Source organism: Gallinula chloropus, assembly GCF_964237585.1.
Source record: "Gallinula chloropus genome assembly, chromosome: 11".
In the NCBI taxonomy this organism is placed as follows: Eukaryota; Metazoa; Chordata; class Aves; order Gruiformes; family Rallidae; genus Gallinula; species Gallinula chloropus.
Window position 1 is genome coordinate 8,072,064 of NC_140096.1, and position 144,179 is coordinate 8,216,242.

Consider the following 144,179-nt stretch of genomic DNA (forward strand, 5'->3'; position numbering starts at 1 on the left):
CGCATGGACAGGCTGCCTTGGTGCTTACCTTTTCTTGCACTGACCAATCAACATAAATATTATGAGGCTAGTTGACAAACTCAGAATGACTGGGATGAGGATAAATAGCTGCTTGTCCTCTTTTCTGAGCACTGCAAAGATAAATGGCAGCAAATAAGAAAAGCTTTCAGAACAGGTCGTATTACCCCATACAAAGCTTGGGCTCAGATCCAAACTCAGCATGTCCAGGTTTGTTACCCTACGTTTATTTATTCATTACAAATATATGCTAAGTGTAGGTTACTGTATAGGGTAACATGCTCCTTCAGGGTGGCAGTATATCCTGCATTTCTATGTAGCAACCACTGTGTGCCTCTTCCCTGCCTTCTGCATCTTGCAGCAAAGCCCGTGTGCACTGCCTGCACAGGCTGCAGGGTGGGAAGGATCTGACCCGTGGTGGGTGCAGCCAAAAGGATGCCCTGCAGAGAGACCCCGAGTACCCTCTCTCCCAAAAGCAGCGGCTCCTCCATCACAGCCATTGCTGTGCAGCAGGGAGAGGTGTCTGTGCAGAAACACTCGTTTTGGGGCTTGTCTGCCAAGTGCATGGGCAATTCCAGGCTGTGGGAATGGCAGTGCTGGAGTATGTTGAGGGTGTAACTAAACCAGGATCCAACCTCCAGTGCTGGACACCAGCAGATGCCCATGACAACCACCACTGCTTGGTCCCAAACAGGCTTTATAAAGGATGCAAAAGAAACTCTGATTACTGAGGGTTCCATACCAGAGAAACACTCCTGTGTCCATTCACTCCAAAAGCCCTGGTCAGCACAGAAAATATTCGTCCTCCCCCTGACACGAACACATGAAACACGGCTTTGATTTGCCCTGGGTATTGTTAAAGCAGTCTCCATTTGGGTTGACACGGACTGAGAAACAAAACAGAGAGAGAGCAAATGTCAAGGAATTACATGCCACCACCTGTGGCCTGATGTATCTGAACATAGTCTCCAGGCTCTGCAAACCCTAAGGCTATGATTTTGGCAATTTTAAATCATTTCATAATAGTTTTGGACCAGCTAATGCCAATAAGATGATTGTGGAGATTAATCTACTGAAAATGCATACATTTTAGGGGGTCCTATCACATATGTTGCCATTTGTGCCTGTAAATTTATGCAATATCTCATTAAATTAGCTGAGTCATGCATAGACTATGACAATTAAAGAAAAAATGTCCCTTTTGATTAACTAATTCTTGGCATTTTTTTGCTATCAATCAAAACTGCACCTGGATAATGCACAAGGAAAAAGCACTGTGCATAAAGGGCGTGTAGTGTCCCGGGCTACTTTGGTGAGATTAGAGTTGTGCTTTCATTGGACCAAGTTCTGCCACTCTACTGAAGAAAACAAATCACAGCACCTTTTAAATTTCTGTGATGACATCTTTCTGCTATAACAGCAGGAGGCCTGAGGAAGGATCACTCAAGACACTCTTACTGGTAAAGGAAACGCTGTGCCTGGAGGTGAGGGTGTTCCATAGGAACATGTGCAATGGATCAGCTTTTTCCACCAGCTAACATCTCCGCACTGGCCACACACAGGGTCTGAACCCCAGTTTTCTGGCATGCCTCCCCTCTGCCAGCCATCATGCAGGGCTCCCCCTCCCCTTCCCCTCCCTGGGGAACAGTGTGTGCTGTCCCTACCGCCCAGGCAGCCTTGGCCTCCCCCTGATCTTCTGCCAGCTGGACCTCGTACTCCAGGCACTGGCGCGGTGTTTCGCCACCCGGTGGGCTCCACGCCACGTGAAGCTCCTCTGATGCAGACATGGAAACCACTAGCTGCTTCGGGGGTGAGGGCTTTGCTGGGGGGAGAACAAAGAGAGAGAAGATCAAGAGGTACAGTCAAACATCTCCCGGTGGGAAAGGCTTTGGTTAATCACTGACAACCTCCACCCCTTTTTCCTGTTGATGGGATTTCTGAGGACCCACAGCTATCAGCCTGCTGCAGGAGCAGAGATGGCACTGGAGGATGGTGGATTGGGTGGGTTTTTAACTTGATACATGGGCTGGGCTAGGTCCTTGTGGGGTTTATGAAATGCTGGGGTGTAAGCTCCCCTGACAGTGTGGCTGTTCAGCTCTCCCTGTGCTGTGAGGGCAGCCTCAGCCCCTGCAGCAGGACACTGCAGCAGTACTGGCCTGACACTGCACCCCAAGAGAGGCTTTGGTTTATGTCACACACCCAAAGCCACACATGAAGCAGATGGCAGCACTAACTGAATACAGAAATCCTGTTTATTAGTCCAGTGGCTTAACTGGCAGACTAGCTACTTATCCCCTGCGTTTACATGTGGGCAAATGCATCAGCATAAAGAGCGAGTACGTGCATCAGGTTGTACATTATGCTATGCTTTGCTTCCTTTTACTGTCTCTGATGGGTTTGAAATCCACCTTTGCTCTGGCAGACCCCACCACACCTTGCAGTCAGTTCTCTCCAGCCCCTAGCTTGGTTTGAACAGCAAAGCCCAAAGATCTGTCCTGTGCTTGCAGGAGCAGAGCAGCATTTTCAGTTCCAGCAAGAATAAACGAAGCCACCTCCGTGGCAGTGCTGCTAGAGCCAACAATCCCATAGCTGCTCTGCCATCTGCCCAGCAGACCATTTATGTCCCAAGCTGTCCAGCTGCCGAGCCCAGAACATGGAGGCAGCCACTGACCCTTCAGGATGGGTGCTGAGTGGTGCTGCTTGCCTGCAAACATAGCTGGAAACTGCCCTGTGTGGCACATGCCCATGTGGCACTTGCCTTCTCCAAGGGAAATCCAACCAGACACCCATCTATAAGTGTGCACATTGGTTTGAAGCCCCTCATGAAAGACATGTGCATTGGGTGCATGGTGGCCATTTGGATCCCCAGAGGCCTGTTGCTCTCCTGCCACTGTTACCTAGGTTGTGAAGGCGAAGGGTGACATACAACGGCCGTAGCAGAGTGGCAGCTGCCGAACCATTGACACAAATGCTCAGATCCTTATATTCTGCCTGGCTCAGGTTTTGCAACACGCAGCCGATGTTTATGCCGTGATCCTGAATGTAGTCATCACACTGCACGGCGTGGTCCAGCCCCTCGTACCTAAAGTGTAGTAGGAAAAGAGAAAGAGAAAAGATAACCAAACCCATGGCAGTTACTACTTGTGTAAGGACTTTTTTTTTCAGATTGGCCCTAAGCCTTGACTGTCACCTACAGCCCACCCACCCTTTGCCTTTGGTGAGTGTCCCAGAGTGCAGTGTTATGCGTTGGTCACCTGGACTCCTGCTATGGGAAAAGTGTGGGGAGGGTAAAAAAAACCAACGTGACATGCACAGATGGCTTCCCTGGTTGGTTTGTAGGTCGTGTCAGCCTCTCCCCAAGCCCACACAGGAGGACTCACAGCTGCCACTGCGTGAGTGAAGCCAGGGCAGGATCTGGCCTATTCACAGAGACACCCATCCTCCCATTGGGCACCACCAACCACCAATTCTGGAGTTGCACAGAGGTCTCCTCCCAAGCCAAATGCAGCAGTTTGTGGCAGGTGACTTGTGCCATGAATGTAATGAGTGTTAATGAGCTGCTATGGCTGATTGCAGGTATGTCCCGTGCATCTACATGGGCGTGCAATGGAAACCCAGGGGTGGGAGCAAGAAAGGGGTTTGCTGATTAGTGGCTTCTATGCAGCCACAACCCTGTCCTCTCAAACTGCCTTCTGGCTTCAGGGGCCATTCTCCAAAGTTTAGCTGCTGCCCCCATCCTGGAAATACCAAGCAGTGTTTCATATTACCTTTTAAAGCTCCTTCAGGGTTGATGAGGCAGGGCTCAGTGTGGCCTTTCTGCTCCACAACTAATGAAAGTCTCCCTGCACAGCACATTATGTCTGGGGGAAAAACTTCATGGGGAGTGCTATAAGCATTAAGTCACAAAGATCAAAGGGTGCTGTGGCTGTGTTCTTACTCACTCAATATACAATAGGACCCAGATCCAATGTTACAGGCAGTTAAATATGGGTGAGTTTGATGAGGTGTTTTGGAGGTTTTTTTTTTTTTAGGAACAAACAACAAATTTCTGTGGTTTCCTTCAAGCAGATCTTTATAGTTAGCAAAATGGCTTTAGATTGGTGTTTCTGCTTTGAGGACTATTTCCAAGAGCAACATGGAAACTATTTTTAAAAAGCAGCTATTGTTTTCTACATGTAGCCCAAAGGCATGAAACCAAATAATTTCCTAACTAGTCACCCTTACCATAGTATCATAGGAATTGGAGCACAAATGTGGTATTTAGTTCATCCAAAACCACCAAATGTAGCTTTTGTTTTCTTGCAGAACCAAAACATTAAGCAGCAATATACAGACAACTGAGAATCCTGCATTATTACTACTTTTGGCAGCATGTTTACCTGTATGAGATGTACTAAGGCTAAGAAAATATGTTTATAGAGTATAACTGTTAGTTGCCAAGAAGCCCTGCTCTCTGTATAGGGTTAACTGAGCTTGATAACCTCCTGCTGAACCTACACTGTAGAGATCTGTGCTCAAAGGAAATGTGCAGCCAGAATGGTTCAGGTACATTCTGGAAAGGGAAGACACAAAGCCTGGTGATGGACAACATGCAGAAAGCACTCCAGGGAGGTGAGGGATGAGTAAAAGGGAACAGAGGGGAGAATGCAGTCCCTGTAGAAGGTCAGCAAGAGCCTGATGTTAAGAAAGAAGCAGGGATTTGGTATTTCCTTGCCAGAAGGAACACGTTGCTTAGAGCATTATTTCTGGTCATTCTGGGTGGATCATGTAATAGCATTGCCAGCCTTAAAAGCATGTTTGCCATGGTATTTTAGTACTCTGAGAGGTTCACTTGACTGCTGACTGGATGTTTTTTCTATTTTGCTGCTACATACCAATAAAATAGTCCATAATGTACACTGTGTGGAGCAAGGAGACCTGGCTGCCAAGTGCACTTGAGGTATTCCCAGTCATGATAGATGCAGTGGAAGTTCTGAACCTCTGATTCCAGCTTTCCTGTCAAATGAGAAGGGAAATAACCACTACTTAACAATGTACCAGTCAGGCCCAGAGGAAATATCATTTTACACCTTTAAGCAATTGCATGCTGCAGCTGAAAGACAAAAGGAAAGGCAGCCAGTCACCATTATTAGGTAGTTTTGCTGCCAAGTGGTCTGGTTCCTATAAAAGCCAGTTCGCTGTACTTAAAGCAGAAAGATGCATTACTGACCTTTCCATTCAGCAGTGCAACTCGTGCAGGGAAAACCCAGCAGAGCTGGCATACAGGCAGAAGGAAACAAGACCCAAGTATCCAGTAACCACAACCGCAGCCAGTAGAAGCAGAGATGTTCTGGTGTTTTATACCTCAACGAGCCCTGCAATGGGCTCATCCATCCAGCAACCCTCAGGCCAGCAGTGCTTCATGCAACAGGCTCATGCAAAGTGCAAAATCACACCAGGTACCAAAGGCTGCTCCTAACCTTGCAATGGGACCTGAAAAGTAGCATAAATCCAGTCACTTTGCACCTCCATGTCATTGGTACAGCGTCCTTCGAGCAGTGTCTGTACCTTCACTTCAGCAGTCCTGCTGAGGTCAAATCCAACTCTGAATTTTAGCTTCCTAGTAAAAATAACCTGGTTGAAAGACAGACTTTATAAGCACCTCTTTTGTCACTAAGTGGGATGCAGAGTTAGCTACTACTGCTCCTGCTCCAGCTCAGAGTACATTCATTTATGTGCTTTAAAGTTTCTTTGCATTTCTGTCCTGCTTCTCCTGCCCAGTGCTTCTCCAGCACTCTGGTACTACTTGCTCTGCCGAGCTTCGCCGGCTCTGAGTCCCTCCACCCCACAGGACAACAGCCAGGAGCACTCAGGAGGGTCTGACAAGGCTACTGCCCTAAATCCAGATAAAAGGCACTTGCTAATGATGTAAACTAATCAGAAACGAAAGGAACAATGAGTCTTGTAACTGATGGATCTCATGGGAAGCACAACCACACCCTGTAGGGATGGAGCAGCAACCAGGCAGTGCAGCATGGGCTCACCACCACATGCCACTAGGCTTAGCTCTTCACACGACTTTTTAGGCATCCTCTCTGAAGGCTTGTCTTTCTTCTTTTTGGATTGTTTTTCTTTTTATTTTTCTTCTTTTTTTCTCAGACTTACTTCCCCTTACTTTGCACAAGGGAAAAATAAGTTGGCAAGAGTTACAAAAAACAATGAGAGAGATGGTGTCACATCTGTCTCATACATGGACAGAAGGAACATGCCATAAAATGCATACATATCCTGCAGCAAGAGCTGCTATGACACAGCCCACAGTCAGGCTTTCTGTCAGCAGCACCAGAGTGTAAGAGCCACGTTGAGCCATGTGTTTCTGACAGACATCAATGACTCTTGGTTCTGCTGATGACCCATGGATTTCTTTTTTTTGGACAGACTCTTTTTCATGACCTTATCTGGGGTCAAGGTTTTGGCAAGACACCAGGGATAACTTATTTCGACTTTTTAGATCTTCCTTGTACAAGGCACGATTATTACTTTTGATTTAGGGGCTTCTGACATGTTTTTTTAAACTTCTATTATATTTTTCCTTTGTGCTTTTTAAACAACACTTAATTCATCAAAAGAGAATCTGCACAGCTGCACACTGCTGCATGGCTGGGCGTGTGATGTGCATCGTGACCAGTGTCAGGTCAAAGACACCCTTTCTATACCCTTCCAACTGCAATCCAGAGCTGAGACAGGTGGGAGGCACTGTCCTCTTCCACCTCCGCAGGCATCCATGGGATGGCAGGGCCAAAGCCTGTTTTTGTGGTGGCTGAGCACAGCCTGGAAGCCTTGCCTCTGCTGCCTCAGGTGTCTGAAGCAGATGACCAGCTGATGCAGAACACGTGGGAACCATTCACAGCAAGAGGCTGGGGTCCACAGCACTGCTAACCTGATGCGAGTGCTCCCGTGCTCTCTATACCCTCTCTCCTGAGCTGGAAAGCTCTCTAGCACTCCCGCTTTAGGATTGTGCAAACAATCCCCCTTTATTTCAGGACACTGATCTGTATCATGGGTTGTTGGGGGATATCCCTGGCGTATTTTTCACGTGTCCCTCAGTGCCTTGTGCCAACCAAACAGCTGGGTTTCTCCTCTCCCCACTCCATTAACCTTCCTACACTGGAGCAGCATTCATCTCCTAAGTGCTCCCAAAATCATAGAATCACAGACTGGTCTGGGTTGGAAGGGACCCCAAGGATCACAGCGTTCCAACCCCACTGCCACAGGCAGGGCCACCAACCTCCACGCATGATCTAGACAAGGCTGCTCAATGTATTCCTACAACCCTTCTGCTGTGCCTGTCTGCTACTGCTCTGTTACATGTCGTGAGAAGACTGACGATCTTACCACAGAGCTGAGTTAGAGCCAGCCATGTCTAAAAGACAAAAGTACATGGTAATCAGGAACACCCTTTTGGATAAAAGCAACGTTGGAGCATATTTAATGAAATTTAATCTTTCGTTTATTCACCACTTCGTATCCCTAAGGATCTCTTGACACCGAGTTTCAGTTCAAGCCCTGTAAAGGCTTTCTATAAAGTGTAGCTCCTTTTACAATGGGGAATGCTACTAGATATTATTGGATCATTTTTGGCAGCAAGCACCACACCCTCGAACAGAAATAGCCCCGTCTCTGGCTGCTGCTGCATTTCAAAACACATTCCCATCTGGCAAAAGATTCAAACCACTGGAACGGTCAGGCTTTTTCATGGAAAGCTGGAACTGCTTTGGTACCACTCCTGCTTGAAATGCAAACATGAATATACACAGGAATCAAAGGCAAAACAATAGTCTGGACTTAAGAGGATTAAGCCATGCTTTGTCTTACCTTCCAGTCCCTGTCACCAGTGTTGCGGTATTCGAACTTGTATTTTACTGTGCATTCATTGAAGGTTTGTACATTGGGAGGAGGTTTCCATTCTATATCAAGGGAGCCTAAGAGTCCAGGATCAGTGATCTGAAGGGCTTGTGGGGGAGCAACTGCATTGAAAACAAAGAGGAGGGTAAAACAGGGTGTCAGTGTAAAGAAACCAAAAAAAAAAAAAAAAAGAAATTGTGAAATTTGATGAGATGACAAATGCAGCTGTGGGATGTGAAGGGAAGCGCTGATGGTACAGGCCAAAGCCCTGGCTATTTAATAGCGTGTTCTCCACAAACATGGAAAGGCTCTACTCCTGCCCAGCCCCCCAAAAAACCCACAGTTTTTGCATTTTCAAGGACCAGTGAAAAGGCACAAAGAACACCACATCTTTGACACTCTTTTTCAAGATGTTGTAAGAAAAGCTATTGTCCTAGGCTAACCTTTCAAGTCCTGCATTTGCTTACTTTTAACTCATGATATTTACCAACTGTCAGGACAAGTATCCTTGCAAACACTATGTTCAGCAGCTGCACCAATATATGATGACAGATCACAGCGTGCTGTCAGGGAAGTTTATATTCCTTAACCGTAACAGACACAAACCACCCATATTGCTTTAAATATTTCTTACAAGTATATTAAAAATTAATGAAAAACCAAGACAAAAAACCACCCCTACAGAGGCCAAAAAGCAGAGAGTTAAAATCATTCTTATTTTGGACACCTATCAGCTGTACAAAATGTGCTTTTACAGTCAATCTAGCTTTTATTCATCTATTGTAAAGTGGTGCTGTATGTCAATAAATCTACATATATTATGGATGGATTCCATACCAAGACATGCCTTCTAAAAGCCCAGCGCTGCATGGGGCTGTCATTCACATGATGAGAGCTGTGTGGCTCTTCAGCTTTATTAGTTCAAAGTAAATGTTTGTAACATCTAAGGTCATTTTTCTCCACTTCTCCGCAGAGAAGGTGAGGTTATCCAGTTGGGTTTCTACATATTCACTGCACAATACACTTTTACTACAGTGCTTTGGAGCCCATCTCCTAGTAGCTTCAGTCCAGCATTGCCACCACTTCTCTGAGTCCGGCCTCCAGGTCACTGCCTTCTTTGCCAGCTTGTTCATGCCTTTGTCAAGATTTACACCATTTTTTTTAATTTTAATTTTTTAATAAAGCTGTTGTGAAAGCAGACCTTGAAAACATCTTTCAGTGGAAGGCGGTCATATAAATCAAATTTTAATACGCTGCTTGGAAATTGTGCCTAGACCATAATTGGAGGATTTATTTCATCTAAGGAAACGCTCCCAAATGAAACACACTGCGGTCAGCAGTCCTAAGATGCCACTTTTCCCAGCACGTAAAGCTCTGTGGGAGATTTGTTGTTACTTTAGATAGCAAAGTAGAACATCATGGGAAAGTATTTAGGGAGGTGCCGGGGCAAGGAGCGATAGACTTTAATAATTTGGAGAAAAATTAGATCTTCCATCTTGTTCTGTTTCCCTCCCACCTGCTAGGAGTCCTGTGAATGCAGAGTGGGTTCAGAGGGTGGTGGTGGGCTTGCTGCACATCCAGGGGCAATGGAGCATGGCCCTGTGCATGCAGTATCTTGCATTCGGCAGTCCCATGTTTCCACTGGAGGTGAGAGTTTGATAGTCCTAAACCATGACAGGCATGGACAACGGAGTGGGGGAAAGAGGGCTGCAGGTTGCAGAATGGTCAGCCTGGGCTCTAGGTGAGCATCGGAGGCCGGAGCAGGGGCAAATTGAGGGCGTCTCACCCACCTCCTGGGCCTTTCAAACACGCAAGGGCTCCAGGAAAGCGTGAAGCAGCGCACGGGGAGTCTGCGGGAGTGCTGCAGCTGCTAGAAAATGACTGAGTGGCTCATCCTGAGCGGACATTTATAGCCACACTTCGGAGGGAGCAGGGAGGAGGCAAAGGGGTGTTCATCACACCACCCAGGCTGAGGGCACATGTGGGCCAGCAAAAGGCCAGGCGCCCACATCACAAGCACACCACATCCCAGGGTCAAACCCTGTTGTGGTGGCTGGCATACGTGATTGCCATAACAGGCTGACTGAGGAGATCTGCAGGCAGGGCTGGGAGCGGGACTTCCCTGCGCTCAGCAGGAGTATTTATCCACCCTGAGCAGATAAATGCTGAGCCTCATGCCAATGCAAACAAGGAAACAAAAACCATGCCTTTGTGAGGACCCCAGTGATAAGCTGTCAAGAGAGGATTAGATTGGTCAAAAATTGTGATTTCTGAATGGAAACAGCAATGCTCTGAAATTTGCTTTTCCCTGAGCTTGAGCAAAGCAGTAACAGCTTTGCAAAACAACTGCAACTGTAACCAGAATTTTTTTTTTAAATAAAGTTTGTCTGGATTTCAGAGGGAATGGGAAATCTTACTGATGGGACGTGACTTGAATTCTGGGCTTAGATTGTTGGTTTTTTTTTAATTTCAGCACTTTTTACAACATCGCCTGACAAACCAGTTCCGCTCATGGCCTTCGTACAGAACTCAGGGCTAGAAATACTCTAGTTTGTTATCTCCTCTTGAAAGAAAGCTGCTCCTCAGTGTTTCTTGACACAAAAAAAACCCAACCTCTCCACCTGATATGCGTGGCAGCGAGTCAGGCAGGGTGTGCTGGCTAGATGGCTGCAGCCTTCATGTCCACCCGCTCCTGCCTGCCGTGCACACTCAGGCCATCACTGCAGCATTGATGACAACCCACCTGCTCCTCCCCACCTGCCTCCCATGGCTTCACCCCACGCCACACTGTGCCTTGGGGGGTGCAAGCAGCATGAGGTTCTGCGATTTACTGCCTGTTTTGCCAGCGGAATAATAACAGCTGCCAGGTACACACACACACACTCCCTCCACCCCCCCCCCCCCCCCCCGCCCCCAATATCTTCTGTCTGCCCTTCTCCATGCCAGTCAGAAAGGTGCAGGTGACTTACAGGCATTGAGAAGCCCATTTGAAAGGTAATGCTGGTTTTCTTGTTGTGGCAGCAGCTTATTTGCTGGCAGCCTGCCGTGCTGGCTGGCTGGCAGGACAAGGAGCCGCTCAGTGCTCTCCTGGCTGAGTTCTCACCGCTCCACCACACACCAGCTGCGGCAGGCAGGGTCAGACCTGCTTTCTGTCTCACTGAAGAAGGAGAGATTGGGGTGCAAAGCTCCAGCTACTGGAGGCCAAGAAAGCTGAGGCTGGTGGGTGCCGTGAAGCAAAGACATTGAAGCAAAGGGGCTTGAATTGCTACTGCCAATGGATGGCAGCTTGCAGAGCAATATTATTTTTAAGAAAAAATAGTATTATTTTTCCAGTTATAATCAGCCTTGTGTCTCTTACACCCAGCAGAGTCTATATGGCTGGGGCCAGGTTCAGGTGCATGTCTGTGTCCAAGTGGAAGCTATATCTGACAGCTCTATATCAGTACATTCAGTGTGAGCCATAGGTGGTTTCCGCTCCCTTTGAAGTCAGGCAGAAAAATATGCACTAAGCACACAATACAGCACACAAGTGATTACAGGTTTATAGATCAGCACACCTGCAAGAAAAGGTTCAGTTGAAGGTCTACCTTCATAAAGGATCTGAGTTAACATGGAGCACGCGTCAGGCGGCAACACAAAGAGCACGCCGGGCTTTACCTGCAGTGTGGTAGGAGGAGGATGCCACACAGCCCCACACCAGCGCCAGGGAGAGAGCGTGAAGCCACAGGAGAGCCATTCAGAGGTAGGGCGTCGGGAGTTCCTGCTGGAAGGCGCACAGCGTCAGGAAAGCAGTCCTGTGTCACTCATGCAAGGAGGCTGGAGGAATAAAGTGGAGTGGAAAGGCTTCATTCAGCACATCGGTGGTGACATTTCCCTCTGCAGGGTGAGCACTGACAACAGGCGCCTTTTTACTTGTTTACCAAGTCTGATTAATCATTTCCCAGAGGACTTTTATTTGTAACTTTTGGGGATGGCAACACATGGATGACTTTGGCTTCATTTGAAATAGTTTTTGGCTAGCTAAGCACATTCTCCGAAAGCACGTCAGCCAGTACTTGAGTTACCAAGCTGTCTGCCACGCGTCTTCTGAGGAAAGAGTGATGCAGCCAAGCGACTGACCCGCCTGCCATAAAAATCGCCTCAGACCAATGACATTTTCATTAAAAAAGAGCCAAAACAGAATGTCTGAGCCTTGCCTTATCCAATAAACAGACAGGTCTTGTGCAACTGTCACTAGTGCTTTTGGCTTTCCTGCTTCAGGATTTGGTGACTAAAAAGAAAAAAAAACAAATGCAGAGAGAGAATTTCCTTTCTAATCCACCCTCCAACAACAACAAAAAAATAGCCCAGCTTGCAGGAGTTTGTGTGAGAAGTCTTTGTAGCTGTCCTGATAATTTTTGAAAGGCACAGATTTCACTCCCTGCACTGGAGGGAAGATGGGGAATGACAGGGAGGGATAGAAGAGTTCGGGGGCAGGGAGGGCTTCACCTTCCTTCAGACTTCATGCTAAAGGTGGGGAGGACACACCAGCCCAGCCAGCTACCCTATGATGGAAAGCAAGTGGATTACAGGTAAAAAGAATGTATGTTTATCTTTGTGTGCATAGAAATAATATAGCATAATGTATATAATGCAATATATGTATATTCTTTTTAAATATAGATACAGGTATAGGGATAGATCATATATATAGAAAAAGATATTATACAGATTAGATATAGACATAGGTATCAACCATGAGGATACTGCTTCACCTCTGATTGTGTAAGAATGTGGCGAAATCTACATGAACACACAACACATCACTGAGCCCTTTTCAGATAACAGACTTGCCTCACATTGTCCGTGCAGCCTTGGGCATAAAAGGTGGTCTCCCAGGTCATGCTTTGGTATGGCTGCTTACACCTCAGCACCTATGGCTGCGGTGTGACAATATCAAACTGGGGGTCTGCAGAATGGCAGAGCTTCAAGTCAGAGGAACCTTGGGGAATCTGAGAGCTGAGTGTGACCAAAAACCTCATCATTCAAAGATGCAGCTCAGGGGAGCTGGAGGAGACAGGTTGTGCTGGTGGGACGGGTGGGGGGCAAGCAGAAATTCTCACGGGTAACACATAGCAGCAATTAAAAAATACACAACAATTTTATCAGCTAATTCTCAATTTAAATTAACATCAAATATCCCCACAACTCCACCACGTAAGTATAAGCAATACCAGCAATTTTTCTGTTTCACTGTGAAATGAGAACATCTGGAAAAGCTACAGTCAGAAGAAATGACAGGAATTACTGCTCAACATATCGAATATGGCATAAAATGTGTGTCTGTACAAACCTGGCTGTATGCATCAGTCTCTGCCTCAGAGCGGTCTCGTAATTCAGCCCAAGGATGCAACGATAAGGAGAGCTGGCGTGCAGACCTGGAAAAAGCAGCGGCTATAACTCACAGCTGGTGAGTAACAGCATCCAAGGACTGTGTGCGAATGTTAGCAGAGGAAGCTTTTTGTTTCCCATTTCCAGTAGTTAATTTTAACATATTCACGTGGTTTCACAAAGGGAGTAAAGAAAAAAAAATAAACAAAGGCTTGCTCACATGGGAAAGCCCCCAAACCAGCAGAAAGTCCTCTTACCTGGGCCCCTAAACGCGTGGGAGCTCATCTGCCTCCAGAGCACTGAGCTCCTCAGCTCAAAACTTTGTGTTCTGGAGAAATTTGGAGGGTTTTTAAAGAGGCCTGTCAAGGACCAGATGCCACGCTGCGATGTTGCCACATGATCAGAGGTTTCACTAAGCTAGTACTGGGCAGGATTTATGAGGTGTTGGTGTTAATTGTTGCTATAACTGTCCTCGAGTAGGTCAAAGGCACGTTTGAAACGTATGAGCGATGCGCTCAAATGAAAACCAAATGGCACGATCAGTGCGGGCTGTCTGCCGGAGGCACCTGGGGGACGCGGCCCCCGCAGCACCATGGTTCACATGGCTCCACCCAGAGCCAGCCCCAGTTTGACCCACCACAGCATCTTCCCTTGAGCCTGCTGGCTCCAGAGCCAGTCCAGCTGCTCCTGCCTCTCAGGGCTCCACAGGAAAAATACTAAACCATCCACCCCCTCGCTCGTCTCCTGTGGGACAGGCAAATCGACACAGCTGGTCAACATGACCCTTGTACAGCGTTACCTGTCACCATTTGCTTCACCCCTCCTTCCCTGTCTCATCTTGTGAGCACCCCCTCATCCCTGTCCTGAAGAACCCTTTTTAAGGAGGGGGTGCTTCACCCACACCTGGTTTGCCCCAGGTGAGAGCTCTGGCTGCGAGTACACCTGGCTGAGAAAAAAACCTCTCACCATGCCTGTTGCTGTGCTAAAGGATCAGCCAGGGCCATGACCACTAATAAAGGGGTGGATCATTGCCATGTTAGCTGGCATGAGTCAGGGAAGGTTGGTTGCAGCAACTCCCCTCCAGGACAGACAATAAAGGATGTTTCAGAAAGTTTGCAGCTATAATGTGCGTGCCCAGACAAGCAATGGGTGGTGGTTGAGGGTGGATCTTCCCATGGCCAAATTTAGATATATTGAGAAACAATTCAAATATACTAAGAACATGAGAAATAGCATCAGGAACTGAACAAGTGTTTCTTGTTAGGAAGAAAACTGCCCCCCAAGCACATCTACAAGACTTATGGTATCGCTGTTTGATGCCTGAAGGAATACATTATTGCTTCCCAGTTGCAGACAAGAGGAATGTTTTGGAGCAGCAAAGGCAGAATCAGACCCCTTTCCACCTGCCCATTATCTTCTCCATTTCACTGTGCACACACAGGTAGACCACATACTCAAGCAGGACCACACCTACGTTGACTGTGCAGACCCAGGGCAGGCACAGTCACTTTTCGGGTGTGAAGCCATTGCTGTTATGTCATATTTGCTTCTGGCTCCAGGGAGCAAGGAAGAGCACTCAGTCCTGATGGGCACCAAGAGGAGCTCTGAAGAAGACCATGGCCCACCCCTGTCCTGGTAGCATTTGATTGGGAAATAGCCCCAGAAAGCCATGGGGTCTTTGCCCATGGTCAGGGAGCACTGAAGAAGTGAACAGCCCGTTGCTTTTCATGCTTCCAATGCAAAAAGCAGCAGAAATGGGTACTACAAACCCTGTCGCCTTGACCACCCTGTGAATTTTAGGGGTGAGGCAGTTATGAGGGAGTTTCCCTACACTGCAATTGCATGGTGTTGGCTGTTTCCTTCTTGCTTTCTGCAAAGGACTTGGGGGGGGGAAAAACCTCCCTTGCTGCTGGTAAATGTATGGCCTTGCTTTCAGAGTTATGCAAGATTAGGCTTTAGTATTCATGTATTTTCATTGTGTAAGCTACTTAAGCAGAAAAGGTCACACTGGACAGATCATTTGAAACAGATGAGAAACATTTGCCAGTAGGGTGAATGCCAGTTCCCAAGTGCTAGAACTGGGTCAGTTCCTGAGAAAATTAGGTTGGAAAAAAGCATAGTTGAGATTTGCAACAATAGGGATCCATAATGCTGGAGGAGCCGCTAGTGCTGCTCCATACTGAAACGTGCCTGCCCATCCAGCCTCCCCCACTGCCCTCCTGCCCAAACCATCTCCCTTTGCAAGCCACAGATGGTTTCCTTTTCCTCTCCTTGTGTCATTGTCCCTTGCTGTGCTTCTCCCCCGGCCAGTGTTAATGCAATCCCAACGCTGGTCCTGGAGGAGGAGACCAGTTTGGCGACAAGCTGTGAAGGATCCCTGCTCTGTTCCAAGGATGCTGAGCGGAGGCGCTGCCCAGGAGTGGGAGAGAGGGTGGTGGCTCAGATCACACTTCTGCCAAGGTCACATGCTCAGACCTTGGCTCGTCCTGACTTTACTGGCTGTAACTGTCCACAACGCCCTGGCAAGCTGTGGGAAACACCCGGCAAATCCCCGCACATGCCGGACCAGAGCCTCATGGCCTTGAGCTCGCGCCAGGGACAGGCAGGTGACTTGCTCTTACTAACTGTTCTGCAAGTGGGGGTAAGTTGCAAAAACACTCCCACTTAAGATGATGACAAGATGCACCCGCTCTGGCTCACCAGCAAGCCCCACACACAACTGGGAGGCTACCCCAGCAAACCCCCATGGCAAGCGGCCAGCCCCAAGCACTGCAGCCGGCACAGCTGCTGGCGGGGCTCAGCCACCCGCTGCTGTGCCCTCTGCCCACCTTGCCTCAGAGCCCCATGGTGCCAGCAGCCAGACATCCTTCTGCCCAGCAATGGGCAAAGCCATAGGGACTTCTTCCCGTCTGCATGGCTGCCTTCCCCATGACAGTGTCTCTGGAAGCACCACTGACTTGTCCAGTTTGCTCACAAAAAAGATTTTAGGGGATTTGTCAGCTGGGTGACTTACTCCATGCTCACAAACATCTTGCAGGAGCTTCCTCTTCCCCGAGCTTGGCCAGGTCCCAGAGCCTCACAGCTGCTCTGCTGGGACAAGGTTAATACAAGAGCCAAATCCCAGGGAAGGTGGACTTGGAAAAGTGCCTCCAGACTGGGTAGGAAATTTCAAAGTGCAGATAATCCCCTGGACTGGGTCCTTGGCCTCTGGGTAGGTACATGCAGAAATTAAAAATCACTTCTGTAAAAATCTGCTTTGGCTTGAGGAAATAAAGGAGGAGCAGCATTGCTACTGAAACATCTCATTGCAAATGACAGAGATCAGCAAAGACTGTTACTGGAACAAAGTGGAAACAATGGGCCAGATCTATTTTGGTTAAAATGTATTGACACCTTCATCCCAGCTGTGCTAAATTGGTTCTTTCAAGCAATCCTTTGCCTTCCTATATAACAAAATTGGGATCTGATAGTTCAGAATAAACCTTTCACCTTTGCCATTCAGCTTCATGTTTAGAAGTAGGTTCCTACTTGACAAAATAAAAACTAAAAGTCTCTCCAGCTACAAGCAGACCATTTGGTAGCAAACAGCATGTTTCGTTTGATCCAAAGGGATGATTTTGAAATTGCCAGTGGCGTAAAAAGAATCCATGATCTATAAAAGCCTCTTAACTGCCTCATGTTTCAGGCAAGCCAGTCTCTTTTATACAACTTGCATTAAACAGGCTCTTTCTGAGGTGCTGGAGTAAAAGACTCAGCAATTCCGTGTCTCCCAGCCCAGCATTCCGCATGGTGCTGAAAAGGGGATGTCACCAGGAGTAGATGTACTAGGAAGAGCAGCACAGGGCAGGGGTGATTGAGTGTTGCAAGAAAAATCCCTTCTTTGCATTAATAAATTAACTGCAGCTTCCGTGGGACGTCAAGAAATGATGGAAGGAATCCAGGCTCTCTAGCAATGCCCAGTGTCAATATTTGTTCTTTTGGTGAGGGGAGATTTCTTTGCTGATGGCTACTTTTGGGGGCTAATCCTGGCTTAGATGGCATCTCAAAGAAGGGACAGCAGCTGCTTGAATGTGCCTGTATCATTTAAGACAACAGGGCTGCTGCTGTGGAACTGGCACCACTGCAATCTTGCTTTTGTTCCCAGAAAGGTCCATCCAGCCAAAAGCCAAGCTTCATGCACTCCCTCTGCCTTTCAGCTTACTACAGGTTCCCCACTACGTAAGAGGCATCCTTACTCATCCCGGTCATCGTGGTTTCCTGTAATTGCAGTGTCTGTGCAGAGAATGTCTCCTGCCTTGGGAGCACATCCTGACAACACACCCATTGCCTGCTGGCTACAGTCCTCACACTGCACTGAGTCATCAGTGCTGCTGGAGCAGCTTCTTCCACAACCTGCACTTGCCCACACCCGGACTTGCTCTGACTCTCCCGTGCAGCTAGGCTGGGGCTTTAACGGAGCCTGTGGGAATAATTTTACTCTTACCGTGGCACAGTGGCAGCTGTTAATGATATGGTGACTGGGTCCTATCCCGGTGCTCCAATGGATGTAAATTTTGTGGAACAGACCCCAAGCAGGGCAAAGAATGGGGCAGCCTTGACCGATGCAGAGCTGTGCCTGGGAATGAGCCTGTGGCAAAGACGGGCTCCAGGGTCCTGGGGTGCACAGGGGCAGCTGTGGGAATGCTGAGGACCCACAAGATGGAAGGGGATTGGGATCACAGCCTGGCACACCCTGTGATCCTGCTGCTAGATGCACCAGAGGGAGGAAGTGGAATGGAGGCATAACGCTGGCAGAGCAGCACCTGATAACAAATGGGCCACAGATAAATCCAGACAGAAATGCCAGAGCAGCTATAAATTATCTCCGGAACAGGAAAGGGCAGGCACAGCTCCTGGCAGGAGTTGGGGGGGACACAAGGAGCCCTGCATATGTGTGCAGGCAGAGCTCTGCCCTTGAAGAGCTGGCTGCTCGCAGCGCTTGTGCAACTGGGTCCTGTGGCCACAGCAGCCTCTGCCAGGAGATGTGGGGTTTATAGGGAAACTCTGTTTCTCCAAGACTGTTTCTCCTGCAGACTTGGACCTGTGCTGCATGGAAGAGGTGGGAGCTGATGGGCCTAAACTGGGAAGCCTGGGGCTACTCCAGGACCACTTCCTGCCCCTCAGGCAATCACAGGCAAAAGTAACACCTCAGAGTCACCAGACTGATCCCTGAGCCTGTCTGGAGCAGAGAACCTGAAGACATCAGAAGACAAATTGCTCCCATCCACACTCTCCTCCCTGTCTGTCCCTCAGGCTGGGCCAGAGCTGCCCACAGCCTCCCTGGCACCAGACTGTGACCCGGTAGTTCACAGCAGAGTTATAAAAGAACCTCCATTTGCTTCCTCCCACCAAACCCATCAGCTCCCACATGGCGCCCAGCCAGTCCAGAGGCTGTCATAGGAGCAACCATAGGAGCTGGCAGCAGGAATGTGTTTACCTGGATTGGCAAAGGTCTTCAATCTTCGTGCAGTCCTGAACCCAGCTGGAGCTGCAGGTCCTGGGGGGAGCAGAGCAAGCTCCCAAGCTGGCTGCTGACGTGCCACTGAAAACCTGAGCACAGCACTGTGCTGGGAGCCCAGTTCGTTTCCATAAAAGCAGCTTTGTCACCAGTGTGATGTGATGGACAGTGGCCAGACTTTCAATAGCTACTTCAGTGCTGCTATGGGGGAAAAAATTCTCACCCTGACCTCCTGCTGGGATGGCTGAGCCCTGCCAGGGCCACTGCCAGCTCTTCTCCTGTGACAAGTGCCGAGGTCTCAGCCCAGCCTCCATCCAGCAGGATGCTACCAGCAGGCATTGCACCCACATCCTGCTCCCCACCAGTCTCCCGCCCTGCCTCGTGGCAATTTTTTCTCCCAGCAGCCTTTGGCCCCAAAAGTAGGTTCATGTTCCACCCCGGGGTTTTAATCTTCCTAATTTAACACATCAGTGTTTCGTGGGACAGTGGTAATTACTTCCAGTCTTGTTTTCAGGTTGCTCCAAAATTAAAGAGGTCTAGAGAGTTGCTGTGAAAGCAGAAACATTCTACATCAAGTGCTCTCCCAGTAACCGGGAGAAGACGACTGGCAGCAGTGCAGCACTCTGCAGATCGGCCCTGAGAGTGTGGCTGGGAAGGGGATGCGGGGGGCAAAACAGCATCCCCATGTGCAGAGACCAGCTGCCACTGCCAGCACCAGCACTGGCAGCTCAAGGAGCCAGTGCTCCATCTCAGCTTTCAGGTCACCTTAAAACAAGAATAACCTCATGGCTTCTGCCTCTCTGCATTGTTTTTTTTACAACTGAATTTTACTCTGCAAGCCTCCAAGCCCTTAGGACAAGCAAAACAGTTTTCCCTTTCCTTCTCCTTTAAACACCATCTAATGTCTCACACTATAGACTTTATGGAGATGGTGGCAGAGGTCCTTCTGGTGCGGCCTCTGTGCAGCAGCAGCAGCAAATGTAAAAGCCAGGTAGGAATTCTGTACAGCTGAATGCCCAAACAAGGGGTTCTGGCAATTCCCACTCACATTTTTGCCTCCTGCCTTTGTCTCCTGTGGGGCCGCAGACCTGCAGCGCTGCCACTGCTCCGTCACTGCCAGTCACCGCTGGGTCCCCAGCACATACTGGGCAGGTGCATCCCCTGCAGGGAGCTCGGGGCAGCCAAGCAGCCCCAGAAAGCTGCCAGGGAGAAGTGGTCCTTCCCCCATAACAACGTGCCTAATGAGTGCTGGAGGTGCTTTGAGGTCAATGCCTGATCCTTCTGCTACTGCCATGAGGACAGCACCAGTGCACGAGCAGGGCAGCTGGCAAACACAGGAGAAAGGACAAGGTCCAGATCATTATCACAGGCTGGTCCTTGCACCCTGAGTTGCAATCCTGAGAGATATAAAATAGCATTTACCCTGGGTCAGTGCTGGCCTGCCCTGTCCTTCTGGGACACAGATGGTGGCCAGGGATCACTGGTGGTGTAAAGAGCTGCCCAAGACTATGTCTCATGTAAACATCTTACTGGTGCTGAAGTGTTTTTCTTAAATGTCTAATTAAAGGCACAAAGTTTGGCCTAACAATGAACAAACAGAGATTTCTAGGCTTTTTTAAAAGGACACCCCAAAGATGCTGAATGAATTTGTCCTTTTCAAATGAAAATCATTTGACACCTCACCCAAGAGAGCAAGTTTAACCCAGACTAACTCTGGCGAGGAACAGACAGCCCCGCAGTGGTATCTGCTAGCCTTTCTTATCAGCCAGCCAATGCTGATTTAGGGCAAGCCTAAATGCTGTTAACTGTATTAAAAGCTATTTACACCTCAGCATGAAAGGAAAATTATGAGGACTTAAATTAGCAATGACCACAGGAATGATTTTGGAATAGCCAGAATGTGGCTTGCAAGGGATGGGAGAGACACACACACAAAGTATAAATATGCCTGTCCAACAATCTGCAATTATAGCATCACTTTGAACTCTAAGCAGATGCAACTGAAGTTATTTCAAGAACAAAAACATCAGTAGCACTAAAATAAAAATAAGCCCTGAACAACTCTTTAAAATTTATATAGAAATGCTGGTATGCATAAATCCACCTTCTGCATTACACCTGAACACCTATGTTGAGTTTCAAGAACACACACAAGGAAATAAAATCGTCATACAAAGCAGACCAATTCTCCCACCCCCATTCGGCTATATACAGCAGAGAGTGAGTTGCTGAGATTTAAATGCCGATCCCATAGTTACAGCTTACCATAACACGGCAGAGTTTTCCTTTGAGCCAGGTAATGTGCAGGATGAAAATATTTACCAGCTCTAAAAAAAGAAAACTGAAGCAGCAAAATGCAAGGAAGAGTCCCTCAGATGTTCCAGTTTCTAGAGAGCAAGTTTCAAGCAGCTGTATGTGAGCAGCCAGCCTGGAAGCGTTTTGTGTATAGGATGCACATGCAGAACTAGGGAAGTCTATTGCTCCTCACTGCCCACGGCAGGCGTCTGGTTCAACATCCCCTCCCAGACAGCAAAGTAAGCACATTACACACATGGGATGTAGTAAACAGTCCCACAATAGCAGTTGAGGGATTTTCCTGCCACAAGATGCAATTTGATCAGAACCCCCTGATTAATGTGAACTGAAGTGTTTTGTGGAAACACTCTGGTTCCAGCTAACTTCTGTCAGCCTGCTGCTTGGCTGCCGGCCAGCTCGCAGCTTCCAGCATGGGGTCAGAGCTGCAGGCACAGCCCCCACAGCCAGGCAGCAAGTGGGGTTTCGAAGATCTGGGTTATGGGCTGGAAGGTGAGCAGATGGGAAAACCTTGAATATCCCGCCTGGTCTCAGAGGTTAGAGGTTTCCCAGCTCCTGTCACCTGTGATGCGGTGAGTGCTGCAGCTGTGTGGATCCTCAGCGTATGCTCAGCATGACAGCTGGACCACTTCATTTGTGGGAAAAAGAGAAAAAAGAAAAGAAAGCAAGTGTATGAAAGTAAAACAGTTGGACTTTTTATCCAATGGGAAATTTTGATCTTTGTTTCCCCTGGGTCCTTTCAAGCTGCGTGAGGATCCTTCTCATCAAGGAATAGCCTCTCTCCATTATTATTTCCCACGAAATATGTTTGAGCAAGGTCCTAATCAGATGACTGCTGCTTTTGGGCAAGAACGTGGCAGATGGAAAAAACCAGCCCCAACACCCCCCACCCAGGCAGAAGTGACACTGGTGGGATGGAGGTGATTCTGTGAGAGATCAGCACTCACGTCCTGAGACAAGATGCTGGCAATTCAGCTACATGTTACAGTGCTGAAGGAGGAATTGCTGGCAGGACACTCCCTAGGGAGGTTGCACTTCCCCAGCACTGACTGGCATCTCTCACTTCTTAGCCAGTGAAACCAGGAAGAGGTTAGATTTCACCGGTGTAATTTGGCTTGTTGATGATTTTAACATAGGCTTGTTCCGCAACAGGAAATTTGGTTAGGGAAAAGGGTAGACCATCCTCTTTTGGCAATGTTGAAATCCCTGTACATGCCCAGGAGCATGTACACATTAGTTAATAGTGAAAAGAAAAACAGAGGAACAATAATCCAGGGGAGACTGATGAGCTGCCCTGCTGTCTGCAAAGCATTGCTGTGCACGAGGCCTTCCTAAAGCAGCTGCTGTGGGACCCTGGTCTGTAGAGGAAGGGGAGGACAGAATATTCAAACCCTCCTGACAGGGTGGTCTGGGTAATCCAGCTCCACTGCACTTGGAAAGGCAGAGCCCTGCTTTGAACTCTGCCTCCTGCCACCCTGGTAGTGGGAGAGACTGATTCTGGCCTGAGGTGTCCCTGGGATGTCAGGGACAGAAGCTTCGCAAGATAATTTATCAACTATTTATAACACTGGTGAAGAAGTGGGTCCACATGACCAGACCTGAAGACAACAATGCTCAAAGATCTACAAAAGCACAGCAGATTTCCAAAGCTGGAGCCCTGGGTGGGCCATGTCCAGGCAAGTCTCCTCATGATCCTTTTCAATAGGAGCCGTGTTGGGTTTGCCCTTCAGAGCAGCTCACAGAGCAGCAATTGCACCAACAGCCTTTTACCTTGGGGTTAAAAAAAAAAAACTATGGAAATAAAAATGGAAACACCTTTGACATAAATCAACATTTGATTCACCGTGGATAAAGGAGTGCTAAATTCTGATGTCATGGAGAATGTGCAGTTAGCAGTCCACTGGAAAGATTGAGGCACTACTGAAGCGCTACAAAGCAGTGATTTATTGGTTCAGTCTTTGCAGAGACACTATTGCAAAGCCCCATAAGCAAACAAATGCCTGGGTTCCCACCCAGCTCCTGCTGAGCATGCAGAGCTCATAACATCCCAACAAGCCACCTCTTCCAAGGACTTGCTCCTGCAACTGAAAGTCAAGCACGTCCTGATGCCCATGGTTTGCCTGGCTAAAGGTGCTCCCCCACATCATGGCTGGATGCACAACTGGGTTCTCCAGCACACAGTTGTCAGGCATCAGTGCCAGGACTCCCTGGTGTATAATTTCAGGTTACAGGGATGCTGCAAGCCAGGGCTTCAGAAAACACCACCCCACACCTCCAGGCCTCAGCAGGAGTCCAGAGCGTGGCACCTCGCCATCAGAAATTGTTCTCACCCTGCCAGGTTGTGCAACAACCTCAGTTTACCCTCCGCGAGGTGGATTATCACGTTGCTGTGATAAAGGTTATGCCCACATGCAAAGTGAGGAAAAACAGGAGATAATGTAGTTCCTAATCAAAACAGTAAATTCTTCTACCCCATTCCTCATGCTTGGGCACTGCTGGAGGCACTGCCAACTCCCAAAATAAACCCAAGCTGGGATAGCTTAATAGCAGTTCAGTTACTGGTAGGAAAGAACTAGTGTTTGCCCATTTCACCTTGCAGGCAGGGCTCAACCTGTTTAAAGAGTGTTGGGGCATGTTGCACACAAAAATACTGGTTAACACAACATCTTAAGTCTAATGCTTGAGAAATACAGAACTCCTAAGGGTACAGGAGCTTGTGGGTGTGTAGGATTAAGCCTAAAGGTCATCATGTTGTTTCCTGCGTGTTCCCTTTCTGACTTTCACTGGTGCTGTGCTCTGCAGTTGGGGCTCGCCCTACATTACTGAGAGCTGAGTTTGCACACCTGAGAAGTTCAACAGGGAACAAAAATCAACAAGCTGTAAGAAGTATAGGAATAAATCCTTCATGTTAATCAGTGGCCACTTTCAAGATGGGTTTCAGCTGATGGAGGAAGATTTCTCTTAACAGAGGAAAGGAAATGATTTCAGGAAAGGATCTCAATCATTTGCATGCTTTTCTAAGAGACATTCCTGAAACCTGTCAGAGCAACAATCTGCACTCTAAAAAATGGGTTGCACTCTCCTAAATTCCTCACAACTTGACTCAGCAGTGACTTCACAATAGGCTTGTAACCCAACTGTAACCCTGACTCGCAAAGAATTACTGCCTTCTGAAAAATATTCCAGTCTTGCACCAACTGCCTCTGGGAACACGCTGCAGAAACAGAGACACTCTCTGATGCTTTCTTAGTGAAGTCATACTTCCCACCAAGTCCAGTCCCTCAAAGCATGAAGTCCCTCTATCCGTACGTTGGCTGAGCCCAAACCATTATAAATAAACCTACATTTATATAAATACAGTTTGAAGAAAACACAGCTATTGTCAGGAAGAGAATGGAATCACAGAATATCCTGTGTTGAAAGGCACCCATAAAGATCATCAAGTCCAACTCCTGGCTCCACACAGGGCCAGCAAAGTCAGAGCATGTGACTGAGGGCATCATCCAGATGCTTCTTGAACTCGGCCAAACTCAGTGCTGTGACCGCTTCCCTGAGGAGCCTGTTCCAGTGCTCGACCACCCAGAGATTAAAGAACCTCTTCCTAATATCCAACCTGAACCTCCCAGCACAGCTTCATGCCGTTCCCTCAGGGTCTATCCCTGGTCACCAAAGGGAGGAGATCAGCACCTGCCCCTTTGCTCCCCCTCATCAGGAAGCCACAGACTGCAAGGAGATCTCCCCTCAGCCTCCTCTTCTCCAGGCTGAACAAACCCAGGCACTTCAGCCTCTCTTTGTAAGACTTCCTGTCCAGACCTTCCACCACGCTCACTGAGCTGGACACTGTCAAGGATTTTTGTGTCCCTCTTGTACTGTGGTACCCAACACTGACATTCAACTGGCCAAGCCTTCACCTCTGCAGGACATTGCCTTTGATTACATGGGCTGAGATTGCAGGTAGCAATGGGCAGAGGTCACTACGATCTCTGTGGGACCAAGAGCTGCCAGTTCAGCCTGGTGCCCACCCTATGAGCAGAGGGGCTGTCATGGGAAAGGGAGAGCAGCAGGGATCCAGGAATGGCTGTGTGTGCTGCAGGAGAGGAGAAGGGGCCAGAGGAAAAAGAGAGGGAGCTGCTCAACACAGCAGGGACATGGCTCCAAAAGCAGCAAATGAGCCACAGCTCACAAGGGAAGCTGCCTTGGCATACCTTCCAGCCCACAGCATCTGTCCCTCGTTGGCTCCCTAATTTAGTCTGAGAACACCAAGCATTAAACAAGCTTTCCCACACTTACAGGCTTCCTGTCTGCAAACGCCTGGCACAGGGGACATCCATGAGAGGTCAGAAATTTCTCCCCACCAGGAAGGGCTGCTCAACAGAATACGAATCAGCCACTACCTTCTACCCAATGAAAGGAAGGAAAAAATCCAAAAAGCAGTAAGTGAGCTCCCCACCCTTAATCACTTTTGACAGTCTAATTTCACAGGCTTTATTTTGTTTTGAAATTTTGCCTCCCACACTGTTTCAAGAATTGCTGGCCTGCAGCCACACTTTTGGTGGGTGCTTTTCATGGCCCCACAATACACAAACTGTCCACCCAAAACTGCGAGCTTAACTAAACAGTGTGGTGTTGGGTAGGGCGAAAAATGCTTTTGTATTCCCTGGGCTCATCAAAATCACAGCGTGCCTGACATTAACCAGCAATAGAGATGAATTTTCCTATCAATGCAGCTGTTCGCTTCGGAAACGTCAGAGCATATTTGCTTATGAAGAAACATCCCACTCCCTGCTCTGCCTGCTGACAGGAGCATCTGTGTACTCACCACCCATTTCCCTAAAAAGAACCAACCCAAAAAAAAACCCCTCCTGGGTTTGGCACAGCTCTCTAAAGGCTGCTGGTGGGCTGACTCTTCTGGGACACCATCCTCAGGAGCCCATGAGCCAGCACACAGGCCAGCACACTGCTGATCCTGCAGAGGAGAAGGATGCTCACAGCTGCAAGCAGATGCCTGCCAGCCTAAGCAGAGCAGAGCCAGGGCTGGAAGAGTCTGAGGTCATTTAAGTTCAACCTCCCAGGCAGAGATGGGTCAAACATGCTAACAGTTGGGCAAGTGGCTTAAAATTTAAGCAAGATCTTTTTTAGCCCTAGATCAAGCCCTTGACTTCTTTGAGGCAAGGGTTCTAAAGGAGGCAGGTATGGAGTTCACCTGGTTTGGACAGGGGGAGGGAAGGGATGCTGAGACTGTAGCAACACACAGCACCACTGCTGGAAGCTGATGGAGAAGTGGCAGCCTTTTAGGCAGCTCTGACCCCTCCCTATATGTGTATGCTTATCTGTATGTCAGTTTTCATATTTATAAGCTCCCAAGGGTTACAGCTTCAGTGGCATCAAGTAAAGGCATTTTGTAGAAACAATCTGAGAGTGACAAAAGTGAGAGAACAGAATTATAGGGGCTTGGAAGGGACCTGTGGAGATCACCTAGACCAGAATACTCTGTACTCCTAGATCAGGGTGCAGGAGCAGCCCTTGACTACAGAAATAACGGGAGTTCAACATCTGTAGGCAGAGCACAACGTGTGCTCAGAAAGTGATCACAGGAAACCACTGACACAGTCCATCAGAAAGTTTAAAATATTGATGTGATTGAGGTTAAGAGTAAGCTGTCCATTTAGACATGAATTTGCTGCTGCTTCTAAAAAGACAACAATAAATTTAGATTTTAAAAAAATCCTGTTTATAGAAACAAAATTTAACCTCCTGTGCATCAGGCTTTCCTGATTTATGTAAAAGTCCAAATGACAAAAAAGTGGATGGGGGAAAAGGTTTCTTTCTCCATCTGTACCTGTGGGAACAGAAGCTGTATGATCTGCTGAGATCTGTATATGCCTTCTAAGCACATTATGGCAACGCTTGAGTTGGCTTCTAGTTAAAACAGAATTTCGTGTTGCTTGTTGGTATCTGTAAAGCTAGGTAACCAGATCTGGGGCCCCCAATATAAGAAAGATGTGGAACTGTTGGAGAGGGTTCAGAGGAGCCATGAAGATGATTAGAGGGCTGGAGCACCTGCCCTATGAAGAGAGGATGGGGGAGCTGGGCTGGTTCAGCCTGGAGAAGAGAAGGCTGCAGGGGGACCTCATTGCAGCCTTCCAGTACCTGAAGGGAGCTTATAAGCAGGAGGGGATTCAACTTTTTAAAAGGATAGACAATGGCAGGACAAGGGGGAATGGATTAAAACTAAAGGAAGGAAGGTTTAGATTAGATATTAGGGGGAAGTTTTTTACAGAAAGAGTGGTGAGGTGCTGGAACAGGCTGCCCAGAGAGGGGGTGGGTAACCCATCCAGGTTGGATGGGGCCCTGGGCAACCTTGTGCAGATCCAGGCCTAAGGTTGGTGTCCCTGCCTGTGGCAGAGGGTTGGAGCTCTATGATCCTTGGGGTCCCTTCCAACCCAGACCATTCTATGATTCTAACCAAATGAAATTACATCCTAATCTTGGAGCACATGAACCCTGAAAGAATCAAGTACTTTTTTTTTACTGATTCAATGAAATGTAAGAATGCTGAGCAGATTGATGTAGATGTAGCTTAAGAGAAAATTAATATAACTAATATAAGAATTTTCATGTTTTATGAATAGATTTGTTTTGGATTTTAGCAGAGTTTGGCTGTAACTGTGTGAGCTGTTTTGTGAGAAAGCTACAAAATTTATCCATAACAGCAGAACAGCCTTGAAGATAAAGACAGTGAAGATAGGGGGGTCATAAATCATGAGACCAACAACCAATTAAGAGACAGAGTGTATCTTGTTTTCAGCTAAAAGGGGTTCCTAACTAGTTTGTGCAGGAATGTGTTTTTGAGCTCAGGAATGTGTTTTGGTAACTATGGAGAAAAACTTAAAGAGCATATGCTGAGAGAGAGGAAGACATCTGGCCTTCATCCCTGAAGACCACCCAAAGACCCCCTGAGTGTCACAGTCATGCTCTGAAGAGTTAATGTAAATGACTTCCTGGGAATAATTTGCATAACCCTGCCTTTTCTTAGAAATTATAATAAATATGTATAGTAATCTGTATAAATATGAGAAATTTGGCTTTAATCAGGGCACACACTTGGAGGAGCGATCCCCTGTGTGCCCAGCACTGCAGTGAAGGATACCTGCTTCCTAGTCACCAAGGCTAGTGAGTTTTGATCCCAGCTTTTTGAGGCATCACCACACACACTGAGGTCTGCTAATTCATACAAACAGAACTCTTAAACTTCCAATGAAAGAACATTCATGCAAGTCATCGAAGAGCACGTGTCAGACTCAGCCTGCATGACAAGGCTGTTTCTGAGTCACTACCAGAAGTTAAAAGCTGGCAAAGAGAGTTCTGATGAACACAAATACTGTTCTGAACACCAGATATGACTTGATAACACCACATACAGGCAATCCTACAGTAAGAGATAAACAGGCACACGTGGGACAGCTCACAGATGGGCAAGAGTTGAGTAACAAATGATACTTGATTCATTGGGGTGGTCCAAGACTAATAGTCCTATCTTTGTACCTCTCTTCTTTTGCAATCCTTAGTTTGCAGAGACAGGAGAAAGGAAACTGACAATTGCCTTGCCATTTCACCAGAAAGAATATAATCATCTTTTAATTGATATTCCTGGGAAATAGAAGTTTACGTTGCTTGAGCCAAAAATCACAAAATTATCACTGTTGGCAGAAGTATCTGTTTCATCATTGTATAAATGTCTTGCTGGAGAAGGAACAGAATGAACTTACCATTTCAGTACACAGCAGAATATGCAAGCTAGACACATCCCCCACTGATTAGTGGAGAATAACCTCAACATAAACATTATTTGTGAGCTCATTCAATACCACCAACCCATTTCTAATGATACTGCTGAGTTCTCAGACATAAATCTCCTAGCTTTTGCTTGAGTTTCTGAGGTGCTGGAGAGTACATGGAGCGATGTTTTGACTTATTTTTTAGATGTTTTGTTATTTTTCAGAACTTGATGCACTTAGCAGCTTATTCTAGGAAGCACAGTGCTTTGCTGTGCTTTACTTTTTTCTTCTTCTACCTCTGATTACCAGAGAACAGTCAAGAGCAAGTGGCTGGAATGAACAGTACCTCTTCAGCTCATGAATTCACACTTATATGGAACAGAATATCCTTATTTACATAAATTACATTTACACCTAAGATACCAGTATTTCTCACTCAAGCTGCAAAAGGATTAAAAAAAATCAGTAACCTCAGAGAAGAAAACCAATCTGTAAATACATTAGGAGAAAAATCAACAAAGCTCTCTGAAACACTGAAGAGCAGGAATTGTAACAAAGCTCCTCTGACAGTCTTATGGAAGATTAAAATAGTATATGCCATTGGGTTGTGACAAGATAATTTAATAGGGCAAAAAAGGAAGATGATAATGAAAGTAATCACAACATACACAGAACAAGAACAGCAGCAGTTTCTCACTACCTGAAATTGATGCTCAACAAGACCCCAAGCTGCACTGGCTCCTGGCACACTCCTCAGTTATACAGAGAGCACAAAATTTTATGGTATAGAATATACCTTTGGCCGGTTTGGGCCGCCTGTCCTGGCTATGTCCCCTCCCAGCTTCCTGGGTGTTCCCTGCCTTCCCAGTAGCAGTATGGTAAGAGAAGCTGAAAAGTCCCTGACTGCTTGGCAACAACTAAAACATCGGTGTGTTATCAACAGTGTTCTCATCCTACATCCCAAACACAGCCCTGCACCAGCTGCTAGGAAGGAAATGAACTCTGTTCCTGCCAAAATCAGGACAGCAAGTGGGATGGAGCTATCAAGATGAAGATGCAGAAAGTGCTGGTCTCCTGCAATCCATACCAACAGATTTCATAATGGTGTTACAGGGTGGTGGCAACAATATGTAGCCCCACAGATTCATTCTTACCTGTGAACTTCCTCCCACAGATACAGTAGTAGAGACGACTCTTTATCATAGACATTGCAACAGATCCAGGTATATAAGCAGAGGCCCAGCAGGATCAGCCAAGACAGAACACAATTTTCTCTGAGTAAATTACATGTCATTTCTCCAACCTGTGATTAGCAATGTAGAGATCACACACCCCCTGCATCTATCTGTACATATACATGAAAAGCTGTATGAATTCTAGTAATAAAGCCACAGTTATAATACTCCAAAGATAGATGTTTATTAAGTAGCTGAAAAATACAAGTATTCCACTAAATTTGTCACATTTAAATATTAGCTAAAAAAAACCCCACAGAAGTTCCACATACAGTCTAGTTGTTCCACTTCCCCACTATAATAAAAACTATGAGAAGATGATACGAAGTCAAACCTTTAACAATCACCTGTGGCCTTCAGAAAAGCTAACATGTTCTAATTCTTCTTATATTGCCCTCACTAGTTAGTAGCTACAAGCTATTGTGCCAAGTTACACATCATTCAGTTCTGATGGCGATGTGTTATAGCTGTGAAAACTAGGTATTCATATTGTAATCTACTCTTTGGCTATATAACCAGAGTATTATTAGCATGAGATTTCCATTATTAATGATGCTTAACTAATTAAAACCACAAATAATTACATATACATTTTGCAAGTAGATTTACTCTGCTTGTTGCAACATTAAACTTCAAACCTGAAAAAGAAATATCCTTGAAAGGGCTCATTTGAGTGATATTTGTAGCCAGAGTAACCACTTAATTGTTTGAACACAGAACCAGAAAGAGAAGAATTCTGTGAAGCCATGGTTAGAGATGCATTTTTAGGCTTTTAACTTTCATAGTTTCCACAAACCAAGAGTATCAGAACAGCAGCACTAGCCTGCGGCACTGTAGTTACATCCATCACTGGTGCAAACAAATCTTAGGGGAAAGTTAAAAGGGTAAGACTCATCACAGCAATGCATCTTAGCCAAAGGAAACCAGCAGCTAAAGACAGTGAGATGCACAGCTGGTCTAAGCAGGACACTGCAGAGAGTGTAAAGGCAGACACAGGGGAAGGACACACATCGCAGGTATGACAGACTATGGAGGGAGACACAGATTTGAAGCCTAAACAGAAAGGTTCTCTTTAGCAGTAGTTCACCATCCCTGATGAGCTACTCCTGAATTTGTGATTACAAAGAGGACACACTGCAACAAAGATGTGCAATGTGAATTCAGTGCTATCAGTACTAATGTCCCACTGGAATCACTGCAGCCTGCCAGCAGCAGACATCCCCACAGAGGCAGGCATTGCAACCTCTCCCTACTTTGTTTCTACCTGGAGCCTGCCATTCCCAAAACTTTAAACCCCTCAGGACTCGTGTCTGAGGCACATTATCAGCCAGTATCTAAAGCAACACGTTTGTCTGTGGCACGCTGACCAAGTGCACCAAGCTCAAAATAAAAGAAATTACACTTCAAAACATCATGAACTTTACATTTCTGTCAATAAATCTCACGTGGAAATCACATAATGTTTAATTACTTACTTTTTTTTTTGCTTACACCACTTTCCTTGTGGAATGGTGACCTCCCCCATGAAGATGGCTAAGGACAAAGAATCTCACAGTTCACAGAGTCCAGCTTGGAACAGAGGCCTCTGCACACGATATAATTCCCCCTGTAGCACCAAAGGGCCTTTTTGTAAGAGTTATTTTCTTTGAAAATAGAAACTGAACAGACTTTCAGGACATTTCAACCACAAGCCCCTCATTGGTAGTTGCAAACAGAAGTTCCAACTGTTTAGATGCATTTGTCAAAGGTGACATGCAGTGTCTTTGCAGTGGTGTTCCTCTGTTTCTGCTTTACAGTCCCACATTACGCTCCATCGGGAAACAAGGACAGCTGGGTGTGTGCAGGTACAGAAGGAAAAGTCTCACAGGGAAAAACATCTCTCAAAAAGAGTCTTTTACTTTAATTATTCATATCTAATAATAAAAGTGTCCACATCTTTAAATAAACAGGAAGAAATTAAGGTAAAAGCAATTTCACCATATATAATTCTATTTTAACCTACATTTGGATAGCCTAACTACAGCCCCAAAACCTGGCAGTTCCATTCCCCTAATGCCAGATCTAGTGCTGTTCCAAACACCTAAGCTCTAAGACATCGGGCAGTTTCCACATTGTGTAAGACAGGAAGGTGGAGCACATATAAAGACCCTGCTACAAGTGAAGGCCGCTTTATCTTCATGTACTGTCACCACTAACGTCTCCGCTGGGTGAAACCAAAGTTCTAACGTACTATAAAAGTGCCCTGTATTTCCCTGGAATGAGTTAATGTTTCTGTTTGTCACTATAAAACCTATTTCCTGATATGTAATGAGGCAGCTCACTCGTCTATCAAAACGGCAACGCAGACATCTGAAAGAACACACAACAAATTCTCATTATTTACTAAGAATATATAAAAACTGAAGTGAAATCAAATTGACTACATAAAAGTTATGAAACAGTTTGTATTTTATACACAGAGTATGTACACTGGTTTTGGAAATGTGGGTTTTATCCATGCAAATTCAATACAAAAAAGTATTTACAAAAAAAATAACAATAGGAACATTTTCCAAAAGAAACATTTAAGTTGGAAGCTCCAGCAATAATGAAAGTCCTGAAAAAAGACTTTAATAGACTATTGTACAAGTAGACAATCTTCAGAGGTGTGGAAGATGCACTTTACAAGAACATGAAATGCAAAATTAATTAAAATGCACTATCAAAGATGCTGCAAGTATATACACAATTTAAACATCTACTTTTTTTTAAGTGATCACTCTCCAACTGTGCCTCAGAACTGCTTCTCTCACGTCCTGCACACATTTACATATCGCTTGGTTACGTCGCGCTTCGAGCTTTACAATCCAAGTTACAAAATGAACTAACTGAATACCAGCCAAATGATCATTATAAAGCAACCACATTTTCCTTATTCTACACATCACATCAAAGTATCCACATTATTCCCAACAAAACCCACTGAACCACCCTTTTGCAATGCCTGTGTGTGTCCCCCTTGGGAATGAATCAGAGCCTTGCATTACCTGCTGGTGCAAGAGCCATGAGCCATTGCAGCCAGGAGCACCCCGTTGCAGCAAGGCCCCGTGTGACACATCAGCTCGGTAAACACAACTGCACCAAGACTGGCATGTGAAGAGCCCCGTCTTGCACACGCTCCTGAAAGCACATTAACACTGAACAATGGGAGTTCCCCTGCCAGGAATGGCATGGCCAAATCCTAAACAAACACAGCAACTCTGGAAAGACTTCACTGCCTCACTTGTATTTAAAAGGGGAAAGAAAACAGAAAAGCTTTTGCAATATTCTCAATGTCATAATTTGTCTTCATAAAACTACTGTGGGAAAAAGTTGAGTTTGCCTTATTTCACACAATTTTGAAAGAGGTGAAGCACTCATTAGTGCTAAGAATTTATTTGAAGTTACCAACTTCATGTTGTAGCTCACTTACAAAACTATTGAGGGAAATTCTGATTTCAATAAAGTCCCAGAATTGTATTATTTAGGTTGGAATCACTGCGTCCAAGCATAAACCTAACACTGCCAAAATGGAAAATTTCCCAAAGCAATTACATTTTCTGTCAGTTTGATCTATTATTCTCCTTTAATATTTGCCAAGAGACTAAAATAGACATGCAAAGCCCTTTTGGTCTTGCTTGTTTTAAGATTAGGATTCTAAAATGTGTATGAAAAGACCACATTAAAAATTCTTCTTTAAAAAATGTAGATAAGGTAGATGATAGCTATAAAATATTTGAACTAAAAGTGATTATGACATTTTAATAACAACACGTACTCCTTCCATAGAAACAGGTAGCTTACAGCAACTTTGCCTCTCGTTAAAATAAAAAGTTGTTAAAAAATGAGGGAACAAATACTGCAATACAAGAATACCTTGTCAAAATTGTACTAGGTAAAATACTTAAATACAAATAAAGCAAAGCAGCATTTTATTATACAAGAAACACAGGAGCCCAAACTGCACCTGTGCAGTGGCAAGTTTAAACAAAAATTCAGTTGATCACATGTTGTCTGTTTTAACAGTCAAGGTCAGCAGAAATTTTCTTCATAGGAAGAAAATAATTTACCTTCATATTTACTTTACCAAGATCTGTGCCATAAAGTTCCTTGTTAAAAAATAGTTTGCCTTCCCCTCCATTTGTAAACGAACGATGTATAGCCCACAGTGTGCTGGGTATGGCACAAGAACCAGTATTGCTGTGTAGATTCACTCACGTGGGAGGATAAGTGGCATGTTAAGAGTCATGGTGCAATTTTCAATTACTTAAGTACTGTATTTCCTACAGTAAGCTTCTTCTGTCTTAACATCATCATCTTTTGCTGGTGGAAGCTAAATATTGGTAAACATTACTTATCTGTTACTCTCAACTAATCGCTTTCCTTAGTGTTTATATTCAGCTTGCAAATGTGTATTTAAAGAGAATTCTGCAGCCTATGCAGGAGGCAGCAGCACGAAGCAAGGCCATGTTTCCTTCAGAAGTTGCACCATGCAGGTCGTTACCAGGCCAGAGGACAGTGCAAGCAGCTCCAGCCAGGTACCCGACCCAGGGTCTGGAACAGGCAACATTCTCTGTGCAATCAGCAATGCTGTCTGCAGCAGTGGGACAGAGCCATCCAAAACAGACAGCCTTTGGGGAACCAGAGATGCCAAATTTCTTGTTATCGTAACCTCTATAGAAATCTCCTCCTCCCTCAGCATGAAGGACCTACAAAACATCTATTTCCTTCTCAACAATGAAAAGCCTCTAGATTTTTAAAATGAGTGAACACGAAAACAACTTAGAGTACCCACTCCTTAAACAATCTATACTTTTGCCTTTCCCATTCCTGGTCTGAATGACTTTTTAATTCCAAAGTGTCACCTGTAAACAGGAAATGTTTCACCAGTTTTGTGTGTGTTGGGGTGGTGTTTTGTTTACTTGCTTTTGTTTTTTGAGTAGAAGTCATTTAATTGATAAACCTCTTGAAAAAATAGAAATTTGATTTGCCAAAGCAAAAATCATCTGCAGAAAGTGCTGAAAACTTCCACAAGCTGCTTTCCATTGAAATCAGTGGAATTATCATGCTTTCCCTCTGCACTACTGATTCTGAAACAAACTGGCAGACTGCAGCTGCATTAGACACAACAGCGACCTGTCATACAAGCATTTAACACAAAGAAAACACAATAGACCTTTGTCTTTCTCTTCAGTACAGAGAAGACACATGGAAAGTAGTTCCAAGGAAGAAAGATGATTTCTCATTTTTTGTTTTGATTTGCCTAGAGATTTATGTCAAAATCTGAGAAGACTACCACTAAAAAAATATTTGAAATAATGTTTCTAGTGCAGTAAATAACTGATGCTAGTCCTCACCTGCAGTTTTCTTGAGGTGACACCTTCCCATGAGATGAAAGGCGTGCTTCAAAGTAAGTTTTGCTACAGTATTAATACTTCCTATGACGTATCAGAGATTTCCTATGAAACAAATGAATGCGAGTGATACTTAGTAGTTTCCTTTTACTTGTCAGAGATTGCTATTTTTACTCAAGAATTTGACAGTAAATTCATTGTTTAAAGATAGTGGCAAAGTAAAAGGCTTTGCTAGTGTCGAACAAGTTTAAGCCATATTTGCTATGGTCTCCAGCTGAGGTGCTCCATGAAACAAAGGTGAAATCTTTACTGAAGTCAAGAAGAAAACTTGCACTGACTTCAGTAAAGCTTGGATTTTACCCAGAAATTCTTATGATTGTCATAGTTATTGTTTCAAAGGTTTTCCTCCATATTTTATGATAATTTTAGTTCTTGGCTGTATTTTGGAAGGCCTGCAGGCACACAGGTATATGTGCTTTTCTGTATCCCCAGCAGTGCCCCAGCCAGCACAATGGATCAGCAGTGTTACATCATGGATGTGAAGCGTTTCTGGGACAGCGTGGGAAGTCACTACACTCAACAACAACTATTTCAATGCCACTGCTTTAAGATCTCACAATATCTGGGCTATTATTGCTTAAGTGAAAGATCATTCATGTGCAACATACTGCATCCAATGACATTAAAACCCGAAAAGACAGACAAGGCCAGAAGCTCTGTCAGTATGCTGATTCGCTCTAATTGATAGTTAGTAATTGATACTCCACATTAATTGGAGTTAGTAACTGATACTCTAATTGATACTCCACATTAGTGCAGTAACTTTGTGCAGCACTCACAATAACTAAAGTCTAGTTAACTCTTAAATTAATTAGAAAAGCTAAAGCTTTTAATGTTGGCTTTTCTTCATATCCAAAGTACAAACTAAGCAGTTACAACAGGAATCAAGCAGGCCCCTGTTTTAACCATCCTACCAGCTGTACCAAGTACTACAGAAGGAATCACAGAATCACCTGGATTGCAAGAGACCTTCAAGATCATTGAGTCCAAACACAGCCTAACCCTGTCTAGTCTACCTGTAGACCATGTCCTCAAGCACAACATCTATACACCTTTTAAATACCCCTACATATGATGACATTGCATCCTAAAAAAACCCAGGAAAAGGCTATCTCAAACTAACTAAATGTTGGTAGCAGGGATTCTGGAATCAAAGTAGTTCACCAATGCCACTGAAGCAATTTCTTTGGAAAAAAGAGGTAAAGAGGAAGGAGGCAAGTGGCATGCTGTTATGAATTATGTGAAATCACTACATCTGTGAACAAACAAAAATAACTAAGATGATGCTAGGAATCAAAGGGGAAAGGGCCAGAGTAGGCAAATCCTTGTACAGGGAAGGCAGCAACCACTTCCACAGGTTATAAAATTAAAACAAAATTTTAAACCTTTTTAAGGATCTTTTTTACAGTTGCTCCTAATCCCAATGGGAGCAGCCAATTTTAACAAGGATTTAGCAGCTAAAGATAGATGAGAAAAATTAATCCAGGCACAGTGGTCCTTTTCCCAGATTGCTCCCTTGGAAGTCTTTATCTCTGCAATGCTTAAAAAGGAAGTCCTGGAAGAATCATAATTATCACTCCCCCATAAACATGAAGAAGGCCATAATAATTTCCAGTGAATGAAAAAGCAAAACTGCTTTGAGCCAGTTTGTGGAAAGAGCTCCAGAGTACTAGGAATAAAAGGTTTTAGTAGTTTTCAACTCTAGAGATACAGTTTAAAATGAGTGTATTAATTCTATATCCAGTTGTCAATTTAGTTAGGAAATAAGCTAAGCTTTAAGAAAGAAAAAGTGGTGAGCATCTAGCATGTTACATCAAGGGAATTCTTAATGTTGACTCTGTGATACACATTTATAAATTTAGTTCTAGTAGGGAAAAAAGTTACCTTTAGATCAGAAAACATATTTAAATGACAAGGAAATAGTAGTGTAGATCAGTTTAAGCCAGATAACTGAAAGTGATAATTTACAGTAAGCAATTTTATAGCTACTGTACTGAAATAGAACCTTGTTATTCTCAAATACCAACGCAAGGAATTGAAAGACAGACTTACTCTATTTGAATGGCTGTGTTCTTACAATGTAGCAGACAAGCATTTTGATTAATAAATTATATTACTTTTTTAGTCTTAGCATGACTTTTGACATACTGTCTTTAATGAGAAATAGAGATTGAAGTTTTAAAATTATTATTATTATGTGAACAATTTAAACACTGGAGAAATCTGAAATACCGTATTTAAAAGGCCATAGCAATTCAGTTTCCTTAAATAAGTATTTATGTAGCCTAAGATTTATATCTAGGACTTGGCAAATTAAGTTTTACACCTGCCTCTGAACTGCATTTTATGAAAACACTATTAAATAGCGATTTTTAACTATTACACACGAATCAGCTTGTTTCAATGGGTTTTACAAGAACGTGTCTTTAAAAAATCTTGTAATCAGGAAAAGATTATATTTCCTGTTAGCTACTAATTTTAAGGACTCCAGTAAATGAAGTAAGGAGTGATACCACTCCCCCTCATGCTTCTGTGAATTATATTACATGTGGTCTCAATCAATTGGAAAGAACAGAATCAGATCTTGTTACACGCTTGGCAAACATCCTTCAATCAAAATTAACTCAGCCTGACATAGAAAAATCTGTGACAGTCAGAACTTCTTTTTTTAAATGAGCTATCTATTCATGAAGAACAAACTAATGCAAACAGATTTATTACTAACATTATTTGCAACTTTTTTGGAGAAGAACTCAACTGTGTATGGTTTCCAATGTTCTCAAAACAGTGAGAATCTGTGCAGAAGCAAACAAATACATAAACTCTGCTGAACACTTTTTTTTGAAGTTTCAAAAAACCACCACAGTGGGAATTTTTCTTTCACATTTATCCAGAAAAGTCTAATGTCTCAGCACAGTGACACCTGTACAAACTGATTCATGTGCTATGCCACCCTTGTGTAAGTTACACAATAAATCTCAAACACTAAAAACAAACACTAACATTTCTCAACTAAGTTATGGATACACCTGTTGTAAAAACATAATGTGAGATCAGGAGCAATATTACATGAAATCCTGAAAGTCACAGCGTAAACCTGAGATTTTGGCAGTTTTATCAAAATGTCCTAAATGACTCTGTATGCATCACTAGTCCTCATGTCTTTACTCACCGTGCATGTTTGTTTGTCCCAAACAAAGAAAAGTAGACAACTTTTTGTCCAACAATACATTAACCCAAAAGTGATTAGGTATTATCAAATTAAATATCATAAATAAAAAGTATTTACAGTATCTTCTAATTATTAAACAACAAAATAACCAATTAAATTGTGCAACAAACTCATAACACCCAACATCAAAAGTGTGAAGTACTATTTAAATCTTCACGTACTGATTTTACAAAAAACTATTAAAATATTAAAAAATTTCCATTTTATCTATTTTAAACAAAGAAATTGCAAAAATGTTTAAGACTATTAGGAGTTATCAATTACACAGGCACTTCACATGTAAACAATCTACAGTACAACTGAAAAAAAATATTTGGCACCAACCTAGAAGACTGGAAAAAAAACCTCAATGAAATGTGTCCTTTTCCCATTTTATACTGTTTGGTGTGTAATCATCATACACTCAGACTAAATACTGGCAATGTTAGAAGTGTGTAAATACAATCAGGAGTGCAAAAAATAAAGAATGAGAATATTAAAGGTTCTGAGAGAGTGAAAGTGGATTAACAAGTGATCAGTCGCTCGCATAATCATCGTCATACCATCGTTAGGGTTTTTCTTCCTTACCTTTAGATCAAATGATTGACTTTTTTTATAAAAAGATTGAGGGTGGGTTTGGTTTGTATTTCAAAATAATTCAAACAACATTTTCAATGTAGGAAAAGAAATCCAGCATTTAACTGTAACACTGAGATACTAAATGGCAGCTTTTAACTTAACTGGAAAGAGAACCTGATGCTACCACAATCTCTTTGTGCATCCAATTACAAAAAATAATAATTACGTTCTTATAACTGTCAGCTGACTCCAAGGCTTTCACATACAACTCCAAAGTAAGGCTCTCTACAGCATCTGGACAGAACTAGTTTTTGATGGCTTGGATGTTCCCATATAAGAAGAGGAACTGCCTCAGAGCAATCCAAATCAAGAGATCAAGTGGTAAGTCGTCCAGTTTCCAAGATGTCACATGGAAGAAAGCTGAGATACTTTCAGTGTAGGCAATTCAAGCAGAGCCTGAACTGTGAGGCCAACCTTCACCAGACCCCTTTCCTCCAGAATGTGATGAGGCAAGCAAAGTCTCTCCTACAAAATAGAGCAATATGTGTATCAAACTTCATTTATTTTTTTCCAAGGTAGGTAACAGACATTCCTTACAAAGTCACACATCTTCTGATGTCACAAAAGACTGCTAATTTCATAAAGCCAAAGACTGTTTCTTTTCATGAGCAGAGCAAGAAAAACAAGCTGATAGGCACTGCTGGCTCAGTAGCCTAGCTGCCCCTTCCCTTGTTTTGTACACTTCTTATCAATTCTTCCCCTGTGAAAACCTGGACATGCTGATACACCAGGTCCTCAATCATGAGCCATTCCACAAGAAAGTTCTCTCTGTTTCAAAATTCAGCACAAGATGGACACTTTTCCCAACTGCTAGCTGGCACTACATGTAATTCAGGAGGTAAATCTAGGCACCTCTTACTTAGAACGGTCTGTGGCTCAAAGCTAAATAGAAACTTTGCCAAAGCATTAACCCAGGCTTCCAAATCAATGAAGTCATCTTCCACGAAAAAGGGTTGAGGGAAGTTTTGCCTCCTGTAATGTGCAGGAAATTATTTGATTTTCAGGGGGTTTTTTTCCTCCTCATACAGAGAAGTAAGAGGATCAACTTAGGCAAAAGAAGCATGAACAATGGGCTAAAACTATAGTTGTGCTAAAAGACAGCTAATCAGTTAGGCTACATATTTCTGTAATTGCAAGATTTTTTCCTGGGTAGACAGGGAAATTCATGCCAGTGACTTGCTGAACTCACAGCTTTCAAAATATTCCAACTTCATCTTCTAGTATCAGTTCTTTTGCTTGGATTTTACAAAGAGATCAGTATTATTTTTACTATAAGGAACTGACTAGAAACCCAAAGTGGCATCCTCAAGTTCATGTCACAGGCCAGAAATAAGACTTTAAGAGTTATAATTATGGTTGCTTGTTGAATTAAGCCCCCCAACCTTCCCTCACACACACACACACACACACTTCAGCACTGGCTGACATGTTCTGTGGTTATTAATAAAGTCAATAAAGCAATTAGTATACCTGTGGCACTCCCAATTTTTTACAAGCATCAAGGAAGTTTTCAACATTTCTTCGGCACTTTGCCATACTGAGTTTAGGCTGTAAAGACAAGATGTTAAGATTTTTATCATGCATGTTTCTCATCATGTATATTTCTGATGCAAATTCAGTAATAGGTGCTAAAACAAACCCCAATTTTTATGAAGACTGAGTATAAGAAAACAGTTCTTAAACCAAACTTTTGAGCAACTTTAAGGCTTCTTGCAGAAAAATTAATATCGTAAACAAGATTCACGATGTTTTAGTATTGAACTTCAAAAGCTGGTTTCCATGTAAGATGCAACAAGGTGAGAAATGACTTACCACTGCTGGCGATGGTACATGAATGCTGGCAACAGACCGTGGCCTTATGTGGTTGGCTAAATGGCAAAGGACAACTCCATCCATCAACGCTGCTCCGATGTCGTCTGGTAAAATGACTTTTAACCGGGACTCAAGATTCTATTAGAAAAAGCCCGTAAGTTACTTTCAGCATGAGTTGAATTTTCATTTTAAGTCCAAGATATTTAAAAGCATTCAGTTCAAAAGGGACGTTTTCATACTAAAGTAAATGGAGTCAACTCACACTTTAAAGTACAAAGATCCTTTTCTCTCTCATTAACCCTTCTCTTTGCTTGGTTTTTGGGTTTTTTTTTTTTCATGACATAACTACATACATTGAGAATGACATTGTGCCAGCAACTACCATGATACACAGGTCTCAGAGCCATGTGATGAAATAACAGGAAAGCACAGAATTTAAGGACAGCAATGTTAGGCAGTGAAGAAAGGGCAGGCATGAAGCACCCACAATTATGTTGGAAAACAGAGAATAGAATCCTGGAATATTTTTTCCCATCCCAGCAACAAGCATTTATTGGTCAGGAAGTGAATCAGACAAGATAAAACAGCCTTCATAGAAGTCACATCCCAAATTAACATTGCCCTTGAAAGCACAGCTGCTACAGTTTACGGTAGCTGTAACTGTTATGTATCTTGAGAACAGAACTATAGAGAAACCAACTTACTGGAAGTCTGAAACTATCTCCCATGCATTACTATGTAGCTTAGTGTTAGATTCATAGAACCACTGTGTGTGGAAAAGACCTTTAAACCCAAAACCTAACACTGCCAAGTTTACCACTAAACCTCGTCCCTAAGCACCACATCTGCATGTCTTTTAAATACCTCCAGGGATGGTGACTCAATCACTTTTCCAAATATCCAATCTAAACTTTCCCTGGTGTAACCTGAGTTAAATTCCTCTTGTTCTATCCCTAGTTACTTGGGAGAAGAGACCAACACCCACCTGGCTACAACCTCCTTCCAGGTTGTTGTAGAGAATGGTAAAGTTTCCCTCAGCCTCCTCTTCTCCAGACTAAACAAACTCAGTTCCCACAGCCCCTTCTCATAAGACCTATTCTCTAGACCCTCCACCAGCTTTGCTGCCCTACTCTGGGCACACTCCAGCAACACAGTGCTTCCTTGCAGGCTTACCAGAGCTGAGTACAGGGGGACAATCACTCCCCTACTCCTGCTGGCCCCGCTATTTCTGATACAGGCCAGGATGCTCTTGCTCACCTGGGCACACTGCTGGCTTGTGTTCAGCTGACTGCCAACCAGCACCCCCAGGTCCCTTTCTGTCTGGCAGCTTTCCAGCCACTCATCCCTAAGCCTGTAACATTGCCTGGGGTTGTTGTGACTGAAGTGCAGGACCTGGCACTTGGTTGAAGCTCATATGCTTGGGCTCCGCCATCAATCCAGCCTGTCCAGACCCCTCTGAAGAACCTTCCTACCCTCAAGCAGATCAACACTCCTGCCTAATTTGGTGGCGTCTGGAAATTTACTGAGTTGCATGCTCAATCCCCTCAGCCATATCACTGAAAGATATTAAACAGAACTGGCCCCAATACTGAGCTCTGGGAAACACCACTTGTGACTGGCCACCACTGGATTTAACTCCATTCACCACAACTCTCTGGGCCCAGCCATCCAGCCAGTTAACACAGCAGAGTGTATGCCCAGAGCCACGAGCAGCTAGTTTCACCAGCAGAATGTTGTGGGAAACTGTCATGGCTTTACTGAAGTCTAGGTAGATAACACAGCCTCTCTCTCTCATCCACTAAGCCAGTCACCTTGTAGCAACTTTCTACAGCCAAAAAGCACTTGGCTATTCAGAAGACTATGACTATCTTTCTTCAAATCTCAGGTCAAACACCAGCAAGCACAAGCTGACTTATTTTCTCCCTAGGAACACCTTAAAAAAAATTGAAATAACTTTTCTGCTAAAACCCCATTTTAGTTTCTGGTTGATACTTTGGTTGGACCAAAAACAGTACCAGTGTAGCCTGCTACATGAAATCCCTCAGGAAGAACTAACAGAGGTGTCCTGTACAACTAATGATTTGCAGGACTTAGGCATAAGGATTTAAGCTGTGGCACAGAGCAAACGAAACGCACTGTGTGCACACAGTAAATAACGGTACGTACATTGCGAAGTTGTCTTATTTGTTCCCTTTCTTCCCTTAAATGCTCCATTTTCCTCCTCATTGTAAATCCAGGATCCACTGCCCCATAGTCCTGGCGAGACGCACGGTTGAAAGCTGTGAAATAGAAGCAAAGTTATTTTTCAGACTTCACATTTTAAAAATGCAGTGACTAAGACACTACCACAAAGGTAGACAGAAATGAGAAAAAACAGCAGAACTTTGCAGGGGGAAAAAGAAAAGTATTTAAAGTATCCTGATGTCAAAGATACTTCTATGAAAGGTATTTCAAATAAAATACACTGGTTTTGAGTGCAAATGGCTAACTAGAAAATACAGAGACAGAACTGACTTCAGCATTTAAGTAGCTGAGATATACACATCCATTTGCACTTTACCCAGAATATCTTGCAATGTAACTTTGAAAGTATTTTCATTGTGTTTTACTTTTCATCAAGTATAAAGTCTTTATGGAGACTATAAAGAGGGACAGAACTTCCTGGTGTGACTTACAATGAAAGAGTTATAATATACACACACTCACATATGTGCATGTGGCAAGTGGGCATATGCAGAGACACAGTGATTGCTTATTCCAGGGCTAAGACAAATACGAAGTGTCTCATGCAAAAGTTTAGATTCGTTCTTTAAAAAGGAGTTCTGCTAAATAATTACATTCACTTCAAAGTTCTTCACAGTCAGAAAGCCTTCAAATGATGATACTACTATTTTAGAGAACACTGGCAAATAAAAAATCCTCTTCTATAGCAATACTGCCATACCCTTAGGTATTTTACCCAGTGTTTTTAAGAGGAAAAAAAAGAGAATATTCCTATCTAGACCTTTACAAATTTCTATATTGCTTCAAAGAGTTATTTTAGCAAGAGATCTAACAATCAAAAAATAAAATTTATAGATACTCCTGATGAAACCTCTCTGATTTTATCCATTACAGAAGTATTTTGCATGCAGAAAAATACAATTTCTTGTTACTGCAGGATCTATAGAAGTGGCTAAAACCAGAGATTTTTGCCACTCACTCTCCTAGAACTGAGTGAAAGGGGTGCTACTGTTTTACAGACATATGCTGGCAGTGGCTCCTAGGAAGCCTACTACTGCATGGAGAAAAGATGAGCCGAAAAGTCCTAAGCAGCCTGCTTCCTCCTCTCAAACCTGCACCTTCCCACAGTCAAGGACACAGACAGCTCGGAAGCCTCTAAATGATCACAGCCAGGCATGTTCTGCCACATGCAACTTAACTTCACTATCACTGGCATAGAAGTTTCATACAACTGTTTACAAATACCAAGGGGTTTAAGCATCCTGTAGAAGGTACTTTATAACTTCTGCCAGACACACTCAACTACTGGGGGTTGACAGGCTAGTAATAACGACGTCAAGCTTTGCTACCATAAACACTGAATGAAATAACACTGAAGAGTTGAGATGGTTCTTTCTTAATGAATTTGGAAAAAGGCTGTTCCCTTGAAAACAGAGGAGAGCAGTATTAACTGGAAAAAGGACTGCACAGCTTTATTATACTGTTGACATCCAACAGAATATGTTGACATTGCCACATGACTTGGGGTATGTTCAATTATTTGTTTGCCAAAACAGTTACACCTTTACCAGTACTATACTTATCAGAAGTACAGAGTGGACTGCTGTACTGCAGCATCTCTCCCAATTCATGCATCTGCTATCCTTACCACCTATTTCAGCCTGGGAAGTAAACATCTGTTCTATCATGCTATCTGAGAGATCAGCAGCTTACCTGACCTTGGTTTGAGACCAAATGGACCATGAGTGTTACTATCTGTTCTTTCATAGTCCTGTTAAAAGAGATAAAGTCAATTTTTTTCCATTCACTAGAAGAATCACCTTTTGTTCCCCATCAAGATAGCATTTCAGTTATTCCCTAAGAACAGTGAGTTGTCTTTTAACTGTAACACACTCTTTCAAAGGGGACAGTATAGAATAAATTAAATTAAAATATCCTCACTATGAAATTATCTGAGGAGGAAAAGCAGCACCAGATTAACTAAAATCTACACTAAACCATTTCCAACTACCACAAATGCTTCTGTGAACAGAGTTCCAAACCAGAGTTCCAAATATCCTCCCAACACTTAGCATCAAAATATTTAAAACAAACATTTAGTTTTAATTACGAAGATGAGGTTTGTCTCATTTCAGTAATAAGAGAGATGCACTCAGTAATTTGGTAGGTACGTGGGATACCCTTATTTTAACTGACTTCACTGTATGTGGGAGATGTTCTCCTTCTGCTCCCTCAGGTTCCTTATTGACAAGAGGTGGAAATGTTAATAAACTTTGGTAACCTTCATTCAGAGCTCAGCAGTCCCACCATGGCTGCACTGCATTACACCGACATTCCTTAGATAGCAACAAGCAAATGAAGCTGCAAGGCTACACCACACAGCAACAGCCAGAAGTGTAAAGGGTGAACCTGTAAGAACTGTCAGTACTTTTGGGTTCCCTGTGGTATACAAAATACAAATCCCCAAGTTTCAATTCAAATCCTCTGGGTGGCTAGTGCATAGGGGACACATACAAAATACGGCAAAAGTTTATTTCTGTTTTGTCAGCTATTTATTTCCATTAGGAAAGATAATGGAAACAAACACACACACCTTTCTCCACATCAGTCATAACGAAGAAATACCTATTTTTGAACTTTTATTGTGATGAAATGTTCTAATTCCTGTTTCAAAGGACAGCTCTACATCTGCACAGCAAACCTAGAGACAAGTAATGTGCACAAAGAAATGTCTGTTGAATGAATGAATAACAAAACCACAAACTTGTACCTCAGACGACACAGGAGACTGTGGGGACACATTAGTATTATCACTGTCTTGCTAAAAAGAAACCAAAGAGATGAAATTATAAAAACGAAAATTATGATTTAACAAGAAACATGAAATTATGAAATACACAATACATGGAACACACAACATTTGTCAAGTATGTGACCAACTGGCAGCAACTCAATTTAAAAGTCATGTTGACTGAGGAAACACAGTTGACTGTCAAATATTGCTTATACATTGCCTCTGCTCAATGGGTGAATTAATTTTCCTATTGTCAAAGCAAGTACACGTCCTCCTTTTCCCCAGTACATAATCTTGATGGGTTGGGTTTTTTTTTCCAAGTAAAGGAATATAATGCTTATTTCTGCTTTGGAACACAAAGTTTGTTTGTGTGGACTCTAGCCAACAGTCTCCCACTCTGACTGTGGCTCATAGGTGTTCATAAAAGACAAATAAAGAACACATTTTCTTAAATACTTCACAAAATTACTATTTCTTACCTCATCATTTTCATTTCCGCTTGAACTCTTTCTGGAAGACTTATACTGCAAAACACACACAATTATTACTTTAACATGGAAGCATGGTTTTCATTTCAACTAAATGGCTTGATATCACTCAGATGTTACTTATTACTGGTGAAGCTGCTGAGGAAGAAAACATGTTACAGAATCTAAGGAAAAAAAAGAAACACAACAGCAAAGGAACATCTACTTCCTAGGCTATGCAATAGTCTCATTATACTAATAAGATAAGAGCATTTTAAAAATAAACACCTTTATAAGGTGAGCTCTGACTGCATTAAACAGTTGATCCAAGTGAAAAGATCTTAACAACTGCTACTATGAAGTATTATTTGTTTGAAAAAAATACGCAACTTGCGAAAGTTACTTTTACAATGTTATGTAACTTTAAGATTGCTTACACTGAGAGACTGACTTGACATTATAAAAAATCAAATTAGGAAAAAAAACAGTCAGAATTTCCTTTAAAACTACAAAGCCTCATCAAATCTTTATTTATTTAAGACCAGCACTTTTTCCACAGTTCTATGATTTGTTGCATGCTGCCTTCATCACTGTTCTACTTCCTGGTTATCCTGACAGTGCAGGAAACGAAGGAGGGAGTGAAAGAAGAAATTTATAAAAGCAGTACTTAAGCAAATTACCATATTGCATTGTTGGCAGAACAACGGTAGGTACAAAAAACCCAATAAAAAAAAAAATCAAGCTAGAATTAAAGAGATCCATCACTACAAAACTGATCAGTGTGCTGTGTGTGTATGGCCAGCCTACCCATCTTTATGATGCAACACATAGCACAGGACAAAAAAGAAAGAAAAAGAGACAAACTTTAGAACTGGAAGGATGGCTTTCCTTCAAAGATCTGACTTTTAAGTGTACACAGATGTTTTAGTTAGAAGAATTTCTTAGAGGAACTAAAACCTGACTTGCAACTATGTTCCTTAGTATTATCAAACACACAAGCTTACACAGCTCTGTTACATTTATGTAATAAATACAACAGAGTATTTACTCTGTTGTATTTATTACATATCACACACTCATCTTCAAAGTTATGACTGAGCATTGTTGAACTGCAAAACTCAACAGCTGAATTTTCAACAGCTTCTGAATTAGATGCTGAACAACACTGACAGCACTGAACAGCATGTCGCAACCAGAGGGCAGGACATACATTGGTCTTTGTCAGATATCCCACTGCTGTTCAGTTTCCACACAAACTACATATATCTTTTGAAGAGTGCCTGGATGAAGCATCACTTGTTGGTTTGTGGGATTCATTTGTTGTTTTGGTTTGGTGGGTTTGAGGGGTTGGTTTGTTTTGAGGCTTTCATTTGTATGGGTTGTTTTGTGTGTTTTGTGGGTTTTTTTAAATTATGCACAGAGCACAGGTAGTTCTGGGGTCAGATTAAGACCTATTAGATACATCCATGACTGGGTATCTCTCTTCTGAGGTTTAATTCCTACCTGTCTGCAGTACAGGTGAAGATATTACTTTGGCAGGTGATAAGGTGGAGTCTGATATTCTATGCCCCACAGACCTCTACTGCTGATTTCTGTTTATACAGGCTTTTGGCCAGACCTGTGTTCACATTTTTCCACCCTAATTAACAGTATCAACACTAGCATATAATAATTATTTATCCATTATGGATATACTAATTAGAATTTCAGCTTGGATGAAATACATAATACATAAAATAAAGATGCTCTATAAATATGCCTGGATACTGATGCAAGCCATCTTCCCCTGTTTTAGTGACAACCACTGCAGTAATTTGGCACGTATTTGTAAGATACTAATGTCTGGCAACACAGATATAATTATTCAATGAGCTTTTTTGCTAAGAAAAAATGGTCACTTGTTTCTGAGAACAGCAGTACCACCTATTTCTTTTCCCAGTTTGCCATGGAATAGACACTTCATTTCACTTATTATCTTGTTTTTGCAATGACACTGTATTTTTTGTTACTGGCACAGCCTGTTTAATTCGCTTTTGACACATGCCCATAGCTGTATGTAATGGGATTTCAGGTGTTTGCTTCCATCATAGAGCTCAACACTGAAATTTATATTAGTATTTAAAGACATCCTTCAAAGTTAGGAGGAATGACAAAGCACAGCTGTTCAATGAGTAAAATAACCGAATGCTATTTTACTTCAAAGTTTCTCCCCTTCCCCTCAAAGCCTGCAGGGCAAAATTCATTTAAGCATAAAAACCCTGGAAAGAGGTTAGTAGAATTCAGAAGTCAGGATGCAACTCTACTTATTCTTCAGGGAGGAAAGAAAAAAATCATAGTTCCTATAATCACAAAAATTCTTCTAAGTTGTATGACATGCTCTGTTTTTCCTAAGAACTTATTTTAAGTTGCCTAACATTTCATAAAAACTTTTCATGGCAAAAGAACCAAAAAACTGATTCCATAAATAAACCCGCTGAAGTTTAGCTCAGCCTGGCACTGGTCAGAATTCTCCTATTTCTCTACCACACTCCAAACCAAATTACATGTACTGCTGCTGTAACTTCCAAGTTTTGCAATAGGCAGACACTGACATCTGGTGATCAATGGTACACACTACAGCAGCAGAAAATGTTCTCAAACACAAACTAAGGAATGAGAACCAAAATGCATAAATTATTCTTAAAACCAAGCTGTACAAAAAGGTAACGTGTTTTCCCTGCACTTAAACCCAACCAACATCAAAATGGATGGGGAAGGAACAAGGACCAAAGATTAGTATCCAGCTTTACCAGAAAGCAACTGTAAATTACTTCTTTGTAAAAGTAATTTACAAAGTTGTTTATTTTTTCCTCCTGATTTTCCTATACCCTCACATTGCCTTAAACACAGACATACATATTTAACTCAAGAGAAACAAAAACATTGCATGTGACCTGTAAAATGAAGAGCATGACCTTTGTGGTTTTCTTACCTTTACTTCATTGTATAGTTTCTTCTACTCTAGTTTTTAAAATAAAGTCACCCACCCATACTTCTCCCCATTACCTTGAAATACTCTTTTCTAATCTGTTTACTTCTCCTCCTTTCTTCATTCTGCCAAATCACTGGCTGTATTTCTGGCCAGTGCCGCTCATCCATTGAATCCTTCTGGTTTTCCAGTGGCTGTAAGGTTCAGAAATATTGTTATGTAAGAGGAAAATACTTGTATGTAAAATAAATATATTTCAATGTATATTTTATGTAAAAATCTACTCCATTAGCATTAATAGAAATATTATTTGCCTCCCAGTCTAGCTTTCTGACATGAAAGTATTATCAGAATCTCATTAATTGTGATTCTGGGAGAACTGAATTATTTCCTTTCAAATCATAAAACATTTCAAACAAGAAAAAGAACCTATGAAATAATTAAGAAAATAGCACCCTTTTCTACATTGAATCTAATTTTTGCAGGTATGTTAGGAAGCCACCTAAGGCTGCCATAAATAGCTTCAAAAAACCCATTAGAAGTGTGGTTAGCCACTAGCATAGCTCATTTCTCAACATGAACACTCACTGTACAGCAAAGGGATGACTATGATAGAACTAAGGATTTGTCTGCTGCTCCTATCTACAAGATCATACACCTTAACTAGCTGTACAAAACATCTCTTTCAAGGTATTGTATTATGCAAGGTATTCTGAAGAGACAGCTCAAGCAGATTCATTCTTGGAGTAACTATGAACACGTATGAATAAATCTGTCTTAAGAAAACTGAAAGCAGACAATCTGAAGGGACCACTGCATAATGAGGCTAAAACTCTATTTCCAACTATTGCTTTATTTTAGAATATCATCAGGCCATTTAAAGCTACTGGAATACTTGACAGATGAAAACCTAAAATAGTATAAAGTACACTCTACAGCTTCACAGCAATTGTGTTGCATATGGCAAGCCTGTCAGTGAGGTGAGGGGAATGGAAGGCCTGCATAATTCAAATCAGGGAGAAATTAAAAAAAAACAACATTATGGCAAGGCCATAAAATTTATATGTAAAGAAATACTAAAACTAAGTAAGTAAAACTTCTATCTCATCAGTTTCAAGATCTTAAAGCTAGTACCATATGCTTTTGAGAGAAAAGGCCTCTGTTACATACAAGTCATTATTTTGAAGCATAAATCTTCAAAGGTTTTCTATCTTCCACCACACCTGCCTACATGCAGTAACTCTGCGTGTAAGCAACCGTGTGAATGTATAAATGTTTCCTGTCAGAAAGACAAAACAAAACAGGACAAAACAAAATCACTGAAGTATGAAGCCAACACATTTACATTTGAATATTTACCTGCCAGATGTAGGGGGACACTGGGGAATTCACTTCATCTGTTGTGACACTAAAAATGAAGATGGGAGACATTATGAATTTTATTCCTTTTTTGTAGCCGTCAATTAAAAAAAAGGCTTTTGTAGACTTTAAAAGCCAAGTTACTTGAAAACATCAGGAGTGAACACTACTAAAAACTGCTTCCCTGTAGTTCTACATTACTTTTTTTGTTTCCTGTATAAGGATGTCACACAGGGTGGCTAAAAATATGACCATTTGACTAAAGTCTCAAATCATATTTCACTTTTACCATATGCTGACAACAGACCTTTCACACCACAGTATTCAGATAAGGCTTCACTTTTTTACTGAGATGACAGTGTCTCTACTCTTTGTAGAGCTGTGGGTTACTTGGGCTATATATCAATGCAGTGTAACAACAAAATAGCCTGCAAACACCTACTTTATCTTGTGTGCACCTCAAAATGAAGGGGCTGGGGGTGTTTGGGGAGCGTTGTTTTGTTTGTTACATCTCAGAACTGTTTCTTTCATTAACATAATGGGGAAAGGTAAATTTAACCTTTCAATTACCCTGTACTACAAAGGCCTAACAGAGCTGTAACTACAACAGGTGAGAGCATCCCAAGGAACAGTAACTGAATGTTAAGTAACCGAAGACTGGAAAGTTCCAAATGCAAGTGAACAACACCTGCAGCATGGTTCACAGAAGAACAGAACACGTGTGCTAGAACTAGCTCTTTAAAACCACAGCCAAAATAGGATGCAGCACGTAGAAATGTCTACATTGTGTCTGGTTTCTGTTCATATAAACGCTTTACTCAACTGTAGAGACCTGTTACCATTCCCAGATTCACAGACAGACTGGGGTCTGGACACACACAGATTCTTCTTAAGTTACAGATTTTAGAAGACTATGGAGCAGTCCAAACTCAAAAAAAACACTGTTTGAATGGAGTTCTCATTAGGAGACTGCCAGAGAGCTCTCCCTCTTACCTCAAAAATTAAAATAGATTATTTCTTGACCAAGCTGGTTAAAACAACAGATCTAGGATTCCTTAAGGCAGGGAATGCTGAAAGCTTGCTGTGTTCTCTCTCACCCATATAGTCAAGAAATGGGAAGCTGTGATTTCCCAACTTCCAAAAGACAAGGCTCTGGGTATTTTTGTTCCTGGTTTGTGGTGGTCAGGTTTTTTGAATTCGAAGAAAGAGCATAAAAGTACAGCTCCTGCAGACAACACATTCCTCACTGATACATCCTCCACAAAGAGTCAAGGTTTTACAGGCTGAACACTCAGTAATCCCCAACAGCTCTTAGGAGCACAAAAGGAGTGCCATGAAAGAAAATTTAGATGCCTAAGCACAGTTACAGTGCCATTTTATGTAACACATGACCTAACATGTCTGCACAGGACTGCTGCCTATGGGAAATACTACCTTCTGGATTGGAACTGGATATCTAAAACATCACTGAATGCCTATATTTAGGCACTTGAATTGATGCCATCAAACCCATACATTAGTTTCTGGATGACATCAGCTTTCCAAAAGGATCAGGAGAATTTTTTTTTTAATTTTCAAAAAGGAAGCTCCAGAACAATTATTTGTATAGTTTGGATTTCATCTTGAGCTAAAACCACAATGACAGAAGTTGGCAGTAGTTACACAAAACAAATATAGACACGAAATTAAAGGTATCACAACTTTCAACACTTTAATATACCAATACCATTTTTCAGATTCCATTGGCTGCTTGGGCCTGTTCCTTGTGCTTACTGAAACGGAATGATTAAGAAGCCTAGAAAAGAGAAAAAAACAAACAACCATATTTATTCAACAGCTTTGCAGCTCAACCTTTTGCTTAGAACGTATGTTACTGTCACTCCGTAACATTTCCTGTAAATAAAAAGGTTTGCACATTAAAGGTGATATTTTCTATAAAATCAGACTATGTGTGTACACATATGAAATCCAAGCCCAATCCTGCTTCCATTTAAATCAACAATATTGCTTCCAGCTCTTGAAATATTTACAACTCTGAATTTTAAGGAAGTAGAACTCGGTGATTCAACCAAAAATAAAGTCTCCTCTTATTTTTCTCCCTAAGTACTGTTTCACCTGATGTCTCACTAGTGCAAAGTTATGCTGCCTTCAATACAAAAGGCCCTAATTAAAAGACAGAAGATAGTCAGCCTAAAGCATGCAAGAAAATATACACAGATTGAGCACAAGAAATCAGTCAGTCAGGGACGGTAAGAAGGCAGCTGAGCAGGAAACACTGCAAGTGCAAAGGAAATGCAGGGGGGGGAAAGAGAGGTAGAAAATGGAGAAACACACACTATGAACTAATTGAAAAGTCAAATGCAGAAATGAAACAACGGAAATTCCTCTATCTTAAGTAGTAAACAGTCAAAAGCCTACTCACACAGGGATTCAGAAATGTTTTTTTCATCTGGAATAAACACTTGCCAGACATGTATGCACACACAGGAAGATAGGAGCTATTATGGATGCTTAAAGTTTAAAAATAACAAAACAGCAAGCACTTAAAATTAAACTTTTCAAGTATGTGTCATGTTGAGCAGTAAGTAGAATGAGTAATTCTGAATTCTTGGAGGCAGTAATATTACACTTTGACCCTGACTTCATGTGCAGAACTGTGATCAAAGTATATTTATGATGAATTATATAGAGAACTAGAATGTACTGAGGATCTGAATTTGAAGAACACCTGCTATTCAATGGAAGTAAAGCAGCAGGCACCTTTTTACATGTCATTACCACTTCATAAAGCAGTACAACCATTAACTTTAAGCGACTGATGATTTTCACTTCTGATTATCGTGATAACATTGAGGTCAATAATCACATTTGTAGTTTAAATCCCTCACACTGCGTGAGGCTCAATTTGAAGGGATGAGAAGTTAAGCCTGTGAAGTCAGCACCATTCACAATTTGCAACATCTGCTCCCTATATTTTGTCTTCAAAAACTTTAATTCTGAGGGTGCATTCCCAGATTTTATCATAGCCTGAAAAAGCGTTACAAAAAATTAATATTCAGAGCATCAGTTATCAAACCATAATATAAACATACTATTTTAAAGCAATTAATTTTTAAAGATAATTCCCATTTCAATTAGCCTTTGGTCTTCAATTGAAAGCACTGAGAAACCTGGAGAGACTTTGTAACAAGAGTTGACCATTACTACAGAATGAGTTAAAAATGTCACCTAAACAGTCTGACAACACTTGCACCAAACCTGACACTATCGGTATAAATTCAATGACTGCACATAACACAGGCCATTTCTTTTTAATATTCTACACAAGAAATCTAAGAACGAACTATTAAATCTAATTTAAACATGTATAAACACATACTTTTCAGCTAGGCTGTTTCTACAAAGCATATACATAAAGTGAGTTTAATGTAAATATCTTTACGATAAATAAAATATATTTTTATATTGTGTAAAACAAAACTAAAACAATTGTTTTTTAAACTTCCTGTTTAAAAATCTGAAGAATATTGCTACAGAAGGAACAGCAAGTTCAGTATCTATTAGGGTAGCAGTTACCAGTCCAGTCAGAGAAATCTGAATTTCCTGTGGAATAAGGAACTTCAAAGTTTTTAAAGAAACCATGAAGAAAATGAATCTGAATTTACCAAGTTGCAGACTAAGGAATTCATGGCAAAATGATCTGTAAACTGGAAAAAGGGGGAAAAAAACAAAAAAGACAACCTTAACCTCAAGAACCTCCAGTTCTTAAGATGACTTAATCTTAATGGAGAACTTCATCTCTGGAGGTCTCTTCCAACCCCTGAGATTCTGTGATCGGCCTTCCAGGAAATACAATGCAAAACTGAGGATGCAAAAGTGAAAGTACTAGTAGCTTATATTCAGAAGTCGCCTTCTTAAGCATGGTGTTAATGGTGCAAAATTCCAGCACTTGTTTCCATTCATTACTACCACTCACTAAATTAAAACCTTTAAATCAGATCAATTATCCAGCCAATTACTTACTGATCATCATTCTGAATCACTAAGTAAGAACTTGCAGAAGACACTTGTGTTAGTACAGGTCTTAATTTCCTACTTATGGTTCCTACTAACCACACAAACTGCTGTTACAAAGGCAGCACAGGAACTATTACCTCAGAGTTCGAAAAGGCATACAAACTTTGAAATGCAAATTACTACGCCACATATACACAGTGACACATTTATATCTATTAAATGCAAAAAACCCAACATTGACTCATTTTTCTAGTTTTCTATCATGCAAACCTAACACCTACTCCACACTGCTGATTAGAGGGGAGAGAAAGGTGATGGAAAAGCCAATTATAGTATTGGAAATTTGGGGTTTTTTTTTTTTGATTTTGAGAATTTTATAAGGGGAATCTCTTATACTTTCATATTTTGAGCAACCATAACATCATGACTAAGGGACACAAATGATATGAATGATGGTAATGCCATGGTAAGGTCAACTATCTTCTAGTTTAAACAAGCAAGCGCTACCTAGGATCTATAAAGTATACATAAAGACACTAGAAATCTTTTACAGCAAGACCCAAAAAACCCCAGTGTATTTTGAACTCATTCAGAAACAGTCTACTCTCTTCATATATGCCTCTGCTTTATGATTACAAGCTGTGCTCTGAGGGGTTTAGACAGTTTTCAGAAGCTACTGCCAGGTAAGAACCCATAGTTAACTGATGCAAACCAAAATAGGGTCATTTGGTACTAAATCACCTACACGTCTGAGCAGAGTCTACACAGTCCACTCCAGGTTTCTCATTACTGCATTATCTGCAAATGCTTTCCTCACAGCTCTCAAATGCAAAACAAATTGTAACTGGTCAAGTTAATTTGAATGTGATCACTTTAAAACCAAGATACCTTAACAATATAACAACCTTTCGCCTGAGATTCTATACTTGAGGTACTATATAATTGAAAACAACCAAAAAAGTTAAGAGAAAGCTTGCCAGAGGTCCAGAAAATTATCCTCCTAGGTTTGGACTAATTTAAATGTTCTTTGGAGAGCTGCCTAAGTACTTTGTTTTTTTAATAGTATTTAATCTTAAAGAACAACAAATTCATTGCACTCTTTTTGCCAACAAACTATCTTGGGTTAACTTTGCCAGTCCCTTTACCCTGTTTTTTGTTCAAGAAATGGAAAAAACTGTTTCTTTTGTCTACATTTTAGGTTTGGAAATCCAAAGCTCTACAAACACTTTATACCTTGATGCTCGTCCTGCCGCCCTGGTCCTCTGGAAGAGTTTTTCACTGAATGAAGTTCTATAGCTTAATGGCCTTCGTCTGTATTCATATTTCATGTACACCAAAGCCAAAGACGGAAGAAGGAAGCAGGATAGGTTGATGGGAGAGGACAGGGAAGTCATTAGCATAGCAAGCAAAAAGAAAAGAGACTGCATAATATTTAAAAACAGCACACTGCACAAACAGAAATGATTAGTAAGAAGTTCTTTTATCACACTGACTTTTCTGAGGATTGTGTTTACTCAAATTGAACATATTTTCCAAAAGTAAACACAGAAATATCTTCACTAAACTTCTAATTCTTATTCTCATTGCTGTCGTTGGCAACAAATAAATTAACAAAACTATGGATGCAAAATTATGGCTAAATTTTATATCAGAGGTGATTTTGCCTTCATGACCTTGAAGATCCATAAGCAAGCCTAAAAATATAAATGTTAATTTAAGTATGAAAACAGCTAACAAGACTGCATATGTCTGAACAATTCAAGAGCAAAGCAGAACCATTAACAAGATTGCTGCATTAAGAACATAATAAAAACATGCAACACAAAATGTAAGTGGCCGTACTTCAGAAGAGGAGTGGCTTGGTATTTCAAATGATTAGGTAACTAGGAAATATTAAAAGTAATCATAAAGAGCCACAGGAAACAAATGCTGACCACAAGAATCTGCTCTAAGAAAAACACATTTAATGTGTGTCTGCTAAACTTTCTCAAATTAATTTATTAGTATCCTTTGTCTTTTTTGCAATTCATCTGGTAATACAATTAGGAGTAATAGTTCATTCTTTTTCTCTCCCCAGTGTGAACAATCCACTTAGAACTCCATGTGGTGTATTTAAGTAAATAAAATTTTTTCATTACGTGTACACACACACACCCCATTATATTAACTAATATAAAATACTGGTGAATTTTTCAAGTTTTGCAATTCATAGTATAGGGATATGAATTTCTTTAAGGGGTTTACTTGTCTTTCAACTATCCTCAAAGAAAACTTGACGAGCAGAATGTCATCATTACACAAGTTAAAAAGAAACAAAAACCATGGATATGATGGCATGAAGTTAAATCCATTACTGTGGGATGAATCAACTACTTTAGTTACTGAACTATTAACTACAGTATCACTATATTATTAGTCTTTCAGAAAAAATCTTACTCTCAAAATACCTCACTGGTTATTTGTCTGCTTGGTATAAGAACCACAGAGAACACTGTCTCACTATCCTGTCCACATCCTACGCCAACTCCAGCTATTCCTTATTTCTCTTCCTCTTACACAGTTGTTACTATATTCCTTCAACCTGCTGTTTGTTCTACAGCTGCTTTTCAAGAGTCATTCTATTGTCATGCCCAACATGAAACAAGTCAGGCAGTTCTATTATCAGGATTATTTTACATTGTTCAAATTAGAATATGTATATAGATATATACGTTCCGTCATTTGACCAAATGATGTTTGGACAAATTTCCCCCTTAAGCCATAGGAAATCTGTATCTCCCACCAGATTGAGTAGATAAAGTACTGCCTAAATTACCTTGCATTTGAATTAAATCAGTCACAAACATACTGTATGCAGGTTCCATAACTCATACAAACTCAAAGTCTTTTTAATGTGTTAGCGGTAATCTACTTAGGCATAGTTAAATTAAAGCTCATGTAAGTATACTGCTTTGAAAAAAGGTATAAAAAAGTTAACATACATCAAAACAGCTAATAAAGCTATTTTCACGTTTATCTCTTCCTCTCCATAGGAAGTATATCACTGCTTCTCTAGACAGCACTTTTAAGAAAAGAAACACAGGACAGGTTTCTTGAAAGTGTCTGTCACTGTTTTAACAGCTGTTAAACAAAACTGTTCTCAAAACTGTAAGGTAGCACAACCTCTGGGTATAAAGCAGGTTAAAGAAAACATTATTTGTAACACAAGTTAACTAATGTTGCAATACCTGTGTTTTTGTTCTTGCTGCAGTAACTGAGCTGCTATTTTTCTCAAGTCAGTCACTTCTTTGAGTTCATCATCATCTTCACCCAGCAGCCGTTCTTTCTGAAGCCTGAAACATTAAACATTAGTGACTTGCCTGACTTCAGTAAAACAAGACAAAAAATTACTATATTATTGGACAATAACTGAAGTGCTTCCTATAAACTTATTTTCTGTCCAAGAGGGAACAGTCTATGGGTTCAACATTAAATTTTTCCTCAAAAACCACCGTCACCCCCTACTATCACTAAACCTTGCCAAAAACGATGAAGAAGATTTACCTTTTTTCATCTCCCCAGTCCTCATTCTGTTCTATTTTCTGGGACTTCTCAGGATGTTTTCCCCGTTCCTTACACAGATGGAAAAATAAGCTTAGGCTTGAATTCAAACATAACAAGCAGTTTTTCTTTTGTCAAGCTACGCTACCTTGATATAAGACAGCGATGGTGCGATCTGTACATCTGCTTGCTCAGGAACAGCTCCCTCTTCTGCATTCGGATCAATGTAATCATACACCTCCTGGTCTAGTGAGGATTGATGAAGAATGGAAGAGATGATATTAAACAGTTCTCCCAACCTAGTGTTATTCCTGAGAGATAAGTACTTATCAAAAATGTCAGATAGATAAAATAATGAAAATCACATCTGCCTCAGCTAGAAATAACCTTTTATTCTTTCTTCCTGTCCTTGTCTATTTGCAATTCTTACACTATTTTCTGAAATGATGAAAATGCAATGTCCACATGAGCATATAATTTTGTGCAATTTTCTTTTATCAAATTACCTAAGCAAAAGTATTTCTATTACCAAAAAGGACAGATGCACAACAGATATTACCTTTCTGTGGATCAAGTTTACTTCCCGTTACATGATTGTCATTCCGTAACGTTTGTTCCCTTGTTGATTCTGATACCTGGGAGTGGAGGCTGATTGTATCATCATCAGATGGCTGCAAAGACAGTCACATTTAATACAGAACTTGCACATAAATTACATTACTCTATGATTTACTACAAAGTCGCAAATTATAATATAACTGACCCTATGTCATGAGAGATTCCTCCCAGGACAGAGGACATCATGTCAGGTGGGATATTTTTGTGGGTGGATGTTGTGTTTGGGCACAGGGGGTGGGGGGAAGGGGGTACTGTTATCTAAAGCTTCCAACTACTTTGAACCTTGTTAGAAGAAGGAGTAGGGGGGTTAGCTTTACTTCTAATAATTTTGTATTTTCTTTAGAAAACAGTGAACTAGTAATACTTCTTGTTATAGTTTTCCCACTACCAATCCCTCTGCATTTGTAATAATTCTCTAAGTTTTAAAAATCTTCTGTTCTGTACCATTTAGCTTTGACATCACTGCCATTAATTACAGCCCCTTCCTGTAGATTTCTAGAGTTGGTTGTTCACTGCTTTAAACCTATCAGATCATCCAGAAGTTTATTAAAAATTACTAACATATACAACACCAGTTAAGTCTGAATAAACTTACATTTTCTTAAAAGACATTAAATGCATTAATAACAAAAAGGAATTTGTTTTTTCCTTTGTATGGAAACTGATCATGCACTTCACATATTAAAAGTTGCAACAATTCCTTAGGTCAGAATTCAGTTTTGAAGTGTATGAAATCTGTACTGGAACAATCATTAAAAATGATCAAGAAAAATTAAAGCAATACATAAATCATTTGTGTGCAATACTGTCAGCATTGTGGTTTAAACTCAATATTCAAAGGAAGTTAAATGCACTTCATTTCATTATTTCTCAAATTATATGAAATATAAAGGACAAAAAAGCCCGAATCCATAAGATCAAGAATGAAAGTTACTTACTTCTGTTGTGGACAACCTTTTATCTCCATTATCACTTCCAATGCCAGAGTCTGGTCCATGGTTTTTATTGGGATAAAAATCCTCCATGCTACATTAAGAAAAACAAAAACACAAGAATCTCACATAGGAATGAAAGAAACAATAGTTTCACTTTTTCAAAAGAAATTGAACATCCTTTAAAAATGATTCCCTAATTCAGCTACAGTTGCTGATACCATATTTTTACACAATGTCTCATGTACACAGAACAAATTTTTATTCTCTTGTAGGAGTTGTTCAAGAAAAATGAACCAAAGCAAAATCAAAGTGGAAACTACTAATTACAGTACTCTGTATCCATGCAATTTTAAAATTGCTCTATTTCATCCAAAAACACCATCTTCAGAAAAAGAAGAGTTCCTATGAGAAAACTTCCTTGAATTCTATTGGTAAGATGGTTTCTACAAGACGCAAGTACGTTCCTTAATACACTTTTGTATTACAATGGCTTAACTCTGCCTGAATATCTATTAAATATTTCCATCAAATTTACACTGTCTTAAAGACATAAAATGGGCATCATCAGCATCATGTGTTTTCTAATTGTTCATTGGAGCTTGGTTGACCATAAGATTATCTGGAAAACTTTAATTACACAAGCTCACACTACTACAAATATGATGTACATTGATAATACCCACGACCTCGTTCCTTTGCAAACATTTTCATTACAGGCTTTAAGTTCAGTGGAGGTTTTTGCAGGGCAGTTGTGGACTGCAGTTTTTAGGAGCATTTGGAAGCTATCTACAGACACCATGGACTAATTCTCTATACCATAGTTCCCTGAGACTAAAGCTGTGGAATTAGTCTGATGGTTCTGTGTGAACTTTATTTGTAGGTTTCATCTTTAATTCAGCCTTGAACAAAAAAAAGGCACAAGTAGCATGTGATATTTTCAGAGGCAGAAAGAGAGTAATGTTCCATATGGTTCCCAATGTCAAGCCAAGTGACAACAGAAAATATAGAAGCATTCCCATTTAATTACTCAAAAGGTACTCAACACCAAAGTACAACAAGATCTACTACGCTTTTTGACCTTAACTAATCTAATAAATGATTCCATGGTTTTTCACTTATCTTTTAGTTTCCCTTTACATATATATATATACACACACACACACACACGCACACGTGGGAGGCAAACTTTCCATCCAACAGAGTAACTGTATTCAAGACATTTATAGGATCTTCTTGCATACTGTTCTGACATATCTGTTTGGGAAATAAATAGCTGAGGCTCTGAACAAATACATTTAAAATTTTATTTTTTAGATTTATAAATTTTTGATCCGATTCCCAAACCTTTATCAAGTACAATAAAAACTTACTGCAACTCAGATGAGCCAATTAAACTTGCAGTAATACGACCTTAGAAAATAAATACTGTGACTTCTAAATAAGAAACACTTCAAGTATTGACATAAGAGCTACTGTGTGTAATGAACAGATATTTTATAGCAAACACAAAATAACAAAATAAAGCTATTCTACTCACCTGTCTGTGAGTGGCTGGGAGGGGATTCGTTTACCTAATGATGGAAGATCTAAAGAATCTGGTTTTTTATCTATTCTGAGGCAGGCCTGAATGCTGAGGAATTTAAATATATGTACTTTACCCTTTAAACATATCTGTTTAGGAAACAAACAAACAAAACATCTTCATTACATAGCACATCTTATGAAAATGCACAAAGAAATACTGTCTATACTGAGTTTGTACCCACAACTTCCCACTGGAAGAAATGCAGCTAGAAAAATGAAAACCTGATTGACATAACTTAGAACAGCTTCTTTTGTAAGATCCTAGTGCAAGTTTCAGAACTAGAATATTTTAATACTAACCTGTGCTGGTGGTATCTGCATTGGGTTGTTATCCAAAACTATAACTTGTAAGTGACGTAACTTTCTATAGCAAATTGGAATTTCTGTAATTTTATTACAAGAAAAATCCAGCTTTACCAAGGGAAGGTCTCCTAGTTCTGCATTGAGGGAAAACAAAGAAACAAAAAAAAGACTCAGGTATTTCCTTAACACTTTACCTACATCAAAGAAACTTAAGGCTTGTAGCTTACCATCTGGTAACATATGGAGATTATTTCTTCTTATGTTTAATTCTCTAAGTGACTGCAGTTTTCCTATCTGCTGAGGAAGAACCTGAAGTTCATTGCAGCTAATATCCTAAGTAAGACACAATTAGTAAGTTAACTGAACATCTTAAATGAAATTAAACAAAACTGCCATCAGAACTACTCTAATGCATAATAGAAAAAACCTCCAAATCTTTCTTTTTTCAACTAAAGGAAGGAGTACCGTAACAGATCTCACTGTTTCTTCATTACTTACTGATTCATGTTTCAGAAACAAAATTCAAAACATTAAACCAACAAATGATGAAAGATTGGTTTTGAGATTAAAACTGCAGCACAAGAATCAGGAGTTCCTGTATCAGTAAAAACCTTCAGGTGCCACCACTGGCAAATGATTTGTGTTCTGCTGCTTTTATAAAAATTCTTCTTTCTTAAAGAACTCTGAACCAATCCATGAAACTAAAAACTTGGAAAGCAATAGCAAGCTCACCAACTCTTTGGATACAAGCACTAGAGGGTGACAAAGCTGCACCAAGTGAACACAGACTGCAGCTATTTCTGCCACTAATTTAACATTTATTTACATAGTCCATACCGAGTGAACAAGCACGTTGATACCACACCATTCCTAACCTTTTTTATTTCTGAAACTGGCTTCAGAGACTAGTCTCCTAGACTAGAAGGATTACAGATATCTGATGAAAAATTGGAAGTTGATTTTAAAAGCAAAGAGAGTCAGTAAACAGAAGCCACACTTTAACCCAACAAGCCAGCCTCCTCCTCCACTACACACTTCCAGAGCTTCAGCTTAGCCACTGCTCATCTACTACTGGCAACCATGATAGCTGGATGTCTCAAAATACATGCTTCTCAGGATCATCTGTTGTTTATCTATTCAAATTTCTTCTCTGTTCACATCACCAAATTTAAGATGGGATTTCCTTTCTAAAAGCATTTTTCTAGCATGTGCTTAGTCATCAATTTATTTTTTAATGTCTATATATTATGTTCTAAACAGGTATAACAGGTACTAGAATGAAACTGGTTACATGTTTAATCTGTACCATGAAGTATGCATTCCAGGTTTGACAATTCTGAAAAATAAGCCAAAAAATACCACAACTGCAATTGTGAAAAAATATGCCCTTTCTGCAAATTACAGCAGCAATCCAGACTTGAAATTCTATGTAATTCAAGTGAACGTAAATAATTTCTCACCAAAGAGTAGAGGACACTAGAAAAGCCTCAGCATACATTCAGAATAACTCATATTCCTTGTAAATTTAAAAAGAACATTGATTTATAGCTCAGAAATTAGGTCATGTTTAAAGAAATCTCCAGGGCATACGCAGCTACTCTGGAAACAGGGTAAGGACTGCTTGCAGTGACCAAACAAATCATACATACTCAAGAAAACCAAGCCCCAGACCTAGTCCAAGCACCAGGTTGGTGAATATTGTGTAGAGTTCTTCAAAAACACCGGATAATGATCAGAAAAGCCCAGAATATGTAGAAAAAGTAATGGATGGCAAAGCATGAAAAATTTAGCATGCCATAGAATAAAATTGCATTGCACTGGCACATAAACTGTTATAATAACACATTATTTTATTCATCTCAATCAAAACAGAGGAATAACAGACACGAGAAAAAAACCTGAAAAAAATCCACAAAAGAAAAAGCAATAACTATTTTTTATATTTTGTCATTCTATATTTTTTAAAATTTACTTTAATTTTTGTATACTGTAAATAAACCACTTATTTAAGTTTACTTAGTGAAACAGTTCACAATTGTACTTACCAGCTCCATTAGATCTCTCAACTTTCCAATTTCCTCTGGAATGGAGACCAGCTTGTTATTACTGACAACCAGAACTTTCAGTGGAAGATCAAACAGGTATTTTGGCAACGTTGATAAAAGATTTCGACTTGAAAGAAAAAAAATAAGAAGCATGCTAAATTATAACCTTCTTTAAGCCTGACAAGGCATCTGAGATGCACACTGTACAACTTCTCCTATTCCAGAATATACTCTACACCTATTACTATTTCATCTAAATTTAAGGTACAATCTCCATCACTAATTCCTTAAAAGCGTCTCAGGTATGTGAGCTTTAGGTCCTCATCTTGCCTAGTGAAATGTACATGCACTATAACTGAATCTAACACTAGAATGTACAGAGAAATCTGTTAAAAAAAAATAACAGATTCGCTTTCATTCCTTTTTCTCATAGCTTCAGAAGGATCACCTGATCTGGAAGCCTAGCAAAGTAAGAGTTAAGATTCTCAAACTGGAACTTTATACAAGGCCAATGCTTCTCATGTCATGTGGTCAGGTCACTCCTGAACCATTACAAAACGCCCTTAACATCTACTTATTACTTTGCTGAGCAACAGTCCGGAAAGTAAGTTTTAATTAAAGCATATTTCTTTTGCGTATGTAATTTTCCAACTGCACACACCTGCTTTGTACACAAGAAGTACACTGGTACTGACACTTTCATTTAAATCCACATTAGGAAAACCACCACCTGCAGAATGCCACTGCCAGAAATACAGAGAACTTCTCTCATAAGGTACCTGTACATATAAAAAAGCCTTTGGAAAACCAGCTTGTTCAGAGGTCGTATGAAAGCAGTTCCTTTCATACAGAAGAGATAAAAAAGACAAGTTCAGTAACTGATGTTGCTTTCAGTAGAACCCTGTAGAGGCCAAAAGTTCTGGCTTAGGAAAAAACCCACTACACTGTTTAAGTACTGACATTTGTGTTCACACATATTACGAGAACTCCAGAAGTTTTACTGTTGGTATGTATCAAAGCACCGTTTTCATATTTAAACCAAAGCTCTGTATGTTATTTTGTCTCCATGACTACATTTTGCAGGGCTGCAAAACCAATAAAAATAAAATTTACATCCCTGCAACACTTCAGCTTTGAAGTAGTACTGCAATTTCGGCATCATAAAATGAAGGTAAACTTTTATCAGCATCTGTATATAAAGTAATGTATTTATTCTGTTCATTGATGTTGTCACATAGAATTATGTTTTGGATGTAGGTATGCAGTAAGCCAGATGGGACAAGCTTTTTTGGTTGGAGTCCATGAGACAAGAATACAGAATATAGTGTCCAAATTAACCTTTTTTTAATTGGTTAGAAAAATGTGGCAATGAAACAGTCATTCTCTGCATCACTTCGATTTCCTCTGTTTTATTTTGTTGGGGTTTTTTTGAGCTGACTGCTTTACTATGAATTGAACAATAGATTTCTTCAGTCCTCAGAATCCAAAAGTGAAATCTGAGATCATGTGATTGTCTTTGCTAACAAAATCCTGAAACTAGAAAGGCAAGATTTGAGCCTTTTCTTCAACTACTGTAGCCTACGTGGTCACACACTGTGAAAACAGTGCTCACACATTCACACAGAAATGAACAAAAAGCACTCTGATTAGAAGAGTTGACTATTGAAATACCATGCAACACCCAGTCAGAGCTACATGCCACTATTTCTAGGTAAAGAATTGTATTCAGCACCTCAACTACAGTCAGAAGAGAAAGGGGGTGTTGCTGCCCCTGTGAAGAAAGGTCACATTTCAAACACTGTCTTATCACACCTCTTTAGAATTGCCACAGAACATACTACTCTTAAGTTGTCATTGTAAGTACTCATATTTGCAGATTGAAACATAGTGTGATGTTGTTCCCCCCCCCCCCCTTATTTCTTTTTAAGTGTTTTTTCTTTTCCAAGGATCAATTCACACAGTTTTTCCAAAATAATTTCTGGAACCAAATTTCACATATTAAATAGCTCTCAGCTGGGAAGACTCTTTTGGACTTGCTACAGTTAATATAAGAAACAAGGAATATTGTGGAAAACAGTCTCATCTCTTTATGAGACCATTCTTCTACATTCCCTCCACTTCCAGAGCTCATATTCATCTTCTCAGAAGATCCAACAATGTATGTTTTCCAAGTTCAGGAACAGGAATACAACAACAATTGTAAAGCATGTACAAATTGAGTAGCCCTTTTTGGCAAGAGGAATCTATCCTCTTGAGAGCAGCAAGCTTTGTAAGGGTGCAGTTTCTAAATACTGTTTGTCTGCAGAACATGAAAACAAAGAAAACCTTTGTAAACTCTCCTTACCCTCAGCTATCACCATTTAGTGATGGAAATTTCATAATATAGTCAATTCCTTTCCACAAAGGAAGCAACAACTGCTGGTCTTGAACACCAAGATAAGGCAAACAAGCAACAGAATAATTTTACTTTTCTGGGCAAAAATGAGGGCACAAATATGCTCAATGACCTGGTAAAGTAGAATGTTGCCTCTCCGATGATGTTAGTTATATAAAGACCAAAAATAACATGCATTACTCACCTAATGTTAAGGTAGGTAAGCATCTGCAGATTTTTAATGGATTCTGGAATTGATTTGATGCAGTTGTGATACAGATTTAAAGTTTCCAGCGGTGCGAACAGCCAGACGTCGGGAGGAATTTCAGTAAATCTGTTCTTCGAAAGATCTAGAAGCAAAAGAAAAATAATAATCCTTTTTTAGTAAAAAATTTCCCTGCAGTAAAGAGATAAAACTACTCACTGTTATTCTTGTCATGCTCCTAAAAAATTAAGCTGTTGCAAGAAGTGTGAAATAATTCAGTTTTCCCAGATGCTAGTGAATATAATTACTATACAAAGGCTTATAATTTAAAATCAAACAGCTTAGTATTCTAACAGAATAGAAAAATTACAAATACACTACCCAGTACATAATTAAGAACATTTAAAATGCAACTGGGTATATAAATTATGATTGTCCCTTCTCTTATCAGTCTTTGTTCTGTACAACTGTTGGGTTGGGGTTTTTTTCCTCCAATTCTAGCACAACAGTAAGACAAGGTACGAACAATACTCCGTCTGTTTGACAGCTACATTAGAATCTAATTTCACCGTACAAAATACCTGCAATGCTAAAGCCACGTTTGGGAAGTAAAAAACCAACACCATTACACGCTTATTTTGCTGAAGAACTACAATTCCTATCCATAACTATTCTTTATTGCAAGCACAACAGACATTCTCCAGTTACGCATTTATAACTCAGCTACAAAGACTAAAGTTCCAAAGACCAATGCCAAACGCATTTAGCTATAAAAGTAAGGATGTAATTTAGCCTAGCCTAATAGCAGAAAGAGATTCCTTTGACAATGGAAACACTAGAGTAATTTTGACAATGCATGAGTGCTTTATGCAGCTCTGTGTGAAGATGTGTAAAACCAGAATGCTACAACATGCACATATACATACTTCTGATTACATGAAATCTTTAAAAAAACAGAAAATCCAAATAGATGTGATCCAAGAATCCTGGAAATTATCAGTTAACTACCAAAATCTCTCTCATAGAAAGCCCATGAAGCTCTCTCAGAATAGAGATGTTTACTTGAGAACAACTGTCTACATTTTTAACAGTAACTGGTTTCCAATCAAAGATATTTCAAAGGGATGTGGTTTCTCAAAAACGCTGAACCAAGTCTTTTAACAAAGCAGCAATGCAGTTCCCTTGCTATTTCAGGCTTTAGTTCTCAGTTTTTAACACTTGCATGAAATAACTGTGTTTCTGCTTAGCTCCTATCACTGGAACAAACATACAGTTTGGCCCACACTAGATGGAAAATACAGACTAGAAAGTGGCTGCAAAAGTGGCTCAAAGTCACTGTCAGGCCCAAAGAAGAGAGCTCAACAGCCTGAAGTATAACTGGCAAAGCAACTATGCTTGGCATTTCTCAAGGCCAGCACTGGAATCCGTATCATTTGGATTCTTCATCAAGAATATGGGAAAGAGGATAAAGTGTGCCCTCAGGAAGTGCACGGACAGCATCACATCGGAAGGAAGAAAGAGGCAACTCACATGCTGGAGGGATGGGATGCCAGTTGGAGTGACCTCAACTGGCAAATGCCTCATCCAGTGTAAAAGGCAAATGTAAAAACTTGTACCTGTGGCAGAATAACTCCCCACCCTGGTGTGGGCTGGAGGGCAGAAGGGTAGCTTTACAGAGGAAATGTGATGCTGGTACATGAGGCTGAATGCAGGTGGTCCAGTATGCTGTAGATGCCCATCAAATACAAAGCCTGGTACAATGACACATCACCTTCCAGCAGTGTTATCTTTGGAAGCAGACTCGACATCATGAAAATTCTGCTGCTCTATGTGCATCCAGCCAAACCCCAATCATTCATCTTTGAAAGACACAGGTTAAAACACAGCTTTGCAGCTTTTTTTGTTGATGGTGGGTGGCAGGTTTTTTCTTCTTTTTCTTCTGCAGAAGTAAAACCCAGAGCTGAGCCACACAACTGCAGTGTGCACCAGCTCTCTGCTCTGGACAATGAGTGCACCAGGTCTGCAGCACTCAACAGGCAACATAAACCCAGTTGTGGTTTCTAGCCTGGCCTGACAAAAATCACACTAGCACTGTCTGCTGGAAGTCCCTCAGCATGCCCTCACACAAACTCCATAAATTTTCCCCTTGGAAGAAAATAGACAAATATTGTGAAATTGGAATATTACTGTTGGAGACACTTCCTGAAAACAATGCCTTAGGACACCACGGGGCAAGGTTCTGACATTCCCATTCTGAAAGCCCTATTAAAATAGGAAACTACCCCCATCATCTGTCAGTAACAAACCAGTCTGTGTTGTAGGGGGAAACAAGTAGTTCTCAGCTGCTGGCTGGGGCTAAACCACAACAAGCTTCTACCATTTAAGTTCTTTTTGAAGAGTAATACCGTAATGTATGACTGAGAAAATATTGCAAGAAAAAAAAAAAAGGAGGTAACTTCTGGAATAGTGTGTTCCTCTAAAAACAAGACAGATTTCATCTCAACAAAACGCAAGCACACTGCTGGCACTTAAAATGTCACTGGTCTGTAAGGGTTAATAGATTGAGGAAGCAAGGAGAACTGCTAAATGCAGAACCACAGATGATTTAAAATGACAACTCCTCTAGAAGTGAGATTATATGAATTCTTTGCTTAACCAGTTTAGACTGGAAAACTCTAAATTGGGGGTGTTATGCAAAGACTAAACAGAAAACATTTTCCAGGGCTGCTCATGAATCACAGGGTATTTCAATTCACCATCTCTGCAGGAACAAACGGGAGAGGTACACCATTGCTAGGGTTAAATTTAAAGGAGGAACTAGAAAAACATGAAGTTGGTTGCAGCTTGGTTTCTTTTTAACAAAAAGAGTAAAGTCTTCGCTGAAAGACAGTTATTAAAAGACGATATATTGATATTTAAAATAATTTCAGGCAGAGTTGTAAGGGAAGCTATTGGAAGGAAAACGGTATCTTGCATAAATTGAAGTCATGATCAAAAGGAAAAATGAATAGCTTTAAGCTGTCAGGTTACAGCAGTGTGAGGTAAGGAAGTCAAAGCACACTAACATCACATTTGCCTTGTTTCTGCATTTTTCCCTAAGCATTCATTACTGCTTGCTATCAGAGGCACGCCGCTAGCACAGACTGCACTTCTATTTGATGCAGTACAATTGTTTTTATAGTCACACTTTGTACACACCACGTGCTGAATGTGAAACACAAGGCTTAACTGGGAAATGCATACAGGCTGAACTTGATGTTAAAGCATTTCTCATGAAAATATGCTGATCCATGATATTGGTGTTGTATTTTGGTTGCTCAATGTGTTCCAAAATTTTATTTAGAAACAGATTTAAGAGAAAACAACAACCTGCCACCCAGCAAAACACAGATCTCCTCTCCAAACTTGTAACATGTAGATTTTGCTAACCAGTTTTTTCTGGCAATGCTTCAGCCAAGTCTAAGAAAAAAATAAAATCAAAGCAATCAAAGCACAACAGTAACTATATAATTAGTCCTACATAAGTCAGTGAATGTATAAAGTTAAAACTGTTCAGAACCAATGCTAATGATATACTTTTAGCTCAGACTAAAAAAATAATAATCTTTTGATGATCTCACAAATCTGATTATTAATTCAGCTGACAGGCCAAGGCAGGCAAATTTCTTACTTGATGTAATTCTTCAAAACCACCTTATGACCACACATCCTACCATTTCTTCCATCACACAAATATCCAGCCTTTCTTTTTCTTCTATCTCAAACAGAATGCCAAGTTTCCCTCCTTGAGGAGGATCCCACAGAGAGAAAATTATCAGGTCTGTATTTTATCTGATAGACCCCCAATAGAGATTTCTGCAACACAGACCTGACTTCACCTGTGGTGGCTTTATTAATGTGTCACCTTCTCCCACAAGGAGAGACATTAAACTTCATAGAGTAGAAAGAAAAGTATGAATCCAAAACTAAAAACAGGTCAGCTTGCAAAAACAATCCAACACTCATCTAGACTATGTTCACCGTGGACTCCTGGCATGCTGGGTGAACTTCCAGAGCTCTGCAATGTTATTAGATTTTGCATATTCATCTGTTTTTAATATTTACATATTTACTTGGAGCTTTCAAATACTGTTATAGAACACTTTCATTCAGTCAGAAATATTAACTGAGGCTTCTAGGAGAATCCAGAAAACAAGTTCTTTGCATAAGCTACCCAGCACTTCCCATTACAACTGCTACAGCAGCAGCTTTCTGAAACCACCAATTCATTCGGATTTTCAGGAACCTCAGGAGAACGGAACTCTTAAGCTTGCCAAGCTTATGTCAAAAGGGATGTCCTCTAGCATCCCTAGCATTCCCTCAAGCTCTATACATCCTACTTGCAGGTTCAGAGTTCAAATCTTAATGTTAATGCATGACTAGAGTCATTAAACTAGAAGATGTTTTAAAATTTTCCTTCCGAAAAAGGGAAAAAGAATCATAGTTAATTAAACAAGTATCAGAATTCTTAAGATTTACTTAGGTTGCAAAATCAGGCACTGAGCAATTAAAATATGTCCAAATGCAGAGTAATTGTGTATACAGATATAAACAGCAACTGTTTCAGCTGCCAAGCAGACAAGAAATTTTTAGAATTTACTGGCAAAGAATGTTCAGGAATTAGAGAAAAATATTGTTTGTATCTAGCTATGTATCCCAGATACAAATATATGTTTGTTCTCCCACATTAAGAGCTATGGTGAAGGACTACACAGAACAGGCTAAGCACCCATCAGCTCTTACACACAAGAAGGCAACTCTGATATACCTGTCGGACACTTGCAGCTCTCAGGAAACTAAACTGACCAACGTTAAATGCATTTAAAAGACTATTGTTAAAAGTTTATTTAGTAATATTTAAAATTTTTTTTATCTGTTGTGTATGCTCTGAAATAGAAGCATAGCCTGTCTTCATCTAATCCTTATGGTTACTGTAATTCTTAATTGAGAAGTCCATGTGACACAGAATAGAGAAAAACCCAGAATAGGTTCATAAGCCCCAGAAGCATCATGGAACCACAAACACCAGGATTCACACTCCTTAGCACAGCCTTCCCACAAGTGGGAAGCAACCTTAATAGAAGACACAGGCACAACTTTTTATAACGTTACACCTGAGTATAAAACACAGACATTGGCTTGCTTTCAAAAAATGCTACATGCAGAGAATAAGATTGCATATATAAATATTTATTGCCATGTAAAAACACCACACTCCAATACATATTTTTAATATAACACTGCAAAGTCTAAATTTAATTCCAGATCACTGGAATATTAACTGTAAAACCTGTATCAGAAAAGCTCCCTCAAAGCAATGAAACTTTTAGAAGAACATAACCCTTTTTAACTTAAGCAGAGAGTCAATGTGCAGAAAGAGCAAATCACACCAAGTTTCTACAGAAGCAAAAGAGCAATTTAAGAAATAAGAAATAATTTTGGTGCCACTGTTCAAAATTACTTCAGAAACTATGTGATTAGAATTTTCACATTTAAATAACGTTATAATATATTATCAAAACTTCATCTGCATGGTCTTACAATAAAAAAAATAAATTAAGGAAAAGTCTTACACACACTTTGCATTTTCAGCAATGTTACACGTGCAGCTACTTCTATACTTCTGTGTTTCCAGTGTCGCTTCCTATTTATCTCAGGCACAACTGGGTGGAGATTATACTTTCACACACTTCTCTAGCTTGAATGTATTGTATTTAACTAGTAACTCATAAGTGAATAAGATGACATTTCAAATCTGAGATTCATCCAGCCATAGGACTCAGTTCTTCAGTTACTTTAAAGGCACCTCAAGTGAAAGGCACACAACAGTGCTAGGAACAGAAAAGAGAGTATTATTTCATTGCATACCTATATCTTGATACTGCATGCAGTTCCTGGCTTATCTCAAAGAAAATACAGAACAATGTACACAAAGAATATACGTACACACACAAGAATTTTTCAATGTAAAATGGAGTTTATACAGGATAGGTTTCATCAGCCTGGAACAGACAACTGAGGACACAATCTATTTTCATTATTTACAGTAAAAATATGGGGCTGCAAAGGAAGCTATCAAGTGACACATTAAAAAGAGAATTCATAGTCTTTAATAAAGAGGATCCTGGACTAGACACACCTTTCGTATCAATACAATTATGTCCAATTTGCATATTAGAAAATATGTTTTTTCTAATATATAGTCTACATAATTTTCTGTAATTTTTTTCCTAATTATATAGTATATAATTCAACACGCAACTGCTCAGGAGAAACTGCATATAAATAAGGACCAGCACCCCTTACCAAGCAACTACTACACCAGGGAATCTAGTGGGAGACAGCAGCAAAGATAAAAAGAATCCTTTGAAAGTGATGTGCAGGAATTTGACCACAATGGAAATAAGCGAGAAGTTTCAGCAACTGAAAGGGGAAGGAGAACAGATACAGAGTTGCAGTTTTTATTCAGTAACAACATTGCAACATGCCTGGATGAGAAACTCAGGTCATCAGAGGAAGTCCAGAAAGAGCATAAAGAGGTGTTTCATTGCCACCAATGTGCCCACTGTTTAAAAGCTAGAGATGAAACAACCTGTCAGGGAAATTAACTGCTTCAACCAGCTTAACAACCCCCAGTGCATGCTCAATTCAGCCATCCAATGCATGCAAATGCCTCCTCGTACGCTAAGTGAGAACACGGGGTGCTGGACTATGGTAATACTAGCGACCATATTTCTCACAGCAACACACCATCAATTATCTCAGCACAGAGCTGTTCCACATCAGATAGAAGCTAATCATCCTTTCACACTGCTTCTCAGCTTCATGTTCCTCTGCTTGCATCTCTTCAAGCTGTTTTAAGAGAGAGAAAAACACTCCCAAGATTGTAGGCGGCTACAGGCAGGGTTTTTTTTAACTGAGTGTTTGACAGAGCACAGAGTAGATACTATTTTTGTAAAAGAGATATTACAGAGCGATGTCTGGGTTCTAAAGCTAACCCCTGAAGAGCTAGGAAATACCTGCTTCATGGTTATCAATGTCACTAACTTTAGTTACACACTCACTCTGTGTGGTTAAAGCGATAGATGAAGAAACTGTACACGACCATCTAACGATAAAGTTTCTCATCAAGCACAGAGAAGAGGTTCTACAGGCAACCAGAAACTGTTCTTGGCTTTTCAAACTAAACAGCACTACTAGAGGGAAGAAAAATACACTCTTACTGCTTTGGGGACTTAAAAAATGTCAGCTCAAACCACACAGTTCCACGTGAAATACACATTTCTGTAACTGAACAGACCAACAGTTGTGTCTCAGACTTCTACTAACAGGGAGGAAGGATTGAGAGCCAGCACAATAGCTTTGAACTCAAGATAGCCCTGAAGAGCCAACCCACTATTACAGCCCATCTTCAATGAATGTCTTCTCCTAGTCTGTGCTGCACACATCCACATCAAACACATCTAAACTGGCAATTCAGGTCAAGCAATTGTAGATTTTTTTATGTAAGTCATCTCCACACACCACACATGAAGTTCTTCCAGAAATTTGCACTCATCAAAAACTAAACCAGAAGCCATGTTCTAAAGTTTGGGACAACCTGGGAGCATGCCAGTGCTGGCCTCCTGCACACCAATGCAGGGATGAAACCAGCAGATGGATTTAGGGAACTCCTCACCTTGTTACCACATGAGAAGGGTCCAGGCATTTCCAACACAAGAGAGCACTTTGCTCCAACTCCACAAGGTATGTGTTCAGTTATTTTAGCACAGCATGACTTAAAAATAATAATTAAGAACCTAGAGGAGGCAATAATTTATGCCTCAAACTGGCATATGGAGGGGTAAACTGACACACCAGTTGGCTACACAGTCAAAAGGACATTACTACACAAGGATTACCTTCCTCTCCATTTCCGAAGGCATTTATCACCACAAATCTTCTGTCGTTTGAAATGGTAAGCACAGGAAGCTTATTTGTTTCCCTAAACAACATGACACTTCAGTATTTAGACTATAATTCTTAAAACAGCTTATTACCGGAAAGAATTAAACTCTCTTCTTGACAAATCAGCAAGACATATTAAGTTTATGTAATACAGCACAGGGCACCTTTCTCCCATTTAAATTGGCCCTTACTTTTTGGATTAATCTTGTCAATTTATTTGGTTTTCAAATTTTTCAATTGCAAATTTGTTTCAAATCATTTTAACTCTTTCATGAAGAATACAAGGGAAAGTAATCATCATTCATAAATAAAACAAAGTCCGGGTTTGTTAAGTATTACCTAAACACACAGAAAACCCTCAAGTAAAGCTTTTTGTGTTCCTTTCTGTATGCTGTTATATACATCAAAGGCCTTTGCCCTGAAGACCTTGCAACCCAAATGGACATGAGGCAGAGACAAAAGGCTATCACCGATTCATTAACTGTAACCAGTGTTTACTATATGACTTATCTTTTGTGTGGATAAAAGTGCTTGAGGCTGCATAAACTAAGCGGCAGCATTTTTAAAGTAAGCTTTAGACAAAGAACACCAGAAAACAAGGCAAGTGATGTAAGAGCAAACTGGGGAAAAAACTAACCAAAGAAAAAGGATAAACCACTCGTCCACGAGCAGAGCCAATGGGTCTAGCAACAGCTACAGCATGTTCTCTTGAGACACAAAGGCCACTGCTGTAGCAACTTCAGCATCTGTTCTTATTTGCTAGTGCCTCCCGCTGACTGTACTACTCATGCCAGACCTCATGGCAGCATTTAAGAATAGCTGTAGCCACTTCCATTTGCTTAAAAAGAAGTATCTAATATCACTTGTTACTGATCTGAAGGGAACATTTCCATAAACCTTTTAGTCCTAGAGTAGTTCTGCAACATATCAAGTTCTTGCCCACTAGGTACTGGTTCCACCTATTGAAATGATGGTAAAGTGACAAATTGAAGTAGATGTTCGTTTTAATACACAGATGGTCAGGGATCTGCTCATTGCACAGTTACATCTGCTGGCCAGCAGCCCACAGACAAGCCTGAGATGCAGAGTTCCTTCAAGTCCTGGAACTACAAAACCCCTTTTTGAGAAGTCATACACTGACAAGCTTTTTTGCTTAGGGCACCTTTCAACATTAAATGCTGGCCTTACCAGTAAAATGAACATATACTTTTGAATCAACTCCAACAATGCTTCACAAATCAAATAAGATGCTTTTTGTGAACAAAACAAATAGACCATTTTCCCTATTGGACAAGGTTTTGCGATGCAATTTGTGCTCTAAATATTATTTAATGAGGGGGAGCAAATGGAATTAACAAAGCAGAAATATACAGCAGAGTTCCTTAGATCAACTGGTATCTCAGAGGTTAAATATTCCTACTACTCCAAGGCAGAAAAATAGTCAACATTCTGGCATATTTAGTTTTGATGGATGCAAAATACAAAAAGTCAAAAAATTACATATTGCACAGTTCTTGCAGGTCAGTATTTCAGATAAGGATCTAACACATTTTGGCTTTTTGTTATTTACGTTTCATTTGGGGTTTTTTGCTGTTGGGTTTTTAAGAGTAGATTAAAATATTTGTGCAATTCTTCATAATGCAGTTCTTTTACGCATGCAAACTAATAATTCATCATTTTAACTTCAACCCACTGAACTGAGACTCCTCCAAGCATGTCTCTAATACCAAGTCTCCTTGCCAGGTGTTCTTACTACTGGCCTTTAGCAAGGCAGCCTCTGAGAACATACATAACTCATTTTCTGCTAGCCCAAGCACTGGACATGCTGCTGAGAAATCACCATGGGCAATTATCACAACTACTTGCTTATCATAGAATCTTAAGGGTTGGAAGGGACCTCGACTGTGCCACTTCCAGATTATGCACCTCATGCATTTCTGAGCATAAATACTACCTGCTCCCCTCCCCCCAGAAAACATAATTTCAGCATCTCTTTGTTCAAATCCAAGTCATTACTCAAGAGTCACACGCTTTTCAACATGTTAGATTTCTAGAATGTAATCTACATTTGGGATACTCACCAAATAGAAATGTTATTTTCTTATGCTGAAAATTGGTTTTGGTGTTGCTATTCATATACCTGCCATCACTTTAATCAACATTAGTATTACCAATAAAACCAACTTTAATTCAGGCAGGAAAATATAATTTGTTTAGAAACACATACAATAAAAACAGAAGAGTATTCTATATATACATATTAAAAATAAAATAAAATATAAATATCTATAAATATAAACACATATACATAAAAATTCTCATGCAACTCACATTCAGTACTGAGCTGCAGGTTTTGTTGCTTTTAATCTGTAATCACATAAATTGCTATATACCTTAGAAGCACCAGAAATAGGATATTTAAAAAATCAACAAAGTCATACAAGTAATGCTACACAAAGGTGTCTTAACCAAAAGGCATGTCTTCTCTCAGCCCATCCCCTCGGCAAGCACATGCAGGAATCACCATGTGGGAACTCTGCTCTGGTGCTGAGATTGTTATTGGCCATGACAGGAGGGCTCGTCCTGAAGTCATACTGAGAATACACTGGTGTTACTGCTCAGCTGTATAACAAGGTCGCAGGTGGTGAGAAAGGATAAATTTCAAAGTTAATATATTTACAGGCAATTATCCACCTACATATAATTGCTTGGTGTTTCCCTCAAAATTAAAAACTGAGTATCAAGTTGGTTGTGACAAAGTCATAGCCAAGTAAACCTGATGGCACCACTATATTTATCCAGAGCAAATAAATTGTTTATTGAACTGTCAGTCTCATGCCTTTCATATTTACTAAATAATGGTTTTTTAAATGTTCTTAAAGGGGGGAAATTGCTAGACATAGGCTGACTTAGTTCAGCATGGTGATACAGCAAAGAGCCTATCTTCAAAAAAGAAAGAAAAAACACCAAAAAAAACAAAGACAGAAAACACACAAGTCTTCAGCTAAACAGACAGTGATTACACTGATGTGATACACTCAATTACTTAACTGCCAGGGGGCCTAACGTTGCTTATGCAGTGAGAAGCAAAATTACAGGTTAATAAAATGATTGGAATATTCAATATGCCTCTTGATACATCTCATGGTATCTCATGACCTGTAACTTTATTTCCTCCTTGAGCAGCAGCACAAGACCTGTTTGAACAGCCAGGAGACAAATTCAGTGAAATAAGATTTTCTCAAGAGCTGCAATGGCATGGTTAAGAAAATATATGACAAACATAAGCTCAGAGCTAAACAGAGAGATATGGTCATTATGCTTTTAGCTCAGCAATAGTTTTTGTTTCTGAATTTAAGATGCCCCAAACACGCTACAGTATTTGCAAATTATGCACTGGCAAGCCATCACACAAGTTAGATGTAAACTATGGCCAGATATAAAACAAAAAATCCCAAAGTATTTTTGATAAATCAATGGCAGTTGTGATTTAACACCTACCTATCTACAGTGTACTGAGAACTATAGTGGTTTTGCTGATTTTATTGACACTACTGCAGAGTATTATGGATTTGTGGTGATGCTGTAGATCCTGCTGTGTAAGGGTCTGTGATATACAAATTGTTTACATTAAGGTTTGTTAGAAATTGGGGGGTTTTAAGTGTTTGCTTCAAGTACCACAAAACCAAATTTCAGAGTCACTGGATTGGAACAGAAAGTGAAACACAAAGATTTTTTGATCCAGCCCCCATCTTCCATGCCTCAGCCTAAACCCATACCCTTTATCCATGTAATGTGAAACAGCAATAGCTGTTACCAAAATGTCAGTAACTAAAAGACCAGCGACTGCCTCAGAGGCCATGGTCTTTCATCCAGCTCCCTGCCATACTGATACTCTAAAGGATGCCCATGACTCACCAGCACAATACCACTTACCCACTTGCCAGAATTCTACAGATTAAGGCAACACAAAAGACTACAAATCTTTTGTTTACAAGCCTGTTTTGAAAGGCATCTAAAAATTGTATTTCACAGGATTAATTTGTGAATCAGTGCTACATTAAAGCAGGGTTGTTATGAGGTGGTACTATTTAAATAAGGTTTCTTTAGAGCAGCAGGCAATATTGCTATTCATGTCAGAGACTGCCCTTAAACATCTTCACACAGTCTTTCATGATGAAAATTCAACCCTGACAGTGATGGTTGGGCTCTGCTACATGCCAAAATTTAAACACAAGATGAATGCAGACAGCATTTACTCAAATGTGTTGAAATTCAAAATAAAATTAAAAAAATTAAACCTAAAATGCAATCAGTAATAATTAGAAACAAACATAAAATATGAATGCTTGATGTACCTGCTTCGGGATACAGAAAATGTCTTGTTAATAATAGATTACCTATTATACAATGCTTCATTTTTAATGCTGTAGTTACTGAATATTTATAAACAGAAGTGACCTACTATGTTGCCAAATACAGTTTCATGCTACTACAAGGAAAACAATCCATTATTTCACTAAATCTGGTTTTATTGTCATCTTGTGCTTCTACTATGAAAAAAAGAACACATTTTACCTATCCCCACTCTTAATTGCACATGCATCACATGTGTCAGGAAAAAAACCCCAATAAACCATAAATCATTAGCAGGCTTGCTACTGTATACAGAAATTGGATTTTAAAATCAGTCCTTCACAAATTCTACACCCTACAAAATCTAATATATCACAGAAGAATGAGTACATCATGATTTAACCCTCTGCACAAATGCAGCCCACAACAAAGACCAACAGAATGAGTATTTGATAGACCAGGAGTGCAGGATTGTCAGAGATGGATAAGGTACCAGAGTGGGCAGTCTCATATTCAAAACAATAAACCAGCTACTCATAATCTATAGGGAAAGAAAAGCCACAGAACAAACCAACAAAAAAACCCCAACCCCATGGAATTAATCCAACCAAGTAACATTTTGGAAAGCCACTGCTACTCATGAACAAAAGATGCTGGAGTCTTCATAGTATTGTTATAGCACATTACTCAAAATGATCCATCTCCAGCAGCTACTCCAGCAGCAAATAAATCCAGACGTACATCAGAGATGAGCCAAAAATATACCAGAGCCCCTGTGGAAAACGTAATTTGTTTTCTAGGAACTGTCTCCAAGTTGACTTCACCTGAAAGCCAGTTTAAATCCAGGGTCACGCTCATATCTAAGCATTCACCAGCACGGTGAATAATACATCACGCTCCGACATGCGTCCTGCTAGCAGCGCACACGTCCCTCTCTTACCCGCACTTGTGACCATCTTCCCGCTGAAAACACCCCAGGTAATAAAGCCTCCCTGCGAGGGATCTGACACCCTTAAAGGTACGAACCAACCACACACCACGGAGCTCCTATTCCCCAGAGCTCGAGCTAAACAGCTCCCCTCATCTTGCACACCCTCTTCCAGGCAGCGTGTGCGCGCACACGAATTGCAAATACTCCTCTTCGTGACACGCAGACAGACACACGGAACACAACGCCTAATCCCATGTGAATGCCCCCCACCCCCGAGCCCCCAACACACGCACACTTGAACGCACAACCTTTCCCTGGCTGCACAAGCGCTGGGATGGGAACCTCTCCCCGCAGCGCGGGCAGGCAGCCCCTCTCCCCCCGCAGCACAGGCGCCCCTCCCCATCGCAGAGGCACACAGAGCACAATAACCCTCCCACCGCACACACGCACTCAGCTGTGTGTGCACGCACACGCGGACGGGGCTTAACAGAACCCACCCCGCCGAGCCCTGCCTTGGCACAGCCAGCAGCTCTCCGCGGGGGCGCAGGCTGCTGGGGTACCCCCGCCCCTCGCACCCCACCTCCTCGGGCACAGCGCAGGAGCACCCCTGGCCTTTGCACGCACACGGCAGTAACAAGGTCCGCCCCGGTGCGCAGCCCACCACCGCAAACCCACAGAGCAGGAATGACACACCCCCCCCAGGCCCCAAAAGCACACAGAGAGGAAGCAACCCCCAGCGCACGCAGGCGGGGAGCATCCCACCACCGCACACCCCCCGTCCCGCTGCACGCAAAGGCTCTCCCGCTCCTCATTGTCCCGCCTCCCCTCCAAACGTGGAGCCTCCCCACTGCCCCTCTTGCCCTATTGTCACCTCAGCAGCCCCCACACGCACTCCGAGACACCCACTGCCACCACAGCGGGGGCTCCTTCGTGCTTCTCCCCACTGCCACACCAGCCCTCCCTCCCACCTTGCCCGCTGCCACCACCGCAGGTGCCCCGCGCTGCTCCCCGCGAAGGCCATCGCGGCGGATCCCCCGGCTGCATCGCCCCCACCCCGCTCCCCCCAGCACCCCCGAGGCCCCCAGCGCAGACCGCTCCGATGCCATCCACCCCCAACCGCCACCACTGCCCGCAACCCCTACAGCCCTCCTCTGGCACCACAGAGGACCCCTTCGCTGCACCCCCTCCGCTGCCACAGCAGCGTAGCCCCTGTACCCCACCACCACCACCACCACCCCCCCCCCCCCGCCAGCACAAGGCCGCCCTTCCCACCGCGAGCCCCCAGCCGCCACCACAGCGGGGACGCCCTCCCCGCCCTCACAGCGGGCCGCCCATCCGCCCAGCGCGATCCCCGCAGCCGGGCCCCCTGGGCAGGAGGCCCCGTCACCCCTCACAGCCGGAGCTCCCCACACACCTGCTTGCGTGGTGTCGCTGAGGTCGTAGCCGCTGCCGGGGAAGTCACGCAGCTTCCTCCCGCTGAGGCAGAGGATGCCCGAGCTGCCCGCCTCCTCCAGGGCCCGGTCCAGGCTGCGCACCGTATGCGGCTGCGGCAGAGCCACCGCGCCCCAGTGCGGCCCGGCCGAAAAGGAGAGGGTGAGATGAGTAGGGATCCCCGGGATCCCCAGCCCCCCCACTCCGTTGCCGTTGCCATTACCGCCGCCGTTGCCGCCGCCACCGCCCCCCTGCCCGGCCGCCATCTTCGCGCGGCGCAATCCAGCCCCACAATAACAACAGCCAGGGCCGCCACGCCGCCACTGCGCAGGCGCCACCGGGCCCGCAGGGGAGGAGAGGGGGGCTGCGGGAGTGAAACAGGGAGAGGGCCACGGCCGGCGTGAGGCGTGATTTCTCCGTGCTCCTCAGCCGCTCCCTCCAATCCGCGGCGGCATGGAGCGGAGGGGTGTGGTTTCTCCGCTCCCCTGCCGCCCCCTCCACCAATCCGCGGTGGCGGGGGTAGGGGGGTGTGGCTTTCCGAGGCCGTGCTTGCCAATGAGGGGCCAAGGCGGTGCTGGCCAATGAGGGGCTGTGCGAGCACCGGGCCCTGAGGAGCTGGATGCGGACGCTGTAGCGGGGCCGGGGCCCGGGGTGTCCCGTTGACCCAGCGAGCAGGGCCTGGCGCGGAGCCTGGGAGCGGGGCGCCTCTCGCAGCCGGGCTGCGAACATGGGCGGGGAGGGCGGCTCAGGGCGGGGGCCTCTTCGCAGCCCAGAGGCGACGTTTAGGTGACACAGAGAGCGAGCGCTCGGCAACCGCCGCGCCGGCGGGATGGCAGCCCTGCCCTGCCCGGCCGGCACCGCACGCCGGCTGTTTTCCCTCCGGTGGGCCTTTGCTGTGGTATCCATAGCAACGCGGATGCTCGATTGGTTAAAAGCCGCCGAAGGTGCACCGGGCACCGCCTCTGAGTTGGCCGCTGCTGACGAGCAGCGCCTGTCAGTAACTGCGGGTCCTCCTCAGCCGCGCGGGTAAAAAACCGGCCAGGAATCTCTCGCAGCAGAACAAAGGGGAGCGGGAGCAGGGCTGGGAAACAGGAGTAAGGCAGGGGAGCAGGGCTGGGGAGCAGGAGGAAAGCTGCTGCTCAGAGCGGGATGAGAAGCATTCAGAGGTACTCGGGCTCTTGGCTCAGGACGTGACAGGGGAGTAGTGGAGCATAAACCAGGAGCTAGTTGCAACGTCCGAGGCCTTGGTGTATTAATAAAATGCCACACAACTGCCGGAGTATGAATGTGTAATCGTCTCTATTGCCCTGCAATCCGTACTCATTCGGTGCTGTCAGAAATGACTGGAGCTGTAATTAAGAAATGCGGAATAAAGGCTTATAGACCCACCTTTTAATGCAACTGCTGCAGCAGCTTTGATAAGCAGAATCTGCTTCTCTCTTTTGATCCTCCAGAAGATCCTTAAATCGATTTTTTAATTTTTTTTTCATGCATCATGACTAATTCGTTGATCTGAGGGAGATTCCTCCTGTAAGCAACGTGGAAGGGCCTGGCCTTCAGTCAGTAATGTGTCAGTGAGAGACAGTTGAGCCATTATCTGTCAAAAGAGGAAGAACAGCCCTGCAGTGTTCTGTGGGTGATACCTGACAGAAGTTCAACAGAACCAAATCAGCCAGGGTAAGTAAGAAGGTACTGAAGGGTTTAATCCTTCGGCGCAGTACCGTGCAAGCTTTGGGACCACTGTGTTGTTGCAATTAGCTTGGCTTTCCAGCAAAAGAGGCCTGTGTGCAAGATGTATGTGTGGTGGGGGAAGGGCTCCTATTGTCACCTGAAAATATGGTGCCTGCCTGCTTCATTTACCTCTAGCTGTGGATACTATTGTGGGCTGTGGGTTTAAAGCTTATGGGTGAATGTCTACCAGTCATTCTGCCTGGGCCAGAGCCTCAGCTCTTGCTCTCAAAAAGCTAATTGTTCCCTGGATTCACAGCAGGGAAATCAGATAAACCTGCATAAACACCGCTGACGGCTGCCCTCGATCAAGTTTCCAACTGGAGAGGGTGGAGGTTGAATAAACACACAGACTGATGTGGGGCCAAGCGTGTGTGATGGTTTTGCCTGCAGACGTGGAGCTGGAGGTACAGTGGCTCAGCAGCTGGCAAGAGCAAAGCAAGAGCAGCAGCCAGGACCAGCCCCAGTAACAAAATGTTAGTAAATGTCAGAAATAGTTGCTCTGAGTTTACAAAGCAGGAGGTTTGGCGCAGGGCCAGCTCAGAGATGCAGCTTTCCTCTCCTCCCTCTAAGCCACATCACACAGCCACTTGCTATTTAGAGCCTTGCTGATCTCTGTGAGGTTACACAGAGAAAAGGGTTCAGTTTGTGTTGTAAGAAGTAGGTCTGACAAATTGTCAAAGGACTCAAAACACCATTTAGTCATGCTGGAGTTCTCACGTATGAGGGGCCTTTTATCTTTAACAAAATACTCTCCGTGTCTGCAGGTGTTCCTACTGAGAAGCAAACCAAGCACAGCTCAGTCTGCTCAAGCACACATATCATCAAATGCCTTGAAGTATCCAACAGACTAGAAACAATGTCTGAGACAATTTCTAACAACTAAAGAAAAATCCCCGATTTGCGAACTCTGTCTTGAGCAAACTGCTGCTTACTCAGGGAAAAGCTTGGGAACTGATTGCATGTGCTTAGGGTATAGCTACATCGAGATTTACCTGTGGGGGTCATTTATCACCTCAAATGGCTGCACAGTCAGAATAGATGTCTGAAATTCTAAAGTCTGATTCAGTTTATTTATACTGTATTTCTTCCTGCCCAGGGCCCCAGCTGCCCTTTCTTTTTAGTTTCACATATAATCAGTCTAGTGGCTGAAGGCTCCCAAAATAAAACTTCTTGTCATAATGAGTAGTAAGTTGTAACTGTGCCATCCCTCAGTTTCTTTTATAAAGCCAAGATGACAGCATTTTCTTGTTTATTAAGACAGTTAAGATGAGTAAGGAAGAAGTGGAAACACTCGGATGTCGTAACGACACTGCACCAGACAAATCTATTTCCTTGCTGTCGCACCACAGACAAGGTCTATGTTTCAGGAGTCTGAAAACCACTGAGAATTTCCCACTTCCATGAAGAGCTTCCACTTTGAAAGTCTTTGTGGTTACCCACATCCACATCCGTTCTAGCTGAGATAAGAATAAAGATATGACGTTAACAAACTTTAAGAGGCTGTGTTAATGCCTGCAGGAATGAGATCCAGATAAGGCTTTGATCTATCTAACTTTCAACATGTATTGCAAGATCTGGTTGGCTCACAAGCCTTGCAATGACATATTTTCTGGCACGAAGAGCCCAAGCCGTGCACAGAATAAGTGCAAGAGCTGCATGCCTTTTCCTGCTGCTCATCCTGTCCTGCTCCCACACCTCTTCTGACCCCTGCTCAGCACCATTGCTTACAGCTCACGATATCCCCAGAGCACTGCATTCTGGAGAGAGCCACACAGGTGGAAATGCTGGTATAAAATTGGTTGTGAGAGTAGGGAAAGCAAGAGTGGGTTCCTTTATCTCTCCTGTACCTTCATAATGCTCCAGAATATACTGCAGGCTCTGTCCCAGGTCAGGTGAGTACATGTGATACGAATATCAAAGCACAGTAACAAAGCTGAGATGATGCCTGGGGTGATATCTGTCATCAAACTTACAAGTTAATCATGGCTCTGTATTACAGTGGCTCCATAATTAATAATGATGGTAGATAGCTAACAGGTGGTTGCTAAGATAAGGATCAAAGGGAATTATTTAAAGGAACCTGTAAACTAACTGTCCTGGAACACCAAGAACATCTAATGCACACCCAGCCAAATTGGCAGCAAAACCCCAAGTCCTGGTGTCCCTAACTGAGCTGCCTTCATTACAATGCCAAAACCCACCACCCATGGGTCAAGAAGCCCCTCGGACAGGTGAAGCCCCTTCCTCCACACAGGCACAGTGATTGAAGATGCCACGGTAATTATTACAATTAAACATAAAAAACTCATCAATCACTGTAACTGGGACTGTATTACCCTGTACCGTTTGTGTGTAAGTGTAATGAAAGGGCTGGCTTTGGGTGTGCTTCGTTTGTGGAAATCCACCAAGCAGCTGGGCCTGGACAAAAGCCGTATCCCCCTGTGTGTGAGAGCTGCCCTGCTGCACAGCAGGTAAGCAACCCGCTTTGCAGACAACAGTTTTGGGTGACTCAGATGGGACAGCTGTGACCGGACTGCCACAATGCCTTGCTAGCTACCAGTGGAGGAGATGCTGCTCTCTGGACTCCAGCACGCAACGTCCTTTTGATCCAGGACTCCGTGAGCATCCTCCCCAGCCGGAGAAGGTAAGTGATATGACAGTGCAATGCTTGCTATAAGAGATATTGCTTGCTTGGTTATTATATATATATATATATATGTGCACATGGGAGGTTTAACAGGTATTCATATGTATTTGGACAGTGAGGACTGCAGTATAGGAAATTGTAAAGGTTTTGGTAATTCATGTATACGTAAGGGAAACATTCATCCATATTTGGACAGTGACGACTGGGGTATATGAAGTCTTGGTTTAGAACACTCCTAGTGGGAAAGGATATGGGCACCTGGCAGTCAGCATTAACCCCTGGCTCCCCATTAGGCTGTATTTTGAAACAATGGAGCAAGTTTGGCAGGGGTACCCTGACCAAAAAAAGAAACTTATGGAATATTATCCTCAGTGGGGGCCAAAATATAAATTGGAGGATGAAGAAAAATGGCCAGAAAAAGGATCCTTAAATTATAATACAATCTGAAAATTATTATTTTTTTTGTAGAAGGTTTGATAAATTCTGTGAAGTACCTTATGTTGATTTATTTTTCTCATTGAGAAATGACTGTGAGATGCAAAACCAATGTAATTTGTTGTTTTCTGATTCAAATATGATTATGGCAATGAAAGACATGAAGACACTGACGTATTGCTCTGTTTAAGAACTAGAATACTACTAGAAAAAGATCAATTTGCTCATTGTAAGGAAAAAGGAAAATGGAAAGATGAGTGTTCAAAAGAACAGTCTAATTGGTCTCCTGCCACAGCCCTGATACCAAAGAAATTGATTGAGGTTGTCAATGAAGACTGAGATCGATGGGGACCTAGGGTTGAGAAAATGAAATCCCCAGCCAAACTCCTGGTTGTTGTTAATTTGGAGAACTATATAGTTATTTTTTTAGTAGACACAGGGGTAATCTATTTTGCATTAAATATCTGTAAGGTACTTGTGAGTAAATATTAAATGTCTGTAGTTGGTGCAACAGGAAAATGAGAAGTTAAGCCTTTTTTTCAACAGATGAAATGCAAAATTGGTAATAAAATGTTTGTGCATGAATTTTTATATATGCTAGAATGCCCTATACCTCTAATGGGAAGGAAACAAACTCAGGGCACGGATAACCTTTGACAAAACCAAAATCAGAGTTTATGTTCCACCAAATAATGTTTCAGAAGCACAAATATATCTAATGCAGGAATTACTGGAGACTACAGAAACCAGAGAAAAAATAGTACCAATCAATTCTCTTTCTGTGGCAGACAACACTATAACTCCTTCTGTATGGGCCACTGAGAAACCTGGAAGAGCTAAATCTGCTGAACCGGTGAAAATAGAAATGAAGCCAGGAGCTAAAATGATAAGATGAAAACAGTGTCCTATGAAATTGGAAGCCTATGTTGGACTGGAACCTATTATAAACAGTTTCCTCAAATATGGACTATTACAGGAGTGCCAGTTGAAATATAATACCCCAACTCTACCTGTTAAGAGGAAAACAGATTGGTACAAGATTTGAGAGCTATCAATCAAATAGCAGTGGATGTCCATCCAATAGTGCCTAATCCCTATATTTTGTTAACTACCATAATCGACTCTAAAGCTTATTTTACAGTATTGAGCTTAAAGGATGCTTTCTTCTGCATTCTCTTAGATGAACAAAGCTCAAAATTGTTTGCCTTTGGATGGGAAAGCCCCACAATGGGACAGGAAATGCAGGGTGATGCTTCCCTAAGGACTGAAGTACAACCCCACAGTTTTCAGTAATGTACTTGCAAAGGAACTGGAACAGTGGCAAGGTAAGGAAGCTAACATGACCTTGTTATGGTATGTAGATGGTATACTGCTGGGGATGGACATAGCTGAAGAATGTAAAAAAAGCAACCATGAGTCTATTGAACATTTTGAAGCTAGCAGGATGAGGAGTGTCAGGGAAAAAAGCACAAAACATTCAAACAACTCTGATTATTATCATCTCAAGGTAACCCTATAAAATACAGGAAAGAAATTTTGACATTGCTCAAAACAGACAACAGACTAAGGGAAGTGTTGGTGACACACTGCAGAGCGCACCAGTCTGGACAGGCTGATACAATCAAAGGAAACCGAAAGGCTGATCAGAGTGCAAAGATGTTGCTCTGTTCACAAATGTAGCAGCCTTAGTCCCTGGAAGGATTTTTAACATTAATGTCCATAAATATACCAGCAAGGAAGATAAACTGGCAGAGTTTCTAAAGTGTATAAAGACCCTCAAAGGATGCTGGAAAACCCTGGATGGACAATTCATAGTTACTCCTCAAATAACGAGGGAGCTCCTGAAACAAACTCATGGTACAACTCTTGTGGGAGCTGAAGCCTTAGTAGAAATGGTGGGAACATAGGCAACAGGCATTAATATGTCGAATGTCACTAAAGGTATTAGACGAGGTTGTGAGACTTGCTTAAAAAATAATCCCAAAATTCAGAAAATATCCCTAAGAGGAGAGGTAAAGAGGCTCTATGCCTGGGAATCACTGGCAGATTGATTTTTCAGAGTTACCAAAATGCAAGGGGTATAATATTTACTAGTAATTGTTGATACCTTTTCAGATTGGCCAGAAGCTTTTCTGTGTTGCACCAACAAAGCCAGGGAAGTAGTAAAAATGCTTCCAAAAGAAATAATACCAATATTCGGGGTCCCCATAGGAATCTCATCAGATAGAGGACCCCCCAATTTACAGCATAAATCATTCAGGAAGTATCTACATTTTTACAGATTAAATGGGATTTGCATCATTTCTGGAGACAAGTCTAGTGGAAAGGTAGAGAGAATGAAATTATGTCAAGAAACACAGAGGAAAGGAACTGAAGTTTTACTACTGATGCTACTTGGAATAACACCTAGAACAAGAGAGGTGTTATATAGAAAGCCGTATGTTGCAGATTTGACAGGAAAAGATCAGCAGATGCATCTGAAAGGTGAACAAATTTAATGTGACTATTAAAATATCTTTGGGCAATCCATAGATAAATCCAGGTTAAAGCTCCTGGATTCATCAGTCCGTACCTTCAGACCTGTGGACGTGGAAGGACAAACCACTCACAGAAAGGTAAAGAGGACCCTCCCAGGTGCTGCCAACCACAACTACTGCAGCGAAGCTCAAGGGCATCAAGTCATTGAATAAAGAAGATGCCTTCCTATTTGTAGACACCCACAAATAGGGGACATTTGAAATTAAGGCCAAGTCGCACTTAGTGAGTTGAACTTGGAGTAGTGCTGAATCATTTATCCAATCAGTTAGATTGTATCCAGAGCAAAGTCTTTTTCAGATAACAGTGGTGTCCTGTGGTTCAATGCTCCCTCGACACCTGCACCAGACTTGCAGACCTCTGCCAGGCAACACAAGCTCTGGGCACCTATAGGCCAAGCAACAGGGATTGCTGAAAGCAGAGACACCCCTGAAGCTTTCAGTGATCCTGAATTAAATACTTGAGCTGAATACAAAGCCCATTTTTGTCAGTCTAGATTGCCATTTGCTGTGAGAAATTGAATCCTCCTGAGATGTCAGCACTGGACTTTTTTTCCCTGCATCTTTTAGAGACTTTCATGCTTTAAGCAATTAAACACCAGAGCTTTCATAATGTTCTTACTATGCTTCTTTATAAGTAGCCTCAGTCCTTTTACATGTGAGGTACTGAAATAACACATTCACTGTTATTTCAGCACTCACATGATCCTTGTGCCATCTCCTTGATTACTCTTCAATTCCTTCCCATTTACTTTGCATATCAGTGCATGCTCTGTTTCTAATTGATAACTACATTTCTTCTTCAAGACCTGCAAGTGTCCACAGCTTCCCCCGGGGAGTTAAAATAATCTCCAAATAACTGGATTCAAGATTCCTACTAAAATGAAAGCAGAGCAAGCAAACCATATATTCCTGCTTAGGTCAAAAGGTAAACACTGTCCATGCTAAAGGGTAGTGATTTATCTGAAACACCATTTTAAAAGAGCCAGAAATAACTCAATATACTCCAGCGTCTGATGGCTGAATAGAAAAGAAGCCAGCAGGATTCCATCTAGCTGCTTTGTTGAGCAATATCTGTTCTTAAAAGTCTTTTTGTGCAGACCACAATAAGACTGCAGATATATTAATGAAAAGATTTCTGGTACCTTTTCCATTGGGAGCATCTGATTAATTGTACAGCTAGCAATGCTTCACTGAACACCAGAAAATGCATTGCTGAAGGTGGGGGAGGGTGGCCTCTACCCTCAAAGATGCAATTTCAAGTACCACTTATTACAATTACATGCACTGGAAATACCTCATCATGGTCCTGCAGAGGCCTTTATCCTTAACTGATGGTTCTAGTGTCATTTAAAACAGGATTGTCCCATTTATTCTATTTTTAACATCTTGTTTCCCATACAGTAGCATACTTGCCTTGCTAGTTTGGTAAAATTAGAAACATAGCCCTTTCAGTGAAGGCTTACTTTATTATAGAGAGACCTTGTGAAGCAACATGAAAAAAACTACTCCTACACTGCAATCACAAGCCAAGCAGCATGGTGTACCTGTGTATCTCAGTTTACTGGGATGTCACTAGGCTGGTTACAGACTGCGCTGAAGATACAAACTTCCCTGTCATCCTGCTCTGTGCCTCTGAGCCCAAGCTCTTGCAGTTGCAATTATCTTTTATCAAGCATGCCATGCATTTCACAAGCCATATCTCTGATTCACAAAAGATGTGTAAGATAAGCAGTAACTTCAGTAGTTGTCACCTTGTCCCAGATAACTGTACACAGGATGATCAGTTGTGCTGATCATTTAATCATTGATGATTTAACATCAATCATCCTGCAGATCTTCAGACCTAGATGTGCGTTTTCATGGGATGACTTTAAGGACATTCTACATAGTCCAGAGGTGTAGCTAAATGAGTATTATAAGAGTAGTTTCAAATTTAGCAGGCTGAGATCTTGATTTTAATACAAATACAGAGAAAGACAGAAAAAAAACCCCAAGAAAACAAGCTTTCTTCAAATATCATTCAGTCTTACAGCATACAGGCTGCATCTACCAAATATGTAAGAAGCAAATAATAGAATTTGTCATTAACAAGAAGATGTTGACCTGTCAGTGAAGAGTTGTTTTTCACTGGGCAGAATTCAGTGGTACAAGCACCTCAGCCACTTTATTGCATCCAGTCAGAACTTTGTCATAAAAACTGAAGCACTCTAGTCTTCAGTGTAGCTCACATTCTGGGAATGGTTAATGTAGAGAAATATTGCCATAATCTGGAGTTTTCTCATCATGCCTAAAGAACACTTTTATTGTCTTCCATCTTCTTAAGATGATTTTCAAGTAGCAACACATAATTAAAAGGCCATGTTCAGCATCTAACAATAAAGCTTAAGCGGTGGTGTGCTGATTTGGAAGCATGCTAACAAGGCTGTGCTGTTGCCAGTGTTCCTTATTTAGAGCTGAGAATTATGCTCCAGTAGTTCTTACCAATTAAAAGGCCTAAACACCCCCACCTTGTGGGAAGAATGCAAAACGTCACAAAAGCGATCAGATTTTTGGCCCAGCGAGATTGAGCAATTTTTTGTGCTGTGAGCAATTCTGACACAGGGCAGGGTGAGTCCACGCTCACGGATACAGATGTATGCTTGCAGATCGAAGCATTTCCTTGACAAGTATTCCTACAGCCTACAGTAAGCTCAGGCTTCCTTCTCAAGGAAAAAAAAAACGTTCATTTGCAGTTGCATCATATAGTTTTGGGTCCATTTCGGTCCAAGGGAACAGTCACATTTTTTGCAATTTTGTATTAAATAACTGTGATATGATGTAACCCTGGGAACAGCAGACAAAGTGGTCAGCATTCCTTTTAAGATACATACTTTTATATCACAATGTAAGATTTATTACAATACCAACTCACCACAAGTTACTTAACATGCAGAAGATCCACTAAATCTACTAAGAGCCTGAGAAAACCTTTCAGATAATGCAAGTGACTGAATGCTGGCATGTGTTCCCTTCTCCCACTGAGTTCTATTTTTATTTGTTTTTAGCAAAAAGCCTTCTAGGGTTCCTTGGGGTTTGATTATGTGACAAGAAGAGCACCTGATAAATCAAAAGGTTTAGTGCTCCAAAATAACACTGGCTCTTTGTGAGAAGGTTCATTATGTGTATGTCCTCCAGGGAAGGAATACCTGGCATCTTCAGCAGAGGTGCCCCAGTTTTCTTTGAGGGCTTAGCTTGATGGCTCACCTCATTGCCACAGTACCATTGCAGTCAATGCAAACCAGTTCTAGAGGAAAGCACAACAACAAAAAATTATATATATTTTTTACATTCCCACTTTAACCTTTAGAAAGTCACATTACTGACATTCCTTTCTTTGGATGTAGCATCAAGTCTGTCAGCCAGACATTTGCAGTCGTCTCCAGTGCAGGGGGACTGCTCTTTAGAGGAGGTTCTGGCTCTTAAGACCTTTTCACCAACTCCAGCATGTGTCACCTACACTGTTAATGTGATAAATTACTCAGAAATGAGTTAATGGCAGTGCTTAGACATGCTAAGTAAATGGGACACTTGCCAATATGTTAAGAGGTCACAGACTGGCACTTGAGAGATAACAGAGCATCAGCTAGGAAAGGTTTTATCATTGCTTTCAAAGCTATGCACTTAGAGCAAAAGAGATAATTAAACCTCTCACCTGGTGAAGTTGAATTTCTGCAAAAGCTATGCTGTAGTGCAATAAAAAAATCTGTCGTTTGTAAATACCTCCAACACCCTCACTTGCGCTAGAAAATGACACAGCTACAGACCTCCCTGTCCATTGCTAAAGGCTTGGCTTATATGGTTACTTCCACCCCTTTCCCAGAAGCCACAGCATCCCTGGCTGCCCTGACTCAATTCCTGAGGAATTCTAATGATGTTCTTTGATGGTAACATCTTGGACCAGGGGGACATTAGAGCCAGAGCTCCCCAAAGAGCAGCAGCAACCCTGCATATCACAGAAAATTGCTAACAGGTTGTAATGACTTCAGTTCCTAACATTTAACATTAAAATGCTTTAAGGATCATCCTGCAGTGCCATTGCAAAGGGCAGCTAAGGTTATTTGTTGTTCTCTAAACATGTTCATGAAAGAACAGTTCCTAAACCCACACTTTCAGAAGCACTTGATCTTGCAAAGAGCTATACACATACCAGGAGGCAATCTTTGCCCTGATTTATTTGCACATAGAAATTTCTCTCTCATTTGAAGTGCAAAGTGGGAAAAAGAAACTCTTGAAAACATAAGAACCTGTCTTGAAAGCTCAGAACATGCAGACTTTGTTCTGAGATTTACGTGACCTTTATTATGGATGTGGTATGGAAGATTATTTCAGAGCATTTATTCTATAAAAACTTTAGGACACACACCCCCCGCCCCCCCCCATGCTATTTATCTACTGCACAATAGCCCCTTGGAAGAGAAGTGATTGTTCTCCCAGCTCTTCCATTTGATTGGGTTTTGTTTGGTTTTTTTATGGTTTTGGGTGTTTTGGTTTTTTTTTTTAATTTTGTTGGGGTTTTTTCATCTTACTTTAAAATTAGATGGTTTACCTCACCTTTTGTATTCAAACTGTAGAATAACACCAGGGCACAACTAATGTGACTCACAGACTGAAGGATCCACTGAAGGATCTGACTTCGGGGGGTGGGGGTGCTGAGAGCGCAATCCCAAACGGATGGTTCCTTCCCAAAATGCTCACAAACAGACTTCATGACTGAATACAAGCCACGAGTGGCTCTGTTCCTAGTTACCTTGTTCTTCTAGACTTCAAAATGAGGGAAAGTCACTCCTTTTACACCGCACAGAAATGCCTGATGGGTTTTTCAGGTATATCTGCTCCTGGCATAAACCTCAGATGAGAGGAATTCGGGGCAGGAATAAGAATAGGAAGAGTGTTAGCACAGAGGCTGGGGAACGGTACCTAGGAGAGAACTGCTGATGGGAAGGATCCGGCGAAGAAACAGGGAGGCTGAGGGGTGAGTCCCGGGGCGCAGAGGGCAGGGTGCCAGAGCAGGGCTGGGCAAAGGGAGAGTGCCCCGGTGCGCAGAGGGTAGAGCCGGCCGGAGAGCGCTGGGGCTGGAGGGGAGGCCTAGAAGCAAGCTAGGGGGATGCTTGGGGAGGCGGTGGCCGGTGGACCGTCAGCTTGCGGGGAGAGGGGGTCTCTGTCCACAGAGGGCGGGGTGCGGTGGGCGGGTGCCGGGGCAGGGCCGGCCGGGGTGGGTGCCGGGGCGGCGTGCCGGTGGCGCGGCGGCCGCGGGTGCCGGCACATTCCGGGCAGGCGCACTGGGCGGCGCGGGGCGGCGGCGGTTAACGCTCGGGGCCCATGGAGGTGGATGAGCCGCAGCCGGAGTCGGACCCCGCGGCGGGGCCGCAGCCGGGAGCCGAGGAGATTGACATGTCCCTGGGTAGGTCCGGCGGGGCGAGCAAGGGTCTCTGCCCGGCCGGGGGGAGGCGGGGCAGGACCGAGGACGCTCCGGGAGGGCGGCCGGCCCGACCCGCCCCAAGGCTCCGTGCTCCCCTGGAGCCGTTACCGGCGCTGGGCTCCGTGCTGCCGGCTAGGCCCGGGGCTTGGTTTGTGCCTCTGTGTGTCGTGGCGGCGTAGGTGGAGCCGGGCGGCGGAGCGCGGCGCGGCCGCGGTGCTGCTGGGCGCTGTACGCCTGCACCCGGCTGCGCTGGAAGGGGAGCGGGCAGGGAAAGACGCGGAAATGGCGGGGGTGTGCGGGTGTGTGTGTGTGTGGAAGGAGTCCCGGCTGGAAACCGGTCTCTGCTTTGCTGGCGACACCCCGTAACTTCAGAGGAGAGAGTGTCCAGCGCCGCGGGGTGCGAGGGCTCCCATAAAAGAGCTCTCTGTTGGAATAAAGATATGAGACATCTCTCCTCGGGTGCGCGGGCTATTTATAGCAGCTTGCTCGTGATGCTCGCCATTCCCCTGGCACTGGATACGCGAACTGTGCATAAACAACCGCCCTGTTATTAACTCTGAAGGCCTGTGCTCTGCTTCTTGTATGACAGATCTCGGTGGCTTACAGCGTTGACGTCTCTGCTGTGGAAGGAAAGTCCACCAGCACCTTTTATTACTGGGTCAGCTTCCCAGCTCATTTCTTCCCAGCCATGAGACACTTGTCAGGAATAGCAGGACATTTTCCATTGCAGCCTCAAACTGATCCCTTGGCTGATGCACCCTTATTTTAACAGTGCTATAAGGGTCTACAGCAAGAGTAGGTCCCTGATTTTTTGTTTAGCCTTTTCCCTTGGTGTTGCACAGCCTTTTCCTGCTTTCTGACATGAAACACTGCCTTTGCTTTTGCTCTCCCTTAGAGCTTCCCTCGGTCAGGCCTCCTGGAGTCCACCTCTGTATTCAATCCAGAATGCACCTTACTCAGGGCAGAAGAGAGAACTGGAAAACAAGAACCCTGGTGAAGAACTGTTACTTTTACCTCTGTTGGTGCTTATTTCTGTGCTTTCATATACATCAGCCCTCACTTGAGTTCGCAGTCACAGGACACTAAAGTGGTTACTCTGAAGTAGCCCTGATCTAATTCTGTCTGGAGGGTACTAGGGGTACCTTAAATGACCTCTCAGGATCCCTTCCAGCCTTACTTAGTACTGCATTACCTTGTGCTGTCAACCCCATCATATTTATGAGCACAAAAGATGGACTCACACACCAAAAGGTGACTGACTGGGCACCTGAGCATTCACCTCTTGCAGTTCCCAGCGAGCTCTTCCTCGTGCTGTAGCTAGCCCACCCTTGAATGTCTGCAGAACACGTAGGGGTGTTGTCGACATACTTCAAAGCAGCCTGTGCCCCAAATAGCACATGTCCCAGAGGCACACTTAGCTGAGAACATTAGCGCATTCATACCACGAACATTGCCCAGCCTCTCTCCCAGCGTGCTCTCTTCCTGGCAGACTTGATAGAGAAATCACAAAAGCAGTCACGCAGCCCCTATCCTTACATCTGCTCGTTTGCTTTCCCTGCATTTTGTATTAATTTGGACACAGGAGTTTCGTGATAGAAAATGACAAATGACAGGCGCTGGAGGTACAATGTGCTGTTTGTGATAGTCACCCATGAAAGCTAATGGTACTTCTGCGCTTCCACTCCAGTGATTCATTAAGGAGATGGAGTAGCCACTGCCTGGGAAAAGGCCTGACTTGGACACTCCTTTCCTCGCTACTTTGTTAAGCTGGGAGCTTAACAGCTTGAAGCAAGAAGATGCCCTTGATTTCAAACCATCTCATTGAGAACTGAAGGGGCTTTGAGCTGTTTCTTTGTAGTACTCTGCATCTAAAAGCAGTTTGTGCATGGTCCAGATACCTCAACTTCCAGTGCCATCTTTTAAAAGAGTTAAAACACTTTCTCAAGATGACTGTGAGCTTTCAAAACCCTCTCAGGTGCACTCTGGGTACCACAAGTGGATCATCACCTTCCTCTGTGTCCCATGTGTTCTCTCTGTTGTAAAACACAGCACTCAGGGGGAGATGCAGCTGGATAGAGCAGTGGTGCCTGGGGAAGCACCTGCAATGCTTAGCTGGGTCTGAACTGGTGAAGCACATTGGTAAATTGTTCATGGGACAAATTTTGTGTCATCTTCTCAGTGCTACTAATAGAGTTTTAAACCAAAAGTGTCTAAATCACAGGGAGAATAATGGATTGTTTCATGCGGGCTCTGCACCTTGGGAACTGCGTGTGGATGGTGTCTTGTGAAGAAAGCAAGAAACCTCTCACAGCTGGTGGAAGAGCTGAGCAGAGTACCTTTTCAGAGATGCCTCATAAAGTTTGGGTGAGGGGAGTCCTGGGACATTGGCATCTTGGGAGGCTGGGTCTGCTTTGCTGCACTCAGGCTGTTTTATACTATACCTCTTTTTCGGTGGGGTGGTGATGGGGACTCAGAGGTGAGAGGTAGCTGTGTGTCTGAGAGGTGCCAGTGCTTGAACTGCAGCAGCACAGGAAGCTGGTTGGTTGCCCTCCCTCCTGCCTGCAGAGAGTTGTGGAGGGTTCCCAAAATATCTTGCTGCTGCTGGCAGTGGGGTGACCATTGAAATGGAATTGATGTGTTAAACTTGCAGCATGAGGGCTGGTTCCCACAGTACAGTGCAGACAGGTCTATACAGGAGAACCAAAGTTTTGCAGAGGAGAGCAGGCATTCCCTGCATAGTCCTTTTGTATTTCGGATATTGTCCTTGTTTGCTTCACCAGCCAATGGCAGAATCACAGAATCTAACGAGTTCTTGCTCAGTGGTTGATACATCCTCATCCAACTGTTTCTATGTTACCTATACACCCTCCATGTGTCCCATACATGGCAGGAGAGCCCTTAGAGCAGCCAGTACAGTGTGGGTGCATCCATGGGTGCTTCTGCACGTTCTCCTCCCTCACTGCTCCTGCAGCCTCCCAAATCAGACCTCCTCTGACCACTATCGAGCTCCCAGTGCCCCTGCAAAATCATATTCCCCTATCCTTGTGGGAAATCTGCAGGATTGGGACCCTTGGTGGGACATGGGTCTGAAATTTCTGTCCTGCATATGGTGAATACGTGCTGTACGGGAGCACATTTTAAAATAATGTGCTGCACTCTAATCTCCAGCCCACAGGAGCTGAGTAAATTGATCCTATACTTTCTAAGCTAAGCTTTATCTTCCATTGTCTGGCCAGTGGAGCTCACAGAACCACAAGCTCCATGTTTACTGTGGACAATTGTAAGCACCAAACCTGGGAATCGCTGTCAGTAGAAAAGGCAGGTTTTTCATGGGTTTCCCCTTTACCATTTTGATCTAGATGACATCATAAAGCGCCACAGGAAAGAGCAAACTGATGCCAGCACCCTGGGTGACAGGCGAAGGCAGCAGGTCAAGAACAGGAATTCAGCGTATGGATATGGGCGACCCCGTTTCCGCACCTGGATGCAGAGGAATTTGCAAGGTAGGTGAACACCTTGGGACCGTGGGGGCCTGCCAAGCTGGAAAACAGAAAACACATTTGTGTAACAAAATGCAGCTCTTAAATCCTTCTCCTGTCTAATTCCTGTGTGTGTATAAGATCTACTCAGGTTGTGAATAGCTTTTTTCTCTGCAACAATTGATATCAGGGCCCTTTCAGAGCATAAATCCATCCATTTCTCTCCCTTCCAACCTCTCATGAATTACTAATTCAAAGTGACTTAGTATCTATTCTCTATTCCCTTTTGGCTTTGCATATTTTAATTATGCCTCTTCCTAATCCTCTTTTTCCCAGAACACACTTAAATTACCCCTTCAGTAACTGTCTTTGATAGCTCAGTTATTGGAGCTAATTTGTCATTTTTGCCAACCATGCTATTTTTACGATGAGGGGTTTTTTTTATAATACCAAGCGATCACACACTAATCTATGTTTGGTTCCACTAGCTTGTATCTGCAAAACCAAAGCGATCTGCTGCATGAAATGTCATTTCTATCAACATTTTGCTTCCTTTTTTAAATTATGACTAAATCACTTCATTGAAGATTTTAGTGACATTTTGTAGTGATGTCTTTGCAGTCTTCCCTTGGAGTGTCAGTGGCACATCAGGACAGTGGGGTTTCTGGAAGTAGTCCTGCTTGTCTCCAATCTGCCTCCCACTCACTCTCATATTCTTGGTCTCTACCACATATTGCCTTACTAAGAATCATTCCAGTTCAAAACAGAATGATGATAATTGCCGTTTGCAAATTGATTTTTCTGTCAAAAGCCTGGGCTTTGATATTCCTCTGCACTGAAACAACTACAGCCTGCAGAGCCAAATAAATCAAACAAGATTTTTCGTTAGCTATTCCTTAGAAAGGAGAACTTTTCTGTTCATTTGTAGAATTATTTCTGCTAGTCTTAGTGTTTTATAGGTTTTGAGTCTCAATTCAGCCCTGCCAAGTGCAGAGAATCACCATGCTGTGTGGCAGTGATGCCAGTAGCAATTTTGGGAAGCTCAGCACGACTGGGAATTTAGCCCATAATTCTTCAGGGGCTCATTTCACTTTGGTCCCTGCTGAAATGCAGTCCCTTCTGGGCTAAGACGTGATAACCATTATCAAAGTGACGATCAGAACAGCCCAGCTCTGTAATGACACAGGATGGAGAAGGGTATTATGCTGATTAAACCAGCAAGAGAATTCATGCAAGTGAATTGCTGTTATCCCTTCTGGAATACGGCTTAAACCATCTCCCTAGTGGAGAAAAGATGGTTTTTAATGACAACAAATTTGAATTTCAAATCTCCTCAGAAAAAAGCAGTCTGTCAGACACTGGGGCTTCTCTCCAGACTGGACTTGCTGGGCAGAGGTATCTCTTAGCCAACCCAGGTGCACTCAGCACCAGGCTCTAAACGTGTACTCAAACATGGGGAGGAGGGTTCCCCCAGCTCCTGCTGCTTTGGGGTTTTATTCATAGGTTCTTTTGTTAATAAATATCTGCCAGACTTCTGCAGAGATGGAGCCTCCCGTGTGTCACACTTCAGGATGCACATGACAGACCAGGCCTTGGTCCCCAGCTGGCGTACAGGGGGTGCCCCTCAGGGGCTGATGACTCCGTCATTAGTTATTTGTGCTGGCTGAGGCGTGCCTGAGTGCACCGCTGAGCACGGGCTCTCTAATACGAACTGACTGGCAGGGGCGTGATTTTCTCGTCAGGGCTGCCTTTTGTATCTGTACCTCCCATTGCCCCAGTGAAACACCCAGGAAAGGCAGCTGAGCTCAGTCTGTCTGGCAGCAGAGGAGATGCCCTCTCCGAGGTGCAGGAGAGCTGTGTTGGTGGCCCACAGTCTGGCAAATAGGCAAGAGCGGGGATACAAGTACAGGGTGGTTGTTGAAGGGAAAAAGAAAGGGAAGAACAAACCGTGGAGATGGATCCAGGAGGGAAGAAAGGGCTGTTAAGCATAGCAAGGCCACTCCTGGTCAAAAAGACACATATTGCCAAAATTCAAGTGTTTGTTGGAAAAGAAAGATTCACACACCTGCACTTCTGCAGTGAGAGGGCATCGTTGGCCCTGAAACCAACTACTGCCCCTGCAGAGCCTGAGAACAACGTTGCAATTTCGTGTGTTCCCAGCCAGCACCTCTGGCCGCTGGAAGCAGAGCACCCCTGTGTGCTGTTCCACAGGCATGCCCTGTTCAGAGCCGAGGCAGCTCAAATCATCTTCCCTTGTATTCCAGTGTAACCAGCCCATGCTGGTGCCGACCAGTGCTACACCCTGGGGCTGAAGCCTTCATTAATCACTGCGGTGGAGGGCCCTGATGGCGACGTCACCGCTGCCTCAGAACACTTCATTTCTAATTGCTCCAAGTCATTATAAATTGCTGTGATGTAGGAATCAATGGTATAGGATCGATACACAAGTCTAACTGCTGTGGTTTGTATCAGGAAGGTTCTGCTATGTGGTCCAGAGTTTAACTGCACTCCTGCTGCCCTCCACCACGCACTGCTTTAGGCCTGATTTACACACCCCTCTGAGTATGTGTGTGCATTTCATGGGTATAGCGGCTTGGAAAATGTCTACTTCATTATGACTACAGGAGTTAATCATGTGGAGTCATTGGGCTTTAATGCACTGTGCTTCTGTCTGACAGGGCGCTTTCCTCTCACTCAACACTTCAGCACACTTCCAAAACACGAACAGGCTTAGGGGAAAACATTGCATGCAAGCTGGGCTGCTGGTGTGCGTGTACTGTGTGTACAGTTACGTAAAACAGCGGTGCCCCCTTCAATATATGCAGTAAATAAGGATATATCAACCTTAAAAAATACCCAGAACAATTAAATTAAAAAAAAAAAGTCTAGTCTTATCAGATGCTATAATTGGGCACTCTGAGCTGTTCCAGGCTGCTGCGGGGTTGGCTTCCGGATGCTCCAGTCACTTGTGTACCTGTATCAAAAGGCTTTTTCTATTTCATAGATAATTCATAGCAATGGGAGCCCTGACATCAGATTGACAGGTTTCCTGATGTTAAGTGCTCCTGCCTTGATTAGGAACCAGTATTGTAGAAGGCTTTTCTATAGTCTTTCAAATCAAATAGTGTGTTTGTCAGTTCTACATACAAGAATGTTAGTGAGACATTGGAAAGATAAATTATTTAATAGTCTGCAAGACTAATTTAATTTTCTGGAATAAACAATGTGATTCTTGCATCAGTATAGTACTTCTATACCTTATTAAGTTAACCTCGTAATCCATTTGCAAAACTCTAATCATAAATCAAGTTTTGAAGGATGCTAAAGTAAGAGTTTATTTTCTAGGACCTAATCGTTTTAGAAGAGGGTTTGGACAACAACAATACAATCGGAGACAATTCAGGAATAATATGCCTGGTCCCCAGAGAAGAGCAGCTGCCCCATTAAAGGGAGTGAGCCCTTTAAATCGCCCAGCATCATCTCAGGAGGTAAGGTGGTAAGGAAGGTACAGCTGTTCCAAATGTCATCTAGAAATCTGCTGGATTTTATGATCCTGGATCACCCCAAAGAATAATTTACATTAAAAATTTACAGGTAACATCTTTTATATGCCTGTGCACAGCATTTGTATGCATAGGTGAGTACAGACACATGTACAAATAAAAGAGCGATTTTCCAGTTGGCTTTATGACTTATTATGGCATAATTCTATTCATCTGTTTTCATAGCAAAACTATAATGCTCAGCTTGTGTGGGATTTTTTTTTTACAAAAACAGAACACATCTGTAGAATTTTTATCACCTAAAATCAGTAGAAAGTTTGTATCAGTGAAAAAATTTGTATCGGTGAAAATCAGTAGAAAACCCCATGAGGTTTTTTTACAAACCCATGAGGTGTGTTCTTAAAAGATTTCAAAATGTGTGCATAAAACCAAATTCCATTTCATGTCATCTTACTATTATCATTTTAGAGGAGATATGTTAAGATTCACTATTATTTGTCCTCCACCCAGCGCATTTTCCAAGGTCCAGAGAAGTCATTGTCCAGATTGCTACTGACTCTGGGTGGCTTTCAATCAGGGACATGCTTTTCACTAGCAAGTGGTTATTCCCCACCCTGAGACCCTGATTCCCAATACCGTGACAGCTGTGGGTCAGCTTTCCCCTTTTTTGAGTTTAAATGTTTATCTCTGCTCAAAAGAACTTTTAAAAAAATGGAAATATTTTCATTTGGGTTTTGAGTTATTTTTAAGACTTGGGAGATGGGCAGGAAGGTGCATGTTCAAGTAATTCTTACAGCTTTCTTCTGAGTATTGCTCATATTAAAATGCCCTTCTCTAGAAGGTAAAAATCAAGTGGGTAGATACTCCTCTGTGAGAGGGGGCTGTTTTTTTCTGTACTGATGGAAATCCACTCAATTAGGAGGTCATGTATGCTCAGTAAGCTTTCAAAAAAACCACCAAAAAGTGTTGAACCTGATGGCACATTTAATGTCTGTGTCCCTGGGGTATAAATAAGAGAGCATGCATGTGCATGGAGTGTGGTTATTCCTGAAAATAAAGACTGTGGTGACTCAGATATTGAGTGTGGCTGGGTATTAACAGAAGGTAATAAGTGGTTGCTAGGAGGCATAATTCTACAGCAGCTTCCATTTTGCAGAAATAAACCAAGTGGGAAGAATGTGGAAACACATCTCAGTTAGTGGGTAGTAACAGTGACGGTGGTTGTCCCACAGAAACAAATGGGATAGAGTCAGTGAGAGTTTGTGTAAGTGGCTGCAGGAGGATCTACGCTGCTGAGGGAGTCTTCTGATGAGCTTCGTGCTTCAGGTCTTGGCTCAGGCAATGTACGTGTCCAAACAAGAAGGAGTCAATGACTGAAAAGAAACCCTTGCAAAGCTATAATGCTTGGCTTGTGGGAGATTTGCACTCCAGGGAGTAAGTTTTTTTGCGTGTATTTCTGTACCATTAGAGTGAAACATTCTTCCTGGTTCTTGTAGGTTCATGCCCAGGAACTGAGGCACACATACTGACTGTTGACAACAGTGTATACTAAGTCCAAATGTTGAGACCACAGCAGCACCTCTTGGTAGAAACATTCTTGCCATAGATGTGAAAGACCATAGAAGAGACCAGCTTTTAATGGATTTAGTGAGGAATCTGTTTCCCATCAAGAAAATATCAAAGGAGAGAAAAAAAAAAGCTCTTCTAGAGCAGGGCAGCTCTGTTGTGAGACTGTAGAGGTTGGAAAGGAAAAAACCTTGGGAATGAGAATATGGGGAGTGCAGAGGACACAGCATGGGGCTGAGACCCCTTTGAAGCACTTGCAAGTGGCACTGAATGTGTCAGAGAACAGCAAGGGAGCTGCTGCAGTGTCAGCAGTCACCACCTGCACTTTGGGGCAGGCTGGATTTCCTCCTCTGGGAGCCTGGGCTCCCCTAGACGGAGCCAAGAAAATGCCAAATAAATGCACTGGCTTCCCAGGCAGCAGCAGCTGCCACTGTGCTGCCTCTTGTGCTCACTCCCTCTTCATGCATCCAGGGTTGCAGCACAGGTGGCAACTACTGAGCTCTCACTGGTCTTTCAGGGCAACAAGAACGATGCTTTTGCCAAAAGCAGCAACAATGGGCAGCTAGAAGGACAGCGTCGGCCACCCCCAGGCCCCAAGAGATTCCGAGCAGCTGCTGCCAGCACCCAAGCCCCAGGAAGAAGGTAAAATCTTTTGTAACTGGGCTTTTTTGGTTTTCAGTGATTCCCTGCACAGCTTCCGGGGCTCTGTGCTTCGTCTGTGCCAGCTGGGAGTGGCTACAGCCCTGTGCTCGTGTGGTGTGAAAAAAATACCCCTGGGTATGTTTGGAAAGCACCTGAAAATAAACCAACCTCATGCTGATAGTTAATAATTCAGGTATTGCCTCTGTTGGTTTATTTTAGAAAACACAGACAATGTGACCAGTGACCTTTGGGTTTTTATTAAACTTTTTCTCTGTCAATTTGGGGACATTTTTTGAAGGGTGAGATAGCATTTATTTTCATAAAAGGCAGGAGATACAGGTCCAGCTGTAAGGGATAGGCAGGGAGAAGGAGTCTGTCCCAGCGAGGGGCGGCAGGAGCGGATGCTGCTCCCTAGGAGCTGTGACAAAGACAGGCTGCCAGGCGCCGGGCACAGACTCTGTGTCTGTCTGGCTGTGGTCCTTGTGTTCTCTGAGCTCAAAAGGAAGCTCTGCTGCAATCCCGTCTTTCTCTGTTCTGAGTAGAGCAGGGACTGAATGACCTCCAGAGGTCCCTTTTGATCAGATTTTTTTTCTGTGATTTTCTTCTGTGAGGTTTTTTTTTAATGAGCAGAGTTCAGAACAAACACAAGCTGTTTTTTCATTTGAGCAGAAAAACAAGTTCCTCTGAAGTTCTTTGCTGGCAGAAAAACCTGTTGGGTTCAACTTGGTAACACACAGCCTCTTTTGATTCTCATACTGCCTTTTAATATCTCACTAGGCTAGGTATTTCAGCAACTTTAGGAGAGACCCAGCATCATATTCACCTCTGTCCTTTTCTTTCTCCTCCTTTACCAACAGGCCTTTCCTGCTGAACAGGGGACCAGCCTTCCACCAGAGGCGGATGATGCAGCAGCGGTTCTCCAAAGGCAACTTTCAGAGAGGGGTCAGTATTGAGATGTTTTTTCCTGCAACCTGCTGATGGTGACAAGCCTTTGCCCAGTTGCGTCTGCTTCCAAAAGTAACTGGGAGAGATAGATGACTTTGCAATTAATATATATTCCTAGGAAAGTATTAGCAGTTTTAAATGCAGCTCAATATTCTGGCAACCAGTAAATAAAACCCAGGCAGGTCATAAAAGTAAAGCTTGCAGCTTATACAGCAGCACGAACATGGCAAAGTAAAGCTACCCCATAGAGATCACTGTGCCAGCAGGAAACCCAAAATTAGCAGATTTCTTGACAACAGGCAAGGAAAAACCTATTCAGATACACCAGATGAAGTACTGGAAAAGGAATAATTGTTTCTGAGAGCTAATTCTGTAAGTAATTTTTAAAAACATGTATTTTGCAGCAGGTGGATGCTAATGGAGAAGGAAAACCGCCAAGGATGAGAAGGTAATTGGTGAACAAAGACACACTGCAAACACGACGTTCTCTTTCACTCTCGAATCGCAGCTGGATACATCTCCCTGTCTTGGCAGGTGGCAAGTGAAACCCAGCCCTGGAGCAGTTCTGACGGTTTCTGTGGCTAATCCCCACGCTGGCCAGCCTGGCATGTAAGTAAATGTGATTTGTTAGGATGGGAGCCCTACAAAAGCCGTTGCAAATCCCTTTAACATTATCGGAACTTCGCTTCTCTAACGAGTGTGCAATGAATGGCTCAGACCCAACATGGTTAGCAAATGATGTCTCATTCTTGGTGTATCTGAAAAGAGATGGTAATTACCATGTGGCTCGTTTGTTATCCACAGTAAGGAGAAATGGAAGTGCTGGCAGCATGTGGGAGGTGGCAGGCTGGTTGTGCTTGTTTTGGGGTGTCTCAGGGTGAACACTGTGTGCACTGAAAGGACACTGCTCACGTGCTGTGTAAGAAAGATGTAGAGGCTGGAAGGCAGCAGCTTCACCCCTGGACTGAGCTGGTGCATGTGCAGTGCCCAGCACCCAGCTAGGGGCAGAAAGAAGGGTGAGTGAGGGCACTTGGCATGTCCTGGGTACAGAGCACACCCCATGATAGCCTTGACATGATGTGTTCCCCAGCGCTGGAACTCTGCCTGGAGAGCAGCTCTCCTGGCACCCCTTAGACTCACCCAGGCTGCCATGAGACACGCCATGGGACCTGGGGCAAGTGGGTGTCTCCTTTACTCCTTACTGGTTAGCAGATGATAGGAAGCGAGCTGCATCCTGACTGCAGGTCTGTGCTTTCCCCAGGTCTGGATCCAAGCGCCCATTCCTGCGAAGCCAGAGGCCCCCACCACGGGCCACCAAGCCTCAGCCCAAGGGGGTGATGCTGAGATTCAACTTCCGCGCGATGGCCAACCAGGTAGAGGATTGTCGACGGGACAGGCGGCACCTTGAACCCTGCAGCAGCCCTGCTGCTAAGCTGTTAACGTCATGCTCAGGTTTTTGGGGCTGCCCATTGGGTTTATCTAGCATAACCCTGGAGGAAATTCCTTTAGCCATGATGGTCAGGTTGCTAACAAAACTGAAGGCACCTGAGAAGACTTCAGCAACTATGGACAGCCCAATTTTCCCACCCCTCTTGGCCCATTCATGTGCTTGCTCAGAGTGGGGAGATGCTGCTTGCAAGCAGTCCTGGCCGGGAGGGGACCATTTCACTGTTGGTGCTCCCCACTCCTCAGAGACACGCAGCACTCCTGGGCTTTGCTCTCTCTTTGCTTTGGTGACCTTGGTGCCATGTTTTACACTGAAGTATGGTTCAAGAGCCCCCAGGGCAGGTCAGGAATCCTGCTCTACCTTCTTCATTGTTGGTGTTTCTTGTCTGGACAGTTTGGTTTTACTTGATGCCTTGTGCTCAAATGCCATCTGCTTGCTCCTGTTCCTGCTGAGGACACCTGGTGTCTCAGGGCTGGGCTCTGCTTGGAGGTTTTCCAGCCTCACACAGTCTGTCAAGCTCCTTGTCTCCATGTGCTGAGTGATGTAATTGACTAACTGGCTGTGAAGCACCATCCTGACTGATGGGCTCTAATCAATACCGCGCTACAGGTTTGGCCATGCTTTGCCACAAGACGCGGGACTGACTTGCTCTCCCTTTCCCCTGCAGACCAGCCTGACGCTGGATGAGAGGTTCTCTGGTCTGAGGAATAAGAGGCGCTTTACAGCAGCCAGGAGTGCCGGCCGGACAGTCACCATGCCTTAGCACCACATGCTCGTCACAGGGACTGCCCGTAACAGTCCAGGCCCTGTAATGGGCAGCTCAATAAAACTTGATAGATTTCCTTTGAGATAGCTACTTTGGCAATGTGCCGTCTCCTTCCTTACATGCAGAATGAATGAGCGATTGAGGGCAGGGATGAGGCAGGAGGAGAGCCAGGACCAGAGCACAGGGCAGGTGGGACATAAGCAGGGAGGTGGAGGGGGATAAGCACAACTGGATTTGCTGGAAGTGCTCTGCTAGCAAGACACAGGGCTGGCGCCAGCCCTGTCTCCCTCCCAGGGCACCCTGTACTGCCCTGGGTGACTTCTGCAAGAGGGAAGGGGTCCCAAACCATACTTGTGGAGCCTTCCTTTCCTGTGTTGTCCCATGGGTGGGATAAGGGTGAGGACACTGTGCCTGCCCGCATGGAAGACGGAGCAGGGAGTGGAGCATGTGCAGGCCTGGGGCATTCCCCAACAGGCATGCTCCAGCTGTCCATGTTCCTCAGCACCCACCTAAATTCCCCATTTATTGTGTGTACAGGCATTCCTGCCTGGAAGTTTGCAGCACAGAACCTCTCCATCCTGAAAGTGTATTGCTCTGCCCTGATAGTCTGACCTGAGCACCCTGTATTTCTGTTTGGTTTGCCGTGCTGTTCTGACTGCTGCTGCTGGCCCAGTTGCAGTGATGGGGTGAGATGTGCTGCTGGAGTGACTGTCCTTGGCATGGACCACAGAGAGGCCTCCCCAGCTCATTGCTGCAGGAGTTCTGCATTAGGGATTTTGTAGGTCCAGTAACACCCATGCTCAAAGCACCGGCATAGTTGAATTGGCAGCTGCAGGAGGGAGGCCAGGCTCTACAGCAGTCCCATAAACACTGGCTGCAATGTTAATGAGCTGGGTCTAGGCATTTGTTAATGAAGTCACTGATCCATTATTCTCCAAACACCAAACCAAACGCGCTGGACACAGCCTGTTACTGGGCTCTAAGCTGTACTTATTAAAGTAAGTATTTGATAGACTGCCTTACATTTTACACCAAGTGTCTTTGAGAAGAGACTGGACTCGGTGTTGGTTTGTAGGAATGTGTGAAATGTTGTTGGTTGACATACTGGTGATGTATGAGTCCGATGCACTGAATAAAAAACTAACTTGTCAGGTGTCACTTCTGGTTATTTCCCATCCTTCAGCTGGCTTTTGGTGCAAGTTCAGCCTCTCAGCCTGGCACAATACACACGGCCGCATTGACTGCTGCCTTGGCACTTTGGGGGCAGCTATGATCCCCATTGGTGCCCACCTGTGGGCAGTGGGGCTCTGGCCACAAAGGCAGTTTACTGTTCACAAAGCTGGCTCCAAAGCACAGCCAAAGCAGGGGGATGTTTTCAGTAGGGATTTTGTAAAACCTTTGCTGTGATCACTTTTGCCTTTAACATTACTAAGAAAATTATCAGAGCAGACCTGGCTCAATGTATGTCCAAAGTGAAACCAATGCAAACTGACTACCAAGCTAATGAACTCAAGAGAAGACATCATCCCTTCATGCAAATAATCCAAGTGTCATAGAATCACAGACTGGTTTGGGTTGGAAGGGACCTCAAAGTCCACCTAGTTCCACCTCACTGCCATGGGCAGGGACACTCCCCACTAGCCCAGGCTGCCCAAAGCCCCATCCAACCTGGCCTTGAACCCTGTTAGGGATCCAGAGGCAGCCACAGCTTCCCTGGGCAGCCCTGTGCCAGGGCCTCAGTACCCTCACAGGGAAGAATTTATTCCTCATATCTAATGTAAATCTGCCTTCTTTAGTTTAAAGCTACTGCCCCTCATCCTATCGCTACATGCCCTTGCAAACAGTCCCTCTCCAGATTTCCTGTGGCCCCTTTAGAGACTGGAGGCTGCTAAAAAGTCTCCCTGGTGCGTTCTCCAGGCTGAACAACCCCAGCTCTCTCAGCCTGTCTTCATAGTAGAGGTGCTCCAGTGCTCTGATCATCTTCACAGCCTCCTCTGGACTCATGTCCTTCTTACATTGGGCACCCTAGAGCTGGATGCAGTACTGCAGGTGGGGTGTCACTGGAGCAAAGCAGAGTGGCAGAATCGCCTCCCTTGACCTGCTGGTCATGCTGGTTTTGATACACCCCAGGATGCAGTTGGCTTTCTGGGCTGCAGGTGTGCATTGCTGGCTCTTGTAGAACTTTTCATCAACCAACACCCCCAAGTCCTCCTTGGGGTTGCTTTCAATCCATTCTTGGACTAATCTGTGGTTGTGCTTGGGATTGTGCCAACCCATGTGCAGGACCTTGCACTTGGCCTTGTTGAATTTCATGAATTTCACACAGGCCCACCTCTCAAGCCTGTCAAGGTCCCTCTGGATGGCATCCCTTCCCTCCAGTGTGTCTACCACACCACACATCTTGATGGCATCAGCAAACTTGCTGGGGGTGCACTCAAACCCACTGTCCATGTCACTGACAAATATGTTAAACAGTGCCGGTCACAGTACCAGCTAAGGAACTCCCCTTGTTGCTGGCTTTCACTTAAACGTCAAGTTGTGGATTCCAATGTCATGGGAGCTGAACAACAAACACTGTCACAGTATCCTTGAGTTCTGTTGCACCTTCACTGTAAATATTGACAGAAGATACCAGACTGGCTAAGAAAACCTGATCATTTCTTAGACCAGGTTGCAAAGGGATGGAGCCATTCAGTCCTGAAACAATGCTGAGTATACCGGGCACACCCTCAGTGTTCGGAGCACACCCTGGTACTTGTTTTTCAGCAATCTCCACCTTATTTTTTTATTTTAAGTAGTTTTTAATTTAAAATCAAGGGTTTAATGATAAAAAATACACTTTTTTTCCCTAGGTTAATTCCCCCACAGGGCTGAGCGATTTTTGCGGGCAGCAAGAGGCGAAACGGGCTTTGCACAGAAGGGCACTGAATTTATCTGTAGCCAAAAAAGCATAACTATTGTGCTAAAAACATAGTGGGAGAAGGCAGAGAGTCAGTTCACTCCGACAGGCACAAAACACCCCTCTCTGACGCAGTACTTAAACCACAGAATCGTTACCTCTAAAATTACCCTCGTGCACAGGGCGAGCCACTGCGCGCAGGCCGGCTGCTCTTCGGGAGGGGTGTTTGCGTGACACAGTTGAGCACGCTTCTTTAACCACTGCTTGGGAGTATCTTCTCCCAGTTGGGCTGCTGCTGGTTTCCAGTGTCCGGTGCCACACAGGCAGTCCAGCAGTCCCCTACCCGGAAGGTGGCAGCAGCCAGCTGTTAGCTGAGCACCCCCCAGGCTGGCTGCTCTCGGGCTGGGGCCACCAGGAAGGCCCAGCTGTGCAACCTGGAGCTCACTGTTTCAGGCCAGACAAAGGCATCTCGGGAATAACACCTCTGACGGTGTCTGGGAGGTTTAAAGCTGTAGAAGCAGCTGCCTGTGTCAGAAGGCAGTGCCTGTAGTGCATCCCAGGGGAGGGGGACACCAGCACATGCGTGTGGCCCTGTCAGTCACTGCACTGGACCCACGGTACCAGTGATCGCAGCCAGTAACACAAGTGAATATTCCTTCTTTTGTGCCCTTTGCAATCTACAGATCCATGCTGTGCTCTCCCTTGCTCATCTGCTTTCTAGGAGAAGTGCCTCCGTCCATCTCCTTGCCCAGTGCCTGGAAGCTGATCCATCCCTCTGATCTCCTTTGTAACTTCTATAGCTCTGCTACAGCAGGGCTGAAGCAGACATGATATGTTGAGATGGATTTATAGGGAGGCTCTGCTTTGTTTTCTGTTCCTCTCCTAATAATTCCTAGCATTCCAGTTGCTTTTTAACCCAGAATAGCCACTCGGAGTAGGAAATGGTTAGGCACAACTATATTGGTTTAATGAAACACATGCCCAGGGAATGCTTTCTGCAGGAGCTGGTCTCACAGTCCACATACAAGGTGGACAGGGCACCTTGAAAGGCTGGCTCTGAGGGAATGTGCCCAAAAGTCCACATTCCCGTTTAAACACTGATGTTTGGTGTTCTCTTAGCTGTTTGTGGGATGTCTGCTTTGATGATAAAAGCTACCTTTAGTGAGCTTAAAAGATGGGGAGTAGAAGGCCAGTTTTCCCTGTGAATTTCTCTGTTTCTCACTTCCTGCAGATTTTACTATACTATGACCAGGGGGAGATGTTCATCAGATTACTCCCCAGCATTTGGGGGCATGAGTATTGCCTGGCTAGCACAGGGCAGAGTCCTGAAGTGGTACCCCAGGAGCAGCACGGCAGTAAGGGCCTCAAGAATAAAAGCATGTAGTTTGGGGCAGACCCACTGATCAAATCCATCCTGGGAACAAAGCATCAGCCAAGGCAGGGGGTGGCAGTCTCTCCTGCATTGCACAGGGGTCCTCATTCTGGTATTTGTCAGACTGACAACAAAATGGAGACAGGCAGGGCATGACCTCACAGCCAGGACTCGAAGGTGAAAACATTGGTGTAGGTGGAGTCCGCTGTCAGCAGCAGGAGTTGTTAGTTTTTGGGGGTCCTTGGAGGAAAGCAGAGAGGCAGAAACCACAGCAAAATATTTAAACAGAAACCTGAGATCCAAACAGTGTCTTGGGCACTGTGGTTCCCTCAGGGCTGGGATAAACTGAGCTATAAGCGGGGCGTTTGCTAGGCAGTGACCCAGCAGAAAAGAGTCAAAACAAGCTGAGAAAAGACACACAAACCCCAAGACTAAAGTGCAAGGGGTGCCCCAAACTGGACCCCAGACATCAAAACAGCCCGGAGGGGGCAAAACACACTGTGGAAGGTCAAACAGTACTTTATCATCTTATTTCCAAAAATACCATGTCATTTCTGAACAAACCAGTGTGCTGCCCCAGCACAGCGCCAGGTGAGAAAGGGATGTAGGAAAGTGCTATAAACGTGAAAGATTTACCCCAATTTTCTAGATGATCAGAAAAAAATAACAGCATCCCTCCAGACAGCACCAGGCAATCTCAGCCCCTCCAGCTGAGATGTTGCAAAGGGCTGGATGCCCCATCTTCACTGCTAGCCCTGCTCCAAGTCAGCATTTAGCTTCCTCAGGAGCCTGTGCCCTGTGCTAGGTGCAGAAACTTGTCTATGCTTTGTACCCTGGCAAAGGAATAGCCTCTTTCAGAGTTCTAATCAGCCTTAAACTATTTTAAATGATTTTAAATTATTTTTTCCCCTTTGCAAGTTTTGTTCGCTGAAGTCTTACTCCCACTGTTCATCTGGATCAACTCTGACCACTTTTATAGGCAACATACAATAAAGTGATAAAATGTGGAGGCAAGAGGAACAGAAAAATCAGATTTGGGCTTTATTCACTCAAGATCAGAGGTTTAGGATTTAGTATTAAGCCACATCCTAAGGCAGATCCTTTCTAGCTATGTCAGGACTGCTGCCAGCTCTCATTTTACTAAAAGTCCTGTGATGTTTAATGGTGCAGTTAAAACCCTGGTTACTGGAGGCAGGTCAGGAGGTGAAAATTTCAGTTTGCCTGTATTAGAAAGTCAATTTGCAGTACTGTGGCTGTGTGTGGAAGACCATGACCCAAGAGTAACTTAAAAGCTTGGGCATCAGATGCCAAAAACCAAGGAACCTCTTAATTTTTTATTTTTTATTTTAATGTCTTGTCTCTAAGTCAACCTCATCATGTTTGAAGCTTGACTTATGACTCTGAAATGCTCAGAGCACACTGCTGGGCCAGAATTATTCCACAGTCATGCCCCATTGTGAATGGGAATCTCTGTGCCACTGCCAGAATTTGGAGACCTTTGCCCCTGCATCCCCTATTGCAGCAGCACTTTGTTGCTTTGCAGTCACAGCCCCAGCTTGTTGCAGGAGCATATATGCCTGAGAAACGTGAGATCTGCTCTTTCCATAAGCCAAGACTGGGGAAGGGGATGTTTATCTCTAAATCCCACCAGGCTCCTCTTTCCAGGTTCCAGGAGGAAGATGACAAGGTACAGGCTTCCCACCCCGTGCCCTCAGATGAGCAATGGCACTGTCACTCTCCAGCCAACCATCCCTGGGGTCTGAGGATGTCTGCGGGTCAACAAGGTGTACTGTGGAGTGTGGTGACTGTCACGACCCCCAGGGAGAACCTAGGCTGGGGTGGGGTGGGAAACGAAGCCAAGCATCGAGGAGGGAAGGGCGTCTGCTTTATGTTTTCTGTGAGCTTATTTGCAGCTGTTAATGTCTCCCCCAGCTCCCTCAGGAACAGAGCTTTTTGTCATTCATGCTAGGAGCATTCAGAGACCTTGTGGAGCCCATGGGGTTACTAGCAATGCCAGGAACAGGTGAAGCTCTGCGCACATTTTGTCCTCGAAGCAACTGTCAGTGGAGAAGTAAGGAGCTGCCAGAGCTACAGGGTTTGGCAATCCACAGGCACCCACTGGACCTGGGGCAGGCAGGCTCTCCCTCTCATCCGCCCCGGATGCCAGGGGCCATCCAGCACCTCCTGCTCTGAAGACCCTTTCTAGCTTCGGTTTTCCAGCCTAAATGTGCTTGTGGCCATCTCTGCCTGTTCTTGAGTCAGCCTTATCCTCTGCTGAAATGGCTCTCCCCTCCCTGCTGTGTCCCCCTGGAGAGTATATAGGCCGAAGTGCCTTCCCAGCCTGCATTTTGCTGAGCATTTACAGTTGCTTTTAGCACAGCTTTCCCAGTGCTATTAAGAGCCCTTCCCAAAGCCTTCCCAGCCCTAACATCCTGCCCTCAAATGCACTGTGTACAGTGTATAAGTTGCCTTATCTATGGACAGCCCTTCAAGTTTTGAATTTTTCATAGCTTCATGCAAAAGCCCCACCCCATGGATGCTCTGGCAGAGCACTGAGAGCTTCCCTCACCAAACAGGCCTCCTGCTGCCGTGCAGAGGCCTCAGGCCTCTTCCATGCCATACCACGAAGCACAGCTTTTCCGGGGAGCACAATCACACGGTGCTACCAGTACAGACAGCGACATTTACTACTGGCTGCTTCTTCATGACACTTAAGTCGGCCTTGCCTCTACAGAGGCTCCTGGGTTTCACCTCCTCTAGGCCTGCAGAGAGCACACATCCTAAATTCAGATTTCCCCTGCCCTAGACCCAGCACAATGATTCATCTGTGCATTTGCTTTAAAGGATTTCACTGTCAACCAATCCAAGGTTTCTTTGTTGACCACAGCTAATTTTGGTATGCAGAAAATGCCTGGGTAAAGACAGGAATCTAGCTGCAGTTCCAGTGCCCGCGAGCTGCCTGCTATATATTAACAACAGACTTAAACAGCTCTCACCAGTGGAGTCCCAGTTGCCATCACTACAGTTCTGTAGTTATAACGCATCTGCGGGATGGAAAATAACTAGTGAAAAACCTCACCTGAGGAAGGGCTGAGCTGAAACATTCTCAGAGGTCTGGGTCTTCTCTAAGAAGTATGAGGATGCAGGAGCCTGGATTCAGGTTAGGGAAGAAACTTTGGCCTGCCATGCAACAAGCTTGTGACTGTAGGATAAATGGCATGGCTGAGAGGTTTTTGCTTGCAGGAAATACTGAGTTAAAATATCGTTATTTGCATAGTAGTGGTGGTGGAAGATGCTGGTGTGCAATGAGAAGAGGACACAATCAAAACAGCTAGAGACTAGAGCAGGAGTGATTTACTTTTTTTTTTTTTTTTTTTTTGCATAAGCCTATAAATTGTGCAGAACTTGCTCCTTTTTCTGAGAAACTGCTATCATCTGCAAAAAAACAGACCAATTCCATCTCAACACAAGAATGATGCAGAAGAGGCAGATTCCTCAGAGGTCTTGGTTCCTGGAGAAAACAAAAAACCCAAAACAACGGTCTTTTAGGAGTTCACCAGTTCTACATGAGGGAAAACCTGACATGGGAAGAAAATTTGTGAGACAGAGGCATTTTACACCCCATCACAGCCATGAAAAGCTGGAGTGTGCATCTGGCTCCTTGTTCCCCAGGTCCCCTTGGGCAGGGGCCCCCAGCACTGACCAGGCATTTGGATGACCAGTACCCTGCTTGCTGCAACTCGTGGCTGCAATCCCTGCTAAGCAACCCCAGTGGGGAAAAAAAAGGAGCAGTTTAGGTTATGTTTCTACCACAATCCAGAACCACACCAACAGCCTCAGGTATGGCTGTGCCTGGTCTGAGTTTGGAGCTGCCCTGGATTTACTGACAGGCACGCAGAACCTTGCTGAGTGCAGTGGATCCAACACTGCATTTAGAAGCGCTTTGATTCACGCTGTTAAATATGCCTGCTCACTAATCTAGGATGCAAATGAACACCACAGCACTTCTGGAAGGAAAAGGGACTTTTGTGTACTGCATACAAGATGTTCTGATGATGTATTTATATCAGCTTCAGCAGTGTTCATTAAAATAGACAGTAATTGCAGCACTTTTAAAGCAGGGAGATAACAGAGCCTAGCCACAAACAGAATGTGAAAATGTAGCAATTTCCACCCAGCATCTGACTTTAAAGCAAAGCTTTATTTTCTAATTAGAGTCCCTAATCACACCTTTCTAGGTGTGGTTGTCTTTGCTTGAAAATAGGCTAGGTGGTACAGAGCATATGTATTTAGAGAAGTGCATTTTTATATCCCTTTAAAATTACAAGCTGGTTGTCTGCTGAGATGCTCTCTTACTAGAGCCAGCCAAGGAAAAAAATACTCAAAATGTCATGATTTGAGGCCTTACTGGTATACAGGTGGGGTAGGCAGGATTTCTCCTTGCAGCCATACAGAGCCTAGGGCCAGGGCAGAGTTTTTCCTTTCTCTGAGCTGCCTTGCCACAGTCTGTGTTAGAAACAAGCCCTGCACAAACCATGGTGTACACGCAGACTATAGCGTATGCAGCTGCTGGCCACATTTCACCTCCTTTAACTAGCTCTGCACCTTCTCCTTTGCTCCTGATCCATCCCCATGTATGCTGCAAGCTCCCTGACCTCTTTAGCTGTGCAGCAGGTCCTCAGTCCTGGGCAGAGTGCGGTCCTACTCCAGCACAGTGCATGCAGTGTCCTGGCAAAGGCAGAATCAAGGTCGTAACATAAAAGCTCTCATGGCTGCTGTCCACCTTGGTCTTGTCAGACCCATGATCTGCCAGCCCGACCACTGCCACCCACAGAGGGCTTTACTGTACTGAAGCCATCAGAGCCCTGCTCTATCCTGGATCCATGTGCAGAAGTTTCAGTCTAGCATTCACTTAATCTAACCAGAAATCTGTTGTGTGTTTGCCTGGTTGATGATTTATAGCTGGGTAATCTTCCACTCATCTGTCTTGCTGAGGACTTTAGCTACCTCGGGGCCAGAGAAAGATCCTCTGTTATCTCAGCTGCTGGTGTCCGGCTCTTCTCAGCCGTGCACGTTGGCAACTTCCAGCCACCATGGAAAGCTGAAGGGACGTGGAGCTGAGAAAGAGCCTGGAGCTCCTTGAAACCAGATCAAAGTCACGTTTCCATCAGAGACAGTTGGCTGGGTGATGAAGGGGGAGCTGTGGGATGTTACTGCATCCCAGACCTACACCACTTGATAACTTGCAACAAACTGCCAACAAAACAGTGCTTTTTCTTGCATGCCCTCATGTGGATCCCTAGCAGCAGCTAGAAAGCATTCATCATCCACATACAAAATCCTTATGGATGAGTCAACCAGAAAAAATAATTCAGGATTTCATTCAAATATAAAAACTGACATTTTGGTGGCAAAGATGGGCAAATTACATTTCCAGCTGTTCAGGTGAACCTCCCCCTAGCTCTTGATGAGAACCAGAAATGGTTTCATGAAATGCTGTGTTTCATCAAGAAGCTCTCACTGCTAGGAATAAAGGAGGTAAACGTTTTTATAGGTGTTATTTATTACACACCAGTGTCCTGACAAGATAGGGGATATTCAGACTTTTTCCAGTTTCTTCTGTGCAAATTAAATCAAGTCCCAGAACAATTCAACAATTTATGGTCTCCTTTCCACATGGTATCAAGTCTCTGCAGGTGCTGTTATAACAGGTCTCCCTTCCAACAACTGCTATTGTTTGCACCCGTCTGTCCTCTCCTTCCTGATAGCCGCTGGGGCTGTGAGCTGTAACTCTGGGTGCAGCAAAGAAAAATCTTTAAAAGGTTTTCAAAGAATATTCAGGAAATTATAGGAGTTAATGTGTGTATGTCAGGGTCAGACGGGCTGAGCAAGCCCTGGTTAGAGTTGAATTTCATGCTGCCCTAACTTGGACGAACATCTTGGTTACCACAAAAATAACCAATGATTCCACCTGCAGCTACATAAGCATTGTGTTTTCCACAACTCGGACCTAACCATGTGCTGTTGAGTGCTGGCTGGCCTCATGGCCAAGCTGCTGCACTGTGACACCGTGGTGAGGGGCTCCCCTGGAGCAGGGGAAGGATGGAGGCACAACTGAGGGTAGGCTGCGGGGCCAAGGATCATAGCTCATCCGCCATCCCCCACATCTGCTGATCTGGGTGATGCAACACAGCTACAGCCACCAGTCCCTGTGCTTGCTGCTCCTCAGGGCTGCTTGGTACCTCACACTGATGGAGGAGCAGCAGGTTCAACTCCTTTGTCTAAAGCCACCTGAGGGGAGTCCCATCCTTCACACTGCTAGCAGCTGATCTGTGAAGCACCATGCGACTATGCAGAGGAGCAGGTAAAAGGGGACATGCAGAACATGTTTTGTGCCAGGCACTTGAATTTTAAACTGGTTTTTGCTCTGCATTCCTTTAATCCCTGCAAAAACTCTGATGGCTCTGCTTTTCTACTAGGAGTTGTATTTTTTAAAGGTATTAAGATACATCTGACCATAAGCCCAGATGTACAGACAATAAGAACTTTGCATACATCACAGTTTCAAGATTAAATAACATTTTTGTGTCATTTTAAGCCATTTTTAAAGAAAAACATTACTGAATATCAACTGGTCAGTGAATTTTCTTTGTTTCAGTCTCATTGAATTGGATTAATCATATTTACTAAGCTCTAGAAATGCTTGATAAGTTTTTTTCTCTCCTCCCTCCTCCCTTTTTTTAAAAAACTCAGAATTCCCAGAAATTGCAGTTTGCATTTTAAAACAACTGATAAGGTAAACCCCACACAAGGCAAGGGAACCAAAAGAGAGCTCCACATGTTATTGTGCTCAGTTTGCTAAATTACGTTAGCACTGTCAATAAATTTCTACTCCCTACCCTAAAAAGTTACAATATCTCAGCCCTTTGTGTTGTTCACTCACATTTTTTTTAGGTAAGAGGAAGATCATTTAGGAACAGACTGTGCACAATGCTGCGCCCCCTTCACCGGACTTTACGCTGCCTTTGCACCGAGTAGTTTAACAAGTGTGTGCTAAGTGTTATCATAAGAGCTGGATTGTAAAGTGGTGAAGTCATCTGGACGTGCAACAGGCCTCAGGGCCACGGCACAGGTCACGTCCATTAGAGCAAGCTCACTCACAAATATTCCCTTGGTATTTGCCAAGAAAATCTGTTATTTTCCAGCAGACCCAGAGGCAGAGAGCTGAAAGCAAAGGGTAGTTCTCGCCATTAGCTCCTTGTGTTGCATGTTCTCACCCAGGCAATACAGAGCCCAGATTGTACATCAGCATTAAAGCAAGTGGGATGAGAAGATTTTTAAGGCTTTTAAAAAATGAAATACCCGTTAAGGCAAAGACCCTCTCTGCTTCTGCAGAGGCTCAGGGCCATGGGGGCAGCAGGAGGGGTGCAGTGGGTGCTGCAGGGCTTGGGTGACTAGCACCTCCCCCCCAACTTCCCCTACTGCTCTTTTCCCAGTCATCAGCCAGCTTTGCTGTTTGATCACATCTTCCTCAGAAGTGCAATTCATTGTGCAGGAGGGGCAAGTAACAGCCCCGTGTGTGTGCAGCCAAATAGTTTGTCGTGTCTTTTCAGATCATTCTCTATCTTCTGCTGCCACTGTGTGCTGTACTGGCAAGTGCAGTGCATTCATTCATGTTATCCCGATAAACTTGTCAGCAGATTTGAGAAAGCAAATTTGTTTCTGCTCTGCCAAAGCCAACCGATGCATGCCTGTGTTTTCCTTTCAACACAGAAGTGTGGTTTGCTGGGATTTACCAACAGTTACTGAGCAGGATTTCCGTCCCCATTCAGATTCTGTCTATATTTGGATCTAAAATAGAATGGTAACATTTGGTCAGCTTTGAATGTCTGGCTGATTTTAGCTAAGAAATTTCTTACGTTATCTATTAGTAGCAGAGCATTTCTTTCTCATGATCGGCCCCCGAACCACCATGTGAGTAGTGTTTATATTGTAAAATTTACTGTGTATCAATGTCTTCAAGATCTACAGTGTGCATCTGTCGACAAAAACTGCCCTTATATATTTTATCTCTTACAGCTGATCCAGAATAAGAACTGCAGGTCTTTATATTGCACCACTTAGAAACTGAGAGACCTTTTCCTGCCCTCCCCTGCCAGCACACACTGCCTGCACCAGCCAGAACTGTCATCACTGCAGGGAAAGCAGGAGATGGCCTCTCCCCCGATGTGTCCTGGAAATGATCATCTAACAGTCCTACTCCTGCCCAAATCAGATCAGAACTGCACACTCCCAATAAAACACCGAAAGGCATCTTCTGCATTGTTCTGTAATAAGATGTACCCAAGGGACTAATTAAGCATGGTTTGGGCACTAATTGCTTGGCAGACCTGTTTGCCTACAGACACGTTGTTACAGCAGTTGCACGAGTATTTGTTTCATCTAATCAATGGAAGGAAGCTGGGTAGCAGCCAGCCCTGCCAGGAGTGGCTTCAGTCCCTGTAGCACCCAGGGCAGAAAATAATGCAGAAGCTGCAGGGTTGTTTCCTTGACTCCGATGCCGAGCACCTCTCCTGGCTTGCGAATGGCACTTGGGACCCATAGAGCTGCAGCTCATGGCACAGGACCTGCCAGGCAGAGTTTGGTCCTTTACTGTGGCAAATATGAGATCCAGTAGATCAGGTGGTCCCTGGAGTCACCCTCAGAGACCCACAGACTGCAGCTACATCGAGTTAGGCTTGAAAGAAGGTAACGTGGCATGAATGATAAGGAAACTCTGCATGAGTGGAGATGCACAATCTTAACTGCATGGTTACTTTGGAAGCTTTGTTTAAAGCCAGTAAGTCTTCCCCTAAACAGAGAGACTGGGAAGGTTGAAATGTCACATTCCTGTGGGAGAGAAACTCTAACTTTCCTAACTCTGCCCATCATCTCTGTGCAAACTGCAGCACAGTCTCTTACCATGATGCAAAGCTCCGGTTTCCCAACACACGTGGATCATCATGTTTGAGGTTTTGGGAGGCAGAGCCATTTGGGCTTGCTGCTCTGCCTCGTGATCAGCACAGAATAAAGCAGGCTCAGTGTACTTCTCCAGACAGCACATTCTTTCTGAAGTCTATGTCCTGCACAAGCTTATTAAGGACAACTTCACATCGAACCCAGGCAACTAATCACTTGGGATTAGACAGCGTGCTCCCTTCCCCCATGCCACTTGCTTCTGGGCAAGACCAAATAAATACCATGGTTATATTTCCAGACCAGCAGCTCCTCCAGGGAGGCAGCTCCATCTATGCACAGCCTCTTGAAAACTGTGGCCATGTCATGTGCATGCCTGTTAAGTGAATGATTTTAGATGCTGTGTTAGCTACACTTATCATGTTTCTGCTAGTGCAAACTAGAGAATTTTTAGCTGACATATGCCACAGAAGGTGAGTAGGTAAGGGTTAATCTCCTGTAGCAAATACACCTAGCCAGAGAAGTATGCCAACGTCCTCATGAATTCTCTGGTAGAGAGTTTGAGGGACTATAATGACCAGAACTGGGTTGCTCAAAATATTTTCCTTGTAGAAATCAACATGTTTCACACCAACACCTACCAGCGCTAGTGTCCTGTGCTTACTGACCTCCTGGTCCTCCAAGACCTGCATCTGCCATCCAGCTCACAGTTATCTGATGGAGAAAGGTACACTGAGTCAGGTCATGGGAGCAAAGAGCAGCAACTGAACAGCTTTAAGGAATTCAGGAGAATAAGGAAGCCCAAGCACTGAGTGTTAAGCTGAATCAGGGCTAGCCGAAGCTGATTTATAATAACCACTAACAATTTCCAAATAAATAACAATTCTTAGGGGATTTGTCCCATTTCTTGGCTAAACGGTGAATAATTGGATCTAGTCCAAATATTGATCCAGAAAATGACTTGCTTCTATTGAGTAAACACAAACATGTTTTGCTGGGAGGCCATGACTAAATTATCCTGTAACTTCTCTTACAAAACCCTTTTCCCCAGACTTCGCTGGCATTTGCTCTCAAAAAGGAAGCTAAAGTAATTATTCTAAACAATAGAGTTGCTAAACATCATCTTAATATAGGATTTTGAAATTCAAAGTTTGTTGCTGAACTTTCTTGCCAAGCCAGGCTTTATGGTTCTTTGACAAAAAATGTCACTTCCAGGTTCTTTTTTTTCCACTTTTTTATCCACTTTTGAATAAGAAATCCTTCCTTTTATCTGCACAGGAAAACACAAGCTTCTCCTTAAAAAAAAAAAAAAGTATCTTTTCTGCAGTAGTGGTAATTTTTAATTGCTGCCACCAGGAAAGCCATCATTAGCTGTAACACACTGCTCAGTCCAAGCTTTGGCTGGATGAGGAGCTCTGACATGAGACAACACTTTCAGTAAGCTGTGCCTCAGAGGCCACACAGATGGAGCAGCAGGACCTATGATGCCTGAACTGTCTTTTCGTAGCAATTCCCAGCCCCCTGTCTGCATGTCTGAAAGAGTCACCAACCAGCGCTGGCATTTGTCCTCGCTTTGCAGCTGACAAGCCTGACCCTGTGGTCTGAGATAACACCCCTACACATGGCTGTAAGCTTGTGTCACCCCACCAAATACATGGGAATAGCTACATTTGAGGATTAAAGCCCTGATTGACATGGGAGAAGCCTTGCTTAAGAGCACATAAGGTCAGACTTCTTCCCGTGGGTGGGAAGAGGGTGGCAGGTAGACCCTGGTGCGTGGGCAGGAGAGGTGTAAGGGCAGAGCTGCAGACAGAACCAGCTCAGCTGGCACCCGGGCTCTCAGAGCTGCCTAACTGGTTAAGATGACACAAGCACAGCTTTGCTCCACAGTCACTTGTAGGTGTTTCAAAGGCCAATCCAGGTCTCCAGCAGATATTCCTCACGTTTTATTTGGTTTTATACATACGATATTTCATAGAGAACAGAACAGTCTCATGGAGAAACCTTTAAGCCATAACATCCCAAAACTGCAGGAAATGCTGGAATGGGAAACGATAAATATTTTCATAAGAGCAGGCTATATGTTGTGCTCTCCCTCTGTCATTGTCTGCAGCCAGCAGACCTCATCTGCAAGGTCTCTGCAATAGTGGGCTCCTGTGATACTTCTCTGTTTGACAAGTACAGCCAAAGATCAGTAAACAGAGACAAAAGCCTAACTATGTGCCCAGGCTATCACAGCCGCAACAGCCCGTCCTTAGAGGGGCTGGCCATCTGTGATTACTAGGATGACAACAGTTTCTACAGGAGCATAACAAATGACATCAAAGATGGCAACAATGTGATAACAGAGCTATCCACACGAACTGGGAACACCCACATCTTTTTCTTGGGATGGCCAGATAACACAGAGCTGTGCTACAGTACTTTTCAAAGAATCACAGAACATCAGGAGCTGGAAGGGACCTTGAAAGAGCTAGTCCAACCCCCCTGCCAGGGCAGGATCACCCAGACTGAATCGCACAGGAACACATCCAGGTGGGTTTGAATGTCTCCAGAGGAGGGGACTCCACGACCTCTCTGTGCCTTTCAACAAGTTTTAGCCCAGATTCAGAGCAGATCACAAGCCGTCTTTATCACATACCTCTTTCCTGCTGCACAGACATAGAAAACTGCATCTATGAGCAAGATCTTCCTTCATCCTATAATTCCATGATGCTGCTCTGTCCCAAGCACACCTACAGCTGCACCACTGACCTGGAGGGGAACAGAGAACTGGGAGATGAACTAGAAAAGGAAAGTAGCTGGTAGCCCGTTCTGCTTATAATGAGGTGCCAGGAATGTGAACAAGGAGCAGGTTTTACAAACCGAGAGCCACAGGTACTGTGTTAGCAACAACTAGCTCTTGATAGCTACTCCTGCTTCGTGCTGTAGCTGCTTGCAGTAAGTGGCTGAGTGGGAAGCTTAGCTAAGGACTGTGGTAAGCTCTGGAGTTTTCTCCCATCTGGACCCAGAGCTAACAGGAAAGCTGGGGGAGGCTGAGGAACTGCTCATGAGCAGAGCAGCTGGAAGGACTCTACCCTGCACTTCATACAGCGGGCGGGTCAGCAGTGTTCCTGCAGGTGTCTGTTGCCTTGGCTCTGATGCAAAGCACCTCTCCTGGCTTGCAAATGGCATCTGGGAGAGGCTCAGCCCTATATAGAAGATAAAAGAGCTGCTTTCAGAGAGGAAATGTGCAAATTAAACTGTAACTGGTTTGGGCTGTGAGTATAACTTGCCTTCAGATTATTTATGTCCCATGTGCTTAGTCTTGATCATACTCATTACAGCGCGTACAGCCCAGGACTGTTTAAGCTCACAGCCTGTTTAAACTCAGCTGAACAGCAGCCTTTGGGAAACAGGGTCTTGTGGCTGCTGTGAGCAGGTTGGTAGGGAGGTGCCAGGAGAGTGACTGTGGCTTTGGGCTTTCTTCCGAATCACACATGCTATTTCAGGATGATCACAGGACAACAAAAACAGACAAAGCAGTCAGACTTCTGCTTTTGTATTTTTCGGTCGGTTTTCATGCATCCTTGCCTGCTCTGTTGTCCTGCTTCTTGATGTGTCTTTGTTGTTGTTTAACATCCATAGCAATCCTTTGAGCGCTGTTGATTCTGCCTGACACGGTCACCCAGAAAACAGATGGGATAATGGTCTAATTTGCAGGTGTACAACATGCCAGGCCCAGCCAGAGAGCAGGTACCTGCACCTTCTTCCTCCAGAGCAGCTGCTGGGTGCCCTCATGGGCATTTCTGCAGATGAGGACTGTGGAGAAGCAGCTGATCTGTTCTGTAGCCTGTCCTTAGGGATGCTCCAAGCAACAATGGGAAGATAACTGGTGTGTTTATTCCATCCTGAGTCAGGTGAACTCCCATTTGGGGCTCTTCAAGTGTTTGCAGGCAAATGTTGTTTATTCATCCGTTGCAAATGCGAATACCTGAACTCATCTTGAAGCTTCCTGAGATATTGCAGTTCTGCTGAGTTATAGCAGGTAATCGTGTGTGCTTATAGCCCTCAGCAAATGCAAGTTAAAGCTCATTATGGTGTTTTGCCTGGCTGCTGATCCTTGAATGTACGTGGCATGCTACTGGATCATTTCATGGATGCATTGCCATGGTCAGCACTTTGGTTTCTATTTGTTTAGGAGCCTGTTGGGAGGTCAGTGAGCATGGCAGTGTGCTCACCACCTCCCGGGGTAAACTCTTTACCCACTGCTTTAAATAAAGTGACATTTAGATTGAGAAACTAATTTCTTTTTGTGGGGAAGCAGTTTGCACAGTAAACAAAGAGGAGAGAGAATAGATTCAGGCTTCATTTATGTGAAGACATGGAAGCTATAGATTACTATTCTGCTGTATCATTGCTTGAAATGACAGACTTTGAGGGGTGTTTTTTACATAACAGATTCAAATATTGGCTCCTGAGTCTGTATTTAGACACTTGCTCAAGTTTTGAGAGTACCAAATATCCAGAATCTCCCATTGAGGTCAGACAGGATATTTCTGGGGTGAAAAGAGGACTGAGTCTTTTTTTATAAACAGACTAACTATAGAAAAGGATTCTAGCTTTTGGCTAGTTAATTTTTGTAGCTATTGTCTAGAAGCAGCTTCCTCTTCTGAGCTGACCTTGGCAAATGTGCTGGGAGTATTTTCTGCTTTCCATACCGGGCAATGTTATTTGCATCTTAGACTCCTCTTCCCTTTTTAAAAAGAACAAAAAAAGAACCGAATCGTGTAGCAACAAAATGCAAACTACAATCTTTAATTCACATTTTAAACCAAAGTCAAAGTTTCTGTATCTGAACCTTCTTTATCACAGCAGAGACACTCAGTCCAGTGTCCAGCTAGTCAGTGTTTAACTGCTATAATTCAGTTAGCATAAGCCTATGTAACACATAACAGTAACGCTGCCTTTGTGCCTTTGCCATCACACATACCAGGACAGTAAGTGCTAAAACACTTCTTCATTTTTGCAGGAACAGTCCCTCAGTGCTGTGGGCAGGTACCTCAGGGATTAGTCTGAGCAGCGGAAATGAGTTGGCTTGCAGAGAGGCCAGCACCATGCCTGATGCTTGGAGCCTCAACTGCCACATCAGCATCACTGACACCGTCAAATCCTAGAGGAAAAGCTGATGCTGTGGAGGAGGAGCAGTGACAGGAGGGTCTCGCTGAGCCTGAGGTTCAGGGTGATGGGTGTCAGAGATGCCCATGGTCGAAGCACACAGCTGAATATAACCTGGGCCACATCCAGACCAGTGAGATGATGATCAACCTTCAGGTAGGGGAGCACATGAGATTATGGCTAGTGCTGTCTGGCACTGGTGCAACAGCTTTCCTTGTGGACATCCCCAAGTGTGAAGAGGGACAAGCCACAAAACTCCCCATACCACATCCCAGCCTGGATGCTCTATGTGCTCCTGTGGCCTTCTGTGTGTGCCGGGTTAAAGCGAGACCGTGTGCCCTGGCCATCACCTCCTGGTCCCATGAAGAACATGGTAAAACCTGAGCTGGCTCCAAGACCAGCCAGATGGAATACCACTGTCTTATTTTCTCTGTAGCACCATCATCCCACATGCTTCTTCAGAACGTCTCATAGCTAGTGCATGAAGTCAACATGAAAACCAGCTTTAAAGAGCTGAATTCAATAAAGAATAGTATTAGCAAGATCTAAGATAGCCATCAAGTGCTCATCTCAGCCAATTATTTCCTGGCCTGTGCTGTATCTTTGCAAAGACAGAGCAGATCCAGCAAAGAATGTCACCACAATCTAATATGTTTTAGCAGAGAGATTTTCCTGAGAGTGTGGGCTGAAAAAGAAGCTGAGAGCTGTGTAACCAAAGCACAGTCCAGCATTACTGGAAATGCTATGTCATTTTGCTTTTAGATGTGAAGAATTTCTCCTGCTTGGATCATTTCATCCCAGAATTGCTCTGTCACTGTCATACAGGTTTCGGGCTCCAGGTTCTAGGAACTGTGAATGTGAAGAATAATTCATGTGACACAACCATCTTGGAAAAGTTGCTGGAATAAACACTCTTATTTGCTCCAACACCAAATGGGCTCCAGAGTTGCTCCAAAAGTTCTGGGATGTTCTGATGAATGCAGTGAGTTACTCCTACTTTCAGACTTAGCACGTTTTACCTAGGTGTATTTGTTACCTGCACATGCTCATACCATCAGCCTGCCTGTGATGGCCTGGCTCCTAAGTCCTTGCTCACAGTATTTAGAGAAAAACCTGTCATCAGTCCTGCAGAATCCAGAGCAGCCCAGGAATTTTCCCTGGCTCTTTGAAACATGTGAGGAAAGGTCTCATTAATGTTAATAATAATAAATTATTCAAGTCTTCTTGCTATTAAAAGGAGGATGCTGATTAGACAATTATTCCCCGACACAAATAGACAGCATCTGTCACACCTGGGAATGTTACACATGGTTATTTTCCAAGCAAAAGGAAAAGATACAGGATGACATCCTTTGGAGGACATTTGTGTGGGTTGTACATCCTCTTTGAGCAGCTCCTACATCCCCGCTTTCACTGCTGATTCTGCAGCAGAATATTCTAGAAAAGGCTCACAGCCACTCTTTCTGTTGCTATTAACATGTTGGAAAAATTTACCTTCTTTCTGGTTTGTCTTAATGGTTACCTAGCTTCATTACTAGATATTTGCATCTAAATCCCAATTTTCTCATTTTAGGTCAATTTTAAAAGTGCTTGTTCTTGAAAGCACATCCTCACATAAGCAGACTGTGATGTGGCTGCCTCTGGATCCCTGGCAGGGTTCAAGACCAGGTTGGATGGGGCTTTGGACACCTTGAGCTAGTGGAGGGTGTCTCTGCCCATGGCAGGGAGTGGAACTGGATGATCTTTGAGGTCCGTTCCATCCCAAACCAATCTGTGATTCTATGATTCTATGAAGTTACCCTCCTTCCTTCTCCTGGGTAAAGAGCCACGCTCTCATGCTGAAGGTATGTTTCAAGATTGCGAGTAATTTTTGTGGCTCTCCCTTGAACCTCTTCCAAGCATCGAGAATCCTGGACTGGGAAGTGCTGGATTTTGTTTGCCTGTTAACCTCCCCCTTCTACTCCCTCAGCTTTGTAGAGCAAATTTCTCCTTCATATGCACAAGTGATGATCCTGTATGGATCTCAAGTTCAAGTTACCATGGATTACTCTGTGTGAGAAAAGCTGTCTGAGCATGATCTGAGACACTTGTATGCCTAGCAGGGTGCTATTTTGTTTTCTAAGGAGTTTCCACTAAAAAAGGGGAAAAGCATCTTAAAGCAGGACCTGGGGCTGACAATGAGGTTTCAAACCACTCCAGTGCAAGGTCTGGGTTTGCAGTAGTCTAGACAGCAGCCGCCACATCTTGCGAGGGTGGCTGGAAAGCACCGTGCCCTCAAACCAGAGCAAGCCACCAGCAGTCAACAAATCTGGCTTTTATTTTTGACCCACTACCCAAGGAAATATTTCAGAACAGTGAAATTCAGCCAGGCTTAACAAATCATTTGCCTTCGATGCCATTTGTCAGCTCCTCTGTCATTTGCCTGCTTTACTGATAACCTGTTCCTGATTACGCATGTGATGGTGCTGGTCAGGCTCCGAAATACCAGCAATGAGATAAGCTGGGCTGCTCCACTCTCACCTGATTAGGACTGATGGTAATGGGCAGGGAGTGACTGTCCCAAGTGGAGTGGGGCTGGTATTCACTGACATTTTATTCCTGGATTTATGGAATTAGAAATGCTGATTGAGTACTTTGTTAGTCTTGTATTGCTGTTTTGCATTGCTGCCTAGTGCAGGCAGATGGAGAGGGTGAACTGGAGAGGAGACAGTTCTGGTTGTTTCCAGCAGCTCATGTTCTTGAGGGGAAAGTGAAACAAGTCAAGAGGTTGACAAGTTTGCAGGAAAAGGACTCCACAGAGAGAAAAATAAATCTTAGTTACTTGACACTAAATTTTAAAGATCTGCAGCTTATTAGTGAGAAGATGACTATACTGGTATCCACAGGATTAGTTAATACTCATCTTCCACCACTTTTAAATCTCACTTCATTTTAATTTTTGGTAAAAATACACAGAAATTCCTTGCAGTGGTAGTATGGTACCTTTTCTATAGTTTTTTTCTGCAGTAATTCTCCATTTTTGAAGACAGTTCCTCTTGCTCTTAGGATGAATTCCAGTACGATAAGATTTCTTCCTTTGCACTCTCGAGGTCATGTAGATGGAACTTCAGGCATTCAGCAGCCCAATTTCAACCCTTGTCAGGCTCGTTCACAGAGTAAATGAGGAGATATTTCTCCAGACAGTGTCTGTGTGGAGGCAGGAAGCTGGGAACATGCAGCTGTGCACAGAGCTGTGAGCGACTGTAAATTCAAAGCTCACATTTATTTTGCTGCAGAACAGAGCTGCACAGCAATGATTTTCCCTCCACTTGCAGATGTCAAGATGAAATATTCCCACAAAAGCTTAAAGCTCAAGCCTGACCCTGAATTTGTGAATAAAACACAATGTCCAGTGGGATTTACAGTAGCATAGCAGAATTAGGAAGGTAGCAAGCCTTTCTGCAGTGCATGAAGGCAATGGTGAGCAATCCCTTGTAGCTCTTCTCTCTCTCTGTGCCCTAAACTTTTTAATTTTAATGGAAGGAGGAAAGTGTGCAAAGATATGAAAGTTCTTCTGCAAGGTAACAGTGTGGTTACAAAAATGTGGTAAGAGTAGGAAAAACTGGAACACTTTCATTACATTAAACTAAAACAAGACAGAAAATTAGTATTGCAAAGAGCTCTTCTCATAATCCACTTTTTTTCCCAACATAGCACACTTTGATCTCAGACTATCAGTCACAGAAGCATCCATGATGGTTTCTAGTTGTTTCCAGTGATATAGGTCGATCTATCAGGCTGTATTGTCTTTATCTCCTAGAGCATGGAATTCTCTTTGGTGAGAAATGTTCTTTCCATACAGTATTTCAGCAACCAAAACTTATCACATGTCCACAAAAGAAATGGCTGGATAATGCTGCGGTGCATACTGGAAACGTTTCCCTGGTGTAAACTGGTGCTGCTTCATTGCCTAGAGCAACATTATTCTCTTTTACAGCAGATGAATACTTGGAGTTTTATGCTACAAAGAGCTTTCAGACCCAATGGCATAGATAAATTTTGCACAACCAGCACTGAATCTCACTTTAAAAGTAAAAAATATACCATAGTAGATGGGTAGAAAAATGTGATACTTTGAGAAAATCCAGTTGATCTGGTAACACACTAAAACTGTCAAAACTTGTGGTAGGTCTTAGTTCTGGCTACACAGAACTCCTGTGAATTCTGCACAAGGAGTCTAAGAGGTTTGGAATATTCAGATCTGTCCTACAACATAAATAGATGGTGTATGAGCAGTTGGCCTGACCTAATGCTGCAGAATGTTCACTTGATATGCTCAACTAGGTGCGTCACCTTGTCTTGTCCCATTTGTGTGAACATTCCTGCACACGGGGCTTTGCCTGCACTAACGTTCACGGTGGCTGCTGCTCTGACAAATCAGGACACTTGTGAGACAGAAGGGGTGATGGTTATTAGATGTATTCCAGTACAAATGGGGTCAGACTGCTCCACAATTGCTCCATGCCTGGCTGCCCCTTTCTCTTCCCTCCCAGAAACCTCTTACCCAGAGACAGGCCAGTGCAAGCAAACAGCAGCTCACAAACAACTCACCATCATCTCAAGCGTGCTTTTTGCTCAACAGTTACCGACAACAAATACATCAATAAAAAAAGCCATGTTCATTTGTGGATAACTTACAGGCAGAGAAAATCTGGCCTTATGTGGCCTGGTAAATTGTTTGCAATGAATAATTCAGCCAATCAAAGTGCATTTGCTAATAAAAGAGAATGGGAAAGGAGCTGTGCTAGAGGCAGCAATGTGTTGTCAAGTCAAGATGAAAATGAAAGCAAGAAGCAGGGCACTTTGCTGCCTTCCCTCTCTCCCTGGCATTAATACCCAGGAAGGTTCAGACCCTTTAAAAGCCTAAGAGCTTTGCAGTCTGGCAGGAGCCTCCAGAAATAAGGGAGAGCACCGTGTCATACTGCTCGTTCCTTGGGATTCTGGAGCGTGCACAAAGACCTCATTTCTGTTACTGCACGTTGCCACTGAGATGGTGCCCAAAGGCTCTGGCGGCGCTGGCTCATGCTGCACGTGGGGCTGAGCAGCTTCTGCCCCAAAGCCACTGAGGCTCAGGGTGGCTGATGACCACTGTAGATGTGCCCACCAGCAAATGGTGAGACCTACCCTCTCTGCAGCTGTCAAGCTTCAGCCCAGGATTATGCAAACACCAGCTGATTTCAAACATGCTCCAGAGAAATTTAGAAGCAGCTGGTGATTAAGAGGATGGAATTACCACAGCACGTCTCTTACTGCCTTGTGTGACATTATCTGCTGGACACAGCATGCTGCCCACCAGCTGAATTGGCCAAGGCTGTCATTAGTATCAGGGATGAAAGTTTTTGACTCAGTGCTGGTCCAGGTGTTGCCTCCACTTGGAAATGAATGTTAGCAAAACTGGCTGGGCATCTGAAGGGCAGCATGCCTGGCCTGCAAACAAAGCAGTGTGGAAAGCTGACAGGAAAGCTTCCAGGCTTTTCTTTTTCCTCTTTTCAACTTTCACTTGAGCTGTAATATTTAGGATAATCAGATAATTCAGAGTATGCTTCAGGTAAGTCAGAGGGACATCTCTGTGTGCCTGTTACATACAGAGTGTCAAAAAATGCAAGTAATAATCTTTGTGTGTTTGATGTGCTGCACTGTCCCCTTCCTTGTTACAACATGCTTCCACTGTCATGGCTCATGATGCTGAGGGAGGTGACAGCTGGGGAATATTAGGACTATGTAACTGAGGAATGCTGCTATTTTCATCACACTGTGGACCATCTGCTTTGATCTGCAATGGGGAGTGTGATGCAAGGCAGACCTTGGGGTGGGACAGGAGTGCAGGCAGAGTGCTCTCTGTAGCTGATGGCTGGGTGCTTTTCCCTAGCTGAACCTCAGTCTTCTTACCTGGTCTTTGGGCACAAGGGGTGTTACTCTTATTGGTAAAGTGATAAAGTTGGTAAAGACATCCACTGGGGAAATCCCCTTGATAGGATGAGGCATTGTTATTAAAACATTTCAAATTCCCCTGTTTTCAATCCCTGCTTTGCAACAAAGTGAAACAAAAAATAATTTATCAATGCATTTTTCTTCTCTTAGCTGCTCTACTGCAACCTCAGGTGTTTGCTTTAATACTTTCCCCCTCGTGCTCCAGTCTCCTGTAACCCACCACTGTCATTCACTGTTACCTATACATGGGCCACCTACCCCTATGGATGTCTGACTTCTTCCTAGGTGATCCTTGCTCCAGGGGCCACTAGAACAAAATATTGCTTGGAAAAAAAGACTTCCTCCAATTCTCATTCTGATACCTGTCAATGGCTAGAAGAATTCTGTTCACCTTCCCCAGGGCAAAAACCTCTTTGTGGTGTTTCTTGCAAATGTTCCTGAATGCTGCAGCTCCTCTCACAGCTGACTTGTGTTCGAGCACATGCAATCTCAGTTGGGTGGTGATATTGACTGCTGACTATTTTGGGCAGAGGATGCATATATATCACAGAATCACAGAATCACTAGGTTGGAAAAGACCTTTAAGATCATTGAGTTCAACCGTTCCTGTCCTGTGCTACATCGTACCTCTAAGTACCTCATCTACCCTTTTTTTAAACACATCCAGGGGTGGATATATATCTGTCCAAGGAGTAAAGCACAGTGGGGTGCGTTAATTCTTTGTTATATGAGGACTGGCAATGTTTGCTGACTTCCTCTCCTGCAGAGATGAGAGTAGAAGCACCGTGCCTCCTCACCAGAGATGGCCTCCAACCATCACTGCTGTTTGTTATTCACATCTCAGAGCCCAAGACTAACAGTGGTTATTATATATGTTATTCAAGGGAAGATGACAGATATTGCATTAAAGAGAGTGTGGTGAAACAGTTCAACAAAGGGCAGCTTTCCTCAAATGCATCTTAAACATCTCAGTGCACTGCTGGGATGCCTAAAATGCTTCTGAATTTACAGTGCGTGTTGTTTTCTTATGGGAGCCAGCATTTATCCTTGCAGGGCACAGGGACTGAAAGCACTTAAGAACAACAAAAGGAGGCCAGTTCATCTGGTGACCAAACGCAGGTTGCTGTTTTGAAAGCCAGAAATAAACCACTTTTGAAACAGAATCACAGGCAGAGGCAAGAAAGGGACATCAGCTTTGCATGCTACATGAGGCTGTCTATGCCTCCAGGAGAAGGGGAGCAGGTCCTGGCTCATACCTCACAAACATCAATGTCTCACCAGCCCCATGTGGGGCCATCCCTGACCTTGTTGCACAGGGAATGGTATCCAGTGCGGATGACTGGGCTCCCTCCACCCGTAGCATCCCATTTCCCCAGCAGCCTTTCTGCACTGCTGGTGCTCCTTGCAGACAGATGAGGGTCAAGGTGATCTACTGGAGTAAGATTTCAATCCTTTTTATGGTGCACTTGTTCTCAGCCAGGATTTACACACCTGGCATGCTTGATGCTTGGCCTCTGCTTTCTCCGTCACCATTAAAATTAAGGGACCTGTGAGGGTGACAGCAAAGAAGAGAGCATTCAGCATCTATTGTACAGGCCAAAGAAGAAAGTTCTGGCAGGACAGCATATTCCTTCCAGGTCTGCAAAATATTGTGTCTCTATTTCCCTTTGAGACAGCCCAGTGAAGCAGACTCTTCCCAGAGCATCAAAACTTACTGCCCCAAACCCAGCTCAGGAGAAGCTGCTGGCCTGAGCCACTTGCCTCAGCTAAGCCTGAGGACAAGATTGCTGCAAAGAGGCTGATTTGCACCAGGAATCGGCAGGGACAACACAACACCCTGGTATCCAGCACCCCAACATCCCCCCAAGTCGCATGTCAGTGAGGGGAGCAGGACAGCACCAGCCTACTGCAGTGAGGTGGGCTGTGGAGCTCACGTCCCACAGGTAAGCCCATCACAGCCACTCACAGGGCTGCCTGCAGGACAAGTACATGGTGTTGTCCTGCTCCCAACACCACTTCTGCTCTGCTATTTCTGTCCACTAACTCCACAGCAATTTCCCACCTGGAAGCATCCCTCACATCCAGCCTGGCACTGTGCTTAGGACCATTCTGAACTTCCCAGCTTTGTAGCCTATCAATTCCAAAAAGGATGGCTTTTGCAGAGATGTTTTCCTTTTCACTGGCCCCCTCCCCAAGCCACAAGGTGCCCAGGGGCTGGGCAAGCTGCAGAGAGGCAGACCACAGTTTGATGGAGCTGCATGGCACTTGAGTGCTTACGAGCTGGGTGGAAAAAATGTTAAGCTGTGGGAAGCAATGATCTTTCAATAACCACTGAAAAGCATATAGTCAGACATTTAAGAACAACCCTGGCAGAAAAACAAAGAGAAACTCTGGGTGAACTAATCCAAAAACAACAAAAGAAGTTTTTCTTTGCCTCTCCTGGGTTAGAGCACTGTCTTTCCATAACATCAGCCTGTCTTGCTGCCTCTTTCTCACACGCTCCCCATATACTCCTGACCAAGAAGTGTTCAGAAAGGAAAACAGCTCTGTTGCAGGAACACTGATTTGCAGATTTTTCTGTGCTGCAACAGAAGATGAGAAAGATGGGGAGCAGGGGGGAAAGTCATGCACACAGCACAGGGTAGGACAGACCCTGAAGGCAGCTTGAGGAGGGGCAGAAGCAACGCTGTGCTGCCTGCAGGCAGGTCTCATGTCAAGGGGTCTGCCCAGAAGGGAAGGTGTGAGCAGCAGTGGGACTGGCACAGAGATGATGTCATCTTCTCTTCTTCCTCATCTTGAACAACTCTGGGCTGCAGAGGGTAGATGTACAGGGAAATGGCTGTTTAGAGAATGGGGGGAGGAAATGCACATGGGGAACACATACTCAGTGAAGCTTAGTTAGTAGCTCCTAATAGTAGCACATCACAAATGACACAGGGCATTGAACAGCTTGGCTTCTGCTCCCATCCCGGAGTAGGCTCCTTAATATACATATTTGAGAAAGAAGGAGAGCTCACCTCCTGAAGTCCTCTCACAGAGGCATGAAAATGAGGATCCTATTTGCTCTTAGGATTAGAAGGTTTTTAAAAGCAAGTCTCAGGAGGGCTGTGATGACTCCATCCCTGAGCATGGCTCCACACCTGGCCCCTGGGACTGTATCCTCGGGCCAGGGGCTGTCACCATGTGCTTCCCATCACACTGGATGGGCATTTCCAGGCAAACTGCCTCACTTGGAAAGTTCTTGCCTGCCTGAGGGTTATTGTCTGCAATAGTGCTGGCTGCTGCAGAGCACTGAATGTGAAAGGCAGCGCCGCAGGGAACAGCTTTCCTCCTGTCCATACAGCTGCTTTCTGTGCCAGGCTATGCCCAGACATTGCCACATCAGCTACACACTGAGGGAGCAACCCAGGGAGGTGCTTGGCTGTGGAAATGCCCATTCCTCCTCAGTTTATGAGTCAGGAATGCAGCATTGCTGCTCTTGGGCAACAGCTCATACAGTGACAGCATTCACTGGCAGTCCTGACTCCCTCACGTACTCCTGCATCCCCCTCCCCACCCTGCTCCCACCTCTGCAGGTCATCTGCAGCTTGCTGCCTGTAGCAGGCGGGGTACAGGGGCATGACAACCCTACCAGTTCATCCCTTGCTTGTCTGAAAAAGTGCAAGAAAAAAATTTATTTGCTATTCAAGCAGATAAAATTTGTTAGATTTACGGGACTAGATAAAGTCTAGATTTTTATCAACATCTTTTAACATCTGGCCAAACAAACACAGTCATGTTGGAGCAAATCAGGAAGTTTAGAAAAAATAGACTGACATCTTTAGCATCCTTTGCAAATACATTTCTGATTTTTGAAAAATGCTGACCACTTTAATGCATTTTTTTTTAAAAGAAAAAGTACAAAGGGTGATCACATATGAAAAAATAAATTTACTGGAATATTTTGAATCTCTGTGGAAGATGAATTTCTAGTTTTAAGAGCTTTGGAAGAGACAAATTCCTTTGCTCTTCACAGCAGCAGGCATAACTCATGGTCAGGGAGCTGCAGCCAGAGCAGGATTTGTCCTTCAAGGTAGCCAGCAGCACAGCTCAGCTGGTCAGTCCGGGCTGCATGGAGCTGCATGCCTCAACAGCAGATCCACAATCAATTAATAATTATTTTTGCATTAGTCTATGATGGCTATTGTGATATTTACATCTTATATTGCTGCCCTTTAGCAGGTAGAAATGTTGTCATGGTATAAATGCAAACTTCTCTTGTGTTACAGAAAGGATGGCGTTGTCCAGTGTCTCTGCGTGTTTATCTGCTCCTGCCCCTTCCTCAGCTCCTTTTGTGGTTGCTAATTCTGCACGTTATCTCTTTGTGCCATTCGTTTGCAGGGAAGGATGCTGGGTTTCCCTGCTGGGTGGGACCAGGCATGAGTGCTCCTGCGAACCCCTTCCCTGAATGCATCAGCCTCTCATGGCAGTCCTTGGGGCACGTATCTTGTGAAACAGTACAAAAAAAGCACACAACTCAAATAACACACTTCTCTTTCCTCAGAAATACGCAAGACCTGGCCCAGTTTGGGAAGAAGAGATACTCCTGTCAACCATCTCCCTTCCCAAAAACTGCTCCTTTGAACGACTTCCCGAAATACCCACACGACTCCAGGAAAAGCTCCAGAAATCTGAATTAGAGAGACTTTGCTCCCCAGTCAGGACTTCAAACGTTGCTGTTCAGCAGCCTTCTGAAATACAGCATTTCAGTGTCTTTCACCCTTCGCACAATAGCAGCAATAGGGAGAACTCTCCCAAGCACAGCTGGTCTAAATAACCACGCGTCTGAAATCTAAACAGACTTCTGGGCCTGGCACATACATCCTGCTGCTCTGGGTGATGTCTAAACAGACAACACAGTGAGCACCAATTGACAACTCATAAACCATTGAAAAGGGATGCTGGGCTATTTCTGTGTCCTGAAAGTGTGCGGTGTCTGGAGAAAATGGGAAGAAATAGTTTTAGTTTGGCTTTGGGGAAAGGATTTAGACAGCTAAGTACATTTAAAAATACCTTGGCCTGCAGCTTCTCTTCTTTTTCTGGAATATCAATTAAGTAGCAACTTAACCATCTATTAATGCAAACATACAAACAGCCCAAGCCTAGAAACACTCAGTGAATTCTTTCTTAAGAGGGAGAAAAAGGAGACAATCTAAAGGTCTGAATTTGGGGGACAGTTTTCTTTCCGCTGCCTTTTCACCCCTCCGTGGACCCACTTTCTGTGCAGTGGCTGTAGATGGCTGCAGAGCTGGCAGTGAGCTGCGCACCTCAGGCTGTGTGTGCTCCAGGCCTCGGACTTCTGTGTGACCCATATGCATAACCCAAAAAAATTAGAGCATCGCACCCAGGGGATCAGCCCTGAGCCATTTCTGACAGGAGTTAATATATGGCACGCGATCTGCTGAAGGACAGAGGATAACAGGCTCCTTTGTCAGCCTGTCCAAAGCAGTTGTCTTCTGGATATATCTCAGCATCTCAAATATTTTGCAAGCTGCTACCTCATCTAAATTTACTAAATTTTTGCAGACATCACTGTGGCGGCTTTGCTTTGGGTGAAGAGGCCACGTTATACTTCTCTGCTGTCACACTGTAAGCCTGGCGCTGCTGCACATGCCGAAATCCTGGGGAAGGACTCTGTACCTTGTCTTGATACTGTCAAGACAAAGAAAAAAAAAATCTATGTGGGCAGTTACAGAGATGAGGCAAGTCAAGGGTTTAGTTAATTTCTTTATTTCTTGGCAAGAAGGGGAAATGTATATCCATTATAACTATATATATTGGTGAGAGTTGTTTGTGATTTACTTGTCTCCTCCAAAAGTGGTTCTTTGCCAGTTCAGGGGATCATCATTTGATTCTTAAAAACACAATGGCAGGCAGACACTTGCCCATTATGCACAAAAATAGGAATTTTGATTTATATAACATACATAAAAATTCCAAGGGTTTTGTCCACGGAAGTAAAAATAAAGCTAGATATCCATGGGCCTATGGGAATCACTAGATCTACTGATCTAGTCAGGAATTTAGCTGTCTTTTTTTAGGAGCATAGAATCAATGAAGAAATAAAATTATGATCTGATTCTGTGATTCTGTGTGATTCTGTGAAAAGAAGACATGGAAGTCTCTGAAAAAGGAAAAATCCTTGTTGCAGTCGTGAAATCCTGGTAACAGTATCGGCTGCTTCCAGATACCATGATCAGCAAAAACAAGGGGAATATTGGAACAGCTTTTAAAGATATTTTTCTATGTAAGGATTCAAAAAGAAAACGCAGCAGAAAAATATGCATTTCCTCAGGATGTGCCAAAAGAGCGTCGTGAATATTCCTGGTGTGAGTGTGCACTGTGCCAAGCACGCGGCGTGGGTACCTGCCTCCCACATAGAGAGTTGTGGGGCACAACCCAGGGCATCTTCAATGCTCAGATCCTCAGGAGGAGATTTCTCTGGTCAAAGCCCAGTGACTTTTTTTTCAGCTTTTTGACTCTCACCAATATCCCTGCCAGCAAACTTGTTTATTTGGATATTTGTGGAAGGCGAATCATAACAAAGGAATCACAGATGCAGCTGAAATAGGCTGCCGCCCAGTCCTCATTCTAGCAGCTCATGTTATGAAAACGCCACTGAAAAACTGCCATCCAAAATCCTGGGGAGGAATCAGGCCTTTGCCTCTCAGGCACACACATTTTATTTTTCTGGCTATGCTGGGGTAACTGGGGAGTTACTGTTTAAATGGAAACAGTTCAGTACAGTGAAAGAAAAAGGGAGAGAGCATTGTGACTGCTGTGATACTTTCAGCCTCAGCAGCCTGAAAGTCGTGTGGCCTTTCTGGACAACATCAGGCCAAGCAGTACTGCTTGACCACCAGCTTCCTGTGTAGCACTGGGGGAGACTTTTTCAGGGGGTTAAGGAGGAGAAGGCAGGTCTCACCAGTCCCTGCTGTGCTTCAGGGATGACACTTCTGCTGGTGATACTTTGAGTAAGTGACTGTGCAGGTTCTTGGTACTGTGACCCATATCCAAATGGCATCATAGCATCACCCTTGAAGTCCTTGGCCACAGCATCTTCACCTACCACCTGGGAGTGTCGGGAGTGTTACATGGTAAAGACTGCAAGGAGTTCATCTGCTTTATGCACAGGGTGCTAGTCAGGACATTGCTCACCTGCAATTCTGGCCCAAAAGGCAACCTACAATATCAGAAAGATTGAACAAGATTAAACACCACAGAGTGAATCCTTATTTAGCTGATGGATGCATGTTACTTTGGGGAACAGACACCTTATTTATGACAGAAGCCGTGGTCACCAGATAGTGCCTTCTGTAGATCTAAGGAGGAGAACCAGCCGGAAAAGCTTCTCAGACTGCACAAGGGGAAACTGGGTTGCAGCCCTTCCAGTTGTGTCCCAGGTTTGCACTACAATGGGTTTTGTGGTCCAGGAATGTGGGATCCCCCCACTTCATGGGAGCCAGCCTGTGGGCTGTGCTCTCAGGATTGCTCTGTCAGATGAGAAGTAAGAGCCAGGCACTGCTACTGGTCATTTCCCCTCTCTACCGCTTCGGTACCATGGGCAGGAGTTTCTCCTCCGACTTAGTGGTGTTGCTGAAACTGAAAGGTAACTTATCAAAGAACTTCTGGCATTTAGCATATGATTTATCAACTTTAAATCTTACCAGGATCAAAATGCCTCTGATATAAAAAGCCATTGCAAAAGGGTTTTTTTAAGGGCTCCGTTTCCCTTGTTCTGCGGTGGATATAGTCCAGCGTAAAGTCCAACTGTCACTGAACACTCTTTTTGCTAGTGCTGACACTGCTTTTCTAATGCATCTGAAGCTTTGCTGTGGGGGTAGATGCTAAATCCAAAAAATGAGCCACTGTCACTGATGACATTGCAGGCTGGGACAGGATCTTTCCTGAATGCTGCCTGCTGGCCAGCAGCATCCTTGGGATGCATGGCTGGAAGGGGTGATGCCATTGGGAAGGGAAACAGAAAAAGCCTGTTGTGCCAGGATTTGCCATGCTGGAGCCCAGCAGAACAGCCCTCTGCATGGCCACGCTTGCTCTTCTAATGAGTAATCAACTTGTGAATTGAAAAGCTGCTCTCCAAAGCTCTTCATAACCAAAGATTCCCCTTATATCAGTTGTTTGCTTCATGCTTTAGCTGCTGGAAAAGTTTTATCCCGTTTCAGAATAGGAGCAAAGTTACAGTTCAAACGCTTCTGAGAACAATGCTACAAAGTCCACAAGGTTGGAGGCATTCCGGCGGGCGGCGGGAAGCGAAGGTGTGGTGTGTCGCACCCTTTGCCCCCTCTCTGCTCTGCAGCCTGTGAGCTGAGCTGCCCCTGACTGCCAGTGCAAGGAGGCAAGTTCCCCACAAACACTCAGAAGAAGATTTGGCCCAAAAAAAGTGTGCCTGACAGCATCGCCCTAAAAAACATGGAAGCCTCAGGCTCCCTGGCTTGGCAGCATCCTTCACTGGTACCAATGGCCTCTGAGCTGCTGAGCCTGTCTTTCCCCAATGGCAGGGAGGGTCTGTTGTCTTGTCACCGCCCCCAGCACTGGATACTCGGAAAACTGTCAGAGCGGGCTTGTCGGGAACAAGCCAGATGCCAGGCTGAAGGGCTGATGAACTATGACACCCAATTGCTATTTACAGTCTTCATATCAAAAGTGCTATTTGTTCATATCAAATATGTAATCAGTTGAGTGTGGTCAGGAACCTTTTCATCACATACACGCCAGGGCACAGGTACGGGTTTGAGCTGCCTCCTCCTTCTTAAACTCTCCAATGATTTGCTCTTCTGCTGGCTAGCCCCTGAGCAGCCACCATGAGAAGTTCATGCTTCTCCCCCTCACACAATGAATGCACGAAAGCATTTGGGGAGCACTGAAATTACTCATGATTTTGACAACAGAAAGAGATGAAAAACATGTTCGTTTCAACATCTGTTTTCCCCTTTGTTTCACCTTAGGTCCTCTGCAACTATTTGAATTTCCAATGGAAGTTTTTAAAATGCATTTTTTCCATTACAAGTGACCTTAAGTATGAGGGGAGTTAAATACAGGGTTAGGAAACACAGCAACGTTCAGGTAGAACTGAGTGCTTTTGATTGCTCAAGATTAAATGTTTTACGCCTGTGCTTGCTCAAGGGTAGCTGTAACACCAGGGCAGTAGGTACACCTTGTAGTATGGTTCATGTTTCTCCTCCTGGCGTTCTCACTTGCCTTGAGTTCTTCAATTTTGAAGCCTTCATCTCTACTTTCCATCACATAATCTCCTCTGCCATCTGAGAAAAGGCATGTCCAGCACAGTGACGGCAGAGACAGCCACGCTGAGCCCTGTGGGTGAGGGCTGTGGCAGAACAGACTCGTGGAGCTGCAGAAACTTGCTGTGCCAAGGTTTCTCTTATGAGAAAGGTAGGATGCTTACACATTCCCTTGGTGGATTTTTTTATCTGTGAAAGCCGAACTGACCTTGACAGGTCCTCTTGCAGACCCTGCTTTGTGCAGAGCCAAGCCATGGACCTGCATTACCCTTCATACCTTTCTTGGGAGTACTCCAGTGGCAGATGGAGACACAGTCCTCCTTTGCTGTGAGCTTTATATCATCTATTTATCTGCTTTGTTGGAGCAACCTCCACTGTCAACCTGACCAGGTTGGAAACAGAGGAAGCAGCCCTATCCCCACCCTCCCACATGGAGCAGCTCTGGCTCTCATGCCTGGCCAAGCGAGGGGCTGTCTTGACACAAGCAACAGTGCCCAGCTGCACAGGGGCCATCCCTTACCACACTGCAGGTCAACTGTTACTGCTGAAAGCATCCTTACTTTGAAAGCCATGAGGGTTCAGAGGATTCTGAGCTGGGCAAAGCATTTTGGAGATGCAGATTAGCACAATAACTTTCCTTGGTTTGCAGTTCCTTCACTCTCCGCACTTCATTTCACGTGGATTCCCAACACTGCTCACTTGAGGACAGATATTTATCACACACTGTTGCCTGTCTCCAACTCACCAGGGACAGTCACTTTGTCCAGATCTGCAGCTTGATGTGTGGAAGTTCCAACATCTGCACTGGTGGCTTGTCTAACTCTCCTTTCTGATGTCCCAGCATGGAAGATTGCCAGTCCTGATCCTCCTGCTGTCACCTGCTTAGGGTACAGAAATATCATAGGAGAGAGTCCTCATTGATAAAACTAGGAACACGATAAGCTTTACGGGAAAGCTGATATATTATACGTGCTGCAGATAACTGCAGTGCCAGGGGGGAGATAACACAGAAAATGAACTCAAGCAACGGGTGTTTGCCAAGCAGCTGGTGAACTCAAAGCAGGTTCCTGGAGGAAGCAAGGAGCAGGTCATATCAACTACTTCACGGTCAAGGCCGGAGAAACAGTGAAGGAGAATCTGCTGATGCTCTGTTGACTGCTGGGACTCTGTCAGGTAGATCTGTATTTGTGGTCCCTTGAAGACAACTGCAGTCCCCCGGCCCATCCCAGTGAAACAGGCCATGGAACAACCATCAGTGGCTTTGCCCTTTCCCTGTTCTCTTCCACCCTGAGGATTTTACAAGGAAAAGGAAAGAAAAATCAGATTCAGGTCCAAGCAAGAGTGTGGACTGTCCCCAGCCAAATCCTGCTGTTTCCATCCAGCAAGTGAGGCAATACTACACCCTAGCATGTGTGCCACTGGAGAAATTATGCTTTTAATAATAGTAATGAGGCTGAAAATCAGTTTTGCACACATGTGGGTGTGCAGAAGTGCCGGCACGACCTGCCCCCCATGCAACAGGTGATCCTGTGAGCTGCCTGCAGGCAGCTGCCCACACCCCAGGCTGACCCTGCACAAGCTGTTGTTTTATCAGTTGTGTCTTCCTAATCTCCCCTGGCAAGTGTTGTGCTCCCTTGGTGGCATATCCGGGGTTCCTGGCAGCAGCTGAGAGCATGAGGAAGGATGGCCTCCGAGAATTCTTTATGTTCATGCTGATAAAGATCAAAGTTTTGCCCTTGATGGCAGTTCCCAGCTGGGGAGGAGGTCTCACCCGGGAACTGAGTGATCTGTCCCGGGGTGAAGGCAGCTGCCACGCTGACAAGGCAGGGCTGTGCATGGCACCCAGGGCGAGCCGCAAAGGGCGGTTTGGGACAGAGGGACTGTTAGACCCCTGCAAATCTGTGTCCAGAAGGTAAAGCTGTCATTAAAGGTCATTTGAATCGTGGCATATATGTCACCCAAGGGCTTGTCTGTAGAAAACACAGGTTTGCGTTGCTGTGATCCTTCCTAGCCCATCACGCTCCTGTACCCCTTGGTGATATTGCTCTGAGAAATCCTGGGTGCAGACCAGCACCTCACTGTGCTAGATGGCACGTGGGCACTAGAATTAAGAAGGAAAAAAAACCTGCTGTGGAACAATAGCAGCAGAATGAGAATATGTGAGAGGAACAATTCTGCAGACACCCAGGTGAGTGAAGAAGAGGCAGGAGATGCTTCAGGGGACTGAACCACAGATTCACTGGCAGCTCCTGCAGAAGCCCATGGTGAAGCAGGCTGTCCCCCTGCAGCCCATGGAGGATGATGGCGGAGCAGGTATCTACCTGCAGCCCATGAAGGGCCCGTGTTTGATGAGGTGGATGCCCCAAAGGAGGCTGTGACTCCATGGGAGGCTGTGACTCCCTGGGAAGCTCCTGGTAGGATCTGCAGCCCATGGGAAGAAGAGCCCACACCAGAGCAGGTTTTTTGGGGGAAATTGTGACTCCCATGGGGCACCCACACTGGAGCAGTCTGTTTCTGAAGGTCTGTACGCCGTGGGAAAGACCCACACTGGAGATGTTTGTGAAGAACTGCAGCCTGTGGGAAGGACCCACTTTGGAGAAGTTCATGAAGGACTGTGTCCCATGAGAGGGACACCATGCTGGAGAAGGGGCAGAATGTGAGGACTCCCCCCCTGTGGAGGAAAGAGCAGCAGAGACAATGCTTGATGATCTGACCCTAATCCCCATTGCTGATCCCCCTGTGCCACTGGCAGGGAGGAGGCAAAGAAAATTGGGAGTGATGTTAAGCTTGGGAAGAAGGGAGGAGTAAAGGGAAGGTGTTTTAAGATTAGATTTTTACTCATTACCCTACTGTGATTTAATCAGTAATAAATTAAACTAATTTCCCCAAGTTGAGTCTGTTTTGCCCACGACCGTAACTGGTGACTGATCTCTCCCTGTCCCTACCTCAACCCCCAAGACTTTTATTATGTCCTCCAGCTGAGGAGGGCAGTGATAGAGCAGCTTTTGGAGGCTCCCAGCCTCCAGCCAGGGTCAACCCACCACAACATGTCAGCTCAGAGGAGTCAGCATCCCTTTTTGCAGCAAGCCAATAAGTATGAGCAGGACCTCTGGGCTGACAGCAGCCATCCTCAGCGTGGGGAGGTGGCTGTGAAGGTATAGGTCTGAGCCAGGGGAAGGACAGCAGGGATACTTCTGCCCACATTGGGTATCACATCCCTGTTGGCAGAGCACATCCAGATCAGCAGGATGGTTAAACAGCTTTTTCAATATAATCTTCACATTCTTCCATAATAAAAAAGGAAACCTGCAGTGAACACAGACCTTTAAAATAATGCAGTAGCAAGGCCAGATTTTCCAAGCTGCCTTGGTGCCTAGCTGGGCTGACAGATCCATCAGACAACATTGTAGTCATCACCACTTCAGAAAGTGTGTTTCAAAAGATAAAGCAAATCTTATCTACTTAGCACCTATGTGATAGAGAAAGCTACCTCAGCTTTTCTTCCAGTACTAATTTGATAGACCATAAGCATATAATTATTGGAAAAGCCTCTCTTTCGAAGACCAGGAGGGGCTATTTAGAGGCTGAAAGAAGTTTTTTATGTGTTAATGCCTTTGGCAGTGCTTCATTCTCAAATTTCTTAAGAGGTAGATGTGTTATCACTAGACAAAGTCAAATGCAAATATATTTGGGGAAAATCAAACCTAAAGTCAAATGTTTCTTGCTCTACTTCTAGAAATGCTTCTTATTTGTGGTTTTCACACCAGTTGAAGTTTGCCTGGATAGGAACACCAAAAGGATGAAAAGCGAGGGCAGATAATGCAAAAACAGCAACAAAAAGTGTAGGCAGGGATCAGAACTCTTCACACTGCCAAGTTTAAACATGAGGTGAGATCTCTGTGGTGCAGATATGCGTTACTGTCCATCAGAGGAGCTTCTTACTCCATCTGGGGCACTTGGTGCTGGTAGCTCTTAACACTGTGTTTTGTCTCCATCTGGAGCACAGGAGATGCTGAAGTCAGGAGAGATGCAATCACAGACACCAC

The 144,179-nt window shown here is 43.6% G+C and overlaps 3 protein-coding genes across 3 annotated transcripts in view; 1 reads left to right on the plus strand and 2 right to left on the minus strand.

The window, feature by feature from the left end:
• IL13RA2 (interleukin 13 receptor subunit alpha 2) overlaps positions 1-11,762 on the minus strand; it is a 13,478-nt gene extending 1,716 nt beyond the window's left edge. Inside the window, exons 1-8 of the mRNA XM_084269205.1 lie at positions 11,560-11,762; positions 7,873-8,024; positions 5,478-5,631; positions 4,893-5,013; positions 2,916-3,100; positions 1,683-1,840; positions 761-905; positions 29-131 (exon numbers count right to left, since the gene is read on the minus strand). Coding sequence (XP_084125331.1) covers positions 29-131; positions 761-905; positions 1,683-1,840; positions 2,916-3,100; positions 4,893-5,013; positions 5,478-5,631; positions 7,873-8,024; positions 11,560-11,638 — 1,097 coding nt within the window. The 5' untranslated portion in view covers positions 11,639-11,762. The remainder of the gene's footprint in view (positions 1-28; positions 132-760; positions 906-1,682; positions 1,841-2,915; positions 3,101-4,892; positions 5,014-5,477; positions 5,632-7,872; positions 8,025-11,559) is intronic.
• A 27,960-nt stretch (positions 11,763-39,722) lies between these two features.
• LRCH2 (leucine rich repeats and calponin homology domain containing 2) lies at positions 39,723-81,591 on the minus strand (the record flags this gene model as incomplete). The annotated part of the gene is made up of 21 exons (XM_084268958.1): positions 39,723-39,842; positions 40,848-40,925; positions 41,190-41,327; positions 43,356-43,468; positions 45,126-45,183; positions 46,183-46,233; positions 46,686-46,730; positions 49,719-49,835; positions 51,001-51,049; positions 52,727-52,795; positions 58,245-58,349; positions 58,561-58,628; positions 58,706-58,803; positions 59,117-59,228; positions 60,114-60,201; positions 61,648-61,781; positions 61,995-62,131; positions 62,225-62,330; positions 64,043-64,169; positions 66,622-66,766; positions 81,309-81,591. 21 exons carry the CDS (start codon positions 81,589-81,591, stop codon positions 39,723-39,725), a joined length of 2,241 nt encoding a protein of 746 aa, XP_084125084.1.
• Positions 81,592-93,985: 12,394 nt separating this feature from the next.
• LOC311195742 (UAP56-interacting factor-like) lies at positions 93,986-106,571 on the plus strand. Its single transcript, XM_084269169.1, has 9 exons — positions 93,986-94,115; positions 97,493-97,636; positions 100,958-101,100; positions 103,199-103,323; positions 104,181-104,265; positions 104,673-104,716; positions 104,803-104,877; positions 105,530-105,641; positions 106,383-106,571. The coding sequence occupies exons 1-9, from the start codon at positions 94,034-94,036 to the stop codon at positions 106,476-106,478; spliced, it is 906 nt and encodes a 301-aa protein (XP_084125295.1). The 5' UTR covers positions 93,986-94,033; the 3' UTR covers positions 106,479-106,571.
• The last annotated feature ends 37,608 nt before the right edge of the window (positions 106,572-144,179 follow it).

Excerpts from the sequence above, each read along its gene's own strand:
- LOC311195742 (XM_084269169.1), top strand. The coding sequence starts at position 94,034 with ATGGAGGTGGATGAGCCGCAGCCGGAGTCGGACCCCGCGGCGGGGCCG. Across the intron at positions 103,324-104,180 it reads ACCCAAGCCCCAGGAAGAAG|GCCTTTCCTGCTGAACAGGG; the intron begins GTAAAATCTTTT and ends CTTTACCAACAG. Across the intron at positions 105,642-106,382 it reads TCCGCGCGATGGCCAACCAG|ACCAGCCTGACGCTGGATGA; the intron begins GTAGAGGATTGT and ends TTTCCCCTGCAG.